The 110760-nt window shown below is 40.7% G+C and overlaps 1 protein-coding gene across 1 annotated transcript; it reads right to left on the reverse strand.

Annotated features, from left to right (window-relative positions):
* Positions 1–15795: 15795 nt before the first annotated feature.
* Positions 15796–75065, reverse strand: drd2a (dopamine receptor D2a). Its single transcript, XM_033632182.2, has 8 exons — positions 74649–75065; positions 44922–45232; positions 34917–35026; positions 23337–23473; positions 21041–21249; positions 19855–19941; positions 19172–19559; positions 15796–18596 (listed from the first exon to the last, which is right to left on the reverse strand). The coding sequence occupies exons 2-8, from the start codon at positions 45198–45200 to the stop codon at positions 18400–18402; spliced, it is 1407 nt and encodes a 468-aa protein (XP_033488073.1). The 5' UTR covers positions 45201–45232; positions 74649–75065; the 3' UTR covers positions 15796–18399.
* Between the last annotated feature and the right edge of the window lie 35695 nt (positions 75066–110760).

Here is a 110760-nt window from a genome sequence, read left to right on the forward strand (position 1 = left end):
TGGAATCCACGGAGCTGTGTCATTGTCTAACCTGTCTGACAGTGTTTTTGTCCGTCTATCGTTTAAATTGAACAAGCCTTTGTGTTTGACTCTGCCATTGTTGGACTGACAGATCCTGAAAAATTAAACTCACTTTCCCAACAACATCTAATCAGGCCCTACCTAAATCAATGGTGCTGCCCCAACCTTTTTACAAATACAGTGACACATCGGATACCTTCTATCAGCCAGTAATTGGGTTTGCAGCCACCTAAACTAATTTTATTTTCTAATAGGGGGGCAAGCAGGAAGAAGATAATGTCATGTAAGTTGCTGGTGCAACAAACACCACACAAGCTAAGGGAAGAAAGAAGAGGGCTACAATGCTGTTCCTATTTCTTCAATAACTATTATAATACCTGTGCTTGTGTAACATATAGTATATACACTAAATCGTTTATATAGAATGAAGCAATAGCTAACACCTTAATTATGTTTGTCCTTTTTATGCTCTTGCTAATGTGTTGTGCAATGCAGTAACACCAATCTGAGGAACTGTTTTAAATTAAACAGAAACTTATCTTTCTAATTGCTCCAACTGAACAGCTTCAAAATGACTACAGAACACAACTCACCACGGTGTATTTCCACCTACGCAAATTAAAGACGTGTTGCTGCATTCAGAGGCTCCAAATGCTTCATTGTAAAACTCATCTAGAGCAATTTGCATACTTAATAGCATTTTCAACAACTCGCACAATTAGATCATTTGGATATGGGCCCGCTATGGATGAGCTGTTTGATCCTCTCATCTGATGTTACCAAAATGCCTGCACACGCTGCAGCCTGTTTACAAGTTTAAGAGTGCAGATATTGTGTTTGCATCAAGCAGCAAGCTTCGGGCTTGAAAAATGAAGCCAAAGCAGAGGTGCCAAAAACTGCCGTTCCCCAAATGGCCACTTGAGACCGACTACAGAGGCAAGTCAATCCCCAGAGACATCCATGTTAAAATGCCAACTCTACAGCAGAAATGACAGGATGTTCTCACAAAGTCTTCTTATGTTTTCCTCACGAAAAGTAGGCTAATGCACCAAAATTCGTACATATCCCACATAATCATGAGCCAGTTATTCATGCCTAACCCACATATTTTGGAAGGCTACCGAGTGACAAATGTGTTGACGGGAGTAAAGGAAGCGGTCCTGAGTGGTCCACTCAGAAGAAAGGTTGGTGTGGTGGATGGGTCACAAAACACAGGACTTTTCCCAGGAGACCAGTGTTTGGAACTGTGTGAACTTTGATTGAACTTTGAGTCATTATAAGATACGTCCTCACTATGTGTCTTTTCCTAAACCTAACCATTGTAACTTAACTTGCCCACACCTAACCTTTGTAACTCAGCGTTTATCATGTAACCTTGTGGGACACTAATTTGTAGGATATCATACAAACTGTGCGTGCATTTTTGTTTTCATCCGGACCTTTGTATGAGGATACGTTGAGAGAAAAAAAAAAAGGTTACAGCCTTGTACAAAAAATAGTTTTGGTCCATCCATCCATCCATTTTCACCCACTTATCCGAGGCCAGGTCGCGGGGCAGCAGACCAAGCAAAGCACCCCAGACATCCCTCTCTCCAGCAACACTTTCCAGCTCCTCCTGGGGGACCCCAAGGTGTTCCCAGGCCAGATGAGATATGCAATCAACTCAACTGACCCCTTTCAACACGAAGGAGCAGCGTCTCTACTCCGAGCTCCCTCTGGATGTCCGAGCTCCTCACCCTATCTCTAAGGCTGAGCCCAGACACCCCACTGAGGAAACTCATTTCCGCTGCTTGTATACGTGGTTTTGGTCTCTTTTGCTGATATTGACATTTAGGACAACTGTGTGGGTTGTGACTTTTTCCATAACTCACCCGTTGTGATAGGCTGTCTGTGAGTCACCACGACAGTCTCCGGGTCAGATCCACCTCTTGCTCCTCCAAGCTCCATCCTCTCTAAATATGGTCACTTCTGGGTACAAAGAAAAAAGATGGCAAAGGCCGAAATGGCAAACTCAAGGCTTAAAAATGGGGCTCCACAAACCAGTTGGTGATGTCATGGTGGCAACATCTATTATTTTCTACAGTCTTTGGTTTGCATTAAGACTTTAAAGTGTTATTTTGCAGCAGAATGGCCTCTGGGACTCTGGGTCTGTCTGACACTCTCAACTCTCATCTTAATGATAGGACATAATCCCGCTACTTATTGGTATATTTAGTTTCTCAGAGGAGAGCCATTACGCGCTTGCCGCAGAGCCCCTCTTAACTGTCGGGGTTAAACTCACCATTGAGCTGTGCCCTGCGGTGTTAAGCAGCTGCAATCATGACTGATGCAGCTGTGTCTTTTGATCCAGGTGTGCCGCCTCAGCAGGGCCAGACAGGCATCGAGGCAGGCATCTCTGGTCCTTGCCACAGTAATTGATTGAGTGATCTACCATCTCTCAGGAGGGAGGATTTTTTTTTTTTCCCGGAGTGATGATATGGAAAACATTTTTCGCCCCTGTCATCTCTTACCGACCTCTCACTCTGCAATATGACAGTGGAAAAACACCCTCAGGTCTCTTTAAATCCCCAAGGTTGTTGCTTGCTGCGAGTGACAAGTGCTCTTTCTCACCTCGTTGAACCCTCATTCAGATTACTGAGTAGAAGTGTTTTGGGTAGCCCTGTAAATTACTTTCTTATCACACAAACCCTTTGAATAAATAAATAAAGAGCACACAGTAGCATCAGACAGATTATTCTTGATTATTGCCAGGATGATTTTAAAATCATAATCTATTCCTATTCTGCAGTGTTCTCAAAGCTATTGAACTGTTTCAATTTGTTTTCTTCAGTGTATTCCTGTTATCTCCTCAGCTCCCTTTCCTTGGTGCTGTCATGTTACTGTAAAATGATTAATGATGGAACTACTCCTATCTCCTCAGCACAGAGCTGGAACCCCCCAACACTTTATACTACTTGAATACCCTGTACAATACATTTTGCATGGTTTAGCATAATCTCACACATTGGATGATTGTATGCTCCATCTCTGCTTAAACTGTTTGTAAGAGAAATTAAGTCTAAATGTGTTAATTTTACGCCTCCTCATTTAGGTCTTTAATAATAAGTGACCCACATGAATCCAAAAACAAGGATTTGGATTAGTCTTTTTGTTTTCCCTCAAAATAATTTGTGGTTTAACAATGGTTAAATCCTTGGATTAATTAAAGTGAAAAGCAATTTTCAACTCTACCTTTATACAGTGTAATATAGTTGTTAGGCTGACACTCCATTAGCGCCGATGCTGATTTTGAACGAGTTGACAAATGCGTCATTTGTGAAAAAAATTGATGGAAAAAGAAACAATTGCTGGGATGTTTTGTAATGATAAATAATTGTGTGTTTTTGTACTGATCAGACATGGCAAAAGATGTGATGGCTGCTTTTAGTGCATCACTGTCCCTGTGTGTTTTCACATAATGCATGAGTTGTTTTCGTTCTGTCTCGAGGCACGAATCAGATTTAATGGATAGGTTATAAAATGAGGTTACACAGAAATAAAATAAACACTGTTTATCATAAAACATGTATTCTTTCTATAGCTCATTTGTTTGTTAGTTGGTTTGTAGCCTTTGGGAATTGCAACTGAAATAATAGTGCAAAACTAATGCACGTGTGTGTGTGTATGTTCAGTTATTTATGAGGCATTACGCTAAAGAAAATTAGTTTCACTTACTGTACAACTGTCAGGATATTTTATTGCATAGTTATGTTGTTTTTTAAGGGGCAATTATACACCACAGCATATATACAGTATGGCTTAATAACTGCAAAATGATAGGTATTAATAATCATCGCTGTGGAATATCTAAATAAACAGTTTCTATAAATAATGTGTGTCATCAGTAGTTTAATATTATTTGACAATAATTTACAGGTTTTCTTCCCCAAGACTGCAATGGGGCAATGGGTCAAGCAACTATGGAGCCATTTGATTATGCAAAATTCACTCTAAGTGCTCGTGAATCAAGAGTAGAGTGTTTGGAGGAGTTTTTACTCTGGACGATCTAGAAAATATGAAAGATGAAATATTCTTACATTAATGTTTTATCATAAAAAAACAAGAACTCCACTTGGGTCTCACATTGTCGAGGTGAAGTTGGGTGTCATCTTTTATTAGCTGTTTTTGCGGTCTCTCAACATATTTATTTGTGCACACATTTTACCATAAATGAACAAAGAGAAAAGTCACGCAGGTCACTTGAGCAAACTCTTTAAAAGTTTTATGCTGCAGAGTAATGACAAAAAGATATATTGCTACTGCAGAGCGAATGCGTTGGAAATTGCAATATCATAATGTCCAAACACTTCCCTCATGCTGCCAGGAGGACTGAACCGACAGTGAATCAAACACCACTCCGGTATCTGTTTCATTTCCTCCTTCCTCCACCTCTTGTCCTTCAGGTTTCAGGAAAGATTACATCCAACCTTTGTAGATTAACAAGAATCGTTTTCATCACAAGCCCCTCCTTCCCTTAAAACAACACGCCTTGAAGCATCAGGTGATGCTGCTGCTGCTGCTCACCTCCTGTCACTCTCAACAGGCTCCTCAGTCACTCATTGTATGCATTATTGAGCAAGGAATGGCATGCGGACATGTCAAACAGCATGCACGCAGCCCCGTGCAGAACTGCACGAGATGTGATAGCATTTAAAAGATACATGATGACACAGCATGATTCAGCTAAGCCTGAGATTTTGATAAGGAATGTGTGTCACAAGCTGAACTTGCATTCAAGTCCAAAATACACACAGCTATGCTGCAAATCCAAAGTATCCCACTGCAGATGGCATACAGTGGTGTGGGTTTCACTCATCATTACCCATTTTTCAAGTATCATACAGGTGTACTCTGACAACAATAAATGAGAATTATTCTGCAGGTTGCTCTCTAAAAATATCGTTAAACCTGCAGGCTACAGTTTGTCCCATGCAGCCAGTTCATAATCATCTCTTGCAGGCTTTAATGTTACATCATAGACTTTAAAAAATAATTGATGTAGCTCCTGTGATGTCACCCATTGGTTTGTGGACTGCCATTTTTAAGCCTCAAGTTTGGCATTTCAGCTGTTGCCATCTTGGATTTTTGGAGCCAGAAGGAACTTTGTTGGGACAAAAGGGTGAAGTTGTTGCTGACCCAAGGGTGGATCTGTCACAGGAAGTGTGGTGACACGTCGCAGATAGCCTGTCACTTAAGAGACTCTGGCATTTTAATATGGGAGATGGACTCGCTCCTGGAGCCAAAAAAAATGTTTGCATTGTTTGTGCAAACTACAGATATTTAACATTTATACATTTCATATTAAGAATATTAATGTGTCTAAAGTGACGTAGTATATAAGCTGATTTTGTCATCATGAAATGGACAGATTTTTCCGGTGACTGGGTTGAATAATGTTGGCAAAAAGCAGATTATTCAGTTCGTGAAATTGATGTTTATTTACCGTTCATTTGTTTTAGGGAAAGTACCAGACAATTCTGCTGCATCTGTTTGTTAACGTCAGCTTCTGCTAACAGTTTCTAACTACCTTAAAACATTACAGTTCTTCAGGTTACAAAGTTGTCGGTTCCTAGTCAGGAGGAAAGTTGTGAAAATACAGGAAAGCGTGTTTCTTTTAGTTGTTAGAGCAGTTGGGGGACAGCCAAGTTCCACTAGCAGCTCCATTGCATCATGCCTTCGTTATTTTGGTTGTTTGCAGGTAGCAGAAGTTTTATACACTGCAAAAACCTGCAGAAACCTTCACCTTCTTATAAAATTAAACCTGCAATGGCATGAAATGGCTTATTTTAGTTGTGTTGATAACACCATGGACTCCTCTTTTAACTTCATCTATAATCCCAAAAAGGTTATATGTTATAGTTTAGAAATTCCCATTAAAATTGGGCAAAATCTCTTCCAAAAGCACCACTGAAATCCCCCTGATATTCTCTGCAGGAAGAAATATAAATTGAGAATGGGTTATCTGTTATAACCCTTCTAGACTCTTTCACATCAGTCATAAAGCCAGCATCCAGAGGAGAAAAAAAAGAATCAATACATTCAATACAGGCATAGATTAAGGTGAGACTGGTGTCTTAGACTATTGGAAAGACCCTAAACCCTTTAATTAGACACAGTGTAGATATGAATCACTCTCTTTTGTTTTGGATGAGGTTGTCATGTACACATATAACTGGGTGACATTTATGTCGTGGTAAATCACTCACTCTTAATGACTGTCAACTTGTATCTGTGATGCCTCAGCTGCAAGGACGCTGATGTGGTCTCTCTGGTCGATACCTGAAGTGGAGTGAAGGCCCTCAAACCTCATGCTAAAGGCCTTTTAAGGACCAAAAGTGTGTCCAACGTGCTGCAGGGACAAGCAACAGTCAAAAGGATGTACATAATCCCAGAGTTGATAATTGCTTTTTTTAAATTTTGGCTACTATGTTGAAATCATGCTGAATGCATAAAATATGAAGGACCTTTTTTGATATTCTTTTGCAGCATAATCATGGTGGCAAAGCTTTAAATTCAGTCTCTGCTTCTGTTTTGCATCTGTGATCGGTAAATCAATAAGGAATAATTGCCTTTACCTCGGTTTACATTTAGCGAGATAAGGAGGACCAGTGATTTACACACAAATGGACAGAGTAGGTGGCTACACTGATTAAGGTATAGATGAGCTGGGAGCCAGAGCTGTAGCCAGGATTTTGGATTAACCTAGGTCATTAGTTCTGCCAACACAACCCCCATCAGAAGAAGTTTGACCAGCTTTTCTTGTGATATTCATTTTCTGATGCACAAAGTCTTCTTTGCCTGGCCAGACATCTACTGTAATTACTGTGGAGAGAAAAGTAGTGAAAGCTAAATGTTCTGTACTGTATTGAGACGGAAGCACTTTAATTAACTACTAGTGTGACTCTATAGCCCCTTTTACACTGCGCGCCCTCCTTATCCTCGCAAACGATGAGGCCATTAACCGTCAGATGACAGGAACGGTGAAGAACGGGCCGACTTACGAGAGAATCGCTGAAGGACTGACTGCTGAGCTACATATTTTGTTACTTGCTCACGCCCCCCATTGCCCCGAAAAAGGCACATTCTGTATAAAGAAAAGTAGGCAGGCAGCATTTTGCTGCACTCCCTGATTTTGTTTTTATACTGCCAATGCTGAAAAAAGACTCATTGGGCTTGCACAATTCCTATCTAAAAAGAGCTTATCAGAGGCAGAACCAAGTCATTGTTTTGCAAGTCACAAGTTAGTCTCAAGTCGTTGCATTCAAGTCCCAAGTCAAGTTTCTGGTCCTAAACCTAGGGTTTTGAGTCCACAATAATAATGTGCTCTTCACCAACTGTAATGCCATTTTAACAACAGATACAATTTATCTTAAAAGAAATCACCAGTGCTTTTTAAAATGTGTATTTATTTGTCAAAACAAGTTTGTTGTAAGTTGTTGCATCTCGCACATTTTGCATGCTGCAATTCAATTTTTGTTGATCACCACATAGTGTTTGTATGCAAACTAAATTATCTTTGGCATAATTTTTCCAGCTGCTGCTCAGTAAAGTAAGATTAGCTCTTCATGGCTCCCTCCTGCATTTTGATTCGGTGCTGTCGGATTGATTCAAACAAAGTGTATCTGAGGAAGTAAGATTCGGCAAATAAAGTGACACTTTTTAAATAACATATTCTTTTATCTTTGGGCCTGGTGGAACGTTTCAGTTATTTTCAAGTCAAAAAGCTCAAGTCTAATTTAAGTGGCAAGACACTGGTGTTCAAATACAAGTCGAGGTACTAGTCTTTTAGGGTTTTGTCAAGTTGAGTCTAAAGTCGTCCAATTTATGACTTGAGTCTGACTTGAGTCCAAGTCACGTGACTCGAGTTTGCACCTCTGGGCTCTGTCAATGGCCAGTCTATTGGCCGGTCCGCTGCTGTGGTCCAGACTCAACTATTGGATGTATCGTCCTGAAATTTTGCACAGACATTCAGGATCCCCAGAGGATTACTCCTAGTGACATTTTTAGTTTTGGGTAAAGTTATCTCATCTGCTAACTAACTGACTAACTAAAGGAATAAAACAAACAACAAATAAAAATAAGTTTTGATGTTTTTCTATTTGTGTGAGTCAGGTGCAGCACTCCAATGCCTCTCCTGCCTGTGATTATGGAGGGTAGTGAAGAGGGGAAATGACTGTGGGGAGCAGTGTGCAAAAGCAGAGAGTGGAACACATTAAACAGAGCTAAAGTGGAGCAAAAATGAGAGAGAAGGAAGGACTCATCTCACCAAGGATGTGATTATGACTATCTGCACCAAGAGAGCTCTCCAATCTCACACTTTCACCCCAAGCACAATTAACAACACATCCCACTGCTCCTATACCAGTCCCAGGCTTCTGATTTGATAGATTGTGTTAGGAATTAGATTGATACTCTGCCTAGGGGGATAATGATAACAAATGACTTAGACCCATCTTCACAGAGCTCCACTACAGCAGACAAGAGCCAGGTGGAATCAGCTGGTTTGAGAGAGGATGGAAGTGGAGGGGGGCTGAGTTGAAAAACTCATCTGGCTGAACTTCATACAAATCATTTGCTTCCAACATCACACTGTCATGCATATCAAGCCAAGTTTGCAGAATCACAGGAGAAACAAGATGTGAAGCATATCCGATCACCCAATCAGATCCATTGCAAAATTTTCCTTGTCTTACAATTTTTCCCCCTCCGGCTCACTTTGAGATTAAACAACTTACAAGTTTTGAAGCTTCACCGTGTTCTTGTCTGACACTTTTACCACTTTTAATTTTCCTTCTCCGTGCAATTGATTCACTGCTGCCACTGTGGAAGAGGTTCCGCTTCCTGCGTAATGGCATCACGATTGGCACTACTTCTACTCTTCTAAGGAGTAAATGCTGTATACCAATCATCTTGACAAACACCTTGCAACATTATGTCACTTGGAAAGTACATCAAACAGGAAATGTTCAATGCAGGCATGAACCCATGAAGAAATCATTTTTAAGTAAGTAAGGCGGTAAGTATTTAGACTTTTTTTATGCATTTGGATCAAGATAATTCAGATTAAATCGTATATTTTTCTTTCCCTTTTTTCTTATATTCTTTCATATCTTATCTCAGCCATTATTGCTAGAGACAACATCCACTGAAGGACACAACCACTCAGGAGGTAGAGCAAGTCATCCACTAATTGGAAGATCAGCAGTTTGATCCGCAGCTCCTCCAGTCCGCATGTCGCAGTATCCTTGGGCAAGAAACTGAACCTCAATTGCTCCCAAAGGCTATGCCATCAGTGTGTGAGTGTGTGTGTGGATGTCTAAACTGAGTAGCAGGTGACATCTTGTATGGTAGCCTTGGCCACAAGTGTGTGAATGTGTGTGAGTGAATTGAGTCTGTGGTGTGAAAGTGCTGTACGTGGTTGGAAGACTAGAAAGGTGCTATACAAGTGCAAGTCCAGACAGTCGTTTAATCTTTGTCATCTCTTTTAAACTCTGTTAAATGACTCATTGCTTTAGTAGAAAAACAAGAACAAAATGAATATGTTTAAGAATCATGAGGTTAATGCCATATTTGACGCAATAATTGCCATCGTCAGGAGTTGTGACCAGGGGGAGGACATTCATACTTTTAACAGGCATTTAATTCAACATCCAAATGAATGCAACAATTTAATAATTGTTGATATCCTGGAGGGGTGCTCGAGCTGTTTGATAGCTGCAGCAACAAATACATTTTTCAAAAAGGTCACAATAAGAGCTGTTCAGAGTGATGTGAGTGTGTCACTGGAGCCTGAATAATGATAAGAGTGCAGGGGCTGCTGTGCTTCAAAGGGGCCTTCTTCAAATGCCATATCAGCTCCTCGATAATTAGTGTGGGCAGACCAAAGTGCTTAACTAATAGAAACACAGTGTAAGAAAATAATTCACACTATAACAATAGTAAAAATGAGTTAATGAGCATTAATGAGGATAATAGATGCTCTCAATAATATTACCCAATTACACTTTAAAGTGGGGAGCACACAAATTGTCCCACAGCTCAAGTTCTCCCACCAACACTAATGACCATTTCTGACCTCTTGGAGTGGTGCTCATAGAAGTAGCAGTCATGGTAATGATAAATGCAATGTCAGAAGCTCAAGTGGTGCAGTTGTTGCATACTAAAATTAAGAAAAGAAGAAAAACAGTGTAACTACAACGCTTTACCTGTCTTTGTGTATTTCTGTTGAGTGTTATGATGCACAATAAGCTTCTAACACAGGCCACAGGCTGTCTGTCATCACAGGTGAACCCAAAAGTGAAGGTCAGTGTCTGTCATCAGCAGTGATTCCCCTCAGAAATCATTCAGATCTGACAGTTTTCCCTTTTTTTGCTCTGTGTGCTCCCGTGAGGTGCATGCCTTAGCGGTTTTCATGACTTACTGCACACTGCACACAGTGGAGAAACTCAAAAATCCACAAAACAGAGAAACACATTCAAGACTTGATTCTTGGTTTTATTATTTGGTAGAATTACAGCTCCAAGATGCAAACAGGAAAGACCCATAGACATGTTCCTTTTATAACAAAAAATTGAATCAAAAGGTTTTTTTTTATTTTGCAGATTTAATAAAATGATAGAATGAAGGGATGAACAGTATTAGACACAAATAAGATGTATCTTTGAATATAGATTTTGCAGGATTTTCCTACAAAATGTAAGCTTACTTACACAGAAGTAATCACTCTCAGAATGTCTGCAGAGACAGTGCCCTGTGTATTTCGTTACTGTCTTTCTATTTTTTTTTTTTTTTTCGTTTATGGGCATGTCGAAGTTAGCTTTGACCCCAAATAATGTCTCAGCATGTTCGAAAATTCTGGCTTAGAAATACTTTAGAAGCCCAACTTCCAACCAAAATGTTCAGAAATGTGTTTGTCATTTCACAGATGCCTTATTAGAAACAGGTCTCAAGGAACCAAAGCATGGGTTCTTACAATATTTTAGCCCTCGGTACTGTGGCCAAAAGCTGCAGCAAATGCAGAAGTGCACAAAGCATTGGCTTCAACAGTGTGAGCAGTGAGTGGTGTTTTTAAAAGGCATTAAAATTAGAGAAATAAAGTGAAAGAATGGAAGCCAACATGCACGGAGATGGAGACTGACTCTCACTAAATATAGATGTGCTAAAGACTCATGACTAACACATATTCCTCCGAAAGAAGACAATGAAGTAACCTCTCTTACATTTCCTCTTTGTGCCTCTTGAGCAGGCAGAATAATGAAGTTTGCAACTTTTTGACTTGGAGGATAACTCCAACAAAGCCAGGTATTACCATATTGTGCTGCTTTGTCTCACTAAACACATAGCCTGCGGGGCCTGGGCAGAGAACAACTGCTACCGGTTTATGGTCCAGCAGTAATCACACTCAAGGACTCACTTCCTTGCTATCAGAATATTTTAATAATTCAGGAACGCTATTGTGATTCAGTTAATTAAGAGTCTCCTTATTGCTTTAACAGCAGTGGGGTTGTGTCCCACCTCTGTTTGAACTCTCCTTTGCCAACCTCTGGGACTATTTTTGGACGTGCCTGTCACTGAGCTGCGCATAGCCAAAGACCATGCAGTGTTGACGAGGGAAAACCCCACTGGAGACTAAAGGGAAAAGAGAAGGGGGAGACAGAGATAAGGAAGTCTCTCCTCAGGGACTTTGTATTTCATACTGCAGTGTCTCCAGTCATGCACAACTGACTGCCAAGGTTACCCTATTTTTTTGTGATTGACATCACCTTTGCTACTCCTTACAGAATTAATGATGTAGTGTACAACATTATAAATCACTGATGAGTACCACTGCTTGGACACGTGTCATTTTGGATGTGGTATTAAAAGACAGGTAAGAGATTGATGGGGCCATGGAAGTTTGGGTGGATGTGTTGGTCTCAAGAGTGTGTATCTGTGTGCTTCAGTATATCATTGCTGCTTGAATTGGAACCCCAGGGTGGCTGCAGAGGAAGTGACACTAGGGGCAGGTTGGCTGGCCTTCAAGAGATTTCTGCGGATGTAATCAGAAATGTAATCAGAAGTATGGAGCTGCCCCGCAGCAACAATCATAAAAGAGGGATCAAAACCACAGCAGTTTATAGACTGACAAAAAAGAACAAGTACAAAAAGATTGCTTTAAAACTTAAGCTTTGTGCATTGTGAGGGATAATCACTTGACATGTTTCTGTACGTGTGAGCATGTGTCTTTGTCTCCTTGCCTGTGTTTGTCAGTGTGAATAACACAGTTTTATTCTTACATTCACTGCGTCAGTTCTGACTTATATATAAAGTCAGATGTGATTCTGGCGTTAAATCTCAAGTGGATTTCTTACTGATACTAAATTCAGATACATGCTGATGACAGCTGTGTCTTAATACTTTACATCCCCAGCAAAGACTCCACAAATTCCAAAGATATAAATAGCAAGAACCTCTGAAAGCATCAAAAAAAGAAGTCATTTAGGGCTACTGTAGCTTTATGCATGTAATGCATGATCGATATAGACTAACTGACAAGCCAAGATATTCATAAATAATAGTACTTACAAATTGTTAAGGAGTACAGCTGCTAATTAAGATGATTCAGTAGCAATTATGAAGACGGGAGCCGTGCCAAGACGCAGTATGTGCCAGACATGATTGGTGCTGGTCCAGTGCGTTGGTGTGGGAATTTCCCCCCAGGGATTTTATTATGGGAATACCACATGTCACACAGGTCTATGGGAGATCCATTTATAGCAGAGAGAATACATATGGATCTGTGCCACTAAAGTAGACACATAAACCATGCTGTAAGATGATTGCACATGAATGAACAGCACAATAGGACTTGCTTTCTACACATCAACATTTCAGATAAATTAGTTTTAAACCTTCTGGTGGAAGCACCTCCAGTGAAATATGAAGCACAAAATTGCATTTCATTGGCCGTGTTAATAGAAATCATTGTTTTTTCTTGGCCATCAAAAACCCTGTGTCCTGGCTCTTCCGTAACAACCTCACTCTGATGGTGTTTACCAGGGGGCAAATAGAATCCAAATGTCCAAGGAGGTGGTGAAAGTCCATTAAGCTGTGTCACCAAGTACACCACATCTGTCAGCCGCCGCCTGAAGGGACAGTGAAACCAACAAAATACACTCTTCGCTGTTTCTGTTGTTGTTTCAAGAAGAAAAGAGGAAATTAAAAGGGATCTGTTTTTGATGCTTGTCACAGGGGATGATTGTGATGTGCTACAAATGAAAGTTGAGCTGTTTTGATCGCTCCAATGACGCGGTGAAGCATCAACCATCACCAACCAAACGTCAAATGTTTTTGCTCCTAGCTGTCGTACTGTGTTATTTAGCTTAGTCACCTGATGTTGATCTAGCTTTCTATGAATTGTGGTGCACACAGAGATGCAATGGGGTGTTAAAATGTGCCATTAAGATAAGGCTCAGACTGATGAAAGACATAGATATGTTGTTGGTCAAACAGCCTACAAACTTTAGATGACAATCAGTGGTGGTGCATTGTTGCAAGTAACGTTAGCAGACATGCACAAGCCTGTGATGACATTTTACACACTTCAGTGGTGACTTGAATAATGTAGCCAGTCATGCTGTTACGTTGTCACTCATAGTGTGAACACGGCATTAGGATTGGGGTTAGAAAATATACTTATGTTCATCACAACTAGGTTACACTTACAAAATGTGAGTGTTTAGTTAGAGGGATGGTTTTACATTTTGGGAAATACCCTCATTAACTTTTTTGATGAGAGTTAAATGAAAAGATCTACATCACTCTCATGTCTATCTGTTAGGGGCCAATCACACCTACAAGCGGTGCTAGAAACGCGGATGCTTCAAAGACGCTTGAAATGTCTGAAATGCCCTTTCAGTGAGTGCTCCTTAAGAGGAGTGCCTGCAGAGTGGGGGTGCGTGCGCAACCATGCGATCAAAACATTGAAAATAGACCCAAGATGGAGCTATGGTGCTACTGGTGCCTGACGTTTCTAGCGCTCCTTATAGGTGTGATCGCCCCCTTAATGATGGGCAAAGCAGTTCTTTAGATGTTACTGGACCACTAGAATCAGTTCATTAAAAAGATTTGTTCAAAAGATTCATTCTTTGTAAAAACACACATAACAATTTTTTTGTTCTCCCTTTGGTCAGGGCCAGGCTACATGTTTCCCCCTGTTTTCAGTTTTAATGCTAAGCTAAGCTAACGTTTACTAGATCCAGCTTTTGATTTGTCTTCTCAACTAACTCTTCACCAAAAAGTATAGCAGTTTTCGAAAATGTTCCTTTATTTTTTACATGTAAGAAATGTTCTATGGGGTATTTAAATTCAATAAATCAATGTTTTAATAGTTAATATTCACTTTTAAAGTGCTGCTTTTTTTCCACACTGTAGCAGTACAATTTTGAGGTATTTTCTTGAGTGTTTTTCTTTTCTGCTACTTTGTATTCTGCTTCACATTTCAGAGGCATATATTGTACTTTTTACTCCATTACATTTATTTGGTAACTTAAGTTACTCTGTGGATTCAGATTAATGATAATAAAAAAAATTACTATAGCAATTGAAATTAGCTGCACCTGTACCAGCTTCAGCATAATGTACACATTAATGCATCAATAATTATAATACATTAGAATAATTTACAGTACATTTTTTTGGTACTTTAAGTATTTTCATGCTAACACTTTTGTACCTTTATTTAAAGGTGGAGTGCAGGACATCAGTCTGTCCCCTCTGGCATTGACAGTCATCACACAAACACTGTCAGTGCCTGTTTATGATGTATGCCTGCAGCTGAGCTCGCCACCTCTCCCCCGCCCTGTGAAGCACTCTGCAAATATTTTGACTCCAATCCTGCCTCTGAATGCAGAGTTTCTTTCTCAGCTGAAGCATCCACTCCAGAAACTTTTCTGAAACGCTTCTGCCATCATAGCTTCTGCTTTACTCCTAGCTATTACTCAATTGCGATGGCCTCTCTGCCCTTCCTTGCCCATTTAGCTCTGGCTGGTTGACATAAAATGCATCACTTGGGTGCTGCAGACACCACTGCAAATAGAGAGCTTTTGCTAGTGGCAAAAGACTTTATCAGCATTGTGTGAACTTGTTTGACAAGGGCTTGAAAGTAAGCTTTAAGTAAAACTCTAAATACATGACTTTTCCTTGTAACACTGCCTTGTGTACACTGTTACTATTTTTTGAAGCAGTAGATATGAGTACTTCTTCCACCGCTGCACTGTAGTCTTTTACTGCTGTTGGACTGGAGTAAAACTATTCTGACATCCATTCATCAACGTAAAACAAGTTATATTCTGTCGGCTCAAACACAACTTCACAACAAAAAGAGATGAGCTCTGCATTCCCTGAGAGTCCTCAGCACCAGCAGTACTCACCACAAGTGATGAATTGCCTTGAAAAGTGAGAACTTTTTATTTTGTTACTTATGTCACTGGGGCTGGACTCAGTGTTTGCTAACAGCATCATGGGAAATTCAATTCTATTTTGCTGTTGTTGCTGCAGCTGGCTCTTGCCCTGTATGTTAGCTTACTGTAATAGTAATATGTATCCTGAAAAGGATGCAATGCAAGACTGTGTTTGACCTTTATTTGGTCATCACAAAGACTGATGTTACACTTGGGTGAATAACAGTGATGTAATCTGACAATTTATTACGACTCCTTCAGTGTATGTCTACATGACACCACATAGACTGTCAAGTGTTATTTTCAAATGTTTATTTCCATTTGTCAACTTGGATTTTTTTTCTCCATCACAACAAAATAACCTTTTTCCCACAAATATTCTGCTTCCAAATAACCTGTAACACTGTAGAATTTGCCCTTTAAAACAAGTTTAACTTTATTACAATTAGAAATGTTCTGAGCCTCAAATTGCGTCTTCGTCAGTCACAGTGGTATCAAACTGACCCAGAGTGTGTCACATTCTGAATGCAAAACTAGTTAATTCGGTGTAATGTAACACAACACACATATCTGTATATTTTACACACTTACAGACTCAGCACAGTGAAGATGTATATTTTATTCCTACTATCTTAAGTGCTTAACATTGTAGCTTAATGCACATTTTTATTTCTCTTTTACTGAATTTACTTATCACAGTTCTCTATTCTTTGCATCAGAGCCACTGTTATGAATCACAATTTCCCCTTGGGGATCAATTATGTATTTCTGATTCTGGTTGAAGAAATCAGGCTGTTCTCATGCAGTGTTTGTACATATACCTACGAGAAGTAATGAACCACAGCTCTTGTTATAATGAATCAATGATTTGTGTATAAGCCACGTTCTTGTGAAGGCTGGGTTCACACAACCGATGTGCTGACAGAGGGAAGAAGGAAGTGGTCCGTGTGAGGAGGCAAGTTGGGGTGGTGATGGATCAAAACACAGGACGTTCCCTCAGGACAACAGAGTTCAAAACCGTGGGAAACCAAGTGAACTTTGTTATTTTAAGTTGTTTCTTTTCCTAAACCTAACCTTATAACTGTATGTTAAGTAAGACATAATTTCTTAGATCTTTATCATACAAACCACTGTATTGCGTAAACAGTCTCAGTCACTTACACGTGGCCACAGCCCCCAAACAAACTCATTTATCAAAAAGCAACCATTACATTATATCATCAAGAAATCAGGTCAAAGAAATAGAAAAATAAATGACAAAGAAAACCAGTAAAAGAGCAATCAAAGGACAAAATTCATACACAAATATCAGTTCAGTGAAGAGCAGTCTGGACAGTATGAGCAATCAAGGTGGAGCTTACCACTTGATTGTCTTTTGTTACTATTGAAGTGTGCATCACACGCCCCATGGGAGGGACTGAGACTATTTATTCAATGACACACACCTGAGTCAGTTCGATACCTCTGTTTGAGATGTTTTACTTTTTGTTGACATAATAAAGTTAAAGTCAGGAATCACTAAACAATATTTAGACCAGGCACCTGTACAAGAAGAAATGTGCATGTGTTTCACACACTGACTCCCACAAATATTCCATCATAAAAAATAAAAAAACCAAAACACTTTCTGCAGACTTTATTTTTTTGTCTATTCGAATATAGCGCCTGACAATTACAGATTGTTGTGATTACACTAAGCTACAGTACTCTCTGGCTGATACTCATCAAAACATTAACATATCTTTTTTGTTGATAACAATGTCTTTATTGTTGAACTGAAATGAAATGCAGGAGCTGCTTCCCAGAACAACACACAGAGATGTATTGCTGTATCTATTATTTCAGTTTCGCCAAGTTCACCTCATTCTTACTCAGCAAAAGGCCCCGGGGAGCTGCTTCTGGGGTTGCACACATCCGCATGATTATACCTGGAAGCCGCAAAGTCCACATACAGGTCATTAGTTTGCCACGGAACAACTCCACTGCAGCAGAGTTACTTCCAGTAAACACCATTACTCAAACTGCAAACCAGTCCTGGGAATAAGAGGCCGCTGAGTAATGTCAAGTCATTTATGGGTGTATCTGTGTACACACGGCAAACACTGATATTCATGTGGCACTTTACAGTGTCTCATAACTTCATTTATTGGACAACTTTTTTTTGTTAAACATACATTTCATGAGAAGTCAAGTAGAGGAGCAGTGTAGCATGCATCACATTTCCATTGCAGGCATAAAATCACAGTTAAAGTTTTAAGAAAAACTATGTACAGCAAATAATGATAGTAATAATAATAATAATAATAATAATAGGATTTTTCAATTTATAAAATTGCAAATATGTGGATATTGGCATAGCCACATTATACAGCAAGTAAATTGTCTCTTGTCTGTATCACACATTCCAATCAGTGATAGGTTTTAAGATTAAGAGCTCACGTATCAGTTTTAACACTGCAATGAACACTGACTCGATATCTATAAGATTTGCAGAAATTTTCTGTCATCAAAACGTAAAGTACACACACAATAAATAGCAGTTTGCAACCTGTATGTGTGTGGTATACACAGATGGCTCCTTACATGACAAGTACAATGATTTAAGAGAACAATGTTACATTTTTCTTTTCTCCATGAAACAGGTCATTGTTACAGACATTTCTTGTTTTACATTCAGTGATCTGGAGAACGGGACTCCACGAACAATTCACATATAGAGCCAACATGCCTTCCGATAAGACACTGCCAGTTTCATAGTCACTCAGCTCCATAACTTTAAAAAGCAGATCGCAGTTTCCCCCTGTGGTGCGTTTTCCTTAACAGGATGAGGTATTTGCCAGAAGAGATGCTTTTATGTATCGCTCTTCCCTCAGTCTGATCAGATGAGTGATGCTGCAGTTTAGCAGTGCAGGATCTTAATGAACGCCTTTCTGAACTCGACATTAAAAGTGGTGTATATGATGGGATTTACAGCACTATTCACGTAGCCCAGCCAAGTGAACGCATTATACATCTCAGCGGGAACCTTGCATTTTGTGCAGTGGGTGTTCAAGATGTGCGTAATGAAAAACGGCAGCCAGCATATGATGAATACACCTGAGGAGATACAAGAAAGGAGCATTAGAAAAACAGAGTCAGGAAAATGAAGACGAAGAAGCAGGATCTCGTATCTGACACCCAAATACAGGTGAAAATGGAGTTGGACTCTAAAATACAGGTTTCAGAACAATTTCTTTCCGTTGCATCACTGCCAGTCTTGTTTTAGGTCTTACCAGAAAGAAAAAAAAGAATGAAATGGAAATAAAGAGACATGCAGAGGCAGCCAAGAACCTAAAACAGCTTAGGGCTTGTGCAAAAGCAAAATAGCTTTCTAAATTGTACATTACAGGATTAGTTTGTGGTAAATTAGAGGAGAAACAAATATTTAGTCCTGATGAGTTTAAGCAGAATCCCCGCTGGTTTGATGTTGTAATCACTGCATGTTATTTTGCATGAGAAAAGCTGATAATAAAAAAAGTTATTTGGTTTTGGAAATGCATCATTTCACACAGCGTCAGTTCCACTTCAGTGCTCATATTCACATAAAACAGCATTTTGTTTATCTTTAATGTCACTGACTGTAAATGATTAATACCGAATGTGAAATCTATAAACACATTTAACCAACTTACCAAGGACGATAGCTAACATCTGAGTGGCCTTCTTCTCCTTTTGCTGGGAGATCTTCCTCTTGCTCAGGGTTTTCACAGAGCTCTGAGTCTTGCCGTTAGGTAAGGCCTGTGTCTGGAAGGCTTTAGCCACAACAGGTGCTGGATCCCCCAGGGCCTCCTTGGTAGGATCTCCGTTCTTTTCTGCTTTCTGGCCCTCCTCGGGGGGCGTGGGAGGTGTGGAGGTGGGGCTGGCGTCCACCTTGTTGAGCATCAGTTGCTGGTTGCTTGTGGCCGGAGTGTCTCCAAGAGCATGCTGCGGCTGCTGCTTCTGTCTCTGGCTGCTGCCGCTGTTGTTCAGCTCATCCAGCTCCAGATCTTCCCCCTCATTGACTACATCTTTGATGAATATCTGAGCAAGGTCAGCATGAGCACAAAAATACAGATTCAGATGGTCATTTTTTATTCAGGTTATTTTACAATGGGTGATATTTAAAATAACAGGTAATAAACAGATGACAGATGATCACGCTTTCAGTCTTTAATTTAGCTTTGCTGTGCTCACAGAAGCAGAAAGGTGCCTTTTCAAGTTATACTTTGTCTTGGAAATTGAGGGAAAACTTCCAGTGGACACCTTGCTAATCAAAACAAATATGCTGCCAACAATTAGTTAAAAAAAACTGAAACAAAAAACAAAGGGCACATACCACTTTCTTCTTGTTGACAGGAAAACTCCCATTAGTTTTAACAATCATGGTGCACAACCTCACATCCTCTGGATGAGTGCACTTATCCTGGAATGAAAACAGCTGTGTCAGGCCAGGAGAGGCTACAATGTCAAAGCACAGCTGACAAAAGGGCTGTCTAAGCACAGGTCCCACAGCCTAACGGGTCAAATGAGGAAACATCGAGCTCGGGTCCAGAAAGGCTGCTTAGCAAGAATCTGATCTGCAGCTTCAACTGCTGCTGCAAGTCCATTGACCTGACAGTGTGATAAATCATCCGAAGTTATTTCACCAAGATGATGCAATCTCCTCCAACAACCAACAGTGTGAGTGAAACTTTATTCAAATTATGTTCTTTTATAAAAGATTATGCACATAATCTGTCAATATGCTGCCACATAACGGCTTCACACATCATTAAATTATATGGTGATGTGCATTTAAAATTCCCTGTAAACATCAATGTCTGCTATAAACGTTCTCCCTGACCCCACTCTACAATATAACACACACACACCTGCTCAAACATGCAGAAACCACATGGTGAAGCCATGCATGAACATGAGCAATGTACTTCACTGGATCAGGAGCATTACTTGGCTTCCTGTGTAGAGCCCATTGAGTTGCACGAGGTCAGTAAAATCAATAACCAGTAAAGCAAAAGGTCATTTGAGGGCCATCGTAATTAAAGTTGTGTGACGGCTTTCAACACAGAACACATGCCAGTAAATGTAACATTGAGATTAAAATTGGTCTCCTGAATGGAACCTCTTATAGAGTATTTAATTTACATCCAGATGGGGGAGAAAACACTTTAAATGCCGGAGGTGTAACTGAGCCTTGTCCTTTCAATCTCTTGCCTTGAATGCTGTCCACTGTTTTTCCAAAGAAAATCAATTCTCCTCTTGTCTGGGTTTTCCGCTTTAAGGCATGTGGTTATGTAATACAATGCGTTTATGAAAAAACAAAAAAAAACATTGAGTATAATTAGGTTAAGAAAATTATTGATTGCAGTTTTGTAAAAAGAAACAATCGAAATCAAAGTGCACTGGTGGAAAAAGGCATCATACAGAAATGTTCATAAAGTACAGAAAGCACAGACAGATAAATATCTCTGGTGTTATCTTAGATTCATACTTAGTAAACAGCAGCCGTACTGTATGCTCACCCTCAGTGAAGTGGCCAGATCAGGGTCGGCAGGCTGGCAGACACGCTGCTTCGGTTTGGTGTTTACACGTTTTCGGCGTTTCCTCAGGACCACATAAATTTGCACATAAACCAGCAGAGTGATGATGAAGGGAACATAGAAGGACACGATGGAAGAATACACCACGAAGGCCGGGTTGGCGATCACACAGAGAGACTCATCGCGAGTAGCTGTGGAGACAAGAATGGCGTGAATAAAGGCCTCTGTCTGCACATTTTGTTCCAACTATAACTGTTTTTTCTTTAGTAGTTTTGTTGTGTGTTTGTCTGTGTGGGTCTTGGAAAGCTTTCAACAATAAAATGGGTGTTTTTCTTTGGCTTGAACTTGCATCTAAGGGCCAAGGGCTGCTCTCTGATTTCAATTCATCCTAAAATGTAACCCCTCCTACATATATTCCCCTGGCCGTGAGGTCCTCCACACTATTTTCTTTCCTCTCCCTCCTCCTATTCGCTTAGACCACTGCAATCTTTTTAAATCAACCTCACAAAAAGACAGCCTTATAGACGACCCAGGAGGCTGTAACAGGACTTCTATCTGGTGCCAAATGTACACATCATATCACCGCTATTTAAAACTGCCTGCAGTGATTGCTTGTTAATATCAGACTTTACTGATTTGCTTTAAAAGCCAGCCAAATTTGACCTGAGCTACATCACTTGGCTTTTTTAACTCCCTTCACAGCGGCACACACTCGCACACTGAGGTGACAGTGTTTGGACAGAGCCGTCCACTTCTGGACTCAAAAGGGACTCAGTAAACTTCAGACCCTAAGGCAGCTCCAGATTAGGCAGCAATTGTTGCCACACAGGCTTAGATAACAACTGGGTTGTCATGGATACTGTAGATGTCACAGTAATTGTGTAGTTCATGTTAACAACGTGCTATCTTCACACTTCAGGGTGGCTGTGGCTCAGGAGGCAGAGCTGGTTGTCCATTGATGGGGCAGCGCGATATTTAATATAAAATTCAGTCTACTTGTCAGGAGGAGTGCGTCTCAGTTATATAACTTCCGTAGCTCTGGAGGGAATTTTCTTGAGTCTGAAAAAATGTTAACAGAAGACCTGCAATTCAAACTGGAGGTGTGGAGTTTAAAAAAAAGTATGTATTATGGGAAATGTAGTATCTTTGGAGCTTTACTGACACTAGAGACTTAAAGGCAGGATATCTCAGCCTTGTAACCATTATTACTTAAATCTGTCTCTGGTAAGCCCCCAATTTTAAGGAAGTTACATACTAAATATCCCTTCAATCCCCTGCCTACATGTTGCAGTGTCCCTAAACACATCACTGAACTCCAATTCAGGCACACACACAAGGGCGTGGGTTGTATTTCAATATTTAAGATCCTCAACCTGAAAATTTTAAGCATTAAACACTTGATTTTGTGCATTCTGGTGAAGTTAATGCACCAATTTGTGCCTTTTCTGTAATGTATGGTGTAAATATCTTTAATTTCGTTGAAATAAATCTCCTCTGCTACTTTCATGTTGTTATTGGGGAAGACTAATGCAAATGTTTTAATCATTGAGAGGGATGTATTCAAGAAGTCTGCACCTTTGCAAACACCTAGCTCCACAAGGTTTCAATCCAGCGCTGAAAAACTAAAGGACTATTTTAAATATGAGTTCCTATAGCTTAAAAACAAATCTTGATTGTTTCCTGTTTAGTGGTCCAGCTTTTTTAGCTCCGCACCGGCAAGATCTGCAGCCAGTGCTCACTTGAAAGCGGTCGTGGGGCTCACACATCCAAACGTCTGAGTACCGGCAGAATCAACGTTATATCAAGGCACTCAAAAGGATGAGTGGAGCTTCAAAGAGACAGGAATTGAGCCACAGGAGCTGGTCAGCAACAAGTCTGAAAAGCCTTTAATTGGGACACGCTTTAAGTGTAATCCTCAGTTAAAGCCTGTGTTCTGTGAAATAGCAACCTAAGGGGGGGTATGGCTTGCTAAATAGATGTCAGTGAAGTAATTGTTTACTGTTATGGGTAGCTATCTTCATTATTAAAACACAATGTTGTAAAATATGCAGTGCTTTAGGGCATGGACACTGATACTGACAAACACTGACACTCTGCTTAATGCATGTATGGGCAAAAGACACACCAGCCATTTTCACAATGTATATATTTCCACAATACATGCTGTGCTGTGCAGTGGACGTACATATAAATATTAAACTATGGCATCACCAGCGCCTCACTAACATAGCCACACACCATAACAAACATTTAACATATGTGTCATACTCATCCTTACCTGTGTTATTTAGGCCAAACAATAGGGGGCATGATATGGCGAAGGACAGTACCCACACCACCGAGATCATTACCGTGACCCGTCTCCTGGAACTGTAGCGAGTATTGTACAGCATTGGCATTGCAACTGCTGTGTAACTGTAAGGGGTGCAGAGAAAATGGCCACTTTAATTTGAATGCGTTAAAAACCAACACACTTTTTATTCACGTTTGATTCAATAATCCATAGTTAATTCTTCCCCTTTCTGTTTCTGGTTTTCCCTCCTCGTCAATGGATTGCAGCTCAAAAGAAGACAGAGAAGACGAAGCGTACAAGTGGTAACACCAAGAGATCTTGCCTGTCATCTTTGATCAGACCCCTTTTGATGTTGGACTGGTGCTTTGGAAACAGACATGTACTGTGAGCTACAGTTTACATGAGGAGGAGGAACTGGAACGTTGGCTGTGTTTTTCCTCCCAGGAAAGATGTTATCATTTAACCTTGATTCATTGGCTGACCTTATTAGTGAGCTTGCTGCAATCACCAGGAAATGCACAGCTTCTTACGGTCTCTCATGGCATTGATTTTTGTGCAGTTTGGTTTAAAAGACTTTGGACATAAAACCAAGTGAGCTTTTAAGATGCTGTTTTGTATGGATATCTTTATGGAAACACACAAGGAAAGGCAGAATAAATCTGAGGTAATTGTATTATGCCATGTATGTTTTCAGGGACTGTGCAACACACTACACCAAGGTCTCGGGTATAAGAAGCCTTGGATATGGAGAAACCTCTCCAGTTGGCCCAAGAGTGAAAATGCTGGTGCAAGGCCAGAGGAAATGGGTATGTCCAGAACATGACTGGCTGATACATTGTTTTTTTGTCCACCTGCTCTTGTATCCCAATTTTGGGGCTGGACTTATACATGGCAGCACAGAGCTTAGGTTTAGAAAATAAAAGACATAGAAAAAAACAGTTTGACATAAAATTGAGGCTGCACTTCCTCTAGCAAAGAGGACAACGTAACACAAACTGATTCAGTTGGTAGAGATGCACACACACAGCCCACTCTAAGATCACATAGTTGAGCTTTGTCATGTCCACAGTTGGTGGCAGTAATTTGCAAAGACATGCAGCAATGTGCCAACAAAGGCGGTGCAGGCAAACACTGCAAGACAGTAAATGAGGATGTGAACAAAAAAATCTGAATCAGCTTTATTGGTATTGGTTTACCAAATCTGATCCCATTTTAAGTTGCTCTAATACCCCATTTCCACCAAATTTTGGTTTGGCTCTGGTTCTTCAACTACTTCTGTTCAGGGTTCTTGGCATTGCTCTGGCCTCTAGCACTACCGTAAGAAACCTCGGAGTAATATTTGATCAAGATTTGTCTTTTAATTCTCATTTAAAACAAACCTCACAGACTGCATTTTTTCATCTGTGTAATATTGCGAAAATTAGGCCTATCCTGACCCGAAAAGATGCAGAAAAATTGGTCCACGCTTTTGTTACCTCTAGGCTGGATTACTGTAACTCTCTATCATCAGGTAGCTCTAGTAAGTCCTTAAAAACTCTCCAGCTAATTCAGAATGCAGCAGCACGTGTACTAACAGGAACAAAGAAACAAGATCATATTTCTCCTGTTTTAGCTTCTCTGCACTGGCTCCCTGTAAAATCCAGAATTGAATTTAAAATCCTACTGTTAACTTATAAAGCTCTAAATGGTCAGGCTCTGTCATATCTTAGAGAGCTCACAGTGCCATATTATCCCACCAGAACTCTGCGCTCTGAGAACGCAGGGTTACTCGTGGTCCCTAAAGTCTCCAAAAGCAGACCAGGAGCCAGAGCCTTCAGCTATCAGGCTCCTCTCCTGTGGAATCATCTTCCTGTTACGGTCTGGGAGGCAGACACCGTCTCCACATTTAAGACTAGACTTAAGACTTTCCTCTTTGATAAAGCTTATTAGTTAGGGCTGGCTCAGCCTTGCCCTGTACCAGCCCCTAGTTAGGCTGACTTAGGCCTAGTTTGCCAGAGGACCCCCCTATAATACACCGGGCACCTTCTCTCTCTCTCTCTCTCTCTCTCGTATTCTATTACTGCATCTTGCTAACTCGGCCATTCTGGATGTCACTAACTCGGCTTCTTCTCCGGAGCCTTTGTGCTCCACTGTCTCTCAGATTAACTCATATCACAGCGGTGCCTGGACAGCGTGACGTGTGTGGTTGTGCTGCTGCCGTGGTCCTGCCAGATGCCTCCTGCTGCTGCTGCCATCATTAGTCATTAGTCATACTTCTACTGTTATTATACACATATGACTATTGTCACACATGTATACTGCCAGATATTAATACATGCTTTCAACATATTGTACCACAGTAGCCAGAACTATAACTATAATATTATTACTTTCAATAATGTTGTTGTAAGCTACTGTTATTACCTGCATCTCTCTCTCTCTCTCTCTCTCTCTCTCTCTCTGTCTCATTGTGTCATACAGATTACTGTTAATTTATTATGCTGATCTGTTCTGTACGACATCTATTGCACGTCTGTCCGTCCTGGAAGAGGGATCCCTCCTCAGTTGCTCTTCCTGAGGTTTCTACCGTTTTTTTCCCCATTAAAGGGTTTTTTTGGGGGAGTTTTTCCTTATCCGCTGCGAGGGTCATAAGGACAGAGGGATGTTGTATGCTGTAAAGCCCTGTGAGGCAAATTGTGATTTGTGATATTGGGCCTCATAAATAAAATTGATTGATTGATTGATTGATTGATTGATTGATTGATTGATTGATTGATTGGAACCTGGGGAGGCTGTGGCTCAGAGGGTCGTCCACTGATGGGAAGATTGGAGGTTCAATCCCTCCAGCCCACATGTCAAGGTATCTTTGGGCAAGATACTGAACCCCAAATTGCTCCCGATTGCTGTTCCATCAGTGTGTGAGTGCGAGTGAATGGTTATCGAGGAACAGGTGGCACCTTGTATGGTAGCCTCTGCCACCAGTGTGTAAATGTGTGTGTGAATGTGTGAATGTGATATGTACTGTTAAAGCGCTTTGAGTGGTCGAAAGACTAGAAAAACTCACAAACCAGTCCGGGTTTGCACCTGTTTTGAGCAGAACTATTGTAATCAAGGATGCATCGTCAGGGGAAGGCATTGCACAATGTGCAACTGAAGTACACAGTAGTAGCATGTCATAATGAGTACCTGTGAACTGTCACTAGTCACGTATTTGTTTGTATCCAAAAAAAAAAAAAAAAAAAACAAGTACGGAACAACTGTTGATAATAAGAAGATGTAGAAGACTAATATGTGCAAAACTCCATGCTCTCTTTCCAACCTATAGAATAAGACATCCCCACTTTTGTTGGCATGGTTTGCACTTCAGGTCGAGGAGACCTGCTATTTTTTTCTGTTTCTTTGTATTTATTTGTTTGGTTCCAGCTTGAAACCAACTTTTCTGATTCTGAATCTATTTATTTTTGGTTTAAATGCTCTGAATGGTTCAAAATAGCTGTGCAAACCAGAACAGAACTCCTTCCATGTTGGTGGAAAAGCGGTATCAGTATTTACACACAGCTCCAAGAACAATTACAGGAACACAGGCAGATGGTATCACCCGTTTTGTGAATGATTTATGAGGAGGGAAATGCATCTAACTTCAAGTACGTACACAATGCACAAATCTTGCAGGAAAATGTCACAGGACACATCTATATGCACGTCAAGATATTTCAATATGATGAAAAAAAAAAAAAGAATCTGTGCTGCTTTAGATTAACAGCTGATCACTACCAAAGCTTTTCCTCTAAGAAGTCTGCAGCCATAAATAGCAGCAGGAATGATATAAGCATTACAGCTGTAGTTCTTAATTAAAGGAACGTGCAATTTTGCATGCCACATCAAGTGTTGGAACCTTAAAGGAAAAATCTTTAATCCAGATTCATTCAAGAATTGCCAGTTAATTACATAAATATACCTATAATTCGTATGATCATAAAAATAATAATGTCTTATCTAATCTTGTGACATGCTACCAAGCTTTAGCACAATACAGATGTCTATGCATTTTTGCAAATGTGAAGGACATCCTGCACAGATTCACAAGTTACACAGGTTAAATCACTGGAGATGTAGGAGACATTTCACAGAACATCTCTTAAAGGAAAACTCCGAACTCATTTTCCCAGGATTACCATAATCATATTTTATGTCACAGTAATGGGATTAACATGGAGAGCAGAGATTTTATGTAAACAGTTTAAGCAGATTTTAGTTTTTCTTGCAGTATTTGAAGTACTGTAGTTTTATTCATTTAATTTATATTTAGTCAACTGAATTTTTTTTAATTTATCCCGTCACACATGTGAGTAGACAAGGGTATTAAAAAGTTTGAACATGGTGCAGGGGAGATTAGAAGCCAAAATTTGCTCATAATGATAACTTCCCTTTTAAAAAAGATAAGAACAAAGACTGCATAATTGATCAAAGTTTCATGACTAGGCAATAAACCAAAATTATTGACAAATTACAAAGAAGTTAAGATGCATAAGAAATGAATCTACGAAGTGTTATGAATCTTTGTAAAGTATGTATGAAAACACATTTAAATATGACTAACTGCACTAAGAAAATTATAACATACTAGTCCATAACTATTGGTAGCTTTGTCACCTTCTACCTATGCCAATCCTCAGTGCCTATGTGCAGTTTCACACAGATTGACCACATCAGTGAGTAGAAAAATGTGGGACAGACAGAATGACACACTGACAGTTTCCATAATTATGTACAGCCTGGGGCGCCGAAAAGGGGGGGAAAAGGAGAAGGATTCTAGGGGCCCATGATTAAGAGGGTATGTAACGTACAGCGCCTTCTACAAAGCCAGGTCCAGGATCCTCTTCAAGTTTGTCAGGGAGGAATATGGAAGTGGAGGAAGAGATTGTTCTTTTTTCACAAATATGGGAATGATAGTCAAAAATACCATCAAAATGCATAGTTTTATGTAAAATAGCATCAAAAATTTTTGCCGATCTCCCGGCCAGCTGTGTATGGGGCCCAGTAAAAATTCTTTTCATGGGGCCCAAAATCCCTGGTGGCACCCCTGTGTACAGCAAACCATACCATGCCTTAGTCATACCAAAAATTAGAAAAAAAAAAAACACCAACAACATTGGGCCACAGGGGGAGCCACAGCGATCGGTCGCATTTTAGCCATTTTTAAGCATTTCTCTGTTGTTATAGCGCCACCCAGTTGCCAGTTAGAGTTAAATTTCTCCAGTCACCTTGAGGCATCCTGTTCTACATATCTACCAAGTTTAGTAAAAATCCATATGGCGGTTAGGCCTAGATAAGAAATTAGCTCTCTAGCGCCCCCATTTTGTTTGATGGGGTCAATAATGGAGGGGTCCCCTCAGATTATGTGTGGTCATATGCCTACAAAGTTGCGTGGTGATCGGTGAAACCCTTGAGATGTTATACACCTTTATATGATGAGCCACGCCCTCCGCAATATTCATTGCCTTATAGAAGCTCGGTTTTAGTAAGTTTTCCAACTTTTGCCAAGAGGGAACTTTAGATATTGGTCCCTAGATTATGTTCACCAAGTTTCATGCAGATCGGTCAAACTTCCTAGGAAGAGATCGATTTTAAGTGTTTTTGAAAAAATTCAAAATGGCGAAAAATCTCTATAACCGGAAGTTATGGGTTCTGAGACAAATTTGTTCCTCATGAGGAGAGACATCTCTGTGCAAAGTTTCTCTACGACATGTCTCTACGACATACGGGGCATGAGATATGCCCATTCAAAGCTTGCAATTTCAATCGGTTGCTATAGCGCCCGCCCCTTTGGCCAATTGATGAAATATTGCTTCATTCGCATCCTCCCATGACCCTCTACCACTGTGCCAAATTTCACATGGATTGACCAAGTCAGTGAGGAGAAAAACGTGGAACAGACACACAGACAGACACACAGACAGAGTTTTCGTCACAGTAAGATACAAATTACAGAAGAATATTTGATCTTTCTACATGTCACTAATGTTGAAGGCAAACTGCTCTGTTAAATATTTTAGTGCATTTAACTGAGAGCATTTTGGTGGGAAAGTGTCTTATGGCTCCAATTAAAAAACAGTCTTCCTTTGGCAACTTAATTTGAGTTCTATTCAATAACATTTGGCATGTGTACATTCATATCACCTCCTACACAAAAGGAGTTTTGTTTCACGCCTATTAGTCTTCTGCTTTTTAGCTGATCTGATTGGTCAACTCGCAGCTGCTCTGAATGTTTCCATACTTGCAACAGCAGAGTAATAAACCTCTTTTCTAGCCTGTGGTCACAAAATTCCAAGAGTGAGTTGTCGACATATTCACATTGGTTAATAAGAACAAAGAACAAAGTGTGTTTTATCTTAAGTTACTTGGGAAAAAAAACAACCCTTTGATGTATGAAATACAACGTTGCCTGGAGCGGCTGCATCGATAAAAGGAAACAAATTTTTCTGTGACTTTTCTCTGAACTTTCACAAATCAGCATCACATGGGTGGACATCAGAAAGTGACTCTTGATAGTGTCACACTCATCCTTCTAGAGATTAGTAGTCACAAGTACACAGCATGCATGCAGATATCAAATAATATATATGGTAATATTGATGTTATTCTCCTCTCCTTGTTCATTTCAAATACACGTAAACACTAATCTACCATGAGATTATTCAGAGTAGCTTTTAATAAGCTTCTCCCCACATGTGAGAGGCCTTTGCATTCTAATTCATTCACTACAGTAAGAGTTGAAGGTGTGTTTGTGTGTGACCGTGGCCTGTATTTATTTTGCACATGGATTTGAGATGTAAAATGCAGTCAAACAGAAAATCAAGTAAAATTACAAACTTGACAGAATTCTACAGAACAATAATGTGGGAAACATGATGTCCTTGGTATTCTTCAGATGCCATGAGGAGCAAAGTGCGCTCTCACACATTTAATATACATTGTGGTTGTCAACATAACATGATTACCTCTCACAGTTTTTTTTTATTAAATGTTCAAAATTTGTGTTGTTCAGACTAACAGCTCTCTGGTGTGACTTTACTTCCTCCAGCAGCTTGTGATCTACTTTGATAGAGGCATCATCATTAATGAACGTGTCATCATGCCAGTTACACAAATAACTGAATTTATTTTGGGACGAGGCATTAATTAATCCGGGGGGGAGGAAGTCTTGTGACAAAGCAGGTGCTGTCATGAGATACACTTTAATCATTTGTGTATTTATATATCTCTGCTAGGATCAACTTTTTTATATTAACGACAGATTAAAACACGTAGATGCAAGGGGTTGCTCGTAGTAACAAACTTAGTGACAAATTCAGCTTTACAGAGCTTTTACAACTTTTTTGATTTACTCTCATTGTAATTTTAAGTAGAAGCGAGCAGTTTTTTCAGTGAAAAGCTCTACATATCCACCGTACACCACCTGCTCAGCACCAAACAGCAGACAGACACAGTTAGCAACCTGATAGTGAACATACTGGTGCATTTAGCAGCTAAAGAGCACCGTATTTCCCTGAAGAGCTGGTAGAGAACAAGAACAGAGCTAAAAGGAGACTTCATTTTGGTGGTCTGACGTAGTAATAAATTCATTTAATGTTGCTCCATATCAGTGGGTGAATAAGCTACTGTTTGGTCACTCATTCAACATATCAACTTAAAAAAGGCAAAGCTGTTAGTGTTGTCTCTTCTGCTTGTTTCTCTACCAAAATGATCAAAAATAGGAAGGAATGGCACAAAAATATTTTTCCATAAGGGGTGAATGGAGCTGCTGTGCACTCATGGACTTTATAAAAATTTAAAGATCATAAAACACACACATCCAACAGTGAAAAATTCAGGGTGCTGGATCAAAAAAGTATATACGTGGAAAATAAAGAGATGATCTGCACACCAATTGAAGCTCCCATAGAAAAATGTATTCATACATAGTGTGACGTTTCGAGCCAGCAGACTCTTCCTCCGACTTAAGTCTGAGACTTAAGTCTGATTACATGTTTATAAACATGTAATCAGTATTTTACTGCCCGCATTGGTTAAAGTTTTTAAGTCTGTTGCATGCACCATTCCCAGCAACAGTGATGAATGCATGTGTGGTCAGACGTGTAGTGTCACAAGTGTGCACTGCTGCACTTAAAACCATATCCAACAGTGATGTCACAGTATCCTAACCACCCCCCGGAGTACCATTCTACATCACTGCAGCATGTTAAACCACTGGAGATCAGCAAAACATGATTTTTAACCTGCTGTTTATTTACTCTTTAAATATATTTCCATCATTTCTATCAGCTTTAACCAAATGAATGCTTACTCTACAGATGTGGCACTTTTCCTATTGTCAGATTTATTTCTGTTTTTTTTTTTATTACGGTCAGATAAGCCAAAATCCTAATTTTTAAAGATAAAAACAGGAATTCCACAGGGCTCGGTGTTAGGACCGATACTCTTTAGTTTATACATTAATGACCTGCCTGAAGCATGTCAGGGGGCTGGTTTCCAGATGTATGCAGATGACGCCATCATATATGCTCATGGAAAAACAGCTGCCGCAGTTTCAGAACAACTCTCAAAACATCTGGAAGCTATAGCCCGTTGGCTTGGAAATGCGTGTTTGTAAAAAAAAATGGTATCCATTTGCTTTTCTTCTGGAAGATGGCCCACATCAACTGAACTAGACATTAAGATCAATGGACAGCCAATCAGTCAAGTTTCTGAGGTAAAATATTTAGGTCTAATGCTGGACACTCACCTGAAATTTGACAAACATGTTAAAAAAATGTGCAGAACGGTTAAAATTAATCTGTAGACATTTAGACTAATCTGAGACTGTCTGACATTTGATGCAGCCGAAACATATGTGCATTCAATGATCTTTTCACACCTCAGCTACTGTGTCACTTCCTGGTCTCAGGCCAGCCCATCAGTAATGAAACCTCTGGAGAGGCTATACAATCGTGCAATAAAAATTTCAGGCAAAAGGCCAATAAGATCGCACCACTGTCATGTCCTGAGGGACCTGAACATGCTCAGCTTTGACAACTATATTGCATTTGCAAATGCCAATCTTATACGTAGGTGTTTACATGGCCAGGCCCCTCAGGTTCTCAGTGACATGGTGTGACCGTTGCAGGCCGTGGGACTAGTCACTAGGAATACCACTGCAGGGAACTGTAAAGTGCTGTACCGGAAGACTTCCTTTGGCCAGACATCCTTTGTCATAAAGGGAGCTAATATATGGAATGGACTGCCTATCCAACTTAAAACAGAACAAAACTGTCGACATTTTAAAATTAAACTGAAGGAATTTTTAAAAGGTAATCAGTTATGTAGTCATGTGTAGGTGGGTGGGATGGGAGGTAGGGTAGGTATACAATATGCATGATGTGTATCTGTATGTAAGTATGTGTATTTGTTGTTGTTGTGTATGTGTATGTTGTTTTGTATGTTTTATTTTTTTAAAGGCCCTTCTAGAGACAGGCATTGGAAATTAGCAGTAGCTATAAATGCTGTGATACATTGCATTGGTTAATTGCTGTGCAATTCTCTATGTATATGTATCTGTCCCTATCATATAAACATGAAAATGAAAATGAAAAGTTAGATTAAAATTAGATGCCATTTTGATTTTTTTTTATGTCTCTTTACACAATTTATCTTGTCATTATCATATGTTGATTATTATATGCTATTATTATTGCATATGTTGTTTGTGAGACTTTTCCTTTTCATAGCTGCTTATTGTATTTCATTTAGTTGATGTCTGCCCTAGCTGTTAGGAAATACAGGCAGGGGGACAACATTTTCAAAAGAGGGTCCCTAATTCACACCCAAGGATGGATACCTATACATTTTTATACTTCCTGCGAATATATATATATATCTATATGTTCAGACCTTATTTTCTCATGTTGAAAATCAGAGGTAGTCACATTTGTCATGGGCTGAAAAAAATGCCCTCTAATGAATGATTAGAGAGAAGTAGAATTAAACACTGACTGAAGAAATTACTGCAAGAGATTAAATCACAAGATTAAATCAGGACTGGGCAAATAGTTTTTAACTTCATTTATTCATCCAATCTTGAAGGCTACTTTACTTAAATATTAAAGCAGGACTGAAATAGTATAAGGAGTAACTGGCTGTCAACTCTAATTTTTCTAGTCATACCCAGTTCATGTAATTTCAAGATTGTTTAGGGACCCCAGTGTGCAGAAATATTTAAATACACAATTTTGAAAAAAAGGCCTCACCAAAATTTAGCATAACTTCGGAGTGTTATTTTGCCCCCTTTCCGACAAGATAGCACAACATGGTTGGTACCAGTGGATGCTTTAGGTCCTCTAGATTAATACGATACCTGTGCCTTCACTGTAGCTTCAGCGCAGCCCCATACTAAAGGTTTTATTTGCTAACAATGAGTCTTCCCTGACTTGTCACTTTCAGCTCTGCCTGTCATACCTGCTGCTTCTTCATTTTTGTCAGACATTTGTCCATCACCTCTCTGCTCCTTGACGTAGCTCATCAGGCTGCAGTTTGCCTCACTTGTGAGTTCTGCACATCGCACGCCTGACCCCATGTCAGACGGACTGAACCATTTCACAACACCTGGGGGGCATCAAATGTGTTTTAATGATGAAATTACATTTATGTATCATGTAAATACATATAAACTGTATTGTCAGTGATTTAAGTCAGTAAGTAAATTGTTGTACTTGATCCAATTTAAGGCTCAACTACAAACCTTTTCATGCCTTGGGCTGGGGTCATCCGTACCCTCTGACCCCCCCGATGGTAGGCCTGGTCTGCTCACTGGTATTTAATATCTTAGTTTTACATGTCTTTCCATGAGGATGGTGTTTGACATTTTAATGTTACTTACGATGATGTTCTTGTGGGAGACCTAAACTGAATACAATCTCCCCTCTCCTATATCTTTAACTTGCTTTTGTTGATAAATATCAGTGGTACTTTATGTTGCCTTTCCCCTTCTTTTCCTCATTTCAGGTTTTCACTGTTACAAAATGTGTTAATTGGTCTTTTTAAGTATGTTTTTGTACTGTATGCATGCTTAATTACTGAATGTGATTTTCCCACCTCTGTGATTGGTTGTTGAAGCTTGTACCTAAATATACCACTTTCTACCCAACAATGGTCTATGACTGAAACACAATTGCTTCTTTGTTTAAGTTTATGCTAACAGTGTGCAGGAGTCCACAACTTTGCCATTCCATTTCAGTCTCCTGAGAACCTGTGTTACAGGTGTTCATTAGATTATGCACACATTTTCTAGAAATTGCTGCAATCTCAGATATTCACATTTATAACCCTGGAACATCTGGCAGCCAGTAATTAGGATGAGAATTAATTTCCATGGAAATAAAGGTGAAATACAGCTGTTGTGTATGGTGTGAAATCCATGTCTGTAAAAGGCATTAAGTCTGTGTATAGACACGTGGGCTCTGATGGTCATGCACTTAAAGATTTCCATTAAAAATCCATGCAGGAAGCATAACATGAGGCCCTTAACAATCTGCGCGACGGCTAACTCACCGATCAATGCTGATGGCACAGAGATTGAGGATGCTGGCTGTACACATCATCACATCCAGAGTGACAAAGATGTCACAGTGGATCTTGCTGAAGCGCCACTCTCCCACTACCTAGAAGAGAAAAACATCAACAAACAGCAGTTTACAGCAGAACAAAGCCACTGCACTTATCCGTGAAAGGCAAAACCTCGACAGAAATGATGCCTTTTACCTCTGCAACAAAAAGCAGTCATTGTTTGTCGTACTGTCGAGAGAGTAAATAGAGAGCAGACTGCACCGCAGGAGGAAAAGAATGAATGAGATTATTATGAATGAGCATGAAAGAAAATCTGAATGCCCTGAGCTGTGAGTGGGGCCTGATAGATAACAGATTGAACGGGCGTGAACTATCTCATTGGAAGTGATAAACTGCAGGTGAAAAGCAGCTGGCACCCACATTTTACAGCACACACACAATTGCAATGGTCTGTTTTACTCACGTTATCGAAACAATGTTATACCTGACATGGTGGAAAATTGGCAGATTATCTGATGATTGTCTAGTGTTTTCCTGACGTCTTACCTGCTTATAAAACACTATAGATTATAGCAAAACTATAGGCACCCTTAGTGTTAGCGAGATAATTAACCTTTAACACATCCTGCTGTGCAGCCGCAGGTGGCTCTCAATCAACAAGATGATCGAAATCTATCTGCATTCATAGCTCAGCTGCTCTCTGCTACGTGGTCAAACCCTAAGATGAAACTAACATCATCAGTGGTGCTCTGACAGGTCTGAGCAGTCCGATGCCACCCACCTCGCCTGACTCTACATCCTACTTGCTTCCTCCCACGGCTCTGAAAAGGGTAAGAGAGAGGAGCGTGTCAACTCCTACGTCTCTGCGAAGGATTAATCTTTGTCCCTAGGCCATGTCTTCATAAAATTAAAAGGTAGCTTAAAGCGCCGTATGTTGTTGGTGTCGACAACACTAGCGGTGATCGCAGACTGATCTGACAGCCTAATGAGCGCCCTTTTCCCTGTCTCAACCCCTCCTCTCTTCTTTTTTTGCATTTCTCCTGACATTTGTCTTCTCAGTATCTCTACATTATCATCTGTTTTTCTCCTTCGCAACATCACTCAATTTCTTGTTCTTGATCTTTATATGACAATCTACAGGTTGCTCCGTTCATCAGCTCCACCAACGACATCCTCATCAGTGCTGCAGCCCATAACAAATTTAAGAGCCTCACAAGAGCTGACAACCTTTACAGACCATCATGGCTGCAACACATCTATTCCTATCAGTGAGGGGAAGCATATTCAGTGGCTATTAAACTGCTTGTCTCAGGCAATGAAATCAAAACAAATATATCCTAAAAGAGGAAAATTATTATAAAATGTTGACCGTCAAGGTATATGCATTTTCTCAATTTTGTCTTGCCCCCCACACACATATACTTCCACAACTTAATTTACACTGTGCATATCTGCATAGCACATCATAATTCAGAATGTATCAGCATTATGATTTAATTTGCGAAGGAAAGGTGTTGGGGAAATTGAAAACACAGTAATGGACTGGGGAACAGAGAGAGTGGTTAGAAAATGCAATATGAGACGTCACTTAAAATCAGGGTGAAATGAAACTGACGCACTCTGCTCTTTCATCTACAACCTGGCTGTCTTTATGGCATTCATGCAGCGGCCCTGAGAACTCAACACATTCAAACAGGCTCAACTTCACATGCACAGCCCTCGCAAAACATCACGACTTGACGACACAACAAAAATGTGCTGCAAGAAGCTCTCAACACAACATGTCGTCAAAGTGACAGTTTCATGTGTTGTCAAGCAGTATAATGATTTTTAAATACTGCCACCATTCATCCACAAACCTCAGATTACCCATATAGGTACGCACTAATCTTGATTTCATGTGCTCATTTTGAATAAAATGAACTTCAAACTACAATTAAAATTTTTTATTTCTCTTGGGAATGTTAAAGTTTCACTATTGCTGCTTTGATTGTTGGCTGACTGTCTTTGTTGTTCTTGCGTGCAGGTTTTGTGGTTGTTTGAGTGTAACTGTTTCTTCTCAGATCTTTATCTCAATGAGATCTTAAAAATACTTAAAAATGACTGACATTTCTTCACGTTATCTGAACTAGTGTTGAAAAGCCAGCTCTGAAGTGTAGTTGTACACCTCCACCAACCAGTCAAGCTGCAGTTTACAACCTTGTCTGTCCAGACTCATATTTAGAAATGACTGCTGCTTCAAATATGGATGTCGCTCCAAAGAAGCTGCAAATTCTAAAACATGGGTGCCTCACAAACATCTTCAACCTGGCAACACAGAGGATCTACACAATCAGTTCCAAGGTGGACACCTAAGACTAGTGTCACCAATTCAATATCTAACCAAATGTTTCTCCTTGTTTTCAACATTAGGTTATGTCCTTTATTTCATTCATTCATGTTATTTCCTATTTTACTCTGAAACTCACATCTCCTCTCATTTCAGATCACTTCACTTCCTGCCCCTGTGTGTTTTCCCTCCCTTTTGATGACTCCACCTGTGCCTGATTGCCTGTCCAGCCCTGATTAGCCTCACCTGTGTCTCGTTATCCTTCCCCTCACCGGAGTATTTAGTGTGTGGGTGTTTCTCAAAGTCAAGGATCCCAAGGAAGGATCCTGCAGAGGCAAGGCATGAGACCTTCCTATCATACATTGAACACACATTGGAACAGGCTAACGAGTGTCCCCAGGTGTACATCATTAACCCTCAGCAGACTGAGGAGATTTCAGGGTGCTGTGATGATTCTGGCACTCTCTAATGTTGTTGTACAGTTTTAACAAATGTAAGCAGTATTTTCAGAGTCACATGACTTTTAGGGAGAATATATTTCTGGATCATATTTAAGAGTAAGTGGAGTAATGAAGTAAAGACAACAGCTGATAAAAGTTCTTAATTATTATTAACAGTATGAACACAGACTCACACACAGAATCAATCATCGTCATTTCAAAGTGATCCATATTTTATGTGTGTGTGATCACACACTCTGCTACAGTAATACGAATAATGGATCTGATCTGATCTGATCTGATCTGATGAGCCACGCTGCTCTGAAACAGCTGACCACGCCGACTGTACATTATACTGCTGTGTAATCCTCTGAAATAAATCACCTCAAAACAAATGAGTGATGCTTTGAACTGCAAGATTTTCCAATGTGTTTTCTGTGGCTGTTCCCAACACCATTCCCCTGAAAAACACACCAATTGAAGCTGACAAAATGAAAGCAATTATCATGTCATTATCATGTGAATAGTGGGGGGAGGATGGGAGGTGGACACTTTGCGCTCCATCTCTGCTTTAAATTAAACTTTTATGTTTTATTTCAATCATGTTATTATTATTATTATTATGAGGTTACTGTCAATATTTTTTTCACGCTTGTATGATAAAAACCCCTGGAGATCCAATCCTCAATTTGAATATCCTTCCTTGACTTTGAGAAATACCCTGTCTTGTTTTCTCTCAGTGCCAGTTCGCCTTAGCTTCTTGTGTGTCTAGCGTTCTAGCCCTTTGTTTTCCTGTGTCCTTTTCTTGGTTTTTTGGATTTACTCTGTTGACTGACTGCCTCATCCCTGTTGGATTTGTTTGCCTCCACTGATAGTCCTTCTGTGTACCGAACCTACCTTTTCACTAGTAAAGACTGTGTAATTTTACCCAAACTGTCTCCAGAGTCGTGCGTTTGAGTCCACTCTCCCCTAGTTGTCACAATGATTTCACACTGAAGTTGACCTTTGACCTTTAGATATAAAATATCATCACTAAACCATTTTATTCTGTTATAGATTTGTGTAAAATTTTGCCATAACTAACATAAGAGTTAGTGAGTTATGGCCAAAAACGTGATTGTGAGGTCACAGTGACCTTTGACAAACAAAATCTTATCACTGAGTCCAAGTAGACTTTCCCTCAGGGGGGTCTTGAAATATCGCGTTCACAAGAACGGGATGGACGGACAACCCGTAAACATAATGCCTGCAGCTACGGCTATCGCTGGTGCAGAGACATATAAAGTATAATTTAATTCACCTTGATTTTAAACAAGCTCTGAACCTCAAGCCATGCGTAAATGTCCCTCCGTACCCTCGCTAAATCAGTCACACTTGACAGAAAGCGAAAAACTGTGGTAATTAATGCTAATTCAGCATTTAATAATAAAGGGCAAGTTGAATGCCCTGCCCACATCCTGTGACTAATCTCTCACTAAAGTTCATGCTGATACATTATTAACAGGGGAAACATAGTCACGGCCATGCTCTGTGACACAAGACATAAGAAAATAAAATGTCTGCACATAGATAAAGAAGAAAAAGGAGTGTGTGGGATTGGAGGTTATTATGTGTGATGAAGAGGAGAAAAACACGAACAATTACTGCCAAGTGTTGTCATTATCTGAAGACGCACATGATTTTAGGTTCTCTGATGGAAGAAGCATGTCTCAAAGAATGTGAAATGAATAAATAAAACCCTCCTAAACTAAGCTGTTGTGAGCTGTTGTGAGTGTCGAACAACATAGAAGGTCACCTTCCCTTTCACAACACAAATTCAGATCCAGACATTGTTATAAATGGGCTGGTATTTACCTCAGAAAATATCTATCCCACCTCTACCAAATAATATCTTTTATTTGCAAGGATTTATACCAGTCCCACTGCGTCTGTCTCAGTTAGCAGGAGGCCTGACACGCCAAAATCAGATGAACATCCCACTCTTAACACATGCTCAATGAATCCACTCTGACTTTGACAAACAGCCAGTGTTTGGTTCTCAGCATATTCAGATGAGGAGGATTTCACCCACATTGGTGTTATTAGTGTTAATAGTGCATCGGGATAAAATGTCTGTGAAACAACTAGGACAGGAAGGAAGAAGGCTACAGTCATGTTTATGTAAGAAACTGAGGCCTGTTCTCCAAGTCATTGTCACATAGCTAGTTGGCACAGGGCTCATCCTACGCACAACAGACCTCACAAGTATCCAGTTTAAATTATCTCTAGGATTATCCAACAGGAACACCAGATTGCTCAAAGCTGATAAAAATATGTTAGATGATAAATTCTAAAAATTTCAAAGCACATGTTGTCTTTTTTTTTCTTAAAGGGGATTTCACACAACTAACAGTTTACTTGTTCCTGTGAAAACAGTTGAATTATGTTATCTGTGGCTCTGCTGGGAGCTTTATAAAGTCTAAAAAAATAACTGATAAATTAATAGTGACGTCAACCAAGTTATTTTGGCTTGTGTTATAAACTTGGGGCATGGAGTTGAATGATTTGAGCATTTACCAGGCAGGGACGGTCAAATGTTATTGACATGCATTGTGGGAAATGTAGGATTCTGGAGCTTGACTCATAAGAGGGACTAAAAGTTAAGATATATCAGCCTCTGTTCCTTTGTTTTGATTCTTTTTAAATCTGATGTGATACAGAACTGCAATACTATATCACTGGAATAACCCTTTAATGCACTACTTTTTTTAAGGCTTGCTCCTGTCCTCATTGTGAAGACAGTGACAATCGTGGATTCTCTAAAGATAAACAGACAGAAGCATTGCATGCTGACAGAAACAAGAGAGCAGCTGACCACTGAATAAGTGTCCTTGTAACCTTAAGGCCAACACACACACAAATGATGTACATTTTTGTGTGTGTTGCCTCACATTGCCTGTATTTCAGCCAAAACGTTATGCCTGAACACATCACAAAGACTACAGCCCATAGCAAACTGAACCTCTAGTGAAAGTTCAATCTTTCAGTCAGGAAGATTAAACTGGACTTTTGTTGCTTAAGTCTGTCATTTATTGCTAATACCATTTGCTGAAGACTCCTTGTATGCATGCTCACTCATAATTTCTTGCTGCCATTGTTGAGGGCTGTTCTGCTGATCACAATTAATCAATAACACAGTGACACACCTTCTCTTTCAGCCTAACATCTTACCAACTGTTTGATACTTAATGATTCATCAGCCTCATCAGCCTCAGAGTCATCAGCCACCACCAGTGTCTGGACTCCATGGGGGATTTATCTTGCTGCTGCTCTGATGCCCCTTGATTACAAATCAAATTCTGGAGTCCAAGCACCAAAGACTTTCTGTCAAATCTTAAAGGTAGGATCTGGAGGATTTTCAAACAAAACAAAATATAGACATATACAAATGAAATCCTGCTTAATCATCACCTATGGGCTTCTACTCATGTGTGGTGGTGACTCTGTTTGCAGAGCTCCTGCCCTTTAACTGTATTTTGATGTTTTTGTGAGCTCAGACCGCTTCTGGGCGCAGATTTCCCCAGCCAATGAGAGAGCGCAGGTGCCGTGCCCGAGCATGTCCGAGCTTGTCCGAGCGTGCACCAGCGTGAGCCTTGCCTGAACCTCTTCTGTGAAGCCTTCTTCCGTACCTCCGGGCTCCGTACACCCGGGAGAGTTGAGCCTGATAGGAGGGGCCAAATTTGAATGTGTGCTTACAAACAGCAACTGGAAAATCCTCCAGACCCTACCTTTAATCATCATATCATCTGTTAACTTTATTCACCTGTCTCCGTTTTGAACTAGCACTTCTGCATCTGCGTTACAGGAAATAACAGCAGGTGGTGGTAATCTGTATTACTTATTTAAAAAAGGGAAACTGGAAGAACGAGTGTATGGATTCAAACTACTGGCTAGCCAGTTGGCACATTAACAACACAACCTGATGTCAAAAGAAGAAATGATATGTACTGTGCGCTAGTGGAAATTAACATAAACAGTTACCAACCATTTCTGCTAAAGCCATTTGTTTGTTCCTCACTTCCATTTCACCTCTTGTGCACTGAGCTGAACTGCCAATCAGAGTAATGCCACTCACTGATGGGCTCTATTTGATGCCAATTCAACATGCTGAATCAGCTGGAAAAAAAAGCCTTCTCTAGTGCCAACGGTGCGGGACAAACACTACAGCGATGGACACTCACCAAAGGCCTGACATTGACCAACGGCCAACCATCAGCCGGCCCTTATGCTGTTTGCCTCCAGCAATATAAAGTTACAGGAAACACAACTGCCAAATTTGTATCCAAAAGCATTATATTACTATATTATATATTATATTTGCTGAAAGTTTCAAAGTGGTCCCAGTACACTCACTCCAAAGACGTTGTACACCTGTGCAGTTAAAGCACTTTACACCATCAGAGACTCACTTTTCTGCTGTGATATCGACATTAATATTTTATTAGGAAAGTTTTACGCTACAGTTTGTACCGTGGATGATTGCAAATCAACTCCCACGTTTCCTAAATACTTTGATGCAGGCTCCCTCTGTGTGGACCCAGCAGCCCACATAAAAAGAGAGAACAAATAAATAATTCTGGCCAAAACAAACACAGAATGCAGGTTGTGTACTTTGTAGATAAACTCACTTCAGTCTTATAATTGGTGCCTATGTTTTTTTTTTTGGTACGAGAAATTGGATAGTATTACTGCAACAGAGTGACACAATGCCAGTCACCACTTTTCTGTTTGTACAAAAGAACATACATGACCAGCAGAGACCATGACATCCTATGGATTTATACACTGTAATCTGATCGGAGTGATAATCATCATGACTCACTCAGAGGCACGGGAGGATTGGACTCCCAGTTGTGATAGATTGCCTTTCTCTACATCAGACAGCGTGACCTAAAGCCTGACGGTCAGAAATAACCCTGGGACCGAGAAGACAGACAGAAGAAATGAGCAACAACCAAAAGGTGGAGACTTTCCTGAAAGAGCCCAGATCCTGCTCGCTATTGATTTTGTGGATTGGAGATGATATTATGCCGGGCCCAAGCCTGTTCTGTTTTAGGTTGTGCTGGTTAGCAGGCATTGATGTGTCATAACTGCTTTAAAAAACATAGATCTGCATTATCCCACACAGCAGCAAATGCAAAATGATATATCTCAGAATTAGGGAGAATTATTCATAAACATCTGACCTCTGACTCAGATAGACCGGTCTGACATTTTGATGTTGTCACATAGTGTTGCTACATTACAGGCCTTTAACCACTGCAGGACTGATATTTACAATGCTGATGTGAACATATCAGCTGTCACCCTTATTTCACCTTGAGCCTATGACCTGCTGATAACTGCGAGCGGCTTGCTTGGCTCAGACCCTCTTCACCAGTATTTCGCTGGCACCAGATTTCATATAAATGCCTGCTGTATGCATAATATGCTGTGCTATACTTTTTTAAATATCACATTGTATAAAGTCAGATTTCCATGTCTTTTTTTGCTATTAAGAAGCAGGTGTGGGTGCTACATAAATACTGTGAAAGTATCAAACACTTAATCCACGGAGCACTGCAAACAGTCCATATGCAGAAAATGGACGACAATAAATGGTAGAAACTGCTGCTACAGTGCCGTCACAGTCATTCCCGGCTTGAATGGCTGTGCACAGGAACTGGGGGTGCAGATGTGAAAGACATGGAAACACTAATCACTCAGAGCAGGCTGGGCTTTGGGAGGGAGGTCTACAGAGACAGGCATTAGAACGGAGCGTTTCAGACAGAGGGTGAATACTGGTGTATATGGGCAAAGTGTTTTTTGAATATTAAAAGATATAAAACAAACAAACAAAAAAAAAAAAAACATATTTAAACATGTTCTAGTAGAAACCCTTAATACAAGTATGAACCTGGAGATGAGCATAATATGGGACCTTTAACCTCATAATGCCAAATTGAATTCTGTCTTTAAAGCTGAGTGTTTATTGCGTTCATAGCCTACCCTCTGATGTGTTATTGAGGTTATATATATTTGTTATGCTGGAGATACTATGGAAACAGGACTCATCTCATGATTGTTATATTGCATGTCTGCAGAGCACTTTCTTTTGTCTTCAAATGTCATTTCAATTACGCAAGATAAACACAAAGAGAGATAGAGGTGTAGAAATATGGTGGGCATGTCTGCTGCATAGGGCATATCAAGCAACGTATATCTCTTCCAGTATGTACAAAGAATATTACTTATTCTTGAGAATTGGGACACAACCTTACTTTTTGGGGTTTTTGATTTTTACTCTTCAATTTGACTGAGAAAATATATTTTAGTAGTCTTGCCTAGTACGACTTTTAATGAGCCAACCTCCCAGTAATTTTTTCCTTAGCGTTCACAATGAATGTCAGAGGTAACAGAGTAGTAATAGAGAGGTAATAGAGTTAACAAAGAGTCATATATTTATTAATTTCACTGCAGTTGTAGTGAGCAGCAATTTTGCTTTTCAAAGTTGCTCTTAATGCTAATCAAAATATGCATTTTTAAACCACACTTCTTTTAGTTTGGAGTTCGAAGGCCATGTTATGATTGAAATACACCCAATGGCAATTTTATTTAATGAATTTATCAAAAAATAAAAGCCTGCCAGTACTTGAGAAGCATCTTTTGGAAACCAGGGAGTGAGACAGGAGTCCTTGTGACATAACTAACTCCTTTTGTGCCTGATTAAATTATGTTTTCATAGAAATCTGACCAAGTTGACAAAAATCTTTAAAAGGCCCACTTTTCAACATAAAATAAAAGATGAAAAATTAAAACAAAGATGATCATAGCATTACATTTTCACAGTACATTTTTATCAGTACATACTATTGGTTCTGGATTTTTCAGGCTTTTCACAGTCTTTTAATTGTTTGACGTTGTTAAGTGTCTGGAACAAGGCTATTTCCTGGCAGAGGGCAAGTTTAGAAGTTAAAAAAATGAAAGCAGATCACACCATCTTTCTTTCATATAGCTTAGGTCCTTAACAAATAATGTATCACCCCAGAAATGAAAAAAGTGTGTTGATACAGTAAGTTATAATTCTAATTTTTTTGTTTTCTTTCTTTTTGGTAGGGACATGATCTGTCCAAATTCTGAGGAATGGGTGATATACATCTGTGTATACATTGTGTAAGTGTGTGTACATCTCCACTGTCCCACCTCTAAGTACACGACCCAGGGCATAACCAGCGTGGCCACCAGAAGGTCTGCGACAGCCAGGCTGACGATCAGGTAGTTGGTGGTGGTCTGCAGGGCCTTCTCCCTGGACACAGCCATGCACACCAGCACGTTGCCGAAGACGATGACGAAGATGAGCAGAGTGAGCAGCATGGCGTAGTAGTTGTAAGGGTGCTTCTGCTCTTGGACTGTTTCGTTGAAGCTCCATGTTCCGTTGTCATTGAAACTGTCATTGTAGGCATACTGGGTAAAGACATCCATTAGCTGTGAGTGACGAAGGCCAAGATCGGGCCCTGCAGAACATGCAGACACACGGAGACAAAACAGGCCTTGAGCTTAGTTGTATTCATGTGAATGTTTGCAGAAACAGTTTGAGAAGAAAAATAAAACGATACATTTCTGGGATAATCTGTCTTCCTGCAGTAATTACCATGCAGAGAGAATTTGTCTAATAATCTCTTACCCCTGCTTCACACAGTAATAGCAGCATCTTTATTTTAAATTATAGTGGCGATTACAAACGTGTATAAAATGATGTAGAAGGCATTTACCATCTGATAAAACCATACCCATATAAACCCTTGAATGAGCTTAAAGGGGAAAAAAAATCAAGACTTTAAGAAGTTAATTTCGGGAACTGGCAGAAATTCAGATGTGTCCTGTAGCTACTGGCAAGTGGCCTTGTGCTTACAACTACTCAAAAGCCTGAAGTCTGCATTCACCAGAACATATTGTGGAGTTTAAGTTATGCAATTTCCCCCGGTGCACAACATTATTTCTACAACTACAAAAGAAGTTCTGACAAAACACAAGAAAACAGCGTGTCAGAACAATGACATGCAGGTAAATGTGCATTTCATTTCATTCTCTTTGTAAGAGGTTAAAAAGGGGGTGATGCTCAAAACAGATTTCAGAATAGTTTTTAAGTACCCAGTGGATTTTTGTTTACAAAATGCCTGGCAAACATGCTGAATACTTCTCTTTCCTCACAAATTTTACACAAAGAATCTTTTGCCTCTGTGCCAACGACCGCCATGGCCAGATGCAAAAAGCTTTGGGTTCTCCATCTGTCTCATTCTCATGAAAGAAGAAAAAGGAAAGAAGATATTCTTTATCAATCCCCGAGGGAAATTCACTTTTTTGCAACTCTGGTGTCATATACACACAGTCCCCAGATTCACACATGCACAAACAGGACCTATACATGCATTAAATGGAGGGATGTCAGAGCTAGGGGGCTGCCTTTGACAGGCACCCTGAGCAGTTGGGGGTTCATTGCCTTGTTCAAGGGCGCCTCGGCAGTGCCCAAGAGGTGAGCTGGCATCTCTCCAGCTACCAGTCCACACTTCATTGTTGGTCCTAATGGGGACTTGAACTGTTGACCCTCTGGTTCCCAAGCCAAATCCCTATGAGCTGAGCTACTGCCGCCCCGCCTTGCTGCTGCGATATCTCAAGAAGGCCTTGAGGGAATTTCCTTAAATTTGACACAAACCTCTACTTGGGCTTGAGGGTGAACTGAAAAAAATTTGGTGGTCAAAGGTCAAGGTCACTGTGACCTCACAGAATATATTTTTGGCCACAACTCAAGATTTCATACAGTAATTATGACACAGTTTCGCACAAACCTAACAGTCTAACATGATAAAATAATGAAGTGATGACATTTTATATCCAAAAGGTCAAAGGTCATCTTCACTGTGACATCATAATGTTCTGCAAAAACATTTTTCTGGCCATTATTCATCATCATAACTCAAGAAGAGAAGGGAAAACATTTGATCAGATACTGGATTGGTGACACTTATCTTGGGTGCCCACCTTGAAACTGATTGTATAGATCTCTTGTGTTGCCAGGTTGAAGATGTGTTTGACGGATCCATGTTTTAGAATTTGTAGCTTCTTTGCAGCAACATCCATATTTGAAGCATTGCTAACGGTCATGGCTGGATGTAAACTATAACTGCAACCTGACTGGTTTGCTCAGGCACACAGCTGCAAGGTGGTTAGACTGACAAACTGACAATGGCGAACCAACCGGACATTGTGTTGATCAACAAACAACAGAAGAAGGCAATGGCGATATATACATAGCAATCCAGCGCAACAGCAAGATCAGGAAGAAGGAACACGAGAAGCTCGAAAAATACCAAGGGCTGAATGAGGAGCTAGAAATGATGTTGGTAAAGGCAGCAGTGGTGCCAGTGGTAATCGGAGCACTCGGAGCTGTGACCCCCAAACTGGGACAGTGGCTCCAGCAGATTCCAGGTACAACATCTGAAGTCTCTGTCCAGAAGAGTGCAGTCCTAGGAACAGCTATGATACTGCTCAGAACCCTCAAACTCCCAAGCTTCTAGTAGAAAACCCGAGGTTAAGGATGCCGCAAGGATTTTTTAATATACATGTATTAAAACCTGTTTTGTTCACATCTCCTGTCTGTGGAGCATAAGATACAAACAACAGGGGAACAAGCTCATCAAAATATTTCTTCTCAGAGCTACTTGTGGTCACAAACCCCACAGGGTACCTTTAGGTGGTACTGTGTAGGGGCTGCAGTCGAGTACCACCAGCAGGTTTGCACTAAAAAACAGCAATTAGTGTTTCAACCTGACAGATCTTTAAAAATAACACATAAACAGAAAAAGACAACTTAACAATGGAGCTGTTTCGTCTTGACAGACAGTATACCGTGATATCAGGAAACCCTAATTGGTGGTATTGTGCTGGAGAATCACACCATTAAAGCTTTTGTTTTATCAAAGTGACGAGCGTAACCACGCATTCCTTATTTACATCCATTTGAACCAAATAGAAACACGTGGCTCCCTGCAACTGCAGGGAATATTTTTCAGTTCTCATTGTGTAGCTCATACAGTAAAAAAAAAGGGAGTGTGTGTGTGTGTGTGTGTGTGTGTGTGTGTGTGTGTGTGCTTAGCCAATGTGTCACGATATATCAGTGTGCATCATTACTGTAAATCCTTTAAGGACCTTGTAACAATCAGTCCAACAGTGTAACACCTTGTATTTAGTGCAGGTATTGCGAAATGAGGTTTGCAATAATAATAAAGTTATTAAATGTATTGAGCTTCTGCTGCCATCAGTCTGCATTTTTATTAAGGCATCATACTGGTACATAGTGTAAAGTTAATGTCTGATTGCAGCCTGGATGTTTATGTGTTATGAACAGTTGAAATCTCTTTATTTTGATTGCATCATGTTTTCTGTTTGATTACAATGACACTGACCTTCACTGTTTATCTACATCGCTGAGTGGATTTGACACCACATATCACTCTGCTCTGTGATTTGCCACTGCACCGTGACGCTGTGAAACTCTGTTGCAAACTTAATGAAGCTGCATGTCTCCTCTTTTTCAGAATAATGTCAAAAATACACAGACACATCCTATTTTACAAAATCCTTAGCGGTGCAGTTCCCTCATACCTGCTTAGATTAATGTTTATGTCACCCTCCACTTTGCACGCTCCATTTTCACTCCCTCCTTCCTGCTCACTCACTCCGTAATTGGTTCTCGAGCCTTTCAGGCTGCTGCTCCCGCTGACTAAAATCTGCTTCACATCCTCATCTACATCTCACTTTTTTTAATTGTTGCACCTACTTCAAATTCCACAAGTCAAAAATTACTTTTTTACCCTTTTAATTGTTTCTGTGGAATGTTTTTGTCTTTATGAATCTATGTAGTTGTTAGGTTATTATCTGCCACTGTTACCTCCTGCGTCTAGCCAAGGGCATGACTGCAGCAATCTGGCTGAATGAATTTCAAGAGTGAATGAATGATACAGAGTATTACCAGTTTTTTTGGATGCATTCTGTGTCCAAAAATGTGGCACAGAAGTCTTTGCACAGAAGGTGACATGCTTTGATTTTGAGAACACTTAGAGTAAATAAGTAGATTTAATGTTTGGTATTTCTCTCAGGTGTACCTTCAGGTGACACCATGATGTTAGGCTCACAATAATTTCCAAATTGCACAGACCTACTTCTGTGTTTTTTGAATAATTTTCATGATGTTTGACCAGATGCTTGCTAATGTCCTAAACAAACAAATAACCCTGACAATTTGATATTTAAATATTCTGATTAAATTCAAAATCCGTTGATCCCCAGGTGGTTGCAGGGAGAGCAGAAAAGGTACAATCCAAGATGCTCTCTGCATCAGGCTTCATAATTCAAGTATATGTTTACCCTTTCCAAGTCTATTCAAATACCCATATGGACAATGAAGCATCTTTTCATTGCTGTGATACGTAAGACTGGAGATAAAATCTAGGTCATGTTCCGCATAAAAATGGATTCCTTAGTTCAGCTAAAGCTGATGTCTTCAGCAGGTTGAATTGGATAAATCAAGAGGGTGTCTTCCAGAGATACAATCTCTTGTCTGTACAACAAGCACTAATTTGGAATAGCTGTGACCATATACGCGCATGCATCCCATCATTGCCACCACCCCTTTCAGCCAACTGGCATGAACACAAACACACACTTTCAGACACACATGCTTGACGGCTTGCTTCATGCCGAATTTCAGCTGCCAAGGGCAAAAACTGTGGCACCAAATGGTTGGGGAATTTTTTGTGGACCCACTAACACATTCTTACTCCCAACTCGTCAAATACTGATGCTTGCCCCATACATCAAGCTATGATGCTCTACGTACCCCTTCCACATCTCGGATGCTCAGGGAAGGAGTGTCAATTGTTGTTCTTGTTATACACATTGTGTCTTTTCAAAATAAATGTCCTTTTTCACAGGAAATGTACAGTTTTCATTTGCTTGATGCATACAGTCACTTTTCAAAATAAATTTAGAACATTGGTAAAAAAAACTTTTTTAGATTTACTTCCTTAGGTTTAGGCAACAAAAGTATGTGATTAAGTTTGAAAAAACCCCATCATGGTTTAGCTTAAAATAGCACACTAAGGTTTTACTAAAAAACTTCACTGTCTTTTTGTTTTACACAAAACATGAAAAGCGTTCACCTGGGTAGAAGTCTGGTGTTTGTTTGACACATCCACCTCCCCTCTTGCCCCATACAGACTTTCTTGCTCTTTGTACTATGGCAGCAGCTCGGGGCATCAAAAAATGCTGCCACCTGGTGTGTCTTTTACTGCCGCTTTCTACACAGAGCAAGTGCTATTGTCTTTGTCTTCATCTCTACACAGCCAGGGAGAGGAAGAAGAATAACAGCAAAAGAAGGAAACAGTGAGTGTGCACAAAGATAAGCTTGTCAATGTAACATAAATGTCAATGTATCCTTCAAATCCTGGTATTGCTTTGCAGCTTTTCTTGCTTGTAAACTAGATGTATTTTGTCTTTTCTATCTAGAGATTGCATTACCTTACCAAAGGCAGTATGGGGCATATATACTGGTTTATTTTTAGCAAACCTGACATGTGAAACCATGTTTTGCTGTAAGTTGTTCAAGCAGTCCTTCGTGATATCATCCCTAATGAATATCATATCTTCTTTTTCTATATCAAGATGTCTAAAAAACACTGCTGTAAATAGAAAGCCCTTCAGCTTTCTGTCACCTCCTTGAGCTTAATATGGAACTCTTGAACTGTGTTGCTGCAATGCTGATTTTTTTTTTTTCATTTGCTACATTCATCTGCTTAACTGTTCACTAGTAAAGGCCAAATTCTTTAGAGATGCTTTTGTGCCCTTTTCCAGCCTTATATGAGCACAAATTGTTTTTATTCAGAGGTCCTTCAATATCTTTCCACCTTCAAAAACCTTTCACTTGCAAAGGAAAGACTCCCTTAGCAATTTTTAATGGGGTCGGGTACTTCTAACCTACAGTGCATCTGAATGTCATGACACTGATTAGATGACCTTACACTTTCAAAAAGGTTTGCACACTTCTTCTAGCCTTTACTTTGAATCTTAAGACCTGAATAAGTACTTACTTTTTTGTCAGACTTTTTTTTTAGTTCAGATTACAGATACAGAGCATATACAAGCTAAAGTGGCTACAAAAACCAAAGGACATACAGAAGCATTTAACTTTGAATTTGTGTAGGAGGAATTATGCTGATATTGTGTGCATACAGTACATTTATGTATACTACACCGCCAAACACTGAGCATCTAGCATTTTTACCCCAGCTAAATTAATAAAAAAAAGTTACCAGAGGAGGGCAGAGGAAAGCCTCAGTGCCGGGAGAAGAAGGATTTAGAGAGAAGCAGTAAGAGGAAAAAAGAGAAGGAGTGGGTGAGGGAAGAGTGCTCCTGTTAGGATGTGTAAGCATTGCTCTGGGGCACCAGTCTGTGTGTGTACCCTGCAGATGCCCTGTGCTGTCTAATCTTATTTATTTGCCCGCTCTACTTCCTTACTTACAGTACGTGAGACTGTTCTCACAGCTGCCCTGATAGCTTGTGCTTGCTTATAAACAGAAACCTCTGCTCTCTCCCTGCTGCCTTCAATATCTCATTCACTTTAAATGAGTCCTCTGTGACTTGTATCTTATCATTATCATAATAATCATATCCTTCTCCATAGGTAAGTCAGAGGTCGGGGTCAATAACCCATAAAAGATTCAATGTTTTGCACAAGGAATCTTCAGAGTGAATGCCTGCTGAATGCTAAAACAAGATCAGCATCCTCCATTTAAATGCAAATGTATAACTATGGTATTCTTCCCATAGGCATCCACACCTTAAAGCATATCATTTTTGCATGCACTTAAGGACTGACATTTTAGTAACCCAAATTCCTCCCATGTTTGCACAGGCTGCTGATGCTAATCCCTCGCCTACTCCCCACACACAAACACTGTCAATTATACAGCCCTATCACCTAGAAATTACGTTCATATACAACTAATCTGAAACATCAAATATGTTTTGGAGGAAACATAATGCTGAGCAAATTATGTTTTCTGTTAATATAATGAGGAACCAAAATGCCAAAATGTTCACCAATAACATATTTCAGTTGTTTCAGTTGCAAGAGACAATCTTGCAATACAGTATCCTAGTTACCACAGTATTACTTTTTTATACCTTTTTTACTAACATATAACCAAAGTGAAGATCTTTTACGAACATTAACCAAAGTACATTTGTTGCCTGAACCTTAGACAAGAGTCCGGAAGCGAACCCAAAGTTCTGATGTAAAGGTCCTGCACTTTGAACACCCACCATCCTCCCCAACTTTCTCTTTCTTAAGCCCCCTTGGTACACTGATGTAGTATTTTGTCAACTCAAAGAAATGTTGTCTCTGAACATTATCCAGGCAGCAATTATGTTGCCGCAACAACATAGTAAAAAAGCACTTTAGTAACATACAAAACAGATGCTCTGCTGATGGGTTAAGTGATTGTTTTCCCTTGTGACCTTAGCCCCCCATGAATAACTTGTTTTCCTTTCACTATTTTCATATTTAAAGCAAGCACACCACCCGCCGCCCTGGGGGCTGTACTGTATTATTTACAGTGTTTATGCAAATGTACATAAATGATTTGGTCTGACCCAGTTGATTGCCAAACCAGCCTGTGTTTGTGACAAATCCCACAGCACTTTTGATTTTATTCTTGTAACTGATAATGCAAATGTATCATGTGGTGAGGAGAGCCCTGAATAGTCCCAAATAAGCAATCACATCCTCTCCCACTGAACCAGAAATATGTACAAGTTTCTTTCAGAGTGTAAGATTTCTTCAGAACTGCTCTTTATAAACTGATCAGATCTCCATAAGAGAAGATGGAGAAACCAGGCCACAAAATTGTGAAAATAACGAAGAAAAAAAAATCTCTCTCAACTTGATTTAGAAAATTCTTGCTTGACTTGTCTCATATAATGTAGATCTTGAAAATTCTGTGAGGTTCAGTTTTACTGGACTTACAAATGTCCTTCAACTAGTATCTAAGTTAAAAGCACACGTTATGGATGACAACAATATATCAGGAAGGGACAAGTGGACTGAGGTTGGTGAGCTTCTGGCAGAGGTTATGCGTGTCAGTTGAGAGATTCCCCAGGGTAGTGTACAGGATCCCCTGCTTTTTTTGTTTTGCACATACAATTAGCACTTATCCCCTGTGTTTGTGTGATTGTTCTTTCACAATTAAGCCCCACACAAGCACTAAGATATGAAACAGGATATATGCTGCTTTAGCCACAAACAGAACCCAGCTTGTAATTCTAAACAAAGGTGTGCCATGAGAGGTAGTAAAGTTTCAGTTTTGATTTATGCTATTTGTGTTCCCCTCTCCTGCAGGCCTGCTTAAAATCAGGATGCTCTTGTTTTGGTAGAAAGAGGTGCAACTATGTCCAGGAAATGAAAAAGGACAGTGTTTAAGTCACTGGCGCAGTTCTAAACAGGACCTGTCACTGCAGTGAAAGGAGCCAGGATCAAGGGCAATTGCTCACCAAGTACAGTTAAAGTTAACGGACCAATGTGGAGAGTGATAAGTACATCAGTACCAACATTACAAGGACAGGCCAGTGTCGCTTCAAATCTAATAAAGTGATCTGACATCACAGATCTGACAGAAGACAGAGTCTTAGCAGAATCCTTTATCCTGCATGATGGAATCGCCACAAGGGTGCTACAGCTGCAGTGCAGGTAAATGCACAGCCTGTGAAGTATCAAGAAGTGCCAGAGAGGCTTTATTCAGAGAGAGAAAGATACTTATTTGGATTCATTTTTAAATCATCAATAATTCACATCTCATCAGAATGAGTAACAAGGTTTGACAAAAATTTAAGTTCTCCTTAAAACTAGGAATAAGAGCCAGGGGGTCTGTCGGTCTGTAAAGGTGGATTGACCAGAGATTGCTGCACTGGACAAAGCTGATGCATTCTTCAGTAATGCCTACCACATGTAGCTAGGACTGTGCCTTTGTTGATCAAATACCAAGCTAAGACCAGACTATGTGAGGACATTGGTCTGGTATTCAAGATTTTAGGGAAACCACAAAGGCAAACACATGGGTGGGTGCAGATTTTGAGTAAGGTAAATGCTTGAAATAGACACCTGGCCAGGAAAGCAAAAATCTTGAACAGGGGATGTCTGAGAAATTGGCCTTCTGCCCAGTCTGGTGTCATTTTATCTGTGTGATTAGTTCATGGCGCTGGGCCAAAACTAAAGGCATGAAACAGAAACTTGAAGAAGCACAAAGCGAACGGATTAGAACTACTGCACAGCTTGCAGCTTTAATGGGACCAATTTTTAAAGAATCTCGGATATTATCGGTAATAGGAAACTCCTATCTACTTTTTCAACTGCTTTAAAGGGTAGAGAAAGTTAAGGGGAACAATTCCAGAGCTAATGAGGCAAACCAGAAACTTATGAGACCAGGATGAGTAATTTCTTTGTGCTCAGTGCAATGGAGCAAAATGAACTGCCTCATGTAATTACAGAGGTGCCATATCTGGTCTTGAAGGCAAACTGAGGCTGCTCAATATTTTTTCCAGATAAAGGGATACATATTTTAAGTTAAAGTATGTGTTAGAATTTTATATTTAATTCATTTTGTTGATGTTTTACATTTGACTTTCTTGCTTGACCATTTTGGCTTAAGTGAAATTAGCAAATGGAAAATAATATGTGTAAATAAACAAATTAGAAAGTGAAATAATGTAATGAATGTAGTCATTTTACTAAAATAGTCAAGAGCAATAAATAGAAAGTTTACTCTTAGAGCACAAATTGGCCACTCCATATCTGAAAAGGTTTATGTGTCGCTGATCAATACCAATTTCTCTGTAATTATTTTTCAGGTGCTGCGATTTAATGCTTTGAAAACACACCTTTCACTCTGTGTTCCCTGCTTTCCAACAAACATGCGCTTTGTGATTGTCAGACAAAGACTACAGGGCTAAAAACAAGTGAAAGCTGTCACAACATGTATTATTTTTGTTGACGAGTTTTTTTCTTTGAAGCTCCCCAGTAATTAGCCATCATTCTCGCTGCTTTTGTGAAAACGTGACTCTTAAATTTGTGTCTATTGTTTTAGCTGTGACTATTCAGGGGCCTCAGTCAGCAGTGCCAGGTACCTGTCAGTGCTGCTGCAATCCTTCACTATCCTTTCAGCTCAGACGCTGCTGTGTGTCCTGTGGACTGTAAATAAGAACAGCAGTGAATAAGCTGCTGTTAGGAAAACTCTTGTGCACAAACTCATAAAATGACCAAGATGCAACTGAGAGCTTTAACTTCAAAGCAAAGTTTACAATCACAGATAGAGGCTGAAGTAGACCAGTGGGTGTTCTCCATGTCCTATTAAATAACCCTGGCAGCCACCAAAGTAAGCAAAGTGTGAAAGCAATGCTAAAAATGTATCAAATGGACTATTCTACTGTAGCCTAAATTATGTGAAAAGTGTTGCACCAGTTGCATCACAATTTGATGTGCAATAGAATTGTGACTGTGTGCTTTATTATTATTATTATTCTTTTGGCTGAAACTGTTAAATCTTTTTCAGGGACACTGTGTGGGAGATCACTGCTGCCAAACTGGAGAAGTGTTAAGTCATAAAATGTGAAATACAATTTGACATGTAAGAATGGAATGCACTTATCAACTTTAATAACTGCTTTATGTTTGCCAACACACATGTACGAATGTTAGAGCACATAAAAAAGCACACAGATGCATGCGCTGTACAACTAGTGTATGTGTCCATGCAAACATTATACTATGTGATGTATTTATACTTTATTTCAACATTCACTTCAAATCCAAACTTAATTCAAATGCCACACACAATTTGATCTATTGGATTTTGTCCTTGGTCTAATTGGCATATTGTTAGAAAGGTTGCATAGATGTGGCTGATTCACTCAGAAAAGCAAAACTGTGGCCCCGACTTTCTTTGATACAGCGTAACAAACACACAAAACACAGCGCTGTAATAATATTTACAATGATGGACTTGCAAAGTTTGTGGTCATAAAAGGCCAATACAGGCTACAAGCATTCTTAACACTTGTGCAGATAAACTGTCTGAAGCAGCCACAGGAAATAACTGTAATACTCTTTTATGGACCATTTCCCAAACACTGGTGAGTTATGTATAATAGTTTGGGAAGTACACTGTGGGTAGATGATAGAAAGTAATGACCTTGTCAGACAAAGTGCATAATTTACACAATGTGTCTTAATGTGTTAGATGAAAATATTGATCCACTTTATTTGTGTGTGCAATATAGAGATACATAGATCCGAGGAACATTAAAGAAGTATTTCACTGCTGGAGTGAAGGTGTTTTTCATAACACTAGACTGTCTATGCAGCAGAAAGACACAAATACTTTTAAAACTGGGGATATATGACCAGAGAGGGCTGCAGCATTTGCTTTTGCTCAACTGGTAGAAAACAAACAAACCAATAAATGCTCCTGCTGGTGGGTGATGTAATGCGAGTATGGGGGTGGAAGTGTGCTGGGTGGCCAAACAGTGGAATTACAACGTCTGGGTCTATCAGGTGATGCCATTAGGCCCCAAAAATACTTTTTCCCATAGACTTACATCGTGAAAGAGGCATCTGTAAATCAGTGGATTATTTTTGTTTTTAACGGCACAACCCCTGCTAAATCACTCATATTATCATCAGAATTTGATCTATTCGGTCTGATAACATTTGGAAAGTCTAGAAGAGCCGCATGGTTAAATAATTTTATCCCCATTCATGTTAGTGGAGTGCTTATCTAGAGGAAGCTGCTCTATGGCAGTGGTCCCCAACTGATCCAGCCACAGGGTCCAGATTTTCCATAGTCGTTAGTTCAAGCTCCACACGGTTTAATATATTCAGCGTCATACACGCGCTTGGCCACTTTGCTGAGGTATTATGTGTCTCTGTTAAGCAGCTGTTAATTAGTCAGTCACTCTACAACAGGTAACAGCAATTCAAAATAAAAGATCTGTGCTGGAATTCTCTGTACTTCAAAATAGTGTGTTCTTAAAATCTTGACACATTCGCAAGTCACTTACAGCCAATTCAAAATGGACTCACATTAGGACCGTGACACACTCACTGCTCTATGGGACCAATGATATAGAAGCAGCGCCGATGTCTCCAATGCTCCATCTCTCTCTTTCTTTACATCCATGACCGACAGCCCTAAAAACAGTGAAATCGGATTTGAGCTGAGAGATGAGCAAGGAGAATGGGTCGCTGGTAAGATGGAGGGAAGTTTATCCCAGTTCATTTACACATACGACCCACAATGTTATGACACAAAAGTGGGCAAAGTATCCCTTTAAAGGGCCAGTGTGTAATATTTGGCATGGTTTATTGTCAATCTGAATCTGAATATTCTACCCATTAATATGTTTATATAAGTGTATAATCGCTATAAAATAAAATTTGTTTGGCTTTCGTAGCCTTATAATTATGCTTATATATATATATATATATATATATATATAGCAAGGGCCTTGCTTGAGAGAAGTCGCCATCTTGCGCCGCCATGTATATACGGCAGCCCAAACGGACAATCCAGCCAGCCAGAGAACGTGTTTCACGTGTATAAATAAACCAACAAAGAAGACAGCGGAAGGAAGGAAGAAGGAGGAGGAAACAGCAGAGAGTGTTAGTAGTTCGTTGATAGAGAGTAGTGAAAAGTTTTTTTAGTTATAAAGTTTGCGAATGGACCACACTTACCACGCAACAGGAGAGAATGAACCCGAACCGTCATCTGCGAGGAAAAGAAGACGCAAAGAGGGGCAAAGAAAATGGGACAAGCGACAGCAGAGAATAATCATCGGTGATGTTTTTCAGCGATGCTGGACAGGTAAACTACTCATATAAATGCTACTATTTGTCAGCACGTAGTATAATAGCGTTACGTGTCGGACTCGACAAGTAGGGAGTTCGTAACATTACATCATCTCCAGGTAGAGCAATTACTGTAAAACACTTGCGAAAATTTTAGTCTTATGTCAAAGGCATAACAGGCATAACATCCTCACCTCCTCCTTTTCCCTTTCCGTGGCTGAGGCACGTCACCTGGCCCTTCCTGCACCTCTTCCTCTCCCTCGTCTTCCTCCTCTCCCTCTCCCTCTCCCTTCTCTCCCTCCTCTCCCTGTCTCCTGTGGAAAATCACTCTGCAAATGCATATTATAATATGCAACGTTAACGGTTATCCTACCAACCTAACGATTATTTGCCGCACTGTGCCATGACTTTATTTAGCATTACTGCGCTAATGTTTGCTCGTGTTACCAAAACAATTAGGAATAAAACACTCCTAACCTCTCACTGATAACCTATAACATATCGTAATATGGTTTAGATCTTCACCTCATTGCTCGTTGCTTCAGATATGATACCGGCAGAGACGCTGCTCTCTGTCGGATGACACCATTTTTCCAAAGTGTTTTGGTCCTCGGAGGCCACCGTAACTTTGCCGACGGGAGGGGTGAGCACAGGCGAGTGAGTGAGCGCTGCAATCTAGAATCTAAATGCTACATGTCACTGTTTTCAGCCCATTTTACACACTGGCCCTTTAAGCCAAGCTTAGCTCAGAGAATGGAAACAAAGCATAGACTTAAAAAAAACAAGACTGGTAAATTACTGTGGATTACTGCTAGCAAAATCCATCTGGCAATGACGACTGTGTGACGTGATCAAAAGCTCCAGAACGAATGTGTACGAGAGCTTAAGTTGTAATTGCTATTTCAAGGGGGAAACAGGTTCAATTAATAATCATCACACTTCCATCTAATTTACATCTATTGTAGCTGCTGTTGCAAACTAGCTACCAATTGACTGTTCACTAAAAACACAAGAGAAAAAGTATATGAGTTTGTCCATTCTCACACAAGCTCTACATTTACAAATGCCCAGCTAACAAGCTTCCCACCTCCAGTAGTGACCAAAAATTACTTAAAAAAGAGCATATTGTTAGCCAACTACATAATGTGGGCTTATAGGGTATGTTCCAAAAAGTTTAGGACTGAACCTTCTGTGTGAAAGCCTGTCCCAGATGCTACTATATCAGAGTTTAAGTGATCATTAGTGGCTCTGTCCTGCTCAGCACTCGAAAAGGGGAAGCTCACTCCAGCAACCCCAGACAAAACTCTTCCTGAGACAGCCTTACATTAGTCACTTTAGAAACATTTGTCACAAACTGGCTCAGGGCATGTGACGAGGAGAGAATCCATGCAAGGTCATACTTAACAATTCAGTAAACTAAGGTCAGCTCAAATGAACAAAGAAAAGAGTAGATCAACAATGTGAGCAATGAAAGCAGTGCATGGATGTGTGGCATGTGGGCTGTGGAGGTGTTGACAGTGATGCAGGATGGATGCCAGCTGTAGGATGGGAGAGGTAGAATGAACACATGGACCAGCTTTAATAGCCTGGAAAGCCCAAGTGAGCTTAATCAAGCCAACGACCCTCTTTGTCAGCCAAATGCCTGCTGAGGTTGGCCAGGACGCGAGTTTGCCCTACTCTCCTTCTAATTGACTTGGACTCATTGCGTTTGTTGGTTTGATTGGTCAGATTTTGACATTAGGAGTTAGACTGGTTAGGCTAAGGGTAAGCCAGTCAGAGGCACTGGGCTTGGCCAGGCTGTACATAACATGAAAGAAGTTCAATGCTAACTTCGCTATCCTAGGAAAGACAGATTTGCAGCCAAGACAGACTTCAAGATGGTGAAAGTGGCGTAACACCCCACCCCCCAGAAGACCGGCAATCGATTGGAACCACAGATATATTTGAAAACACAAACTTGTTTATTTCCGTTGTTGTGTTTTGAACATTTTCACTGCTTTACCTTACACACTAAGGGGCGAGATCGGGCACTGGGTGCTACTCTTGTGCCCTTTTTGAGCCAGCTCTCAAGAACGCAGTGGCAGGTTGTGTCTGTAGTCGCTAAGCAACCTTAACAAACGAGTAGAGAGCTGAGCTTCTTCCAGGTGTTGTTCGTAAGTGTGTGGGCATATTGTCCATGGCGCCAAAATAATTAAGTTGTCCATATTTATCACAAACTGATATTCATGGAAGAAGGGAAAGATGTACAGTATGTCAGCTTTGATTGGTTGTATCTCGTCACATGACATGTGACATTATCTCCAGACGCAGCTGTCGTGCACTCAAAAATAGGTGCTTGGGAACCCTAAGATCTTTGCAAGGCTGCATGCAGTTACTGAGCATGGCTGGTTCTTAAATTGATGGATAACAATGCAAAAATGTATTTACACTCCTATTATAGAGGCAGTGATTTAACATTCTGGAGTGAGTTTAATCAGTTTGTGTGCACTGGAAGTTAGTTTAACATGCACAGCACTAAAATGAAAAAAGACACACTGAGATATTAAAGCACACACAGAGTTGTTTAAGCTACATGTATAATGGTGTCTCTCCATCATATTCACCTTCATATGAAAGCTTTATATTATCAAATATATTAATGAAGAGCAGCAGCTGCTGTACAGTGTATCCATCTCTCATCATTAAACAGGTTAAATAGTGCTGTAGCCAACCAGGTGACCTCTCAATTGTGAGCAGTTGACCTGTCCTGGATATAATCCTTAAATAGCCTGACCTCACTTTCTACCCACAATCCCCCTGTCTCACATCCAGCCGCATCCTCTTATTCTCGAGTGACCCTGGCACCGATCTATCAAAGCAGGAGGCATTATCTGGCTATACTGGATTTCCACAGTAGTGACAAGGCTTTTCTCTGGAGACTGGCGTGCACCCTGGTCTCAACTGCCCAATAAAAACAGATAAGAAACACAAGTGAAGGTGTTTGTCTTGTACTCAGTTACTACATGTCTTCCATGTAGGGTTTGTCTGCTATCTTTTATCAGATAAAGTAAAGAATTTAATTCCAAAAGGGAAATGATACATGCTCACGTTATCTGACACAAACATTCAAAAAAGCATTGACAGGTTAAAACTTGTGTAGTGATTGACTTATTTGATTTATAAACATGGGTATTACTAACTGTTATTGTATTATTATCTGTATTAATATATATGCAATCCAATCGCCAGATGTTGGCACTAAATGTTGCAAATACGGATATGTTACAATTGCACATCTTTATTTAGCAGATATGTTGAAACTTAACATTCCAACAATCCTGTGGATAACATGAGGTTAGGTTTAGACACAAAAACCACTGGGTTATGGTTAGGAAAAGATCATGTTATTGCTTGAAATACCCCAACTGAGGTGCATAATCCAGAGAGGAAAATCATGTCTCAGTCTCAAAACCAACAGCTTTTTCAGGCCCCTATCCCGGGAAGAAAAGCAACTACATCTCAGTCAAAAAACAACTACTTTTCATGCCTTAAAAGCTGCTGGAAAAACAATTATTGGTTGCTATTAAACACCCACATTTTGGTGCCTTTGGAACACAGCAACAACAAAACAACCAGTTTTGTTGTCTGTTGGTCAGAAACAGTGGTCTGCAGCTTGGCAGGTGTCTTGCCCGAGGTGACACACTACCCACCCACCCCTCCACCTCCATATAATAATGATAAATACAAAACTTCACAATGCTGATATATGTATAAAATGTACAAATGTAACGGTTTCATGGTTTGCAGAAATGCACAATGCCAACTTTTTCCTCCAGCGACTGGGCTGATGGGTGAGGTTTGTTATCATATAACTGCCATGTAATTGTTTGAGATTACAGCCAGCAAATTATGGTGTAATGACTTTGTAATAATGGGGCACTTATGAAATAATTAGGAGTTACAATAATTCAGTTAGGGTGGAGCAAAAGAGGCATGACTTTACCCAGTAATTACAAACGTCTTCTGATTAAAATAGTTAAAACACAATTTCTTCATAATTCTCCCCTAAGTTCAGAAGTTGTTCTTGTTTATGTTTCTTGTAACTGTGTTATTGTAAAACTTATGGCATTATTTTTGGCTGTATTGGCTTATTAAAGCTGTTTCATACACAGAAACTGTTTTTTAATTGCAGTTGAATTTGAATGGTTTGTGAACTGGCATCAGACAGAGGAAAACTAATAATCAGGCCTGTTCCTGCAGCGATGCAGTCATCAGTTTTATTAAAACTTGCAGTAAACCGCGCTGTTAATTTTACAATAAGCCCCATTTAATGAACAATTCAGTTGTATTGAATCACTGCTATTCTAGAGGCTTGAAATTTGATTGTTAAACTCTCTCAAAGCCACAGAAACACACACTTGTGCACACACACAGACTCATATTGCACACACACACACACACACACACACATACACATCTCATGCAGCATGTGCATGCAACGGAACAGAAACACGCCATTTACGACGTTACCTTCATTAACCCTCTACAATACACGATACATCTCATTAGTGTTGTTTTTCCCCCTTTGCTCCATGTTCCATTGCGTTCTTAGACATTGGTTGAAATGATCAGATAATAATGTGAAATGTGTTTCAAATGTGGAAACTTCAAAACTTGTTTTGAAGAGCAGTTATTCTAAATGAAACCAAATAATGTGTCTACTAATAAGGGATTCATTATTATATATTATGTAAGCGTTTTCTTTTTTCTTTTCTTTCAATTGAAATTGATTATTCTAATTATTCACACCTGATTTTTCTCAATGAAATATTTTGTCTCAAGGTAATAAGCATATGTAGCTCCAGTGGTTCAGATAGGGTGTTTAGTTTTACTAACCCTCTCCAGCTCTTGCGACGATAAATCTTTTTCCCAGTCAATACTGGGATTCGAATTTGATTCTACCCTGCGATAGCCTTCATCCTAATTAGTTTTCTATCTGCTACAGCCCCTCTTAGATGCCAGGTCAAAATCACTGATGCTTGCAAAGTCAATGGCTATCTTGTGAATTCCCTTTCTTGTAAGAAATGACTCCCTTTAGTTGCTGTGTGAGTGAAGAGGCAACTCATCATAGTTGTGAAGCTGCTTTCTACAGGCTGGCTGTGTAGGTGGTAGCCGCAATGACTTTTACTGTGCTGAAAATAAACCTGCTCATTCAGAGTAGCAATTACAGTGTCATTATCTTGGCATTGCAATTATGCCCCTTTTCTCTCTGTGCTCACCATCACAAAATATTTTCTTGTAACATCCGCCTTATGCAAAGGTGCATTTGGTTTGGTTTGGCACCTTCCTAAGATGGAGCAATAAATAGTTAACATATAAAATGGAAAGATGGTGAATGATTCATGAGAAGTATACTGTGGACTGTGTTTTCCTTTCTATATGACACATAAAAAGGCACTCACAGCGACAGTCTGTTGTGGGCTTAATGGTGCACCAATATCTTTATTTTAAAAAACTACATTAGTTGCACAGTTGCTGTTTGAAATAAAATTTTTGTAATAATAATCATTAATCAAATCTATCTTAGGTAGCATGCATGTGAATCATTTCTCTAATGCCCTTTCATACTTAAACACCTCAAAACAACATGTATTACTCTCTATTACTCTTTTAAATATAACCTTTATGATATGAAACAGTCCCAATTCCTTTCCAAAATTACCTGGTTAGGTTTATGCTGCGCCCAGATGGAAACAGGCAGACGGTAGATGGCAAAGTGGATATAATTTTAATGGACGAGAATAGGAAGGTAAAATTAGGTGAGGCCAGGAAAGAATACTGGCGACAGTAACCGTTAACAGCACTGTTGTCCAAGTTGAAATATTTTAACTTTTAACCATCCTCTAGGACAGAATTTACAACTCAGTGGTACGTAGCTCTCGCAAGAAGAAGACTTGGATGACCTGGATAATTACTGGACATTACTGGAATGCTCATTTCATTAATTCATTTGACCGCTTATCCTGTTAGGGGTTGTGGGGGGGCTGGAGCCTATCCCAGCTGACATTGGGCGAGAGGCGGGGTACACCCTGGACAGATCGCCAGACTATCACAGGGCTGACACATAGAGACAGACAAACATTCACACTCACATTCAAAATTACGGGCAATTTAGAGTCAACAATTAACCTGCATGTCTTTGGACTGTGGGAGGAAGCCAGAGAACTCCAAGAAAACCCATGCTGGCACGGGAAGAACATGCAAACTCCACACAAACTCCTGGTTTTCGAACCCCCCCAATAATGTAAAGTATGTCATGTAACATTTGTCAAATGCGACATGTCAATTATGTCACTGATGTAGCATGCTACACATGCTAGCATATTAGGCTATGTTCTTATCAAAAGAAGTCAACGCTGACTTTGGGACATGAGCACCGGTCTCTTGTGTGAAAGTCCTGCATTCATTTGACTCATCCACTTAACCTTCCATCCACCCTACAGGTGTTTCTTCAATATTTATACAATATGACATGGAATTTGGCACTTTTATGCTGCCCCCGGTCACTTCCTCCTCTGCTCTTGTAATAGTTGTTGTGGCCATAAGAGGGTGCCGTCTTACAACAAACATGGGTCATCATAAGCTGCTTGCGCCATCTACCTATGCGGCCGTTCTTTTAGTGAGAGCGGGTTGCATTTGTCTATATTCAGACAGATGAGGAAAAAGAAGAAGACACAGCAGTTTGTTATGACAGGAACTACCTGACTCAACTTATGAAAACGTACAACAGGGACCACTCTGTAATTTATTTGATTGACATGCGCAATAACCTGTATCACTGGAAATGGCATTCAGAGTACAAATTTTAACATTGACAAGGGACTTTTTACTGTGGAAATGCTGTCAGAGAGACATGAAAAAAAATAATATTGGCGATCATCCAAGACGCTTCAAGACGAGTCACGCTGACAGAAAGGATGACGGATTAAAGGGCTAAATAAAAGGCACTGATGCGTCCTCCACAAAGACAAAAGCCCCCAGGGTACAAATTCCATGCATCAATGTTATTGATACAGTAAGACATAAAGGTTATAGTAGTGGTAATTCCAGCCATTACCTACTCAAATCAAGCCAGAAGGGTAAGAATGGTAGAGCATCCGCCCACTGGTAGAAGAGGAGAGGGAGGTTGGTAACAAGCCTCCATCGACCTCATTAGGTTGGAGGGAAGCTCCGACCTAACAACCGGTCTTGTCTCTTGTGAGGCTGCATACTTCACACACACACACACACACACACACACACACACACACACACATACTGGCTGCTTTTCCATTACAAGCCAAGAAACACACAGACCCACACGGAGGAACGGATGCAGGTGTATGCACACACAGCCATCCACACACAACAACCTGATACACACTGCCTGCTCAACAGAGGCTTGTAAGTCCCAGGTAAATCAAATGCTATCATAGGCTCCACTGTACCCGTCTGCAACAACTGTTGTTCGTAAAAAAAGGTGACGGAAGTAAAACTGGGTTTTTCCTGTCTGATCCATGTCTGAGCTTGCTGTACAGTCATATCAGTGAGTTTATAATCCTGTATATTCCCACACTGACCTGGATGGTGCTGATGGCATGAAGCAGGCAGATTATTTTCACTCATAGATCAATACCAAAGGAATGGAAACTGTGATACCTGTGTCTTCCTATAATTAAATTCTTCTTTCTCTGTGTTTGGCACAGAAAAACAGTCTGTTTTAACTTATTTACTGCTAAATTGTGATCATACTACAGTATTATTATCACCCACTGTCAAAGAAGACATCTGTCACATGACACAACTTCCCAGCTCTCAGGCTCCACAGTCGCTAGGTGAAATTGTTGTGTGTGTGGTTGCTTTTCTTGTCTTTTAATGAAACTGTGGCCAGCTGAAGCAGAGCTGCCTGCTTTAATTAACTGTGGCCATACAGGGCTGCATTCAAAGGGAGAGGAATGGGGTATGACCCGCACTAATTTCAGTGATTAGTGAGCTATTATTTGTGGCAGCATGCAATAACGCCTAAATTGTGCTGGTAATTCATTTTACATTGTGTAAAAATATTCTCCCTTCCATGAAAGTACAAAAGTTCTCATCAGTACCTGCATCAGTATCCCCATTTTGCACCCTGTTAGCATTCCACAAGCTAAAAAGACTTATGGACATATACAGCATCAGTCCTTTTCTATGTGAAAACGAAATTTGGAGGAGAATGCTAGTATGTGTCAGACCTCCTGCCTACGATGTAACCCAACTTGGTAAAATCAGATACTGAGCAGCTGCTTCCACCAGCTCTGCAACCAGAAATCCAACAGACCACAGTTGATGCAACAAGTGAGTCTGCAAAAAGGTCACACAGCCAGATGGATTGTTAGTGACAACAGAAACTGCAATGTTGTTTCCTGGATGTCACTTTTACCAGTGATTTGAAAAAGATGATTTTTTTTTCTTCTGTTGCCTTTAGGCTGTTCTGTCATCACTGAAAAGTGTGCAAGAGAGGAAAACCTATCAAAAGTACCAAAAAGGCAAAATTCAATTGCTGAAGTTTTAGTCGTTGATCCAATATAAAAGAAATCAATCACTACAAAATAGCAAGTGGTCGTTTTGCCGGGTCTATTATGTGGCAGCTTTCTCTAAAATGCTCAATTGATTGGTGTTAAATTGATTGATGGGACTGGCCCTGCTATGGTTCAGAGGTAGAGCGGGTCGTCCATTCATTGGAACATCCATGGTTCCATCTTTGGCTCCTCCAGTACTCATGTCAAAGAATCCTTGGCAAGATATTGAACCCCAAATTTCTCCCGATGGCTGTTCCATTGGTGTTCGAGAGTGTGCGAATGGTCACTGAGCAGGTGGCACCATATATGGCAGCCTCGGCCACCAGTGTGTGACTGTGTATGTGAATGGGTGAATGTGACACGTAGGGCTCTAGTTTCCTGGCGCAGCGCAGGGTGGTGAACCCCGCGCAGAGCTAGTTTCAAGCAGCGCAACCCGAGGCGCGCTCAGTTTGGTAGTTTGGCAGATCGAGGTGCGCTGAGATGAGTGTGCCGGCGCAGCGGGGGGGGGGGGGGGGGGGGTGTCGACAGATCCAGCTTGGCGCAGTGACAGTTTCGTGCCAAAAGGCTTCGCCGAAGGTGCGCTAAAAGCTCGCCAGCTGAAACCAGGTCTACTGTCAACGCAGGGGGAGCGCAGCCGGTGTAAGCCGAAGTTTGGCTGACCGGCGGACAGTGCGCACACTTCACCAAAACCTCACAGGCAGGTTTCCAGAATATCAGGCACATTAACAATGCAATAAATACCCAAAAAAACACTATTCAATGCAACTATCTGCAATCAGCACATAAATGTATCTCTATATCGACTGTCCTGTCACATCTGATGTCAGATCAAAGGGGATTGGCACCGTTTGGCATGTTTGGCACACGTAATGGAAACCCAACCTGATTTGATTAACACAGCTGCTCTCAGCCAGCCACAAACAGCCACAGCATCAGATAGGGAGTATATATTCAGCAACTGTCATTGTAGAAAAGTCAAAAACAAAGAAACAGAGTGAGACTGCGAGAGAGAAAGAGAGAGCGTGCGTGCACATGAGAGAAACGCAACATTGATTTACAATTGTGGTGACCTCCTCCCAGGCTGCCTTTGCACCATCAGCCCGTGGAGGTCTGCTCGCAGTTCCGTGTATTCGGACACTGCGAGCTTGGACCTCCCAGACGAAAACATCAGTTTTCTCCTGGGAGAAGTTTGGCCATCTGACGCTGCTGCTCTCTTCTGCCATGGTGAATTGAGTAAACTCTCATTATGCCTTTGCACAGCGCATTTAAGGGCGAGGAGAGGGCTCATTTGATTGGTGTGATATGTGTAAAACCCACTCCATGCCTTCTCTCCTCCCTCTTTCCGACTTGCGCAGGTAGGAGGGACGGCGGTGAGAAAGAGGAGTAGCTGTGCCAGGTGCACGGTGTGCCAAACTTGCAAAATCCGCCTGGCCACACAAGCCCCCGCCTCGCCTGGTCTGCGAAACTAGAGCCTGTAGTGTAAAAGCACTTTGAGAGGTCGGAAGACTAGAAAAGTGCTATACAAGTGCAGTCCATTTACCATTTAATGTCATCTTTCTTGCCACCCTAAATGGACAGTTTATCCCAAAATCAATAATACATATTTTTTCCTCTTACCTGTAGCGCTATTTATCAATCTAGATTGTTTTGGTGTGAGTTGCCAAGTATTGGAGATTTCGGCTGTGTTCTCTTGAATGTAATGGCCCTTGGCTTGTGGTGCTCACAGCGCCAAAAATATATTTGAAAAACTCAAAAGTAATGTCTCTTGCTGTGAGCAGTTTCATGTGGGAACTATTTTCTCTCTACTACACCCACGAACCGAATCACTGTACAGAAGGATGTATCTTTCTACTGCTAGCTCACATATCACCACTTAGCTAGCTAACATTAAAGCTCAGCCAAGGAGGACATCTTTAATATTTAATCTTCAGCTGTCACAAGAATGAGCCTCTCGCCCACGGATAGGTGCAAGCTTCCTTCTGTGCGGAGATATGCTTGGCGAGTGTAGTTCGGTAGAAAGAAAATAGTTCCTTTACGAATTGCTCATAACATGGTGCTTAATGGCCTCCTTTGCCACCCACTATTTTCCTTATTTTCTCTGCTGTTTCATTTCGTCCTCAACAGGTAGCGTTCACTTAGCAATAGAGGGACACGGCCGGAAAGCCAGAAAGCCAATACAATGAGCTTAAAGTGGCTGAAAGCATAGTGGAACCGCAGAGTTGGTTATTACCTCTGGGTGAAAGTCCTGCATTCGTTTGACATATCCACTTAACCTTCCACCCACCCTACAGGTGCTTCTTTGACATTTATACAATATGACATGGAATTTGGCGCTTTTATGCTGCGTCAGGTCACTTCCTCCTCTGCTCTTGTAATAGTTGTTGTGGCCATAGAAGGGTGCCGTCTTTACAAGTTGTTCACGACATGGTGCTTAAAGGCCTCCTTTACCACCCACTATTTTCCTTATTTTCTCTGCTGTTTCATTTCATCCTCAACAGGTAGCATTCACTTAGCAATATAGGGACATGACCAGAAAACCAGAAAGCTAATACAATGAACTTAAAGTGGCTGCAAGCATAGTGGAACCGCAGGGTTGGTTATTACCTTTGCATGACGAGGAGCCATTTACATAACTGTAATTAATTTCAAATGTAAAAAAAGTATCGATTAATGAGGCTTTAAATTTCTTACTTTGGAATTTCAAACTCCGTGCTCAGTGCTTTTCTCTGACCTTGGTAAAATAAGTAATTTTGTACACACTACTGTACTGTACTTCGTAGCATGCAAACATTGTGAGCACAGCATTCAAATACAAGTCAAAATATTATAAAAACAGAAATGACGAATCATACTGTTAATTATCACTCACTTGTTTCATGTGCTTGAAACCTTGCTGCGATAATTTCAAAGCTGTGGCTTCTGTAGGCTTTGTTATTTTCAGAGATTAGCAGTTGAGCCTTTGATTGGACGATCATTTATCAAAGCTGAGACCAAAAGGTCATACAGACAGAGGGATCTATGCTTTGTTCACCAAACAAAAGTCTCCCAGACCCTTGAGGAAAATGTCAAGGCAGCTACTACTGAACGGCTGTTTAGAACAACCCCACCTTTCAGTTGGCACTTGACAGAAGAGGTTGGAAAAAAACAAAAATTGTTCAAGGTGACGCATGAGTCGTGTCATGTCAAGCTTCAATCTGACACATCGCCCCACTTCATTTCTCCTCCACCTTTTAATTCATGGCCTTTAAATGCTGAGATTCAGCGCTAAAGGAAGAGAGAAAGCGGGGCAAATAATTTTTCTTTCAACACCTTGAGGGTACATGTGTGTCAGGCACCATCTGCTGGAGTTGGAATGATCTGAGAGTAGTGCTACTAATTTAATGTCTACAGGGATACACTCTTGAACGGACCCAACATTCTTGTTTCAGCATACCAAACACATTACACATCAAAATAATTGGGAAGCAATTTCTTTCTCCGGGGAGATCCTCTTCATTCTCTCTTCTTTTGCAATTAATCCTTATTTCTCTCCCTCTCTCTTCTAATAGTCACCCTGTCAATCTCTGCACATTGTGTGTCATCCGATTGGTCCAGATTGTTCACAGGAACATTCAAAAGATCTCCCCGTGGGCCTGGAAGTAGTTTTTAAACCATTTAGCGCTGATATATTATCAAGCTCTACAGGAGTCACAGCCAATTACGACATCCCCTGTCCAGTTTCGTTCATCATGTGTCTGTACGCAATGCACGTGTGCAGCCATGCATACATATGTGGCCGTAGGAGAGAGTGCCTGATAGCCTCTGATAATGCAGCATAACTGTATCTGAAGCACCTTCACACCTTTCAGGGGATATGTTGTATGTGTATGACTGGCTCCACAGCGGATCAGTGAGATAGAGAGTCATGGAAAGGTTTCACTGTTCTTCCTACACACCCTGAGTTTTGACTGCCTGTTGCTCACGCCTGCAAAGACCAATGGGCTGATTTTTTTTTTCTTTTTTAATTAAAAATGTGTGATGGTGCAGCATCAAGCAGAGCGTTAGGTGTGTACAAGTTATTTCAGTCTGCTTTTTAACAACAAGGCAGTCTTTTTAGCAACTTTGCGTATTCCCATGTGCACGTATTCTAAATATAAAGATGGATTTGTGAAGTTGTTAGTGATTCTCAAGGCAAAGAATTCAGCAATGTGTGTGTTCGACTCACAATGTAGGCACTCAAAAAAAAAGTGTGACAGCAAATATGATTAGTGTTAAAAATGAATTTTCAGTGAAACACAACAAACAGAGCCTACTCACTGCAACAAAATACTACCCCCACATGCTCATTTAGGGTTATTACTCCAGCGTAATGCACCACATTGCCTATATACACCATTAAGATCAATATATATATCATGGACACACCATTAATGGACAGACCGACCAACCTGCCAACATAACTTTCTCAGCACATAACAGTAACATGGAGCATAACCAGATCCTGATGGATCTCCTATTGGCTTTAGGACCCTAATTGGCTCCTCTATCCTTTCAGTGATGGTGCTGGTCCCTAGAGTGTTGATGTATTTGACATGCTGGGGAATGGGTTTCAGCAAAGAGAATGTAGGCCAGTTGGATACGTTTGCGGAGATCCAATACAATTAAATGATTTACTTGTCAAAACACAATGGGACTGCTGAGCCACGTGACCACCGTACAGATACTGTAAGACACACAGGAGTAGTGGCAGATGTTGTAGAGCTACATGTGCCTTATGCAATATTACTGAGGTATACAATGATTCCCCTGCTCTATGTTATGTGTATGTTTGGACCAAACATCTACTTATCAACTCCAGACTGTACAAAGCTCAGCTGTCAGGTTTTTAACAAGAACCAAGAGACGTGATCACATCATTTCTATTCTAGCGTCTTTACACATGGCTCACAGTGGGGTTTTTTTTTAGATTGCATTTTAAAATTTCCCCCGCTGTATCTCTGACCTCTCAGTAACATATACACCAGTATGTACTTTGAGATTTTTTCTAAAAAACTAAAGGGGACAGAGCGTTTGCAGTCACAGCCTCGAAGGCTTCGGAATAATCCACCCAAGGAAATAAGGTCGGCTGAGTCAGTGATCTCCATTAAGTCCCTCCTTGAAACGTACTTTTATCAGAGGTCCTTTTCTGCCTTTACTGGAGTATTAATTTCCTTTTAACTGTCTTTTGTTGCCTTAAAAGAAATGTCTTCTTTTACCACCCTTGCCCTTTCCTACACTGTATTGGGTTTTCAGCCCAGTCACTAGATAGAAACGTTGGTATTATATGAATCTGCAGACCATGAATGGATGACATGCGCACAATTCATATGTACTAACATGTCTAAAGTGATGGCTGCCAACTGTTTGAGACCAACAAATTTTATTTGCTGCAGTGGCTTTAATGCGCCAAACATGGGAGTTTTGCAGTGTTGCGTCAGTACAGTGTTATAGTGCCAAGAAAAGCTGTTGTTTTCTTTACAGAGACATCGCTGCTTTTCCTGCCAGGATCTAGACCCTAAACAGAGTATTTTAAGCTAAAACATTGTTTCCTAACCATGACCAAGTAGATTTTGTGCCTCAAAAACTGTGTTAACCGTGACATTTCAGCGAATCATTCAACACTACATAATAACATGCAAATGTAACGTATCCGTGCTTTGCAGAAACATTCAGCACAAAGGTTTTTTCTGGCATGTGGGTTTTGGCGTCTATACAGCAATTTGTTTTTGTAAATCTGTTTTCTTTTAAAACCTGATGATTTCAGTACTTGTCTCTTTCATTTTGCTGCTACAAAGAGGATTTTGAAAAGTGCTCTTTAAATACAGATGATGATTATGGTGATTATAATGATTATGATGGTGATTATTACTATTATCGTGTGTAAATTGTGTATGCTTAAGCTGTCTGTGATGCGGAGGCCACTCTGAGCTTCTGGTTTGTGCTTTAGGTTCTGCTGAAAAGGTAAACTATTTATATTTCATCTCAGCTCACTTATGTTCCAGACAGAACCACACGCAAAGGTCACTGAAGCTCTTGTGTCTATGTCTTTGCCTTTTTTGCTTGTTTGTTTGTTTGTTTATTCATATCCACTGCTTCTTAACATTCTGGGGCTGCTTGTCTGCTGTAAGAGCCGTGTTATCCATGCATCATGATCAGAAGGTGTTTCTTGGACCTCGACATTTATATAGTTTAACTCTTCTGAAAGCACCGCAAACATCGTGTGAATGTGTAATACCCCGCTGTTGCCTCTACAGAGAACAAAATGAAGGATAAAAACAGCTGTGACAGTGCCAATAGTTTGTACATTATGTAACTTTTTGTAACAGCTTGTAAAACTGAACATAATGCCTCAATTTTAACTGATTTGGTATTTTATTCTTATGGTTTCTCCCCAGTCTGGTGCATATGCGATTTCCCTGGAGAACAGCTTTATTCTGGAAAGTGTCTGTTTAATAAATGAGGTTGTAATTTGACAGACTGAATCAAATTTGGTGCCAGAACCCTGTAAACAAATATTTTTGTTTAGGTTCGTAATTGAATTTAATAAGCTCAGGCTGCGACACGGTGTTGTTGTGTTTTTTAATACATGTCATCTCTCTTGGGAGCAGTGTGCTGACTTTAAATGTCACTGTTGACTGACCAGCTGCATCAAGTGATTTGGCTTTAAAAACCTCAACTATTGTGCCTCATCTATGTAAAGAATGTGTACCTCTCTGATGTAAATATCCTTTGGTAAGCCAGTCTCTCACAATGTAAAGCGATAGCAGAATCCTTCATGTTAGTGTTATCCTTTCAAGAAATTCACGCTGAGACAAACATCTGTTTTTAAACGGACAGTTATCTGAAGAATCAAGGAGATGTGATTCTATGAAGCTGTCTGTGTCAAACAGCTGGACTTGACAAGCGCTGCATCAGGCAGCTCTGGCGATGTTGTTTTCCTCGCAGCGTGGTGTGACAGATCAGAGACAGGAAGATGTAGAACAATGTGAGTGTCTGGAGACTGCCACTGGATAGACAAATGTACACAACATCCTGTCCCAGCAGATATTTTGGTCCTCAGCTAAAGATGCTTTCACTTGGGATTAGGTGTTCACTTCCATCGATTCATTAATTCAGCCCAAATGGGGTTGACATAACCAACTTTCATGTCAAACAAAACCAGGCAGTGTCCGTTTTTAGCAACCACTGCACAGCACAGCTCCTGTTCACATGTCAAAGCAGTTCTTATATCATTTAGTTATCAGTTATCATGAAGGGTTTGATCGTGTTTTTGTAGCAGCCAATCACATTTTTCACTTCTTTTCTTTTTATGTCTTCAGTTATTAAAAGCTGGATACATAATCATGATCTCTGCCATATGTAATTTGGATAATGGCAACCTAAGCATCATGTTACATAAGGATCCTTGAGAAAAAAAGCACCAGCATCTACTGTAAATTTGCAGTTTTCAAGTTTGGAGGGGCAAAATCTACATATCTCAATGAAAAACAGTGCAGTGGCATTAGGCTATAAATACAGGCGAAACGAACAAACGAATTATAAAAATGTCACTGTAAACTCAGTGACAGTATCACAGACACGCTGTTAGCACACACAGGTTAATTAGGAAAGCTGCATATAAACCACTTTGTTCTTTCACCTCATTTATACCGCCTGCTGTTGTTAACTTGTTAAAGCAGCTCAGTGAGGGTTGATAGGATACAGGACGGGATGTGCAGCCAGAGCAGCTCCGTCACCTGCCCTGCGAAGCGCTGTGTCGAGGACGCGCTGCCTCTGGAGAACCCAGCACTAATTACAAACTGGAAGGCACAAACAGATCTGAAATCAGCGCTCTGTGGGCTGGAAAAAGGACATCTTGACACAGGCACGCTGCCACATCTCAAGAATTAAAACTGCATCCCACTTAGAGCACTTTTCCTGGGTTGAATTAAGGCAAATGTTTGCTTCCAGTTGTTTTACACCAAAGACCATCCCAGATCAATATTGTAAACAGTCGACCTGCTATACAAATAAATCACCCTTATAATGTATAGCTGTGTGTGTGTGACGCGCTCACACTCACTCATTCACAGAAACGGATTCAAAGTGTCCGTTTGGTAATGGAGAAATAATGTGCGCCAGGGTCTGGCAATCGAAAATTCACCTTGAAAGTTAATATCTCTTGAATCACACCCAATAAATCACTTTATATCACCGAGTCTCTCAATAGGTAAGCTGGACTGAACCACGAATCCCTGCTGGATATAAATGCTTTACATATATGGCAAAGGGCAATATTTAGTGATACAGAATGATCGAGACAATAGGTTATCTTGGTTTTTTGGTTTGTTTTGTTTTTTTGCCAAGTTTGACACATCGCACAGAAAAAAATAATTGTCTTACCTTCACGCCATAAGTTTGACTGAATCTTTGTTTTTACAGGCACCGGCTGTTAAATCCAAGAGCATCCACAGTTAGCTCCGACGGTATCCTTCATTTGCTGTGCACATTGTTTACTCTTTATAATTAAACCGAGTCGGCGCAGCGGCTCGGGTGCATGACATTAGTACAGGCTGCACTGATGAAAGCCAAAAAATACATACAAATAAAAATCAAACCAAACTGCTGTAAATCATTAACTGTTTCCCGGCTGTTTCAAGGAAAGATTTTCCTCCGTTTCGGTCTTCAGAGAAGTGAAGCAGAGGTTGAAACTGTACGGTGTCCGTCTGGTGTCCAGGAGCTTTACGCACGGAGTTACCTTCGCTACTGAGGGAGGCAGGAGACGCGGCGACTGTAAAGAAGTGTGGAAAATCTAGGCGGGGTTACATTTGTTTAAACCCTGGCAGGGACGTATATTTCCTTTACTGTCGCTGGCATTAGGGAGACCTTACATCACTTAATGTTTTCCTCACATGTTCCCTGCTGCACTCTTCACTTTGCGCCACGATCTGCGCTTTTTAGTAATAAGTGATGGAGAAAAAAAACTAGAAACGTGGAAATAAAGTGTTTCATCCTCTGATGTAAGAATAGATGAGATTTGAATGAGAAATAGTTCGCTTATAAGTGAGCACTCATTTATGTTGGAGCATGTGATTGACTTAGTGCATTAGTGCTAGACGTGGAAAATGGTAATGGGGTGGGAAATTAAAGAAATTGGTGAACTGTGACGATCATTTGGACCCATATCAGCATCTCTCTCTCTCTCTCTTAGAAAAACATTATTATCATTGTGCTCATAGTGATTATTGTTATAATATATCAATGAACACGTGTTTTTTTTAATCCATTAACACCCTCCCTCTTTTTTCATTCAATACCTGACATCTCAGTTCTCAGAGCTCTGCTTGCTTCCAGTCTCGCCATGCAATCAGGAGCCAGTTTGCTCATGGGAAGCTTTATGAATGCAAACTAGCAGGAAGGATAGAAAACCAGTAGCATTCTGTGCCCCGAGGACAGTCATTGAGAAACTGTGCCACAAGTTCCTCATAACATCCTTGGGATTTACTTCGTCCTATAGATTTGAGGTACATGGAGCACATTCAGATCACCTGCAGCAGTCTGTGCATATAAAGACGGGTACGAACCAGAGGAAAAGTAGGTTGATTATGAACTTAACAGCCTTGCATCAGGACCCACTCTTGACCTTGCTGCCTTAAAATAGGTGGTCTGAGTGTCAATATGATTGCTCTCGAGTAAACCCCTGGTGTTTGTGAATGGATGAAAGAACATATGACACAGATTTTCTTTTGTATGAAATGTGTTAGAAATAGTAATAGCATTTTCAAGTGGTACACAAATTTCTCACATGTTGTATAGCGTTGGGTTTTTCTGTTGGTGGTTGTGTCTGCTGCATCCTCCTGGAAAGTGGTGTGGTTACAGTAACCAGCGGATGGCTTTTTGATATATTCTTGCCCGTGTGATCAGCATTTGTTGGACTGTCAAATGGTTTTACATCACCTTGTTGTTCTCCCTCACACAAGTGAAAGTTAAATGTGCTCTATGTGACCTTCAGAACATGAATAATGCAGCAAACCACTATTTGCTATGCTAAGTTCCAGTGGAGTAATGGTGTCCTGAGCAGCGAACGAAGTCAGTTCCCTGTTAATCCCTGTGTCTATGGGTATCCCACTGGCTAGGTAATTGCCACCACTCTGCACTGAACTCATATGCTGGTCACCACATAGTGCCCATCATCTGGTTTCTTCCCACGTTAATGCCATCAGCTCTGTCAGCACTGTTGCCGTTGGTAGGGCTGTTCTGTTGGCACTGTTAGCTGCTGGCTCAGCACCCTCCATGTTGAAAACCGTGTGCAGGCAATCCCGGCTCAAACTCTGACTGTGCTCTGAATGTCATATACGGTTCCTTTAACTACGGATTTTTATTTAAAAGGGACAGTGTCTAGGATTTAGCGACATCTTGTGGTGAGGATTGCAGATTGCAACCAGCTGAGACTTCTCCCATGTGCCAAGCATGAACTCCCGCTCAGCATGTTCATGTTCATCGTTCAGGTGGTTTTAATTATCCACAAATGTCTCTTCCTCTGCAAAACAAATGGGCTAGGTGATTTAAACTGGCAATAACACTGAATGCAGCAGTTTCACATTAACGTCATACTGTTGGGGTGCAACTACGGCGATTATGATTTTTATTTTCAGGTGATTATATATACTAAAGAAAACTACTTATTATGCTATCCCTTTCTGTTAATATATCCCCATAAATCCTACACACTGGACCCTTAAAGCACAACCTGTCTAATATATGGTAACACAACACAGCATAATCAATAGAGCATCTTGTTCTCATTAGCAGAAGGCAAAAAGAGAGCCATCACTGAACAGTTGTGTATTGTCAGGACCTCTCAGTGCAATTGGCCGACCGTTTTACCTTTTAAACTGTGTCCATATGACACTGACACACAATAGTGGTCAAAGACTGCCGGCACAGAATTAAATCTAACCACTCCAGAGTCCAGGTTGAAAAGAAAGGATGATGGAGCCTTTGCATTGCTGGCGCCTCGGCTCTGTAATGGCCTGCTACTGAGCATCAGATCAGCTGACTCTGTTGCTGCTTTTAAAGCTCGTCTCAGAACATACTTTAACAGAAAGGCTTTTCCCATAGCAGCTGATGGACTACACCACTGTGCTTATGAGTTCTTGGTTTTTACTTCTCCTGGATCCATGTGCCCATAAATGTCAATAAATGTACAAATATGTATGTCTATGAATATGCATATCTTTCATTGTTTATATTACTTATGTTTTTGAAACATGTTGTGCTTGCATTGAGAAACTGTTTACATAAATGTTTCAGAAAAAACTACTTTTACATGAGCAGACTTTAATGCTAATACTTTTTTTTTTTTACAGTATGTAGTTTTACAGTATGTAATGTGATATATACTTAGCAAAACATGGCATAATGTAGAGATATTACTAGTACACTAGGAATATAAGTTTAATAGGAAATCATCCATCCATCCATCCATTTTCTAACTGCTTATCCTCTTGAGGGTCGCGGGGGGGCTGGAGCCTATCCCAGCTCACATTTGGCGAGAGGCAGGGTACACCCTGGACAGGTCACCAGACCATCGTAGGGCTGACATGTAGAGACAGACAACCATTCACACTCACATTCACACCTACGGACAATTTAGAGTCAGCAAATAATCTATCCCCAATCTGCATGTCTCTGGACTGTGGGAGGAAGCCTGAGTGTGGAATTTTCTTCTGTGGAAAGCTGCCATCACAAGGAATGGCTTTTCTTACTTTTGCACTCTTGAGGACATCTGTTCTTACGCAGATCGCCAAATCACAAGTTCAGACTCTCTCACTGATTCACACACATTACACACACTCAGATGCATACGCCCATACAGTTACACACACAAGCATGCGCAGTCCCCAGGCTTGTTGTGGGAGGCACAAACACATCTAACTGCTGACTGCCATAAGGCAACGTTGCAGTCTGGTGCTGCCTGATATGGCCCCTATTAACTTGGGTTGATGAGTGTATGTTGGCAGAATGCTGAATAAATCACAGCAACTTAGATGACGGTGCACAGTTCATGCCATTTTACACACCGGCTTCACCGTTGTGTCATGCTAATGAAACTTCTCATAATCCACCAAGAATTTCTTTCAGATGAGAGATCCACAGCATTGCATATAGTCTTAATGTCAGGGAGTAAGTTCATTTCAGGATTTGGAATGCATTTTTAGCCTCGTGTTGAACAGGACTTGGAGAGACAGATTGTAGATTCTAGACACATACGCTCTTCTCTCAGCCTGGCCAAGGCACAGAGCCACCACCAGTGAGCGGATGCCGACTTGAGGTGAGCCAGGGAAAGGCACAGATCTGGCAAGAAGGAGGATACTACTGTGACATGAAGGGCTCTCATTCCTTCTTTCACTGACATGAACACACACAACACAGACGCATACTCCAACCATTGACTATGGTCCTGAAAATGAATCATATTTTATGCATCGGCAGTCATTGCTTTAAAGTTCACCTCCTCATATAAAACATTTATGGTGTTACCACTGGTTAGCACCAAATAAGCTTGTGTGACATCCTCTGCTTTACACTGAAGCTTGTTCCCTGGCTGGCACTCACTCTATAACCTGACATACTGTGCTGAATGGGACAAAGGGACAAACTGGCATGGCTGCCAGTTTGGAAGATGATGTTGACAGCAGAGGCACCAGAGAGAGGAGTTAAGGAGAGATACGGTAGAGAGAGAAAGAGATGAAGACTAGGAAGAGATATCTGGATACGAGAGGTGCACTAGCAGCTGCCTTTCCTCCAGGGAGAGGGGGGTAATTTAAGGATAAGCCTGGCGATCGCCTATGCTTTTGTTATTCACAAATCCCCATTAAAAAAACTCAAACCAACAATGAATTGACCCTCATAACAAGTATTGTTGTTATCATTCCTTTGTGCCATAGACCTCCAGTGTTGTCGAAAAACTACTAAAAACACATCAGTGAGCCACATTGTTGCAGTGGGTAACATAGTCTTTTATTAGTGTTGATGTGGGCACTGTAGTTTATTTGAAGTCTGTTTTACTGATGATGCACAGATTGTGTGGGCTATTAATCTGCAAGTTAAATGTCCCCAATAAAAGCACAGTAAAAACATGTGACATGTGTTGTAGTAAAGTATGCTGCCTTTTCAGCTATGCCAGTGGTATGGCTGTGGGGATGGCAGTGTCGGTCGGTTCCTTAGTCAGTTAGTCCACAACTTTGGGCCAGACTCAAAATCTCAACCAATGAAGCTTAGAAAAACTTCAGTCAAGAAGACTCTCTTTACACTGTCATTTCATTCACAGTTGTCTCTGCTCCAACAATTGGCATCGCCCTAAATTAATCCCACCAGATTTTTCCAAGGTCTTCCTAAACTAATCATATCATTGCTGTCAAAGTTTAAAACTGTTCTGCTAATTGCTCCTGTCAGTTGCCCTTGCAGGACGAACAGATATGACCCTTCTCCACCTCCAGTCTTCAGTTCGTCCACTGCTCAGTCCTGCTCCTCATCTCATCATTAATCCCTATCCTTCAACCATCCCTATCCTAACCTCCACCACTAGTGTCTAGTAACCATGGCATCTCTACCCCATAAATACACTCATTACAATGAGGTCTAATTGCCAAATAGCTTTTCACCATTCATCCTATTGTGCATTATGTTCACTCTAACATAAGTCTCAACTATTGGATGGATTGTCATTCATGGCTCCCAGAGGATGACTCATGGTAAGATTGGTGATCCCCTGACTTTTTAGTCACTGCCACAAATAGGTAAAACATTTTGTCTATCTAGTGTATCTTGGCATCCACAAAATGGAGTGGGGCAACATTTGCTACAAACATTTAGTTCCCAGGTAATGACTTTTTCTCTAAGGCCATCAGCAGGATGCCATTTTTGATTCAGAGTAGAATGTGCAGACAAGTTACGGACAAATTGCCGTGAAATTTGGTGCAGACATTCATGATCCCCACAGGATTAATTGTGATCCTCGAAGGTATATTGTACAAATTATTGCACCATGAATGACGTTATATACGTAAAGTTATGTAGTGTAGGTTTAGACAATTAAATTACTTTGGTTAGTGTGCGTCTTTAAAGCAGCTGTGCGGAACTTTTCGTTTTCGTTGATTATAGTGCCCCCCTTTGGTCGAAGCGGTATGACACCCACAGCCTGGTGTCGTAAAATCTCGACTGCAACTGGCAATTACTGCATGCATTTGTTTTGGAGAGCAAGAGGATTAACTAATGTCAGGTCAGTCCAAGTAATTAGTGGAAACAGCAAAATGACTCTAAAATTCTCCTGTCGTGTTTCTGTTCTGATCTAATCCTAACACAGCAAAGCTGTTAAGTGCAGCCTTTGCTTGCAAAGCTAACGCTAGTAACATTAGGTCAGTCCAAGTAAATAGTGGAAACATGCTAACGTTACACAAGTTAGTAGTAAAGTAAGACCTGTTCATAAATGTTCTGGTGTAGCTCTGAATTTCTTATAAACTGAGGACAACTGCCTGCTGTATATTTGTGTTCATGGTCACAGTCACAGAATTTTGTGGCGTTTGTTGTACTAGACAAACGCGGTTCACATCAGCTACATTTAGCTTGCTTATAACTTCCATGTCGTCATATATTGAAGTGAAACAACGTCTAAGAAGTTGTGGTATATTCTCCAAATAAAAACAAAAATTACATAGCTATCGATTAGGAAAAGGGCCAAGGATCAGTTTTAAAACCTTTCAATTCTCTCAGCTCTCTCCACTTGGTGAATGCCCGACTGAGGTTTACACGCGTTTGAGTCCGAACCCTATCACTGTCCCGTTTAGCCTTCTTCTGTTTGTTTTCTTTTAGACGGTGCTCCTTCATTATCTGCTATGACATCAAAAGTACAACCAAGTCTTTATAGATACATCTCTGGTAAAACTGTTATGTGTTCAGCAATGCCCGTTGCGTACCGCTTACTTGGAGAACACTCTCTGTAAACACGGCTCCTTCTTCTTCTGTGGTTTGATGGCTGCAGGCCGCTGCGGGCGAGCAGAATCACTTCCGCCTCGGGTGCTGTATACTGGTTTGCTGACTTCCGCTGTCCGTCCGACCCGGCTACGCTAAATAGCCATATAGAGAAAGGCTTTTTTGTCACTGTTGGGTTCAAATAAAAATGCAGATCTTCAAGGGGGGTGATACGAACTAGGGACAGTTTTATTAATGGTAAAAAGTTCCGCACAGCTGCTTTAAATATAGGTAAGTAAATTTATTTAGGGTTAGGTTTGGGAAAAGAAACATGGTATAGGGCTGCATTGGGATTGGGTCCTGCCAACCCAAATCTTGCGGGAGCGGGCGGTTTGAACTTTGCTGTGTGCGGGAACGGGCGGCTAAAAAAAACACTGCTGGATTGGGATGTAGCCTATAGTGACAGGATGGAGTTAACAAATGATGTGGAAAAGAAGCTCAAACAAGGTCTGAAGGCGCACTGAGCCCTCTACTTCCCAGCGCTCTCAAATCTGGCATTTTTCATCTTCAGTATCCTCGCATCCAGTGCGCCTTCAGAGTGGACCTTTAGTGTCTGTGGGCGCATCTTGAAAGAGACGCACGGGATTGGGACCGCAGTCGATCAGCAACATTCTCTTCCTCCACAGCAATATTATGGCCAAGTGATTCATTTGTTAAATTCATTCATTTCATTCGTTAACTTTGTTTATTTTATGTTATTTATTAGTGTTATTTGAGCCACTCACAGCCTACTCTTGTTGCTATTTGTTAATTACATAAAGAGGCGTGATGATGCCGGTGTTATTGAGCATAGGCTTTATCTTTATCTCATTAATGTTTCTTATTCAGGTCTCTCTTAGAAAAGAGACCTTAACCTCAATCACTGTGTGATTATATAAAGGTAGAAAAATAAATAAAATACAGAGGAGGAGAATAGAATATGAAACAGCCTTTATTTCATTAATAACTAAATGAAAACAACGAAATAGGAGCGTTATTCCTGACCAGTGCGTCAAAAGACATGCAGGCCAGGTAAACGAAACAAACAACCCTGTGAATCTCTTTATTAATAGCCTATAAAATGACGTGTTTTCTCCTGCGGGACGGGAGAAGACACAAAATCAATGCATCTCTATTATTGTGCGGGCATAAATTCTCAGAGTTTTGCGGGAGTGGGCAGGAGTGGACATACACATTGCGGGTGCGGGCAGGAGTGTAACACACACGTTGCGGTTGCGGGTGGTAATGGTCAGAAATTCAGCGGGAGCGGGCAGGAGCGGGGTGAAGAAAACAGTCCTGCGCAGGGCTCTAAAACATGGTGACCACATACTTTACAATAACTCAAAAAGCACTTGGTTACACACAGTCATAAACTGGTCTCTGGGGAAAAGTCCTGTGTTGTATGACCCATCCACCACCCCAGTCTGCCTCCTTAAGTAAACTTTCAGTCTTTATACTACTTCCTTTTTCACTCCTGTCAGAGCATTGGTCACCTCACAGCCTTCCTAATAACATGATTTATACTGGCTCATTGTTATGTCAGTTATATACGATTTGTAGTGCATTACGTTTTGTAGGTATATGTACAAACAGTGCATGAGAACAGCCTGAATGTTGTCATTGTGAGCATGTTGGCATGCTGACATTAGCATCAAAACATCACTGTGCCTGAATGCAGCCTCACAGAACCTGCAAAAAATTATGTCTTTAGTAGGATGAATGTTCTTTAAATTGACTGCCTCACAAAGACGAGGAATGTTGTAAAGTACTGAGAAGCAGACTAACACATTGTTGGTTTTGGTTTTCATGGGAATTTGTTGACCACAAGAAAAATATCAAATAACACCAGCCTTATCAATTTAATAAGGCCATAGTGTGAAACAGCTGTAAACACCATGTGAACTGCTGCCTTCTCTCACTTATTCCTTTTAGTGCAGTGCTGTGCAACAACTGGACAATTTAATATTATCTCCCTCCCAAGGTTGAAGCTGCTTGGATTTAAGAAACATAAAACACAGTATTACATGTATGTATGTATGTATGTATGTATGTATGTATGTATGTATGTAGCCTATGTGGCTTTAAAAGAGAATGGACGGAAGAGAGGATGACAGAAAATAAAATTCAACTACACCATAAAATGATGATGGGAAGGGAATGTAAGGGATAAAATATACCATTGATTGCAAAGCTGCTTAACAACATAAAACCCAGATATACAGTGTGTATCATGCTTTGAACAAAAGAAGGTGGAAAAGAATACAGGAGGCTCAACTGGGAAATGGTGATGGCAAAGTGAATCTAGATTAAAAACTCTAAAATAATTAGGTGGAAAGCCACTGCCTGCCCTGAAGATAGACTGGAAAGCAGTTTAACTTTTTCTTCCTGTAACAGATAGTAATTTAGCTTTGCTCAGGCAAAGTAATTATGCATTTCACAGGACATTGTGGAGGAACGATGTAGCCAGTGTCAACACAGGAAAGTAGCTGCTGTCTGCGAGCAGTTTATTTTATAGGCTTGTTTAATTGTACTATTTCCGGTGTGATGTGTGATTGAACTTTGCTCATTACAGTTGAGTGGAGCTCTTCAGCATTCATGGAAACTTTCCATGTAGTTTTCACTGTTACATTCTACGAGATGCTACAGTGCGGCAGGTAGGGGGAAGTGGGACGAGGTGAGAGACAGAGATGTCCTGCGTGAAATGTAAGTGTAGGAGGAGGAGAATAATGCGGTGAATAGTGCGGTGAATAATTGATGCTGAAAATTTTAAAATCTTACCGGTTCCAGTTTTATTGCTTTATGATGGCCAGGCACTGATTCTTTGTCCATGAGGAGAGTCTGATGCAAATTCTGGCTTTGTCCGAGCAGGGAGACAGCGGAGAGTTAAAGAGAAGAGAACAGAAAGGCCTCTGGTAATTGTGAGGCTCAAGGTCACTCATTGCTGGAGCTGCCAGGCTGAGCAGCATGTGTGATGGGCCACCGTGGAGTTGCCTTTGCATCCTCAAACAAGCTTGTTAGCCTTCCGGCCGCTCATGGCAGAGCATAAAGGGTGTTTGTATGCAATGAATTTGTAAAGATGCTTTCATGTATCCTGTTTCCTCTGTTGATTGCAGACTGATTTAAAATTGAAAAAAGTTTTTCCCTGGGTGAGTCTGGAGTGATTACACACAACGCCGAGGCCAAATGTAGGCTACAGTATAAGCAGCTGTTCACAGTTTGATTGAATCCAAAGTCACTTCTTGTTGTTGCCTTTGTTTGTACTTGCCTGTAGCTGGACTTCGGTGTTATTTTTGCTCACACACAGCATTGCATATGTAACGTTTCCATATTGCTATTTTTTTAAATGATAGGACACAGATACATCTCCCACATAGATAGATATACCTTTCATTATCCAAACAGCAAAGACAGGCTGCCATATACAATACATATTGTATATTGCAGCTTCTTGGCTGATGCAAGGGAAGGTTTCATCATAGTTAAGACAGAGCAGACAGCCTATTCTGCAGATAAACTGTAGATGAAAAGAAAACCATAAAGAGTGCAGAACATAAACAACTCAACCTCATGCGCCATATTGATGTCAATGGCAGCAGCACTATGGCACGTGACTGACTTTATTGGCTATGTTATGCTGCAGATTGGAGCATCTCTCCCCTTCAGAGGCTTCGCTGGTGGTTTAATCAGCTCCATGTGGGCACAGTTCCACAGGGGGACTCACGTCATGTTATATCACAGGACTGCTAGGTATTATTCCTGTCTCGCTGAGATGATCCTTGGTTGGTTATTATGGATTCTTTCACATGCTAAAGAAATATAAACAAATGCAATATACCTGCTACAGCTATCAAAGGTAAAAAAAAAATACCACAGTGCCATGTTTTATTTATAAGCTAAAAATAAGCGGGGCAATTTTATCTGTGTATAAGCCTTTTAAAGGAATAGTCCAACATGTTAGAAAGTATTTGCTCTCCTATACAGCCAACAGCTTAGAGGACTGGAAACAGCGGTAAGCAGCTCGCCTAATACTGCCCAAAACTAACAAAATCTGCCATCCAGTGCTGGGATTCACAGGACCACAGATGATTTATCATTTGGTAAAATCATCACTGGACATTTAAAGGCTTTTTCCTTTGCATGCTTTTTGTCTTCAGACAAAGAGAGCTAGGTGACACCCATCTCCAGGAGGTCTCACCTCACACCTCAGTGAGACACAAGTCTCACAACTTGATTAGATAGGACTTTTACAGTGACATGTGACTCTGTGATGTCACAGGCCTGTAGGAGATCTGCTCCCTTCCAACAGATCTCTCTCTTGCTCCAGCTGTTGAACAGCTTAAGTTGTGTTCACACCGGACCTGTTTTTTGTTTTTCGCTGGCGACAAGTTTACATAAAAAGTCAATGCAAACGGGCGATTAAGCGTATATTCACCCAGGAGAAAAATCGCTCGGGCTACAAGCGACAGAGCGATTTTTCGTTCTTCGCTTGAGATGAGAAATCTCATCTGGAGCGGTATTTTGCTGGGTCCTGTCGCTTGCAGCTCAACGCTGATTGGCTGCCGTAATCCTGGGGGTGGGGGGGGTGGGGGGGGGGGGTGCTTGACTGTCATGACATGTCAGCTTCATTAAAAGTATAGCTGCAAATTAAAAGCAACAATAGATGTAAAAACACACAGAGACAATACATCTGTAATCAGTTCCCTAATTTAATTTTAACAATTTTTTCAATCTTCTCCAATTTCTCGTTTTATTTTATGTAAGTGATCAATGTAAGTGCACTTGTCCTAGAACCGCCACGACGGTTTTTATAATGCAAATAACTCTGTTTAGATAAAACCTACAAGCTTCTCTTTCTATGACTTTTACTAAAAATATGTCTTGTATGTTTTCTGAAGCCTATAAGTTACAAAAATGAAACACACTAGACTTCTGAGCATTTATACCTCTGACCGAAATTATACATTTTGATACATACAGGTGGCTATACATATTGCAAAACTCTGTAAAAGTACACCAAAGCATACATTTTCGTTTCCAAATATTTATTTGAAAACTGTCTGTGTGTTTTTATATCTATTGTTGCTTTTAATTTGCAGCTATACTTTTGATGAAGCTGACATGTCATGACAGTCATTGATTAGTTGGCTTCACCAAAGCTAAGTGTTTAGTTTGCTAATACTGTTCACAAACAGATTCTTGCACCCAACTAAACAATCTCTGCACTAATCCAGACCGTTTGCAACACACGTCACATCAACACAGACTCATTAACAAATAGGCTGTCACCAGAGCTACACCCAAACAGGCATCTCAAAGTTCCCGCTTCTTTTCCTATGTCTTTGTCCTGACCACACGGTCAGACACCTCCCCTGACCTGAAGCCAGCCTTGATTCGGCCATTTTGGTAGTTCTCTGTTGTTAGCCATTTTGTTTTGTATGCCAAACGGCTTTTTGATCACCACAACCGCCTTTGTCTTTCTCTCTTCTCTCTCGCGCACACTCTAGCGTCTGTTTAATGTTGCACAACAGTGAATGAATAGTCAACCTCTGCTGCGTCAAGAACTCCGAAATCCTTCAGGCGTTACTGTTAATTTTGATTGTCGTCATTAATTTAATTATTAATCAAAACTCCAAATTAATAGTTTAACGTATTTTATGAGACTGATATCTTTAACTGGCTATCATTTGTCCCTTTACGGGAATGGTCCCCCATGAGGTGATTTAATGTTAATTAAGTCACATTATTTAACATAATTATTAATTATTTCCGCCAGTTAAATCCTAACATATTTGGTGGCCCTTGGTGAGACCTAATATGTTGATCCCAACATATTTGGTGCTGCTGTGTGAAGCCCAAATTTATGTTCCCAGCATTTTTGGTGCCTCCGTGTGAAGCCTAATGTGTTGACCCCAACACCAGTATCTGTAAATCTCACTAATTAAAACAATACATCTCGTCTGATTAATTCATACGAAAGCCTAAGTGTAAAAATATGTGAGTTTACAGCAGTTATGTCTTCCTAGAGACCTGCTGTTGGCCTTGCAGCCTCACAGCGACAACACTCTGTGAACTGCACAATTAAACAAGAATATGATGTGGATATAAGATATAAGGGGGTATCATTAGGCACTCCGTTCAGCGCCCAATGCCCTTTAACTATTCTAAGATCACTGTAAACCATGGCCTCTCATGGTGTATTGCTTTTATTGAATGGTTACTACATATAACTGGCAGTGTTTCATAAAATAACAAAAGAATGCCAAAATGTATTGATAGCGCATTCTTCTGCCAAGCAATGCAGTTCTTTAGTGACATTCATAGAATGGTTGCCGAGCAACACAGAGGACAGTGTCCACTGCTTTACAAATCTGTGGCAACATGGAGCCAAAGAAGTTTACCTCCATGGGCTCTGTGTACCTACTTTTACATCATTAACTTACCATAGATCACTGGTGAAGTTTGTCCTGCCAGTGGTTTGGACAGCAGCAACGACAGGTATTTGTACAATGAAGTGACAAGACAGTGTGTTCCCTGCTGCTCAAGCATAAATCCCTATAGGCTGTATTTGTTTCTTTCGCCAGCATCTTTGTGGGTTTTTTGTCCATCGAATGACAGTGTGGGCATTTCTGACCGCTCTTGCCCTGGCAGATGAGAGATGATTCAGGCTTCAGTTGGTAGTTGCCCCCCTTATGTCTGCATTCCATATCCAGACTTTGTTATCCAGACCCCCAGGTGTGTTAAACGTATCCTCATCCTCATGGCATCATACATACTCGTATGACACCATACAAAAATGCACACACAACAGTTCATATGAGATCCTACAAATTAGCAGCCTATGAATGATGATACGTCCTTCGCGTAGTTAGGTAATTAATGCAAAGTTGCGGAGGTTAGGTTTAGGCAAGCATAGTGATTGTGGTTAGGGTTAGGGGGAAAAAAAGCATGACTCAAAGTTCAAATGGTTCTGAACACCGCGGGGAAAAGTCCTGTGTTTTGTGACTCATCCCCTGCTCCAAACGGCCTCCTAACTGGACAAATTTTGGTGCATTACTTATCACAGAAATTTGTAAGAACTCTTTCAACCACTTATCCATGCTTTGCCCACCCAGTGAAACAAAATTCACAAAAAAATCTGACATTTTGAAACAACGGTTAATTGGCACAGATATACGGTCTTTATGGAGTTACAGCTGTGTGTGTATGCTGTATGTATATGTGTACCGGTGGCGGCTGCTGGTCTTTCAAACAGGGGAAGCTCACTTTAAGTTTACATCATAAAATTTGTCATATTGTAGTGAGGCAGTAACTTATAAAAGGATCATTTAATTGAAGATGTTTTTCATCCACACTCATGCCATAGAACCACAGAAAAACACACCTCAAAGACTTTCAGATGGGTTGTACAAACGGCGAAAATGAGCTATATCTATTATGGAAATAAGGAACTCTGTCAGAAGACGCCACTCGCAAATATCCGCATGGGACTGAGCTTGAAATGCGACCATGCCGATATGTATTTCCAAAGCGCTGTCAGTCAAACAGGGGTTCAGCCTTTTAGACAATTCCTCCAATCATCATGCATCCACCGAGCATCCTCTCCCGCCTACCGCTCCATTAGGTCCCAGGGAAGCTGAGCCTCCCTGGAAGTGACGATTTTGTTGCATTTACCAATGACCGTGTCGCTTTGATGCATGAAAAAAACCTGCTCAGCGCTGTCTCATAGGAATGCTTGGAGGCTCCGCGTCCACTGTGCTGACACGAGAATGTATGACAGGCAGGTCGCATTTGAAAACTGGTGATAAACAGCTGATGTTTGAACATCATAGTCATGATGTTTTTTTTTTATTGTTTTTTTTTATTTATTTATTTTTTTTAATTAATTAAACACAACAACAGACAGCAACAAAATACAGCAATAGACAGACAGCAACAAAATACAGGGACAAGACACAAACAAATCTAAAGATATACAACACATAGCACACAGTTTACAAAACCAAGGCATTAAAACAACAAAACATACATCTTCACAAAAACACACAAAAAAACAGAAACCTCCATCAACAGGACAAACAGCAGCCTAAAGACTTAATGATCAAAAAGAGAACAAAGATAAATTGGCTTCCTGTTGTAGTTTTTAAGGAGATTAGATTTCAAGAAGGAAAATAATAATAATAATAATAATAATAATAATAATAATAGTAATACTAAATAAATAAATAAATAGCAAAAAAGATAAACAGACAAAAATAAACAAAAATAAACAAAGGCCTTCCGTCACCACAATTTCTGTTATTAAGACCAGCCTTCACTCAAACTCAAAATTTCCCACCCACGTTCAAAAATTACACACTGTTCTTTGTTTTTATTAATATCCTTTTCTATAGTCCACTGAAATTTCAAAAACATTTTGAAACGCTCAATTTTTAACTGTTTTTTTGTGGCTTTAAATATAAAGGCTTTTCCCATCATAGTAATAATATTATTCAAGTCTTTTCCTTCTATTTCATCCCTTAAATCACCAAACATAATAGTTAGAGGGCAACTGTAGAAGCTTGGGCTATAAACAGAAATCCATTGACCTACTCTAATCCAAAAAAGTGCAACTTCCTTACAATACCAAAATAAATGAAGATCTGACTCCTCTTCCTCTTCACAAAATCTGCATAAGTCACATTGTTGGATGCCCCATTTTTTGAGTCTTTTTTTGGTGGGCAAATAACAATAAATGATTTTTAACTGTATAATTCTAATGGAGATATCAAAAGTGGTTGTATAAATGTTTGTAAAAACTTTTTTCCATGGAATACATAAATCAAAGAGATCCTCCCATTTTGAACATACAGCAACAGGTGCCACTGCAATTTTCTTTTGTACATACAGAAATTATATATTTTTTTTATTTATCTTCCTCTTATTTACCCATGTTCTATCCTTGATAGCAGGGCAACATACTAGTTGTTTTGAGCTTAATGATAAATTCCTCTTCCAAGCCTGTGGAATAGCTGCCCAAAGTTGATTATAAGTCAAGGAGTCACAAACATTACCGTATATAGCTGTCAATTCATTGTAAGACATAATTTCGCCTTTACTATTTGAAAAGTCATTTACAAATAATAAACCCACTGTAAACATTGATTCAATAAAAAAGGACATATTGTTAATCATAATATTACTGTTGTACCATAACAATTGACTTTCTCTTCAACAGAGCAAATTGAGAGGCAGTTAACTGAAAGTAAGGATAAAGTTGTTTATGAAAAAGAGGATGAAAGGTTGTTAATAGCTTTGCTGAAAACCATTGGGGATTTGAGTTAGTCATGATGTTAAACACATGCTAGCGCACGTTTAATGCACTGTAGATTCTTACTTTAATGTAAATTCAATTGTGCATATTTGAGCATTTCTTCTATGAAAATTTAGGGGAAGTTTAGCCTCCCTTGTTGTCTCAGAGCAATCGCCCCTGATGTTTACGTATTTTAAAATGGCTTTGAATTTGGCTCAACCAATTATGACCTTAATTATGGCCTTAGAGGTGCTTGTAGGTAGATTTTGTTACATTTGGACTGAGCCAGGCTAGCTGTTTCCCCTGGCTTCCATTCTTTATGCTAAGCTAAGCTAACTGTCTCCTGGATCTGTCTTAATCTTCAAAGATCAGACTTGAGAGTAATAATGACTTTCTGCAAGAAAGTGAATAAGTATCTTTCCCAAAATGTCAAACTATTCATTGAAAAGTGCTGTTTGTAATTCTGGAGAAAGATAGTTGATTGTTGAGTCTCATTCCCAGGTTTTTAAATACCAATGCTTTGTGCTAGTACTCAGACTGAACACAAAACCAAAAGTGTCGAAATCTGATGACCTGGGAATGTGACTCGACAATCAACTATTTTTCTCCAGACTTATATACAACACTTTTAACATGTGAACATGTTCATATAATCAGATTGTAATACATACACAGTACCAGCAATTATATGCCATATGTCAAACAATATATCTTAAAATCAGGAGAGGAATCGGTTTTAACACAAACACAGCTTGTCCACTTTGACCTTATTCATTGTCAGTGTAGGCTCATGTTTTTCTACCCTTCATACTACCACAGCTGCTGATGCCTTTGCTGCTACCCACACATAGAGAACCACATCCACACATCATCACCTTCCCACTGAGACTTTGTTTTGAACACCGACCCTCGTCTCTTCAGATGAGAGAACAACCAACAGTTTTGTTTTCCCACAGTCACACAGTATGCCCCCTGGTCTTTCACCACATAGACACACTCATATCTGTAACCCACTGTGCAATCCAAAGGCGAGTGTGTGGTACAAAGAATAAAACATCTGAATGGGTACAAAGAAACACAATGTGAAAGGAGAAGGCGTAAGATAAGCCAAGAATGGGGTAAATTTAGATATTCTGTGTTTGTCTTCTTCTTCTTTAAGCTTCGTTGCGTCACTGTGGCTGCAAAAACACGGCTTCTGCATTGAGCTTTCACAAACGTCAAGTGAAAGCTAGTTTAGTATTCAAGGAAGACACATGCAGCACTTTTAAAATCTCAAATGTGCCATGTGTATTGCTGAGGGCTCTCATAGGACAATGCACAAGAGGGGGAAAGGCTGAGTTTAAGTGAGTATCATCCAGAATATTATCATGTATGTGTCTTTATTTATTTATTTATTTCTGTTTCAGTAAGTTCTGCCTTTTTGTTGAAAAACAGTACACACATATACCATCTCTCCTGAATCTTAAATTTAAAGGTTTTTACGCCCAGTGTTGTGCTGCTTACACCTGCTCTCCATGTTCATGCTAATGCCCAGATTGATTAATTACTTCTTCCTCTGCATGATCATTTCCCTTTGCAGCTGCCGTGGCTGAGGGATATATGCTGGAAAGTAATTTGCAGTAGTCTGTGTAATATGACACACCTCAACATGCAGTCCTGACAACAATGATTGAACTACAAAGCGTCAAGAATAAAAAGCTTGTTACTTTTCCCAAATTTCTCTGTTCCCAGCTGTGGCCATGCTTATTGGCATTCGAATGCGCACATTTCTTCAGCACATCACGTAAGTAAATCCTGTTCCATTTGATGAACTGTCATTCTGGCTGGTAAAAAGAAACACACGCACAAAGGCACATTCAAAAGAAGTCATTTTTTTTCCGCTGGCTACTTCAACAAAAGTTAAGTGAGTCTGTTCCTATGCTTGGCATCACTTGATGAAGAGGGCAAAGTTTGGATCCAGACTTTTGTATTTCTTAGGAAAAGTTTGGTCCATTGTAGAGAGGAGGTAACAAACAAACAGCAAAGGAAAGAAAGATAAAGCCATGAAAGAAAAGATGGGCGTTTGGAAGAGAGGCTGATGGGGCAAAAGATTGTGAGGACGTACTGACAAACAGAGAACTCTGGGTAATGAAGGCAGCAGGAGCTGAAGTGCCCTCAGTAGCAGGAAGAGGATCTTTATTTTAAAGAAGCCAACTCTTGACTATAATTGGGAGCCAGTGAGTGCCGAGAAGTGAGGCTGTGATGTGATCATTAGCCCAAGTGTGGAGGTTCTTTGTGAGTAGGGGAGAGGAGAGAGGAGGCGAAAGGACAATGAGCAGAGATGGCGAGACAGGTACGGCCAAGAGGGAGAGATTTTTTTAGACCATCTTAAAGGTAGCAAAGTGCAAAACCACTAGTGTCTGGACGGAGAGGTGGAGGAAGAAGGAAGACAATGGTCAGACTTGACAGAGATTGGGAAACACCCAAGAATAATCTGATTCATCTAGGACACCCACTGACACTCCATCCACCAACCTGAGAGGAGTAAAGGTAGAGTTCAACAATCCATCTATGTCAGAAAGAGCTGTGGGGAGTATCTGGTGCTCCTTGTGCTGGATTGTATGGCAACATGAGAAATGGGGCCATCGATGCTCCGTTGCTATACTCAGCCTCAGTTTTGTGAGCTGGATAGTGTCTGAGAGATGGATGCCTGAGTGCAGATCAAAGGGATGTGCTCTCATGGTGTGCCAACTTCATTTGTTGGATGAGTGGTATCGGCTTTAACACCACAACAAAAGACCAAAAGCGCTGCCAATCATATTAAATGTTTCATTACCGCTTGTTGCATTAAGTACCTTTACCTCCTGTGGAATCAACATGCAGCACAGCGCAGGCAGACGTTTGAAACAGTGATTACTGGCTGAAAACGTGCCTATTACAGGTTTGCCTCAGGTCCTAATAGCACAGCGACAGGCCTGGTAGTGAATAATGAGAAAGGTACGGCTGCAACTTTATATTATACAATGAGACCACTTGATCTGCTGGGAGTTTCTACTGTTCTCACCACTAACATGTGCGGTGTTAAAGAAATACTTCACCCCTCAAATAATAATTTGTATATCAATTACTCATCCCATGTTACGTTTAATTTGGGAAGAGAACTTTATTTTCTCATGTGTCCACGGTAAACAAAGAATCCAAAAAATTGAGAAAACTCTTGCTGAATTAAAGTCATAGGCAACTACATCAAAACATCTGTTTACAAACTCTTACAAAACTTGTGCAATATAATCCAGGTTTTATTTATCCAGTCGACTGCTGATAAAACCTATTTTTGCATGTGTTAAATACAGAAGATGTGCCTTATCGGTAAGGACAGTGGCGTTCCTAAGCTGATACAATTGCTGGACCCCGCACTGGCTTTAAAAGACTGTTTTTTAAGAGACTCATTTTTTTTTAGCTAGCACGAAGTCATAGTATCTTGTGAAACTAGACAACCTCTGTTGGTTCAACCATATGCTAACCGGCCTCTTTATTAGGTACACCTTGCTAGCACCAAGTGGAGCCCCTTTTTAATTCTTGATGGCATAGATTGAACAAAATGCTGAAAACATTCCTTAGATATTTTGGTCCATATTCACATGATAGCATCACACAGTTGCTGCAGATTTGTCGGCCGCACATCCATGATGTGAATCTCCCATTCCACCACATCCCAAAGGTGCTCTATTGGATTGAGATCTGGTGACTGTGGAGGCCATTGGAGTACAGTGAACTCATTGTCATGTTCAAGAAACCAGTTTGAGATGATTTGAGCTTTGTGACATGGTGCGTTATCCTGCTGGAAGTAGCCATCAGAAGATGGGTACACTGTGGTCATAAAGGGATGGACACGGTCAGCAACAATACTCAGGTAGGCTGTGGTGTTTAAACCATGTTCAGTTGGTACTAAGGGGCCCAAAGTGTGCCAAGAAAATATCCCCCACACCATCACACCACCACCACCCTGAACCGTTGATACAAGGCAGGATGGATCCATGCTTTCATGTTGTTTACACCAAATTCTGACCCTACCACCTGAATGTCGCAACAGAAATCAAGACTCATCAAACCAGGCAACGTTTTTTCAATCTTCTATTGTCCAGTTTTGGTGAGCCTGTGTGAACTGTAGCCTCAGTTTCCTGTTGTTAGCTGACAGGAGTGGCACCTGGTGTGGTCTTCTGCTGCTGTAGCCCATCTGCTTCAAGGTTGGATGTGTTGTTGGTTCAGAGATGGTCTTCTGCAGACCTTGGTTGTAACGAGTGGTTATTTGAGTTACTGTTGCCTTTCTATCATCTTGAACCAGTCTGGCCATTCTCCTTTGACCTCTGGCATCAACAAGGCATTTTCACCCAGAGAACTGCCACTCACTAGATATTTTCTCTTCTTGGACCATCCTAGATCAGCAGTTTCTGAAATACTCAGACCAGCCCGTCTGGCACCAACACCCATAGCACGATCAAAGTCACTTAAATCACCTTTCTTCCCCATTCTGATGCTCAGTTTGAACTTCAGCAGATCAACTTGACCATGTCTACATACATAAATGCATTGAGGTCCTGCCACGTGATTGGCTGATTAGCTATTTGTGTAACGAGTAGCTGAACAGGTGGCCTGTGAGTGTATGTCAGCTTAGCCCCCTTGTCAGAAAGGGGGCTCATTAACGCTCCAAAGATCTGCTAAATTTTACCAAGGGAACAACTGGCATGGGCATTTTCAAAGGGGCCCCTTGAACTCTCTCCTTGAGATAAAGTATATCAGCATGCTCTCCCTTAACTCTCCATATTGACATGAGTTTTCACCCCAAGATTTTCAGTGGCTCCATCTGTGCTTTTTGGTAAGGAGGCTTCGAGGTTGTTTAAAAGCACCTTTGATGGAGCGCAGCTTCCAATTCTATTTGGTCCATTGCCATCTATCTCTCACATGAAAAGCCTTTGCCCTTTACCGCTGGGCACAGTCACCTGACCACATGGCCTTCTCTAATTAGTAGATCCACTGCTCCAACTAAATATTTTATTTGGAGGTGAAGGTCACGGTGGAGCTCTGTGTTGGATGTTATTTGAGAAAATGTTTTAATTTATGCCTGCAATTATCAAAGCCAGGCACTGTGACCGAAACTGGCCTCATTCTACATTACTCCAGGAAAAATAATGAAGAGAAAGGCCTGGGAGCACAGACCTCTATGACTGTGTCAGCAAACAACAAATGCATGAGAGATGGAGAAATGAACCACATCCCAAAACACAATCCCTCGGAAACAGTTCACGCAGCACATTCAACTGACATCACAGGGAGTGTAACTGAAGCATGCACAGTACGTGTCAAAGGCCATGCATTGATTTTCATGACAGTGTAATGGCTGCACACGCCGGTTTAGACTTACCTGCTTACATTACAACATTGCTCTTTTCAGCTCTGGCTCCTTTCATGTCCAGGCTTGGAACTGCGCTCATTCGCTGCCTTCCAGCAGCAAGAATTTACGGTGCAAACACTCTCCTCATCTGCATTTTTCGAATTATTCATCACCCCAAAACACTGAGAAGCTGTGATCTGTATTTACATAAGGAGTCTGGACCAGGCAAGAGGTCTCCTTGCCCAGGGTGTGTTGGTGTGCCCAAGTGCTGTCTCCTCTGACTCTACACACACATCCTTAGGCAACCTATGTACTGCTTGTATTCGTCCATGGAGCCTGTCATCTTCAAAACTGTCATGCCGTGTCTCTCTTTCTCACCCTCCATCTCTTTCTTTTGATCTCTCTTTCCCCTCTCTCATTTTATCATGTGGTACCTACACTGTCACTGTTATCTCTGAGCAGAAAGTCATCCTTTTGTGTCTTGCATTTATCTCCCTCCCTCCTCTTCCTTCTGTCTTCGCACCATCTCTACAGCACTGCACTCTCTTTACTCTAAGTTCGAGATGAGATTCTTACATATGATCATTCTGTGTCAGCAGATTTACATGGCACTGAATTCAACGCGTCCATTTGGAGAACTCAGAGAAGTATCCCATCAGGAGCGTCCTTGCAGCCTTAGTGTTAATGAGTCCTTTGTTGATTGGAGCACAATAGCATTGGACGGCCATGGCTCTGCCGCTGCCACATGAATGCTGTGAGGCAGGAGGAGGATGGGGAAAGGATGCAGAAAGTGGAGGAGAAGAGAAAGAAGAGATAAGAAGATGGGACTGGCAAGGTGCCAAAGGGAGAAATGAAAAAGAGACGCATATGGAAGCTGGGGGGAAGCCATGAATAATACGAAATGACACCACAAAGGAAAGATCTGAAGTACCCTGCTGTCTCAAGGGCTGAAGGGAATACAGTTTTAGAAAAAAAAATCTATGCATTTAAACATGCATTTTTTATTCAGGCATTTATTCAGTTGCAATCAAGTACCATGACACTTTGCAGGGATTTTTTTTCAGCCACCCCCGCCCCACCGCCCCCAAAAAATATCATTGCTTATGTGTGTAAACAAGTTTGTGTTTTGTATTTCTGTAGCAGGTTCAATGAGTAGATTTGAAATATTTATTGATGCAGCCTCAAAAGGGAGATGTATGTACAGAGCACTGCCTCACAGGTCTGCAGGGCACAACCAGATTTGGCATGGCAGAGCGTCTGTGGCATTGCCTGCTCTCTCTGTCCCTCTGTGATACTGCCCTTTGATTTGCGTGGGTATGCGTGGGGATATATGAGTGTGTATTTGATGTGTGCGTATGCTGGCCAGCATCTGTTGGAAAGACTGTTGACAGAAGTCCAAGGCATTTAATGTGTTATTGACTGTCACTCAGTGGGACCTTCACAACCATCACAATCAATTAACATCTTATCATATAGCCAAGAAGTGGCAGGAGTGTGTGTGTGTGTGTGTGTGTGTGTGTGCGTGTGTGTTTGTGTGTGTGTGTTAAATTCAAGGGCAACATCCATATGAGCAGAGCACCCCATTTGCACAAGTTTATTATGGTAGCTGAGCAGCGTAAGTAGGACATACGAGAAACCTCAAGGTGGAACAAAATTAATACTACTGAATCAACAGCCGCTTTACAATCATCTGATCAAGTCTAGTGGCCAACTACAGAGGCGGAAAGAATTGTTTTGTGCACCCATGAGTTATCAGATGGGAGAAAAATAAAGCAACAGTGGCTTTTTTCACATACAAAATAGAAACTTTAAGGACATTGAATCAGCAGTATATAATGTAGGTATCTGCCTCCTATGGCTCTTCATTAGTACTCCGTCCTTCTCTCCTCATGCCAAAACTTTTAAGTACCACAAGTTCCCCAGCTAATGAGTTCAGATGCTGTGAGGTGCCAGTACCCTTAGTTTAAAGTTACACTCAATTAGATTGGATGTTTTCATGTTAGTGGTATGGCTCTCTCTTTCTAACTCCCACTGCAAGAATATTTTAAAATCTGTGTGAGTGGGAACGATTATAACGGACTTTGAGGTGGTTTAAGTGAAGAGCTGTACTTCATGCGCTTGTCTGCAAAGTTTTTGTTCTGACAGCAGGCTGCTTTCTTGAAAATAAGACTTAGACAATGGCTGAATGAAAGAAAATAATACATTTTAAATCGCCGGCTTCTTAAATGCTCTATTTCACCAGCAGAATCCCAGTGGTTTACTATGTAGGTTTTAATCACAGACTCTATAAACTAATGGACATAGCTACTGGGACCTTACCCATGGGTCTGTGGACTCCTGTTTTGAAGTCTCAAGGTCTGTGTTTCAGCCGTCACCATCTTGGTTTTTTGTAGCTGGAAGAGAACATATTTGGACGAGAGGGTGAAGGTGTGGAGGAATGAGCGGTGGATCTGCCAGCTGGTCCCTCAGACAGCCCCACCCTTAAATATGCGTAACTTTAAGCCTTAATAAAATGTAAACAAGAGAGCTCTAGAAAAATTCACCCCCATACAGTTGTCATGAACGTTGAAAGTAGCTATTGAGATCAAAACTGTTTCTGTATCAGGCTGTAAACATGTTTATTTCTGCTGTAAAGTTGGGCATTTTTGGTCTAGATGGGGATTGACTCGCTTCTGGAGCCAGCCTCAAGTGGCCATTTGGGGAAGTGCAGTTTTTGGCACTTACACGCTGGCTTTATTTTTCAGCCTCAGAAGTTGCTGCTTGGGCATAACTTTACATAAACAAATAAGAAAGATATTGTATTATGCCCAGATCAGACCATAGGAGCTATCAGACAGTGGGTATCTGGTCATAATCAAAGAAAACAAACACAGCACCTGAACACCTCACAAGGCCCCAATCAAGACTAGCAAGTCTGATTTTTTTTTTTTGCCTCATCTCTTTTCTAATTTCACAGCTTTTATGATGTTTTTCATGACAGTGACCCACAGGACAACAGAGCTTCTACATATTCTACATCAATCAAAGAGAAACATGGTAAAATCTTTCACATCACAAATGAGGGTTCTATATCACACTGTGAGACAGGCCAGCTGCTGGCCAATTTAAAGCCTCTGCGACCAAAGAGACTTCATCAAAATTCTTACAGTGTCAGTACTTTTCAATCAAGCTCCCACAATCTGACTGCTGCTATGCTGTAGGTCTATCTGAATAAGACATGACATGTTGCAAAATACACCGGCAAACTGGCGTGACACTGCTGCTGTGCTTAGAAACATATTTACCTCAGACTCTCTTTGCAAAATCAGCAGCTCATGTTGTCCTTTTTTTCCCCTCGCTGCAACCATCTTGGTCATTCATCACGCAATCTGACTGGCCTGAAGTTGTCAAGTGTAATATGTCCAGCTGTAGAATGCATTACATTCACTTGTTACGCAATGCTAACGTGTGTGCAGATGTTTCACAGCCACCAACGTAATTTACCCATTGAGAGAGGACAATGACGAGCTAGTAACCGTACACAACTGGATATGTGGCAAGTGGAATCATACAGTCTCAGTATCATATACAGAACTGCACAAACCCTGTGTAACATTGTGTTGCCTAATCATCGGATTACAGTGTGGTGCAGGTAAGATCCCCCCTCAAAGCAAATTAAAGAAACAAAGAACAGACAGGAGAATAACTGAAGGTAACATGCATATGCTTTCAATGTTTTGGGGGCTTTACATCAGTGAGATTCTGCTGCTTTTTTGGCACAATTGCAGTCCAGCTGCTGAATGGCTCCACTTAAGCAGCTGGAGTTAGACGTAAGATGCTTTGCTCATGGGCACATTTGTTGCTTGGCGACAGGAGAATGATAAGCATCACCTTACCCCCTCCCCACTGATTCCTCTCAAGCATCAGTGATTTTGAACCCATGCACAGCTCCTCTGCTGCTCAGTCTTGTTCTCCAACATAAAGGCAACCACCAGCCCCCACTGTTGATTCTGCAGAGCTGTTAGCAATCAGACAGGTCTATTAAAAAACACGGCCGACCAGCCTTGTGACTTCTCACCAAGCTTTTCCTGCTTAATTTCCATATTCCTGTTTTAATATCAAAAAATCTTAGGCTTATATATTTCCATCCTATTTCTATTCATCTGTATGCTGTTTTTGTTAGTTTCACGCATCCCACAATGTCCACAGTGAACCTCATTTTTCAGTTCCCCAGTATTTGCACAAACTCATACAAGATAAACATCCCTCGGAGCCGTTCATTTTCCATGTTGATGATATTTAAACATTGTATTTAGAGTATAAATGGTTCAGTGAATGTGCAAGTGTTTCAAGTGTGTCATTGAAAAGTAGATGTCACCGCTCGCAGCAAGAGGGCTGTGTGAGGATGAAAGCCTTGTATGTGGTTTTAAAAGAGCAGCCACAGTTCACCCAGAGGTGTTTTTGTTCTTTGTATGAATATAAAGTAGTATATCCCAAGTGACCAATTGTCATTCAGTCTGAATTCAGTGGTTGTAATACATGAGCACACAGAAACATGCGCAATATTAGTGGACAGTGACTCTGTGTTGACTTTATTGACTGTATTCCTGATGAGCAAAATCACTGGCAAACCGACCACAAAGTGTGTCCTGAAAGGTATTCAGCTCAGTTCAGTGACACACGTCTGCTTCTTCATTTTTTTTTTCTTTGAAATATTTTGGTTTATCTTCTGGCTTCCCAGTAAGGAAAAAAAAAGTACATAGTGTAATTCATTATGTGACTGGGGCAGACTAATATATTCAGTCTGCCTGTTATGACAAGATTGAAACAAGAAAAGCTCCCGCATAACTCTTTCTTTTTTTCCCCCCAGGAAATTAATTTACTGCCGGACAAAAAATGTGACGTGTTTGTGTGTGCGCGCCCATGTGTGTGTGTGTGTATGCGCATGCTTCCATCTTCCACAATCGAGGTAGCCTTTTACATGTACAAGAAAAAAACGTTTTATTTGAAAAATGTACCAGAAACCATAAATACAACTGCGATACCTGGAAAACTAATTTGTCCAAAGTGCCTTGTTTATACTGTACGCTTCTATTCTGTCTCTCTGTATAGATCAGTCACAGTGACTGAACAGAGACAGACTTATCTGTGCCATTAGAGACCTTTAGGAAATGAATTGCTCTTTTAGAATAAAAACAAAACCTAAGATAAATGCAATTTCTGTATCAGTTTTGCACTGAGTCAAGGTTGAATGGCTAATCAGCTCAAGTTCTTTCGTATTCGTCAGCTGGCTGCATATAATGATAGTGAATAAGGGTAATGTTTTCCTTCTTTATTTGTCAAAATGGAGCTTAAAATCAAGAGAGGCAACAGAGACCGGGAACTGCTGCTGCCATGTATCCCATTAGTCCCAATTTGACGTCCCTTATCTAAGAATTCACAATTGGCTCTGTGATATGATTAGTATTTATAGTTCTCATAAGATATAATACTGTTTGTTTTTCTCCTCGCCTAGCGCTTATAGGTAAGGCTTTTGTTTTCATGCCATCAATTCAAACTGTCAGTTTTAGTATGAAATTACTCGTGAGTGTCCACAGGTTAATTGGTTCCGGACAGCTGCTGAGAAGCAATTTGTTTACCGTTATTGGAAAAGCCTCACCTAAGTCAAGGTCTATTCTAGTACTCAATCACACCTTTTCCTCGCTGGTTTCCACAGTTGCACAACACGTAACCCGATCCAATTCAACCTAGATCAAATTCACTTGGTTAAGTGATTTTTTTATGGTGCAGTGTAGGTCAGATTCACTAGGGGAGGTAAATTTGATCCACACCACTGAGAGCTGCAACAGGAAGGTGCTGCTGGAGAAAATGTAGTGCACAGGGAGGAGAGATTCCCTTTGTCTGTCCTTTATATTGAATCTGGCTTGTTGGCCTCATATATATGCATGTATGTATTTTTAGCCTCACGGTAGGTATTAGTGTTAGGATCCTTTCCTCTCCATCCCTTTAGATAGATTGCTGTGAAATGTTTTATAGACATTCATGATCCCCAAAGGGTGAATCCTACAGACTTTCTTGATGTTTCATCTGGCTCCACCAACAGGTAAATCAATCACTGTATCCATTGAAATATTCCCATATCTACTAGACGGTTTGTCACTAAATTTCGTACCAACGTTCATGCTTTATGGATGTGAATGTGAATTGTAATGACTTCAGTGATCCCCTGACGTTTCCCCTGATAAGAGGTCTTGAAAACTGATGGATTCCCATGATATTTGAGGCAGATATTAGTTCATCCACTTGGAATAAATTGAAATAACCGTGGTAATCTCTGTCTTTTTATTGATCTACATCAGTAAGTCAAGGTTTAATTTTTTGTTACATACTATGACCTAGGGCTGGACAGTTAATAAAAAATTAACCAAAACCGACATTCAGAACCTCTAACCGACTTTATCTTGCCCATGTCTGTAATTATTATAATAATATATAATTATTACAGAGGTATTCCTCTTCTGTGGGCACTGGGGTACAGAATTCACAGGTAACGTTACACCACCAATCTCCAGAGCTAAAGCCTTGCAGTAGCCATTCCTCCTCTGTCGTCCTCTACCTGTGGTGCCTCTCTCTCTCCTCCTCCTCCGTTCTTCAATTTCACAAAGCTCTTCGTCGGTTGCAAGGAATGGGACCGGTTGCAGCCTTAGCTAAATGGTAAACAACAAACATGGCACCACACCGGTAAGGTAAGACAACACATTTACATGTCGTTTTCTATATGTTCTCTGATATTTATCCTAACGATATGAGGTGGTCTTTGTGGAGAAAAAGCTTGTTTAGTGGACTAACTTTGCACTTGAAAGGATGCCCGTTCAATTACGTTTTAACAGGTCTGATACTACGGCTGTATCTAGGCTAACGGCTAACATGCTAACTATTATTTCTATGTCACTAGTGACTTGAAACAAATTTAGGACGATAGGAGACGGGTTGAAATAAACCGAAATTTCCCTTTAAGCTACCTGGGTGGTACAGCATTGGCAGTACTGCTGCTAACTGGCCAGTTCCATTAACTGTCACTACACGAGCTAGCCTAGCACTAGTGATATCACCCGCTGAGAAGCTGTCATGTTGCTCATTCTCAGCAGCAGGCAGCAACCTCCTCTGCTTGCCCCTGGGCAACATTACTCAGCTGGTGTCAGCTGCGTGCTCAGTGCTACTTATTTTCTGTTTGTGTCTGGCCTTTTCGTCCTGTATCCATCTAATTTGTATTTCCATTCCACTTACTCCTCTGTTTCTGTCTTGATTTCATTTATTTCCCTCTTGACCCCTCCTGTTTGACCTCAGACGTTATATGGACCGATCCATTTGAAGGGGTGAGGGGAGGTGATGATGGCTAGTACCACAGCACCTGCCTCACGGTAGGACACTGACAATTTTGGGCAAGTGTTTCCTCTTATCAGACTGGCTGTTCCAACATTAAGTAGGCCTCAGCTGGCAGGTCTTTCTGGGTTTTTTAGGCATTTGCCAGAATTGCCAGTCTGATCTTGTATTGGGTCACGCAGGGTTGGGTCCTGGAGCAAAGCTACAGCACAGTGTGGTAACAATGAGCTTACCTCCTGACTTTAAAAATTAAGAACAGGTTGCATAGACAACTCCATTCCCTGGCCATTCAACACCAAACTATCCTCTGCTGCACAGCCCAATTTGATTTAGTTTGATGATTTTGCTTTGGGTGTTGTACCAATACAAGATGAGGATGGACCTTTTGTTCAGCATCCCCCTCTACCCACTGGTGTAACTTCCTTTGTCTCAGTAACAATTTCTCCTGTTTCCAGCATGGAGTAGCATCACATAAGCTCAGCTGTTCCCACTGGTAGTTGTCCACTATGGGGATGTGAAAGGAAGTCTTCAGTAACGTGCTATGGTGTGTGGTTTTGCTATTGATCCTATGTGTTCATTAGCTGGTGCTCCAAATTATTGAAGTCACAGAGGATGTTTACATTCATCTCTGCCAGATAAGCTTGAAGGCTTAATCAAAGTACAGACGCCAAGTCGTGAATTATGTAAATAATATTAACTCACAGGAAATAACCTGCTGTTTTAAAGAGGTTATAGCTGTGGATAAAACTTCCTATGTCTTGTGCACCCTGCCTTAATTGACCCCAGAGGATTTGTGGAAAGGAGCTTTCACTTGAGTACCTTTACAGACTAGGGATTTATGGTTGAAATAAGGGTGCCCCAATGTGCGTGAGATAGCAGCAGAGAAGAGCAGCTGTTATTTGTCACTGCCCATCTCAAACTTTGTCCTCCTATTGAACCTGCTGCTGAGGTGAGAGGGAATTAAAGTTTAATTAATTGGGTTTTGATCCCAAACAATAGTAATATGTCAGTGGTTGTGAGACTTGAGTTATAATTCCTAATGATTGCCCTTGATTGAGGCATGCATGTGAGTATACTTGGGTGAAGAATGTCCATTTGTTATCTGTCTTGAGGAAACAACATTTTTCAGATAATGGGGCTCTCTCTCTAACTACTAGTGTCAAGAATAATAAAGTACCAAGCTTGTCAGAAGTCCAGCACTTTTTTAAAGGCTACTCTTTCCCCACTATCAACTTCTGACTCCACGGCACATATAGAAATCTTCAGAAATCCACAGGGCTAATTTCCCTCTCCCCCATTTTTATTTCACCTCTTCTTCAAGAAAACAATGTTTCAGTTGATATAGAAACACGCAGTGTATTTTCATGTAATCAACCAGCCAGTTGTTGATTGATTAGATAAAGACCCCGCATCTCAGGCACAGTTACCTTTGAATTCAGCCAGCCTGCGTTGTAATGTTCTGCTTTGTGTCATTTTGTGTGGAGGGCCTCAGGTGTGTCTGAACACACAGCCGTGATTTAGCACTTCTCCGGCAGCCAGGTGTTCATTTCACTAACAATGGAGCTGCGACGTCATTGTGCAACGGGCCAGCTCCATCCTCTCATCACAAATTAGAAAGCAGGGCCCAGTCACTGCCTCGCTTCCGAGTCTGACTTGTAAATGGTCTTTTTATTTAAGGCATCCTCTTTGTCTCGCTAATCAAAGATGCCTCTTGTTTGAAATGCGGGTGAATGAAATGGAGGATGGGATGATGGATAGGAGAGATGGATGGGAGAGAGGAAAGGTGAAGGTATACGGTGAAAGGGTTCCTGTTTAATTCATGGATTCAGTTTTGATTAGGGGTTTTAAACAGCTGGGGATTTGGATATGTTATCTCTCGCTCTTTTTTTTTCTTTTCTTTTTTCTCGCAGTATCAGCCCTGAGTGACAACAACAAAGACGACACAAAGGCTTGAGATCGGTGATTTATTTGGGAGCACACACTACAGATAAGGGATACATCCCATATCGGCTACACCATTTGACTAAAGAGATTGAGAAAATAAACACGTAGCTGCATTCTTTAACGCACGCAGTAGGTGAGCAGAAGTATGATCCATGTGTATGAAATGTCGAAGATGACACTGAGGCTGACAGCAACAGCCTTCCATATGGTTTATTGTTGATTCGACATCCACTTACAGCTCTGTTGCATCTGTTGCTATATCTGTGTATGTGTTGAATTTAAAGAAGAATCAAATAAAGCAAATAAACTTTGTGGCTATGAGGAAAAAAAAAACAGATTAGAAAACGCGTGACAGATTTGAGGAATATGTCACTACAAATATCACACGTGTATGTAACGGCAAGAGGACCAAAGTGAGATATGTGCACAATAAAAAAATCTACTGCTAGAGACAAGAAGTGAGGAAACTGAAATACCCAACAGACCACTTGTGTTAAGAAGAGAGCTTTGATGGATTACATGACAGTAAATGAATGTTCCTGAGAATATAGGCTTCTCATTCAGCAGTTGGGAGATGCTCCCTATTTGTCAAACACATCTACCTCTTTGCTCTCCTTTATGCCAGTGACACCACAGGGGGATGATAACAACTCTGTAGCAGCAAGGTTGATATAATTATACAGACACTCAGGAATAATTCACGGGGGCTGTGCTGTCCCAAGACAGATTATGCAAAACTTAAATGGAAAGGTTCTTCAGAGGTGCTTCAAAGTTGTCCAGGTGCAATTTAACAGCTGACAAAGACACTATAAACAGTTGAGTGATGTGTTGTGCAAGCAGGTTTCTGTTTCCATAATGGGCACTGACTTTGAAGAATGTATGAGTCAGAGGGGAAAGGTAAACCTCTAATCAAATATTGACCAAATAATAGTGGGCTGTTGTCATTTAGAATCACAGCCGCGCATTAGTAGAACTGTGCTGACAGTGTGCATTGTTCAAAAGCAAAACTTGTAATCAGGTGGGGTTTTTTCTCTCATTTTTGGAGAGCTATCTAGAACAAGAGTCCCATCCCTACATGTAAAAGACCTCCCCTACATCCCCCAGTAAGCAGGTACAACATGCTGTTGTTTCCCTCTACAGAGTTCAAGTCCTATAAATAAAGTAAGGGGATTTACACTCACTTCAAATGTATGAAGATGGTTTCTCTCTTGTGACATCTTCAAAGTGAATGTTTACTCTGTTCCTTCATGTTTTTTTTAATATTTGGGGCTCTGCTATTGACATGAATGACTGAGCGCTTTGACAAGAAATGCAACATTAATAAAAGTGACTTAAGGCAGAAGCTCTGACTCAGGGACCCCTGAGCCCTTTAGCCCCTGGGCCTGGTACGCCTGATTGGTAATACACTCATGGTAGTAGTAGTTATTGTTTCTTTGCACTAAAACACTAATCTGAGTGACATTTTTTAGTCTTGTTATACATAAATTGAAGGATTAGTTTGATATTTTGGACAATATGTTTTTTGGGGACAAAGATCGATTCCACTCGGGGAAACAGCCAGTCTGGCTCTGTCTGAAGGTAACAAAATCTGGCTACCACCACTGATTAACACGCTACAGCTCAGCTTTTGGTTGCTGGATAAGCTAGGCCAGTGGTTTGAACCCACATGCAGCCCCACAAGCAGACAGAAGAGTTTGTAATGACCTTTAATATTTTGCTTGTCAAACACAGAATAAGAAGGCAGGTGAAACAACATGAAGCCTTCCAAGACACGTGTTCAGTATAAAGTCACTCGGCGTAGCGCTCCGAAGCAGAAAGCAGGTGAGTCACTGGTGTCCGCTGGATGCACACAAACAACAAACAGTTCAAACGTGTGCAGCCTTACCATGAGGGAGCAGACAAGAGGCAAAGTCAGATTAGCTGAGGGTCAGAAACCAGTGAACACACAAGGAAAGCCACCACACATGTGGGAAGCGGACTGTAGGTTGGTTGGAACGAGCAGTGACAATGAGTGGATGCTACGGCACACACACAAAGGCAGAAGGTGTAGCCACGCGGCAAGGTAATCTGCAGCGCAGGAAATCACAGGCAGCAGAACAGGTAAACTCACAAAGTAGAGCTGACTGGCAGTCTCTCCACACAGCTAGGGGGAAAGGCAAACAGAAACCAGGAGCATGAAGGGTCTTGGTCGGGGATGGAAGGCTGAGTGGTTTACCAGGGAGCAAGCGAAACAGGACAGTCAGAGGCAGGCACCTATACATAACGTCCCATGCGTGCTCCATTGGACCAGTCAGTGGCATCAATGCCTTCGTCGTCCAGAAACTGCCCACACTCTGGTCACAAAGGCCAGGTATTGTCCTGCATCAGGAGGAACCCAGAGCTCACTGCACCAGCATAAGATCGGACAACCGCTCTAATAATTTTATCCAGGTACCTAACAGCAATCAGGGTACTGCTGGTAATGACAAGGAGGTCTGTGTGACCCTCTAAGGATATGTCTTTCCAGCCCATCATTCATTTACCCACCGCCAAACCAGTCATGCTGGATGGTGATACAGGCAGCATAATGTTCACCACGCTGTCTCCTCTTTCACGCCTGTCACATGTGCTCAGTGTGAACCCGCTCTCATCTGTGAAGAGAACGCGGTGCCAATGGCAGACCTGCCAAATCTGGTGTTCTCTGGCGAATGCCAATCGAACTGCACGGTGCTGGGCTGTGAGCACAGCTCCCACTAGAGGAAGTGAAGCCCTCATGCCACCCTCATGGAGTCTGTTTCTGACAGTTTGGTCAGAAACATGCACACGGGTATCATACTGGAGGTCATTTTGTAGGGCTCTGGCAGTGCTCCTCCTGTTCCTCCTCACACAAAGGAGCAGATACCACTCCTGCTAGGTTGATGACGACCCTGTCTGGCTCTCCTCATGTAACTGCCGGTCTCCTGGTATCTCCTCCATGCTCTTGAGACTGCGCTGGGGGCCACAGCACGTAGGGATGTGCTATCCTGGAGGAGCTGGACTACCTGCCCAACCTGATTGGGCTGCAGGTAATGCCTCATGCTACTAGCAGTGACAGGGACACCAGCAGAACACAAAACTAGAGATGAATCAGTCAGGAAGGATGAGGAGAGAGCAACTGTCTGTGGCCACCACATGTAAAACCATTCCCTTTTTGGGGGTTGTCTTGCACCTGTTGTCACTTTCATTTGCACCAAAGCAGCTGAAACTGATTCACAATCACTTGTGCTTCTCAAATAGACAGATTGATATCCCTGAAGTTTAACTGACTGTGACAATTAGGTGTTCCCTTAATTTTTTGAGCAGTGTATTTGGACTGTAAATATCTGCTAAATGAATCATTGATGTTTAATGTGGTGTATCTGTCGAGATATTTATCCTTAATCAACATATGACACCACTGTGCAATGATCTGTTGCATTTCTAAATTGGTTTACCTTTCAAATAAACCACATTGTTTTCTCAATCACGTCATTTGTTCTCGAAAGGAGAGTCTAATTATAACTGATTTATTATTAAGCCAGCCTGATCAGAAGACACAGCCTGGCTTTAGCTCTCTCTTTGGTCCAACACTCTGAATTCCACTTTAATTTATGTCTGCTAAAATAGAGATTGTTTGCAATCCAAAAATATCTCTCATCTCTCCCTGGCCTGAAGTCTGTAATCACGCTGGAACATGGACATTCCAGAAATGAATTAATAAGGTGTGGGATTTTTCTTTACATAGCAAAGTCAGCAGTCCTGCCCTGACGTATACGTTATACAGAGATTTAGAATTATGACTGAACTGCCCATGGTTATCTCAGAAAAGCCTCCATGGAAGAAATGATTCAATTTCTGTGCCTCCATTTATAATGTGCACATCTGTCTTCAGCTGCTAAAAGAAACAGAAAGCGGCAGGCAGGAGAATTACTGTGGAAACACCTTCTTAGCGCCAGCTTGGTCTGGTACACTGCTTTGAAAATCCCTTTAGAGACCGGTGCCACAAAGAGGAAGGACCCCTCAGGAGGAGAGGGGTGGGGAGAGGAGAGGATATTAAGGGAAAAGCGGGTTTCATGGTAAACAGGTTACACTCAGTTAGAAAGTGGAAAACCAACGCATAATAATGACTCACTTTATATTTTATCAATATGTTCCCATCAATCATAACTCTTTAATGTTTAAACAGATAGAACTCAGCTCTGGCAAAGTGAGTATTGATCCACAACAATCAATAACCTGTGTTTCTGGGTGACTGCTATGTCTGGCAGCATAGAGCATGCTGCATCATTCCCAATCAGGCCACAGACAGTGTCGCTGATCAACCCTCCGTCCGAACAGATGGGATCAATAAATCAATGACATAAGTATAAGAAATTATTGTAAAATACCCTCATCATCATCAATGTGCAAATAAAAAATGCTTTCCTCATCAAACAATTGTGTAACAGTGTGGTTTTTTTTTCTTTTCGGTGTGAGGCAGAGAGCTTGACATTAATAAATCTTTGATTACATGTCAACATTTGATGACATAATGTGCTTTACACTAGGGGGAGACAAAGACCCTTCATAGCTGGACATGCATTGTGCACTGCTGAAAATAGAAATGATGATTTAAGATTATATTTTTTGATGGCAAAATGAAAAATAGCTGCAACTCTTTTGGTCATTCTAAGGCTCAATGTGAGAAAGTGATGGCTACACTTTAAATACACTGACTTTAGGCCCATGTGTTTAAGGGAAGCAGTGTTGTAGGCTACTGTATGTGCAGGCTGCTTTTTCAGTGGGAAATTGAGCCACTTAATCCCTTTCTGTCATTAGTGACACTTCACACGATTAGCTGTTCCCATTTATGGGCAGAGAAAATTAGCTCCAAATTAAGAGTGTTTATTGTCATTGTTAATCCGCATTCTCGGTGTGATGTGACTTGAAATGCTTACCAGAGCACCGAGGCAGTTTGGGGCCTGGTGGTTTAATTGAAACGTATATTAGGAGGATGTGGGCCATATTACTGGGTTGTATCCTCAGGGAGGCACGTTGTAACAATAGAGAGGGAAGGAGGAGAGACACAGAGAGGCAGGGAGAGGGCCAGAGACACAAAGAGAGAGAAGAGGGGGGGAGGGTTACAGAATTGCACTTTCACGAAGCATCTCAAACCCATAATGCCATATTGTTTCCCAGTTTATGGGATGTGTCGCACAATCAATAACCAATCTATGTGAACTTGAGAGATGGATAAAGGTTGCACTTTTTACCTATTTGCCAGTCAGACAATATACCTGACCTTGCGAGGTTTGTGGAGGCATTTCTTTTGTCTGTCAAGCCTTGTATAGCAGAGCATGCTGGGTGGCTGCTTTATATAGTTTGTGCATTGTAAGTAATTAAGCGTGCTAAAAAATTTTTATAGCTGTGCATAAATGAATCTGTCTCAACCATCACATGGTAATATCTTTGCCAGGCAATCTGCCTTGCTACAGGCATGCCTGGGTTGCTATAACAACAGCTGCTGCTATATCTGTCACTGCTGTGGGTCACGGCTAGCT

This window comes from Epinephelus lanceolatus, chromosome 4, assembly GCF_041903045.1.
Source record: "Epinephelus lanceolatus isolate andai-2023 chromosome 4, ASM4190304v1, whole genome shotgun sequence".
In the NCBI taxonomy this organism is placed as follows: domain Eukaryota; kingdom Metazoa; phylum Chordata; class Actinopteri; order Perciformes; family Serranidae; genus Epinephelus; species Epinephelus lanceolatus.

What these genes read in the sequence shown, in the direction of transcription:
- drd2a (XM_033632182.2), bottom strand. Translation starts at nt 45,200, where the DNA reads ATGGATGTCTTTACCCAGTATGCCTACAATGACAGTTTCAATGACAAC. An exon ending in CCTGGGTCGTGTACTTAGAG is followed by an intron (nt 35,027 to 44,921) that starts GTGGGACAGTGG and finishes TTTCTCTTCTAG; the next exon opens with GTAGTGGGAGAGTGGCGCTT. An exon ending in GATGTTAGCTATCGTCCTTG is followed by an intron (nt 18,597 to 19,171) that starts GTAAGTTGGTTA and finishes GTATCTCCTCAG; the next exon opens with GTGTATTCATCATATGCTGG.